Below are 138864 nucleotides of genomic sequence, written 5' to 3'. Positions count from 1 at the left end.
GGAAAATTATCAGACATGTTGATGGAAGTCTAAAAGAAAAAAGACGTGTGATGAATTCCTAATGTTTGTGTTATAAATTTGTTTTTATTGGAAAATTAATAAAAATTATATACAAAAAAACAACCCTGCCACTTCTCCAAACCTTTTAATTTCTTCTAATGCTGGTGGTGACAAAAGATGGCAGATTACCAAAGACGTTTTTTGAAATGGCTGACAATATGGACCTTGTTGACATTTGGAGAACTAAGAACCCCTTGGGAAGAGAAGGAACTTTCTTCTCTGAAGCCAAAATGACAAATTTGGGTAACTAGGGGACTGACCCCGAAGATAAAAAAAGCGGAAATTTGCCCTAAAACTTGCTCCGATCATAATGCCGTGAAGATGGAAATGATACTAACACCAATTGGTTCCTTTAGATGGAGGATGAATGACTCTCCATTTAGGAATGAGGAAATGACTAAAAAGGCCCAAAAAAACTTGAGAGACTATTTTGAGATAAATATGAACACCACTACTGAAAAAAGAGTAATTTGGGACGCAAGTAAAGCAGTTATGAGAGGGTTTTTGATACAACAAAATGCAATTAAGAAGAGAGCTCAAAAGGAAAAAAATGAAAAAAAATTGGAGAAAATAAAGGAAGGAGAAAAGAGACTGAGGGTAAAACCGAAATCACAGGAGATCCTGAAAGAGATAAAGTTATATCAAGTACAATATATGAAATTGATGAATCAAGAGATAGAATGGAAGATTAAACAGATGAGACAAAAGACATTTGAATCGGCTAATAAATGCGGGAAACTGCTGGCTTGGCAAATGAAAAAAAGACAAAAACTTAACACCATTACTAATTTGGTAGTGGAGGGAAAGAGCATACAGAATCCTGTGGAGATTAGGAAGTGTTTTCAGAAGTATTTTAAACAGCTATATACACAGGAGACCCAGAAAGAAATTGATATTGACCGATTTTTGAAAATAAATGGATTACCAAAAATCTCTCAAGAGAATAAATTAATGCTAAATTATAAAATAACAGACTAAGAGGTGGAAGGAGCCATTCAGAATATGAAGTTGGGCAAATCTCCAGGGCCGGATGGCTTGACTGCAAGATATTATAGATCTTTGAAAGAATGGTTAGTACAGCCTTTGAAGGAAGCTTGCAATGAAATACTGGGGGGGGGGGGGGGGAGGCACCCGAGTCGTGGAAAGAAGCTTACATTACACTTATACCGAAAACAGAATCGGAAAAGACACAGCTTAAGAACTACCGTCCCATATCTTTACTTAATGTGGATTACAAAATTTTTGCTGAAATTATGGCTAAAAGATTAAAAAAGGTATTGGTAGAAATCCATAAAGATCAAGCGGGCTTTCTCCCGGGGAGACACTTGTCTGACAATATGAGGAATATAATTAACATTTTAGAAAAACTACAAGTGAAGATTAACACCAAAGCAGTTTTGATATTTGTGGACGCGGAGAAAGCCTTTGACAATATTTCTTGGAGTTTCATGAAGAAAAATCTACAGGGAATGGGGGTAGGCCAAGGTTTTGAAAACGGTATAGGTGCAATTTATTCAGAACAAAAAGCTAAGTTAATTGTGAATAACGTAGTTACAGAAGAGTTTAAGATTGAGAAAGGAACACGACAAGGGTGCCCAATCTCCCCATTGCTTTTTATATTGGTTCTGGAGGTTTTGCTAAATATGATTAGAAAGGACCAATTGGTTAAAGGTATACAACTCGGAGCTAAACTATAAATTGAAAGCTTTTGCTGATGATTTAGTTTTGACATTACAGGAGCCAGAATCTAGCACTAAAAGAGTATTGCAATTAATTCAAGAATTTGGTGAGGTTGCGGGATTTAAGTTGAACAAGCTGAAAACTAAGGTGTTAGAGAAGAACTTAACAGTGATTGAGAAAGAGAGGTTTCAGAAGGAGACAGGATTAACATTGGTTAAGAAAGTGAAATACCTGGGGGTCAATATGACTGCTAAGAATGTGAATTTACTTAAAGATAATTATGAAAAATGTTGGATGGAAGTGAAAAAGGATCTAGAAATATGGTCAAATTTGAAGTTATCATTGCTGGGCCGAATTGCTGCGATAAAGATGAATGTATTACCTAGGATGCTGTTTTTGTTTCAAACATTGCAAATTCTGGACAAGATGGACTGTTTCAAGAAATGGCAGAGAGATATTTCTAGATTTGTCTGGCAGGGCAAAAAACCTCGAATAAAATTTAAGATTTTAACTGATGCTAAAGAAAGAGGTGGATTTGCCCTGCCAGATCTTAAACTTTATTATGAATCAGCTGCATTTTGCTGGCTGAAAGACTGGCTGCTTCTTGAAAACACGGACATTTTGGATCTAGAAGGTTTCAACAATGTTTTTGGATGGCATGCATACTTGTGGTATGACAAGGTCAAAGCACATAAAGCCTTTAAAAACCATATTGTCAGGAAAGCACTGTTTAATGTCTGGATGAGATATAAGGACTTGCTTGAAAGTAAAACGCCAAGGTGGCTGTCACCAATGGAGGCTAAGGCTCTGAAAAAACTCAATATGGAGGCAAATTGGCCGAAATATTGGGAAATTTTGGAACAAGAAGGAGATAGATTAAAACTGCAGAGCTTTGACAGACTAAAAAATAAAGTACAAGATTGGCTTCATTATCATATAAGGGAGGTTTATAACTTGGACAAGAAAATTGGTTTTCAGGTGGAAAAATCAAAATTGGAAACAGAATTGTTAGATCCTAAAACAAAGAATTTGTCAAGAATGTATAACTTGCTGTTGAAATGGAATACACAAGATGAAATGGTTAAATCTGTTATGATTAAATGGGCACAAGATTTTGGACATAACATTATGATGGCTGACTGGGAAAAGTTATGGATCACAGGTATTAAGTTTACGGCTTGTAATGCCTTAAGAGAGAATATAATGAAAATGATTTACAGGTGCTACTTGACACCAGTTAAGCTTGCAAAAATTTATCATTTGCCCGTTAATAAATGTTGGAAATGTAAAGAGATTGAGGGCACATTCTTTCACCTTTGGTGGACATGCCCAAAGATTAAGACCTTCTGGGAGATGATCTATAATGAAATGAAAAAGGTATTTAAATATACCTTCCAGAAGAAACCAGAGGCCTTTCTCTTGGGCATGGTCGGCCAATTGGTGCGAAAGGAGGATAGAACTTTTTTTATGTACGCCACAACAGCAGCAAGAATACTCATTGCAAAGTATTGGAAAACACAAGATCTACCCACCCGGGAAGAATGGCAGATGAAGGTGATGGAATATATGGAATTGGCTGAGATGACTGGCAGAATACGGGACCAAGGAGAAGAGTCGGTGGAAGAAGAGTGGAAAAAACTTAAAGTATATCTTCAAAAATATTGTAAAATTAAGGATTGTTAGAAAGATGTTGGAAAAAGAAAATTATGTGGTTTTGGCAGAAATGACATAAAGGATTAAGTAAAAATGAATTGATGAAAGAGAGAACGTAAAATTATAGTATATTAAGACAAATTATTAAGATAAAAACAAGGTTGGAAGGATTTGCTGAAATAACAATTTGAATTAGAATACAAAAATGGGAGGTGTGAGGAGGTCAAGGAAATAAGTAAAGGAAAGAAAGCTATGTAAAGGTTCGATTTGTTCTTTTTTTTTAATTGATTGTATTTTTTCTGTCTTTTTTATTTTTATTTTTTCTCTTTTTTCTTTTTGTAACCTTTAAAATTTGAATAAATATTATTTTTTAAAAAATATAATTTCTTCTAATGCTTTGGGAACACTCTCCAAAGGTTGTTCTAGTGTCAGCACCACATCATCAGCAAATGTTCTTAATTTATAAACTCCACGTCCCACCTCAAGACCTTTAATTTTCCTATTTCTCCTTATATTTCTAATGTCATAATAAAAAACAGTGGATACAGGGGACAGCCTGGTCTCGTTCCTTTTTCTATTTGGCATTCGTCTGAAAAAATATTATTTATTAATATATTTGCAGATTGATCTGCATAGATTGCTTTAATTACTGCTAGGAAAGAATTACCTATTTCCGTTTTCTCTAAAATCTTGTTCATAAATGTCAGAGCTGCCTCTAGGTCCCAGCTCACAGAGGACCAACGCCAGGCTGTCGTTATGTACAAAAGTCTTTATTGAGGTTTAGTTTCCATTTCAAAGCCGCAGCGCGCAGCTCTACGTCTTAAAGCCTAGACCGGCGAAGTCCCGTCTGAGTCTCCGCCCCTTCCACACCAGTTTAAGACTCTCGCTTTGCTCCACCTCTTCCTAAGTTCCTTTCTCCTCTGGGCCCTCCTGCCCGCTAGGGTTTCATCCTTTCTGGACTCCTCTGACGCTGACCCCCCTGATTCTTCCCCCTCCTTCCGGCGGGCTTTAGGACCTGGTTCCCTATCCGGGCTACCTTCTGTGCCGCTCGCCTGTACATTTGAACTTGGCGCGCGCGCCCAGCCGGCAACTTTCCTCTTGACCGTTCCCTCGCTCTCCGATGGAGGCGTGGCCAACCCTGACTCATCTTCTCTCGCTGGTGGTGCATATGTGGGCTCTGACACCTGGGACTCCTCCCCCCCACTACGCTCTGGTGGGGAAGCTGGTCCTGATTTCCAACTGCTGCTCTGGGAGTCCCCGCTGGCCCCTTGCTTCTGGGGTGTCCCCCTTGGGTCGCCCCTTGCCCTGCCCATCGGCGCCCCCTTCTGTGAATCTTCCGATTCGCTGGAGAGGCTCATGGAATCTCTCGGGCTGCTGTCATCTTCTCCTACGCTGCCCTCGGATTGCTCCCCCTCACTCTCCATCTCCTCCCCTCCCTGCGCTCCCGCTGAGTCCCTGACAATGACCACGAAATATTGTCAAAAGCTTTCTCCGCATCTAAAATGATCAATGCAGCCTATTTTTCATTTCTTACTTCCAAATACTCTATTAAATTAATTACATTTCTTGTATTGTCTTTCATTCTGCTAATTTTATTATTTGCACCCAGCCTGATTGGGTTGTACTCCGTACGCCTCCTTCTGGCAACTCCTGCACCCCAGACGATGCCCAGGGTCCTGCTCTGCTGTCCTTTGGGCCACGTCCGTGAGGCCGGTGGACCGGAGCTCGAACTCGGTACAAGGCAGCTTCCTCGTTTCCACAGGGAGGGGTCACCACTTACCAGTTCCAAAAGGGGAGCTCCTCTTCTTGGACGTCCAGCCCTGGGAATCAACACAACAGGCAGAAACTCCGAAGGGGCTTTTGGCATTTCCCTGACATTGTGGCGTAATTCTGGCATAATTCCTCTGAACCACAGACCAAAATCTTTAGGCCCAGCCAACTCCCTCCCTCCCTCCCTCCCTCCCTCTCTCCCGTGGCCCTTCTTATCCTATTGGGGGCATGGGGCCCTCCAAGCTGAATTTCCCCCTCTCTTCTGTTCAATTGTTCCTTTCATTTGCAAAAGCACTTTGGACAAAGTGCTTTCCATAGAAGCAAAACACCATCAGAGGAAGGGAGGAGAGGGAGGTGACCAAGAAGAGGAGGACACCAGGATTTCCCCCTGCCCCAAAACAGGACCTTCTAGTGCCAACTGCCCCAGGATGCAGACCCCTTGCTCTAGATACAGTTATTAAGATTTCATGGAGACCTCTTTGCTGTTTGAGGCCACCTGGGAAAGATCTGTAACCCAAAAAGTGCTAGATTTACGTATAAGCTAAACAAGCTACAGTGGTCCCTCTGGTTACAAACTTAATTCATTCTGGAGGTCCGTTCTTAAGCTAAAACAGTTCTTATCCTGAGGCATGCTTTCGCTAATGAGATCTCCGACTCGCGATTTCCATTCGCATCCTGGGGCAAAGTTCGCAACCAGAAGCAGCTACTTCCGGGTTAGCGGAGCTCGTAACCTGAAGCATTCATAACCAGAAGTGTTTGTAACCAGAGGTACCACTGTATAGCTTAGGGCCCCACTCTCTTGGGGGGCCCCCAAAAAATTAAAGGAAAAAACACCTGGATGTACATTTCTGAAATATAAGATAAAAAACAAATAAAATAAAACCTACATACAGCAAAAGTGTTTTGTGCTGTGTAGGCTCCTATTTATTATGTGCAAATAGCTTAGGGCCATCAATGACCATCTAGCATATATTCAACACCAAAAACAGTGACAATTTGTTGCTGGCAAAGGACAGCTGGACATAGAAAGGACCCCATTGCCTTCAGGAGCTGAGGGCCGCATCAAACCTCAAGCTGGCCCTGTTCCCGAAATGTGAAATGTAAATAATCGAAACATCTAAGCCAGGTGCCCTAATGGGAAGTCTGGAAGCAAGACTTTCCCATTACAGCCAGTCACTCCCCCGTCCCCCGCCCCGTGGATCATGGCAGCTGGCCTTCAGAAGAACTGCTGCCTCCAAGGACCCTGGAGCCAGAGGCAAGCCATCTTGGCTAGCAGTCATTGATAGCCTTCTCTTCCTCCCTGAATTTGTCCCTGAATTTGCCAGTGGGCTGCTGTCCCTGCATCCTGTGGCAGTGAGTTCTGCAGTTTAATTCCTTTTCCTCAGCCCTGTTGGCATCCAGCTCCAACGTCCGACCCCACTGCCTCCTGCGGTTTTGAGAGAGGGACAGCAACGGTCCTCTCCACTTTCTCCAAGCCACGTGGTGGCATTGTATGCTTGTGAAACACAGACCACTTATAAACGCCATCTCCAACTCCTCGAAAGATTTCATCAATGGTTTCTCCGAAAAATTTACACATCACTTGGGAAGACAGGAGAACTAATATCAGTGTACTGGATGAAGCAAAGATCACCAGTGTTGAAGCAATGATTCTTCAACATCAACTTTGTTGGACTGGTCATGTTGTGCGGGTGCCTGATGATCGTCTTCCAAAGCAACTACTCTATTCTGAACTTAAAAATGGAAAGCTTAATGCTGGTGGTCAACAAAAGAGGTTTAAAGACTGTCAAGGCAAATCTTAAAAAATGTAGTATAAACACCAACAATTGGCCTGTGAGTGCTCCAGTTGGAGAACAGCCTTGACCAAAGGTGTCCTGGGCTTTGAAGACACTCGAACTCAGGACGCAAGGGAGAATCGTGCGAAGAGGAAGGCAGGCTTGGCAAATCCACACTGGGACCAACTCCTGCCCAGAAACCAATGTCCCCAGTGTGGAAGGACGTGTGGATCCAGAACTGGCCTCCACAGTCACTTACGGACTCACTGTTAAGGCCGTGTTCATGGAAGACAATCTTATTTGGCTAAAGAAGATTGCCAAAGAAGGAGAAGAAAAATCAGACTCACCATAGCCAGACGGGAAACCCATCTCCACTGTGGAATATGACCCAGGTTGAAAAAATAAACGGACAACCAGCATATAAATGAGGACTGCCCATATTTCCGGAATTTCCCGGACCCTGGCTCCACGGAGACGCCATAGTCCAGTGGCGTCCAAACTTTTCCCAAAGAGGGCCAGATTGGATGAAGTGAAGGGCCGTGAGGGCTGACCAAAGGGCCAAGCAAAGTTGTCGAGCTTTTTGTAGGATTGAAGTTGTTGAGGATTTTACCCCAGGAACTAAACTGCCCCAGGGGCCGAATGAGCCCGACCAGCGGGCCGGATTAGGCCCCGGAGAGGAACTTTGGACATCTGCCTGCCATAGTCTCTTGCGGACTCGCTGTTAAGAGCCTGTTCGCGGAAGACAATCTGACTCCTTACAAGAAGAAGAAGAAGAAGAAGTTATCCGCTGCCCCCCCCCCCGCCGGACCCCGGAGGGCAGCGGGACCCGAGGGCGCCGGACACGGGCCGGCAGCAGGCGGAGGGGCGCGGCCCCGCCCAGCTGCAGGTGCGCCGAGGGGCGTGGCCGGCTCCCTCCCCTTGTGACGTCGGGGGCGGCGATTGGCGGCCCTGGCTTGGGGGCGGGGCTCACCTGCGGGGTCCGGGGGCGGCGGGCGCGACCTGCGCAGTTGGGGCTTCGCAGGCGGGCAGGATGGGGCGCAGCGCGGGGCTGATCCTGATGGCCGCGATGGTGCTGGGCGCCGCCGCCGAGGCGCTGCCAGGTGAGGGAACCACAAAAAGAAAGACGGGTTCTCTCTCTCTCTCTCTCTCTCTTTCTCTCTCTTTCTCTCTCTCCCTCCCTCCCTCCTGCCTTGTTTTTTTTTTGGGGGGGGGGCGCAGTCAACTGCCTGCCTCCCCTCCCCCCCGGAAGGGGGCGGGGCTTCTCTTGGGCCCCTCCCCTCCCCGAGGGACAATGGCTGCCCGATCCCTTGTCTTTTGGGGGGGTGGGGGGCTCCCATCCCTGGCCGGCCCCCCCCTCCGCCCTGGTCCTCTCTCTATGGGGCCGCGCGGGGCCTGGGAGGGGGTGGCCCCATTGGGGTGGGGGAAGCCCCTCCGGAGGAGGAGGAGGAGGAGGAAGTGCTCTCTCTGCCAAGCCCCCCCCCGCCTGTGCCCCATGTTCCTGGTTCAGTCCCTGTGTGCCAGGTGCGAATTCTGAGCGAGGGGTGGGCGGGCTGGGAGGAGGGCCGGCCCCATACAGGGGAGTCCTGTGCCAGGGGACTGGGCTGCCCCAGGAGGCTGGCCTGCTGCCCAGATCGGGCCTGCCCTTGAAGTCGGGGAAGTGGTCTGTTTACAATCATCCTCCTTTATTCTCTATACACCTGGCTGGGTTTGCCCCTCGTGGAGGGAGGAGCTGGGTCCCGAGTGTGGGAGCAGAAGCCGGCTTGGCAGAGGCAGTGATGGCACAATGGGCCTAGTCTTGGGCCCCCTGGCACTCTTGCCCCTTGGGGCATTGCCTGGGACAAGACTCCTGGCTGCCTTGGTTTTGCCCAGGATGGGATTTTGAGGCTGCGCTCCCTGGACCCAAGCAGGCAAGATCACAGAGCTGGAGAGTTGCAGGGCACTCCAGAGGTCATCCAGTCCAACCCCCTCGCAGCGAGCGCCAGGCTGAGCCTGGTCCAGAGACTTAGCGAGGAGAGAGTGCTCCTGGGAGCCCAGAAACCTCCCTTCCCTGCTTTGTGGGCCAAAGAAAACAGCCTTTCTGGGTCAGGCTCCCAGGCTGGCCGGGTGCAAAGGGAACCTGATCTGACTGGGCTCTGCAGGGCTGGGCAGCCAGTCTCAAACTGGTTCAGCCTGTTTGTGGTGAGGTCACCCGAGCTCCTCTCCCTGAATCACCAGGCGGGGGGGGGGGGGGGGGAGGCCAGCCCCTTCGCTCTCTGCCCCATGGAGGCCAGACTTCCTGGTGGGGAGGAGGCATCCTTCCTTTTTATTATTATTACATTGATTATGTTTGCATTTTATTGCATTTAAACAAATCCTTATTGTGCTCATTACATAGTTGCTCAATCAAGCTTTGACTCCCCCCCATATGGTTGCCGTAATTCATTATTACTTCGTAGCGTTTATACATTGTCCCATTTACATTTCACTTAATCACATTTTTTAAAAAAATAGTATTTATTAAAGTTTCAACAATTACAGAAAGAAAAAATAAACATACCACATTAAACAAAAACAAAACAACACACCGCAATATAAAAAAGAGGAAAAAAACAACAACAGAAAAATAAAACCCATTAAACAAAAACAAAAACGCAAAAATTTAAATAATTTTTTAAATAAATATAAAAAGGTACAAATCCTTAACATTGCAAGTTTGTCTTACAAGAACCCTGCTAGTGGGGTATTGGTTATTCCTTCCATGTCCCGCTCACCTTCCTTAACCTTCAAAAGAGCAGAACAGGACTACTCCCTTCTCTTAATTAAAAAAAAATAATTCATTTTTTTGTAAAAAAAAAAAATTACAAAAAGAAATCCACAATAATAAAAGGAAAAACTTTTACCATATCCATATATGAGATTCTCTGAATCTCGTGACTTAATCCCTGCATCTCATTACATTATCCACATTTTAAATTTCTCTAAATTGTCCATATTTTTCGTTTCTTCACAAGTTTTTTTTTTTTACTGTCCATCTAGCTGTTTTATTTTATTACAATGGTCTCCCAAGTAAACTATAATTTCCCCCTATTTTTTTTAAGTCCTTATCTTCTTGATTCCTGAGTCTCCCAGTCAGTTTTGCCATTTCAGCATAGTTTGGTTTTTAAAAAATCAAATTCTTTCAACATAGAACAGCATCACACTGGACGGATAAATACTGGAATATCCCAACCTAACCCAGAAGCTGATTCTAAGGCAATACATGCGAAGTAACAACCGAACGATGCAAATTCTTCTCCCCAAACTACTGTTTGTATAGAAGGCGATAAACAATTTTAAGTCAGCCGAAAAGGTTTTCTGCTGTGAATGGTGTCCTCTGATTTTCGTTTCTTGGCCTTGCCACTTGCATCATGAAGCTGTGAGATTCAGTCACAGAAGAGTCTTTGTGCTTCAGGCCTTGGGCCAATTTCATTTTATGATCTGATTTTTCCACAAGTGCTTTTTTATGGCCAGGCTTTGTTGGACAAATTTGTCAGAGAACCTGAGCTGTTCTTGTTTTCATCCGTGAGCCGCCTTGAGTTCCTGTCGGGGGAAATGGCGGAGGACAAATAAATATGTCAATAATAATCCTAAGGGATGCCCCCTAAATTCTCCCAGCATCTCCTAAGAAGAGGACTTATTAAAGTTTTAAGCTGTTAAATTAATATTGTCTCCTTGGACATCGAGAGACATTTTGCCCAGTAATTGCTTTTATTTAGATTCTTTCTCTCCTACATCCCCTTCCTTTATGACAGGCACGTCCAACTCCCAAGAGACTGCGATCTACTCCCAGTATGAAAAAAAAGGGCAGTGATCTACCCATTGTCCTTGCCAAGAGCTGTTGAGCTTTTGATAGGGGGGAATGCAAAAAATTGTTCACAACAGTCTGCCCCCCCCCCCCCAGTTCTGCGATGGGGGTGGGGGGTGGGGACATTTTTTCAAAAAAATTTTTTTTTTTAATTTTCAATGCAAAGTTACAACAAAAATTACAAACATTGAATCCGAAATAAAACAGTACAAACAAGAAACAAAAACAGAACACAAAAGAACAAAAACACACATCTAGGAATAAAACCATATCATCCTTCTAATCTAGTCATTACATACATATATGGTGGGGACCTTCATTGTCCACTTGATTTAATCCCGAGATCAGTCAGGATCTAGGAGGGAGAATTCTCCCAGATGTGGCCTCTGTGCAAAAGGACACCCCCCCCCGGGCAGACTGGGGTCCCACCGTAGTAGTGGAGGGCGGCTCTCCTCTCCTGTAGCCCTCCTTTCCCAGCAGGAGGGCAGCTGTGCCTCTGCCCATGTGAAGGGTTTTGCCAGTGGTTGGGGAAAGTGCTCTTGAGGTTCCTGCTGCTGCCGCTTTGCCACAAAGGGAGCAGGAGAGTTTTGCCTGGAGCGTCACCCTGGGGGCCGGGCTAAGGGAAGGCAGCCTGCGTATGCTCAGAGGCACACTTTCCCTCTCCTTGTGCCGCAGCATCCCGAGCAAAGCCTTGAACTCCGGCTCACCCTTCTGTTGTTATTGAGCTTTTATCTTTTAATAGCTAGGAATGTTATAAAAACAAACACACTGTGAGCCTGAGAACAGATTAACTCCAAAGGGCCGCCCAGGTCCATATTTACATCTGCATTTAACTCCTAAGTTAGAGAGCAAGCAGAAAACTCCGGTAGCATAAACAGCAAGCAGATACTCTGGGTAGCTGTGCAAACTTGGCTTATCTGTGGGAGAAGCAAATGGGAATCGTCCGCCCCAAAAGGTAGTTGAATCCTGTTTAAAAACAGCACCTTTTCCTGTGGAGGCCGTGACTTTGGTTCACGGAGGGCTCCAGAAATGGGTGCCAGTTGGCCAGTTGTGTTGGCTGTTGGGTGTCAGTTGGAGATTGGCAGCTGGAGCAGTCAGGGAAAGAGGGAGGAGAGAGCAATATCTATCTATCTATCTATCTATCTATCTATCTATCTATCTGATATGGAAAGTTTAGCCGTAACACTATCTATCTATCTATCTATCTATCTATCTATCCAGTGCCGGATTTACATATAAGCTAAACAAGCTCTAGTTTAGGACCCCACTCGGTTGGGGGCCGGAAAAATTTAAAGGGAAAAAACCCTGGATGTACATTTCCAAAATATAGGATAAAAAAAAAAGATTAAACCTACATACAGCAGCAGTGTTTTGTATGGTGTGGGCTCCTATTTGTTATGTGCAAATGGCTTTAGATACCTCTTAGGTCTATCAATGACCCTATAGCATATATTCAACACCAAAAAAGTGACAATTTACTGTTGACCAAGGACAGCTGGACATCTCAAGGGCCCCGTTGCCTTCAGGAGCTGAGGGCCTCATGAAACCTCAATCTGGCCCTGGGTTCGAGTGCTGGACCAGGACCTGGGAGACCAGGATTGGAATCCCCGCTTCAGCTGGGAAGCTCACTGGGTTTAGGTTTCTTTCCCCCCCAAATAGGGAAGGGCCTGAAAGTTTGGGGAGCGGCTGCTATCCTATTCCTTGTAGCGACTCACTGGTTAAATCTGGCTATATCTATCTATCTATCTATCTATCTATCTATCTATCTATCTATCTGGATTAGCAAACAGCCTTTTATTCATTAAGTAGATCCCATCAGGAAAAGAACAGAGTCTTGTGTCGGCTTTGAGACCGATGGATTTATCATGCTGTGACCCCCCCCCCCCTTGGGGCGCCAGGTCCCACACTCATTTTCCCTTTGCCCCTCTAGGTAGGGCAGGGAGCCCCCCGCCCCCCGCCTGAAACCCAGAGAGGCACTGCTGCCGGTCAGTGCAGGGACCAAGGCGCACCAATGGCCTGACTCTGTGGGAGGCAGCTTTTGCTCTGGGTGGGGGTCCCACTTCCCCACGAAAGAGACCCAGGAAAAGCGGCTTCTCTCGCACGGCTGTGCCATTATCCTGCAGCTCCCACTTTGTGATGTCGCCGTTCGGGGGGGGGGAGAGCGTTTTTGGCCCGTGGGGGCAAACACCACAAATTCTCTGGTGACCCTTTGAGTGCCAGAGGCAGAGCGGAGTTAGTTGAAACCCCCGACCGCCTGGGAATGTCAGGCTCTGGCGTCTCGCTCGATGCGATGGGAACGTCCTCTCCCCCGCTCAGGAGCAGCTGCCAGCAGAGTCTGCACCTCTGGGCCTGGAGCTGCCACCTTTGCTAGCAGAGAGGGCGCAGCTGCTTCGGAGCGCCCCCTGCCTGTGGGGTGCGCATCCTGCCTCCTCTCCCCGGTGCCTCGTTTTGCTGCTGCGGGGTTGGAGTCGAGACAACTTCCTGGGCTGGAGAAGGAGGAAGTTTTGTCTCCTTCACTTTGGTTGCTTCAAGGGGCAAGTCGGCCAAAGCTGGTTGCAGGCAACTTGCAGCAAAGAACACAAAAATTAAAAATTGTGCCAACAAACAAGACACTGCAGTGAATCACTACGAGAAGTACGATAGCAGCCGCTCCTGAAACTTTCAGGCCCTTCCTCATTTGGGGTGGAAATAAAGCTGAACCCAGTGAGCTTCCTGGCTGAAGCGGGGAATCGAATCCTGCTCTCCCAGGTCCTGCTCCAGAACCCTCAGCCTCCCCCTGAGCCTCCCTCCCCCTGAGCCTCTGGATATGCCCCCTCCCTGTCGCAATAGCCACTGAGCCTGCTGGCCCCTCTGCTTCCTTCCAGACGACTGCTACCTGCCCAAGGTGGTGGGGCGCTGCCGGGCTGCCTTCCCCCGCTGGTGGTTCAACGCCTCCAGCCAGGCCTGCCAGGAGTTCATCTACGGCGGCTGCCGGGGAAACGCCAACAATTTTGTCTCGGCCGACAAGTGTCGCCAGATCTGCGCTGCAGGTGAGTGGGGGGTGGGGGTGTTCTGGCACAGTGAATCATCTGATTTTACAGAATTGCATTAATTTTTTAAAAAATATTTTTTTAAAGTTTTGCATGACATTTAAATTCAAACCCACCAGTCACCTCCTGTCCCTTGACTTCCCTCTGCCCTTCCACGGTTACCATTATCAACCCAATTTTCCATCTGCTTCTAGGAATATTATCCATTTTTCCATTTATTTTATTTTTGTATATTACAAGCATTACTCTGATCCTGCCAAAGTTTTTAGTTGTTTACAACTAAAATTAATTGTATTAATTGTTATATGTGTATATATAATTAGATTTCTTACCCACTGGCCACCAAAAGGTCCCAGGGCAGGTTGCAACGATATATGCACAAATGAAAACAGCTGCAAATCATGAAACAAGGGTTTTAAAAATCAATTTGCAACAATCCATATGTAAAAATGTACAAACATTTAAAAACAATTCCACCAATAAAAACAGTTTAAACCAGGCTTCTTCAACCATGGCCCTCCAGATGTTTTTGGTCTACAACTCCCATGATCCCTAGCTAGCAGGACCAGTGGTCAGGGATGATGGGAATTGTAGTCCCAAAACAGCTGGAGGGCTGAGGTTGAGGAAGCCTGGTTTAAAAAATGGGTGCAATGGTTGTTTGCTTTATAAGCTGCTGTTTGTTATTACAGATTTTTTTTAACGCTAATATGAGCCGCTTAAACTCAACATTTGTTGTTGGGAAAGTGGAATACAAATATAAAATCAAATAAAATCTGAAATGGGGAGTCAGCGGAGGCTGTTTAGGTCAGCACCAACACTTTGAATTGAGCTTGGAAACGTCCTGGGAGCCAGTGTAGGTCTTTCAAGACCGGTGTTATGTGGTCTCGGCAGGCACTCCCAGTCACTAGTCTAGCTGCCACATTCTGGATTAATTGCAGTTTCCGGGTCACCTTCAAAGGTAGCCCCACATAGAGTGCATTGCAGTAGTCCAAGCGGGAGATAACCAGAGCATGTGCCACTCTGGTGAGACAGTCCGTGGGCAGGGAGGGTGCATGGAGCTAGGAGACAGCTGACATTGAATTGACCCATGCCAGATAGACAGACAGACAGACAGACAGATACACTTTTTATTCTGTTAATGTTTAATTGTTTCATCCTTATGGTTCCACTTTATCTGTAAGCCGTGTTGAGTCCCTGCTGGAGACAAAGGCAGGATAGGGATAAAGGCGGGATATACCGTATTTTCCCATGTATAAGACGCCCCTATTTTGGGGGACTCAAAATTAAGAAAATTTCCACTCTACACTATCCATGTATAAGATGGCCCCCAATTTTCAACATTATTTTATCAGAAAAAAACCTAGTCTTATACACGGAAAAGTACAGTAAATAAATACAACCACAACAACCACAATGATTTGCAAGCCCCCCGGTGGACTGGAGGTCCATTAGAGATCCCCGTTCAGGCAAGACCCAAATGAAATGGAAGATGTTTCTTCCAAAGTCTGCCAGGCACCTCTGGTGAGGTGGACTTTCTGGCCCTATTATTATTATTATTATTATTATTATTATTATTATTATTATTCTGGCTAATAAATAAATAAATATTTCTACCCCGCCCATCTGGCTAGGTTTCCCCAGCCATTATTGTATTAAAAATACAATAAAACATCACATATTAAAAACAGGGCTGCCTTCAGATGTCTTCTAAAAGTCAGATCGTTGCCTATTTCCTTGACATCTAATGGAAGGGCCTTCCGCAGGGCAGGCGCCACTACCGAAAAGGCCCTGCCTGGTTCCCTGCAACCTGACTTCTCGCAGGGAGGGGACCCTCAGGAGCGGGTCCCCAGTGTCCGGGGTGGAGATGCTCCTTCAGCCTCTCCTGCTTTTCACCCATTGGGAGGAGAGCAGACGCGACGTCTCCCTCTTGCCAACCCCAGGAGCTTGAAAAGATGACCTTCCCCTTTGCTGAAGAGCTGCTTTGTCCTGATAGTCTCCCCCCCGGGCTCAGGGCCCACCTTGGGGGGTCTTGGCCGCGACCGGCTGACACTCACTCTCTCTGGGCTTTCAGATGGCGGCCGGGGGGGCACAGAGGGAGAAGCAGCAGCACCCACCAGCAAGGGTAAGGAGATGGGTGAGAAGGTCTTGGGGGAGGGGGGGCGGAGACTGCCTTCCCCCAGGGCCTGGGAGGGAGCTCTGTGCCCGGCCCCTCCTTGTACAGGGGGACTCATGGCACCCTGCCCCCCGAGAATGGGTGGCCTTCCTCGCAGGGGCGTCCAGGAGTTTTCCAAAGGGTCCAGTGTGGGGTCTGAACTCTGGAGGAAGGGAAAGGAGATTGTCAGCCGCTTTGAGACTCCTTAATGAGAGCGATGCGGGTGGTGCTGTGGGTTAAACCACTGAGCCTCTTTGGCTTGCTGATGAGAAGGTCGGCGGTTCGAATCCCTGCTACAGGGTGAGCTCCCATTGCTCGGTCCCAGCTCCTGCCCACCTAGCAGTTCGAAAGCACGTCAAACTGCAAGTAGATCAATAGGTACCACTCCAGTGGGTAGGTAAACGGCGTTTCCGTGCGCTGCTCTGGCTTGCCAGAAGTGGCTTAGTCATGCTGGCCACATGACCCGGAAGCTGTATGCCTGCTCCCTTGGCCAGTAAAGCGAGATGAGCGCCGCAACCCCAGAGTCGTCAGTGACTGGACCTAATGGTCAGGGGTCCCTTTACCCCTTTACCTAAGGGGAGTGAAAGTTGGGATACCGTCCAAACTCCTCTTCTTCTTCTTCTGGAATGACTTGCTCTCCTTCCCTCCCTGACAGCCGCGTCCGGATCCGGCCACCGCCGTCTGCCAGGAGACGACCGAAAGGGCTTCCAAGGTAACCGGGTGGGGCGGGGTGGCAGATGAAGTGGGAGAGGTGACTCCAGCCCCCCACCAGTTCTGACCTCTCTCCAAGGGCACCTCTGAGTCTCATTTTCTTTTCCCCCCCTCCAGAGTTTTGCGCTGCCCCCCCAGAGGTTGGGCGCTGCCGCGGAGCCTTCCCTCGTTGGCACTTTGACCTGGAGACCCGTACCTGCAAGATGTTCATTTTTGGCGGCTGCGGGGGCAACAAGAACAACTATGACTACGAGGAGCACTGTCTCCAGTGCGCCAGAGATGGGGGTAAGAAGGGGCAGGCTGGGCGCCCAGGCCAGACCCCCCCCAAGGGCTCACATCCTTGTCCAGGGTGGAAGGGCAGATTCCCCCCTCCCCAAAATCCAAGGAGATTTGGAAAAGTTCCAGAGACTCCTCACTCGCTTCTCTTTAAAACTTTTATTGATTTGTTAGCCAAGGGGAAAAGGGCAAACTTAACAAAATGAGAGAAAAGGGAACCAAAAATTTTAACCACGGAAGCATCACGTCATGGAGGGACAAAAGGGCGCAGATCCAGCACTGCTGCAGAGTATGTTCCCTTAGCAAAGAGTAAAGATTTATAGAAACAAAAGCGTTCTCCGCCTGGGAGTCTCATCCTAAAGGAGATTAGAGGTTCTCCATCGTCTCAGGTGAGCCAGGTGTTTGTCCTGGTGGCTCTGAATGCGCCTCCCTGTTTGTCAAAGGTGTATCTTGTTGTGCCTTCTCACAGAGCAAGAAAACCGGTCCTTCAGGCTCTGCCCTCTCGATCCAATTAGTTCCAGAGGGCCGTTTGCCAAAGCCTTGAATGTTGGCCGGCCGGTTTATTAAAGCTCAAGGTTTCCTGGATTTGGCAACGGGGGCCCCCGGCTGCTGCTTCGAGGTCAGCTCTTTCCTTCGCTTCTCCCCTCCAGAGACCTGCCAGGAAGGCCCCGATCCTGCCCTCACCAGGCCTCCATTTGGGCCGGGCTCCGAGGACTCACAACTCCCCGTGGCTTCTCCTGCTGGAGCATGGAGTAATGGGTGGATTGATTGAATTCATATACCGCTCAATACCCGGAGGGCTCAGGGCAGTTCATGGGAAAGATCACAATATATAAAATCAAAATAAGAACAATAACCCAACAATACCCCTCCCCAAAGAGCCACATTTTAAAAGGGTATGGGATGTCAACCAAAGGACTGGTTAAAAAGGAACGTTTTTACCGGACACCTGAAGGTGTATAATGAAGGCGCCAGGCAAACTTCCCCAGGGAGAGCATTCCACAGATGGGGAGCCACTGCAGAGAAGGCCCCGTTCTGGTGTTGCCACCCTCTGGCCTCAGAAGATGATCTCAGGGTCCAGGGATGTCCATATGGAAAGAGGCGGTCCTGGAGGTATTGCGGTCCTGAGCCATTCAAGGCTTTAGAGGTCCAAACCAGCACATTTGGCCCTTGGCTCCCCAGCCCCGGACAGGGGAGGCAGTGGGTGCTGCCCAGCCCCTTCTCACCCGCTGCCCTTTGGCCTGGAGGAGAGGGCTCTGTGGGGCTCCTGGGCACAAGGGCCCTCTGGCCCCACAGCCAGAGAAGAGATGCTTTTGAATACCAGTCGCTGGAAACCCCAGGAGGGGAGAGCGTTGCTCTGGTGCCCGGATCCTGCTTTGGGGTTCCCGATTGGAGCACCCAGTGTTTTCCCCTTGGGCCTGATCCAGCCGCAAGGCTCCCCTTGCATTCTGACATGTCTCCCCACTTTTCAGAGTTAACGGAAGAGCCGTTGGAACCCAAGCAGCACAGCCACCTCTTCCCGGACCCCATGATCCACTCCACCAGAGGTAGGTGCCTGGAGGGGGGAGTTTTGGGGGGCGGGGGGGTCGCAGCGCCAGGCCTCTGACTCTCCTGGAAGAGGCCAGGGGCTGCAGTGTTTGTCTCTACTCAATAGTGCTCCAGAGCAGAACTTTGACATATAGTTGGCCTTGGTGAAGATTTGACATTTTCATCCCCCCAAAAGTTTTTGATTTGAGTTTCTACTGAAATGAGGCTTCATTTTAATGTTGTATTTTAATCTTGTTTTTATGTTGTATTTTAATCGATTGTTTTTATACCTGGTGTTAGCCGCCCTGAGCCCAGTCTTGGCTGGGGAGGGCAGGGCATAAATACTACTGATAATGATAATAATTATATAGTTAGCAGAGTAGAAACTTAAACACGTTGCAGGATTCCCCAAAAATAGACTAGAGGCAATTATATTTCATCCAGCAGAGCTTTACTGCTACTGAAGGCAAAGGAGCGTAATGGTCACAAATCCAATACATTCAGGGTTGGCCCTGTCCATAAGAAATCCACTTGCAGCAGACTTAACTTAAACTTACCATGACTTAGAATAAGACTTAACCTTCAGCATACTATGTACAGAACAGCAGAAGGAAAAGAGACAGAAAGAGAAAGTGAAGCCCAGGCTCCTCCTGGCCTAACCATTATAGTTTGCATGACCTTGACTGAAAGAGACTGAAAGAGAATACCAGCTGTATTCCTTTTCTGAAGGAATAACCCAAACACCAGGAGCCTTCTGCTTGCCTCTTTCAAACAGAGAAGCTTCCCGAACCCTCTTGAATTCTTGAGCATAGGAAAGACCTCGACACATCAGATCAATACTTTCTGCACTAAGAAATGCAAAGGGACAGTGTTTGGGGGAGCCTCTGAAATCCAGAGGAGATTTGCCAGGGGGGCTAGCGAAGCCTTTTCCCTCAGGGGTCTGTCGCTTGGGGGCATCTGCTCCTAGTTCCCCCCCAGCTGGCAGGTTTCCTGGCTCCGCCTCCAGCCTCACCCTGGAGCTTCCCATTTGGGGAACTGGCCTTAAGAGTGGCGCAGTCAGAAGGGCGTCCCCAAAGGCAGAAATCGCCATGGAAGAGGCAACATCTCTTGGTTTCTCCTCCTGGGGGCCAAGAAGTCTCGGCTGCAATCAGTCATAGATGTGTTCTCTGGTCTCTTCAAATTCCTCGAGCTTTAATTTTCCTTCCATTTCTGATAATAGATCTCTATATGTAGGCCATTTTCCTTCCCTATTTATTTGTTTTATTGAGGTTGCTTCTATTGGAGACAACAGCCATGGGACTTTTTGTTCTAATTAATCTTTATGTCCCCCCCCACACACTTTGAAGAGTGATATCCTGATAATATGGTTATGAAATCCTTTGTGTATTTTCCCTTTGTTATACCACAAATAAGCATGTTCTTCCAGATCTAACAGATCTGCATTTTCTAACTTAATCCAATCTCAGATCCAGGTAACGCAGGCAGCTTCATAATAACTTCCCCTGACCCTTTAACCCTTTCCCCTCCGCAGCGGTGGTGCTGGCGGTGCTTCTGGCCCTGATGGCGGCTGCCCTGCTGGGCTCCATGGTCCTCTTCCTGGTCAAGATCTGCCGGAAGAACCCGCAGCTGAGCCTGGGGCCGGTCTGGAGCACCCTGGACGACAAGGAGTACCTGATGAGCAACGCCTACACCCTCTGAGCCCAGGGGCAGGCGGGCTCCCTCTGGCCGGCTGGGGCTCCAGCTGCATGTAAATAATGGAGGCGAGGGGCTCTCCCCCCGCCCTACCCGCCCCCTCTCTGGGGCCAGCTTTGTAGAACACGCTTGGATCATAAATCTCCCCCAGGGAGGGGGCTCCTTTCTCATGACGCTGGTTGTCTCTCCAAGTTTGCTCGCCCCTTCTCTTCTAAGCACAGCCGCCAGGAGCAGGGACACGGTTGGGGGGCAGGGGGGGCTATATCTGGGGCCCCACCTCCCCGGAAAGGTTACTTGGAGCATGGGGGAGGCCTGCGCCCCAAACGTGGAAGGGAAGGGCGCCTGGGCAAATGCAAGAGCCAAGATACACGGCCTGCCCCTTTCCCCCCATTTATCACAGCCACCCTCCTCAATGCCAGTGCAAGTTGGGGGGCACCTCCCCAGCCTTGGGGTCCGCTGCCGTTCCCAGATTCCCGTGGGTCTGGTCTGTGGGAGATGCTCAACGCAGGCCGTGAAGCCCAGTTGTTACAGCAGGTGGTGGGGTTTTTTTGGGGGGGGCACAATGGCACAATGCTGGAGTCCTTGACTCAGTGAAGCTGTGACTCCTCACTGCAGGGTAGAGATGTGAAGGTAGAGAGGGAGAAATTGGCCAGGCCGGGGCCCTCTTATCCCCCCCCCCCAGTGGTACGAAATTTTGCTTTGTAGGCCAGGGAGCGAAGCGTCTCCCACTGAATGTTCATTCCCCTGCCCCAGTCTTCACAGCGCTGCTCCTGAGAGTTGGGGGGGGCAGGTCAAAGTCTCTGTGGGGTCAGGAATGCCCTGCCTCTGCCTGGGAGCGGCCTGTGTTTTTGTGGACTTTGCTGTCTGTTTTATGGCCTCTTGCTGCGAGGGGGTGGGAAGGGACAGCGGCTGCTGTTGCTGCTTCCAGGGAGACACCAGCCATTTCTCACACCCCAGACAGACCCCCCTGGGTGTCCCTGAGCCCCACAAGCCAAGTCTGGCCCCAGGTGCTCTGCTTGCCCGGAAGGGGGCTTGCCCTGGTCCTGCTCTCCACAGAAACACTCTCCAGGCAGGCAGCATGACCCCCCCCCCTTCAAGGCCTGCTTTGCTTTGGCCCCTTCTGCTCCTCCCTGAGCTGCTCCTGCCTTCTCCAAGGTTTCTGCTTTCCGTGTGTGTCCAACTCTGCTGGCTACTCCCTTTTGTTCTGGATCAGTTGAAGTGAGTTCTAGTTTCACGTTTGCTGGAGAGGCCTTTCCTCTCTGTCTGCTGCCGCAGCCACCTTTCCTTCCTTCCACCTGCAGCTTCCCCATCCCTCCCTCCATCCTGGCCCCTTTCCGGGCCTTCACAGGTGTGCTTTCCAGGTGTCCCTGCCAGAGTCATTGCAGCAGGAGGAGCTTCAAGAGAGAAAAAAAAGGGAGGCAGCTTTTCAGTTTGGTCCAAGTCCTTCTCCTGTGTGGCCTTGAAATCACCTTCTGCTTCTGGGACTGGCTGCCCTGAACATGTCTGCATCTTCCTGATCTTTTGGGGGCCATCAGGCTCCAGCTGCAGGGCTGGCAGGCGGGGGGAACAGGCAGGCCACTTACCTGAGAGTCGTGACGCCTACCTTCCTGCCTGCCTGCCTGCCTGGGTCCTCCCTGGGAGCTGAGGCTGCTGGACCTCCTCCTTTGGAGAAAACAAGGAACTGACTCCCGCTTATTCCCCCCTCCCCTTGATGGGCAACCAGGGTGACTCCCTCTGAGCAAAATCTGACGACTTGTGTGTAGCATTCAGTGGGTTTTTATACTTTTTTAAAAAATTGAAACTTGATTGCGTCAAATCTTTTGGAATTGTTCTTTTAATTGCCTTTTTAAATCTGGAAGGTCTTTGAATAAAACAGATCAAACTCTTGCGGTGGTTGGAGTCGTCTTGTGCTGGACAGCCGGGGGGGGGAGGTGTGTGTGCAGCTTTCGGGGGGGCCCCTGGCTCTTGAGAGGGAAGGGAAGGCAGAGAGGCAGCAACCCCTGCCGCCCCCCCCCCGGGGAAAGCCTAAAAGCCTCGTCTCTCTCAGCATCTCCCCTAAGGACAAAGCCATTGGGGGCAGTTGCCTGGGTACCATTCCTGCTCCAGGCCTGTTCTGTGTGTTCACCTGGGGTGACTCCTGTTGTGGAGAGGGGACTCTAGCCCAGTAGACCAGAAGGAACGTCTCCACCCCCATCATTCAGCCCGGACACGGAGGTTCAGCTCTGAGGGCCTTCTGGTGGTTTCCTCCCTGCGAGAAGTGAGACTACAGGGAACCAGGCAGAGGGCCTTCTCAGTAGTGGCACCCGCTCTGTGGAACACCCTCCCACCAGATGTCAAGGAAATAGACAACTATCTGACTTTTAGAAGACATCTGAAGGCAGCCCTCTTTAGGGAAGTTTTTAATGTTTTATGCATTTATCGTGTTTTTAATATTCTATTCAGAGCCGCCCAGAGTGGCTGGGGAAACCTGGTCAAATGGGCGGGGTATAAATTTATATTATTATTATTATTATTATTATTATTATTATTATTATTACTGCCAGGACAAGCCTCTCTGGCCTCTGTCACATTACTCTGCCCAAAGGAGGGACTTGTGAGAACTCTAGCCTTCCCCTGCCCCACACCCACCAAAAGCCCCACTTTCAGGGAAGGCCACAATTCTGCCACATCCAATTCAAAGCTTTGCACGGCAGCTGGTGCAAGGGAACATTTCCTGCTTGGAACAGAAAAGGCCTGGCAGGGCCAGCCGCCTCCTGGCAGGTGTCCAGACCCACAGCTTAGGGGCGGTGGCTGTGTGTGTGTGTGTGTGTGTGTGTGTGTGTGTGTTGTGTTTAGTAAGAAGAGGGATCACCTATCTCCCTCTCTCCTCTGTCTCAGAAACCACCCCCAACAAGCAGAGGGGAGAACAAAGAGGGTCCCCACGCTCTCCTCCTGTGTCATGAATTAACCCCCTCCTGCCTAAGGCTGGACCAAGCAGGAAGCAGCTGCTCTGCAAGTCAACCAGCTGGCCTGTTGCACCACTGGGTGTGTGTGTGTGTGTGTGTGTGTGTGTGTGTGTGTGTCAGCCCTTAAAGATACAGACACCCCAAACCCCCAATTAGCAGAGCAGGTAGCATGCAGGGCTGTAGCTGCCCCACTGCACTGAGTGCGACCGGTTTTTTTGGCTGCCCAGAGAGCAGGACTCTAAGCAAAGGATTCACCTCACAAGAAAAGATGCTGCCTCAAAACAGGAGGAAGAGCTGCTGGACAGGTGGGCTTGGAAGGCAGTGGCCTCTCCTTCGTGGAGGGTTTTTAAACGGGTTGAATGGCCCTCTGCCAGGGGTTCTTGGTTCCTGGGGTTAGACTAGATGACCCTGGGGGTCTTTTCCAGCTCTACAATGTTATGTCAGAGCATCCTATAGCTACAGGAATTCTAAGGTCTTATATATATATATAATAAATTTTCATAAATGTACAAGGCAAACCCTGTGTCTGAAATAGTACAGGGGAGCAACCCTGAAACCATTTTGACTCTCCCAAATGGACCTCAAATGTTTCTCTGCAAGGAGGAAGGAAATGGGAAAAGCCTCCCCACTGTCTCTTTGCTCACAAATCCTGTCTTAATGGCAGATCTGTGTGTGAATAGGGTGAGCCTGTGATCTGGAGTCAGGAACTGCCCAGGTAAAAGCCTGGATTCAGGCTGCCCAGGTAAAAGCAATCAGTGACCATTAAATAAAATTTATTATTATTTATTGTTAGCCGCCCTGAGCCCGGCTTCGGCTGGGGAGGGCGGGATATAAATAATTTTTTATTATTATTATCAGGTAGCCTGGCAGACAGGTTTTCTGCTGTAGACCGCCCTTTCAGTGATGTATGCATGATGTTGTGTGTTTTTTTTTGGGGGGGGGCTTGAGCTACAGGGGAGGCAAATTTCAAATCTCTATATAAGGCCTTGCACACCAATGTTATGGGTTCCTCTCCTCCCTCCTGCGTGTGGGGAGTGAGGACCCTGTTGCAACAGTTTAATAAAGATCAGGCTTGCTAGCTGCTTTGCTTCTCAATATTCTCTGGTTGGCCTCTTTTCTCCTACCTATAGAGAACCCACTTAAGGACTCTATAGGGGCTCTTGGGTACCCCATAAGGAGAAAAGGAGCAGTTTTTTCTTCTAACCCTGTCTAAGCTCAGGACCTCTGGCCAGGCGGGCAGGGGGTGTGCGCGCCCTATGCCCCCCAAGCTCCCCGTCTCTTGACCACTTCTGTGCTTCTGCGCCCGGAGGAGCCCCTGGCGCCCCCGACGGGGCGGACGCTTCCCCGCCCGCCCGGGATGACGCTCCGGGGCGGCTCCCTCCCGAGCCAGCGCGCTGGATCCCTCCTCTCCGGGCGGCGCCTCGCCTCGCCTCGCCTGGCCTCTCCGCGGGAGCAAGGGCGCACCTGGCGCGATGGACTTCGACCTGGCGGCAGGTGAGTCGGGGCGCGCCTGGCCAGACGGCTGGGGGCTCTCCCTTTTTTGTCGGGGGGCGGGGTGTCCCCAAGGCCAGGACGCCTGGGTCCCCTCCAGGTGAGCCCCCCCTGTCACCCTTTCCCTCTCTCATCCGCCTGCAGCGCTGGGGCCCGATCCCCCGAAGCCCGACCCCGTCGCGGAGATGAAGCCGGGCCCGCGCAGCGGCGACGCGCCTGCCCAGCCGTCGGGGGCGCCTCCTGCGGCCGAGGGCGCAGCAAAGAGCCTCGCGGTGAGTTGGGGGGTCCCTCCTCTCCCCTTCCCCGCTTCCAGGGGCCGCGGTCTGCTGGAGCAACTGGCGGAGACCCCCCTTCTCACTCCCGCTTCCCCCTTGCAGGAAGGCGGGCCCCGATCCGCATCCGACTCCAGCAGCAGCAGCAGCTCCTCCTCCAGCGACCAGGAGCGCAAGGCAAGAGGCGGGGGCGGGAGGTGGGTAGAGGGACCCCCCCCCCCCGTCCAGGAGAAAGAGGCCTGACCCCCTCCTCTCGCAGACCCTTGTCGCCTTTGCCCCCCTCCCCACATAAGTGCAGCTGGAGACCCGACCGGGAGAGGGGCTCCAGCCCTGGGTCTCCCACCATGGCCACCTGGCTGGCCCTCTAAGGAGGGGGGGCGGTGGGATGGACTAGGTGGCCATGGGCCTCTTCCTGACCTCCAACCCAGGTTAAGATGTGCCTCTTTGGCCAGGTTTTGAGAGTTTGTGTGGGTCAGGTTTCCTGCCACTTCTGTGTTCCTTTGGGCGTGGAGATGCTTGGTTGCAAGTCATTCTGTCTTAGGCCACAAGCAAGAGCTTCCTCCATGTCAGGACGGGAGGGGGGGGCAATGCTTGGCTCCACCCCCCACGCTGGGTGCTTTGACCCCTTCCCCAGGCTCACATGGGGCCAAAGATTCCTGCCGCCAGGGCCCCTTCCAACTCTACCAGTCTAGGTCTCGACTCTCTGGGCAATGTAAAAACCTCCTGCATGGGTGCCAACTGGCCTTTGACAGTCGGTGGTGGCCGAGTCTCCACAGGCTCTCTTCTCTTCCGTGTCCCCCTCCCCATTTCCTGGCCAGCCCTATCCATCCCCCCCCCCCCGGGCCTAGGAGGGGACGCAGCCTCCCTCAACACACCCGCCCCTGGGCTGAGGGCTGGCTCCTGGTCGAAAGGCAAACTTCCCTTGCCTGCTGCAGCTGGTGGGAAATGTGAGCTCTTCTGCCCCCCTCCACACTTGCAGGGACCTGGCACTGGCCGCCAGAAGAAGCTGAAGAAGCCCAAGAAAGAAAAGCAGCCCCATAAGGAGAAGAAGAAGAAGAGAAGCCACTGAGCCTGCACTCCCCGGGACCCCTCGCTGCAGACCTGCCCAAGTCCCAGCGGAGCCCAGCACATGCTGCTCCTCCCAGTCCTTTGGCTCAGGACTAACGAAAGGCGAGGCGCTGCTTTCAGATTGTCAAGCATCTTATGCTCCCTGGCGATGGTTCAGCAGGGGAAGGGCTTTGCATTTTGAAGGTTGGCGCATCAGGGGCCTTGCATTGTATGCGGACGGGCTTTGCTTTCTTCTGCTGGCAGCAAGAGCACCAACTTGGGATGGCTTTCAAAGGCTGGACCAATTCACAGAGGAGGAGGAGGAGGAGGAGGAGGAGGAGGAGGAGAGGGCCAGCGAGGGCTCCTGGCCACAGAGGCAGTCAGTGCTGGAAGGCTCTTGTGCTCACATCCTGCTCTCTGGATTCTCAAAAGAGGCACCTGAGAAGAGGATGCTGGACTTAGATGGACCCCCTTTGGTCTGATCCAGCAGGCTCTGCTTATGTTCTCGTGGAGGGTTTCCCCCCCTGCTTTTTGCACTATTGGGACAAATAAAGGGAGCTGCCTTTTCTGTTACACTGGAATTGTCTATGAAAGAAAATGGAAGGTGAAACTTCAGCGAAGTAAAAGAATTAAATCCTTTTGGTGGCAAGGAGCTGTGAGGGTGTGTTAGTTGGCAGACCTGGAACGCATCCATCTGGGCAAATGAGAGGTGTGAGACTCTGGAGGGGGGTGGCTGAGCTGGAGGGGGCCACAGGGGGGCAAATGCTGTGGGCAAAGCAGGATGTTGCTCTGAGCAGATTCAGCCTCGCCTTCTCTCCATGCCAGAGAGGAACCAAAACTCAGCCCCATGCCCCACTGGTGGACCAGGGAGTGGGGCAGGGGGTGAGGAGTTAGTTACGAGGAAGAGGGCGGGAAGGACTGCAGCTCTTCTGTGAGGGCCAAGCCCTAGTGCTGTGCCCCCCCCATGCCCCCCAACCACTCCTCCCCGCAAGCAGTGGCACAGTGCTGCAGGCTGAGCGAGCGACGCAAGCTGCATGCTCCGCCGTGAGGAGCCACTGCAGCCTGCAAGAGCCTTCTTGCTCCAGAAAGAAAGCCCCACTTTCTCCCCCCACACAGGAGAGAGCGACCCCCGGTGCAGGTTTCATTCTTTATTGGGCTGGTGTTGTGTGTACAGCACCAAAGGCTGTGAAGTTGAACAGAGAAGCAAGCAGCTTGTGGGCTGGTGGGGGGGGGGGACAGGCGGGTGTCGGGCGGCTGCTCCATGAATCCCCCCCCCGGCAGCCTCCCCCTGCCCTCTGTAGTAATACTGAGTTGCTCGCAAGCAGCAAAAGCTGGCGCACGGGCGGAGAACGCCATGCGCTCTCCAGTGGTGTGCAGTGATCACAAGGGCTCTGGCATGCAAAGGGGGGTGGGAAAAGGATGCTGCCCCCCAGGCAGAGGGAGCTCAGTGGAAGCCTGCCTAGGACCCCTGCCAGAGCACACCCCCCCCAATCTACAAACAGGCTTCTGCTGCCCACCCACCCTGAGGTCGCTGAAGCCAGAGCCACAGTGGCTCCAGGCCAGGTCTATGTCCAGCCTGCCACACAGACCCCCACCAGGAGTGAGGACCCCCGCCCTGCCCCCTTGGCAGACCCGTCCGTCAGTAGATGAGGTGAAAGGTGAGCCAGTACATGATGAGCGGCTGCAGGCCGGCCACAGCCATGGTCAGGTACATGCGCAGCTGGTTCTTGGCTCCGCGCACCGGCACCCCCTCGGCCGCTGCCTCCGACAGGATCTTCAGGCGCAGGGTCCTGATCTGGAAAAGCCACAGGAAAAGGCGAATCAGGGGCGGAGCGCAGGGAGGGACACGGAGGCCCTGCCTGCCTGGGGTTTCGCCAAGCAGGAGGGAGGGTTCTTGCAACGGGCGCTGTTTTATGTAAAGGCCATCTGCATTCTGCTTTTACACCCTGGAGGGGTTTGCAGACAGACAGCAATTAACTATTCTGGAAAGATGTATTCTTAGTTGCTGGCATACGACTGGCGGAACAGAAAAGGTTTCAGCTGGCACAGAAGGTGCCTCTTGAATCTCCAGTGGCAGAGTGTTCCACAGGACTAGGTGCTAAAGGCCCAGTTCCTTGTTATCAAGTGAGGAGCTCCAACTTGGGGAATGGCCAACGACACTCCTGCAGGTGATCTCAGTGACTGAGCTGGGACCGAAGGCTTCAGGGCTCTGCTCAGTGTGTGGCAGAACCAGCCTCCCTGCCCTAAACCCATTAACCAAGCTGGTAAAAGGCTGCTGTTACTGGAGGCCAATGCAGAGCCCAAGACGAGGCCTGCTCCTGCTGTGCAAAATGCTCAACAAGCGCAGAAGAATTTAGGAAATGACCCCCCACCACGCACTTCCTGGAAGTTCTTACCATGAAGACAAAGATTGTGATGCAGCACCAGCTCAGCAGCAGGTAATAACCCGTCTTCCCAAAGAGCAGCCCAGCCAGGAGGCCGACGATCATTCTGTCACAGGAGGGGAGCAGCGTCAGGCCCAGAGCCCAGCTCTTCCCCAGCCAATAATAATAATAATAATAATAATAATAATAATAATAATAATAATAATAATAATACCCCACCCATCTGGCCAGGCCTCTCCAGCCACTCTACGCGGCTTCCAACAGGATATTAAAAACAATAAAACATCAAACATTAAGAGGGGCTCAGTCCCGCCCCCCCCCCCCGGCTGGAGCAGGCTGCCCTCGCCTCCTGGTTACTCACCCAACGTACTTGTACCCTGAGAAGGCCACCAGGTCAATGGTGGAGAGGTCCGTGTTGACGGTGACCAGGTAGAGGCTGAGGAGAATGGCCAGCACCTCGACAATGAGCCAGGCCAGGGCTGAGCTCGCCTGCAAGCCCAGCAGGTCGGGGGAGAATCTGCAAGGGGCGGGTGAGGGAGAGTATTGAGGGAGGGGCTCCCTGGTCACCCAAACTGCCCAGGCCTCCAGGGCCACAGGAGGGCACTCACAGACCCACACCCTCTCACACCTCTTCCGTGATCCCAACTAAACTTTAGGAAAATATTCTTGACAGTAAGAGCCTGTCCACAGCGGAACAGACTCCCTCAGAAGGCTCTCCTGTGATTCCTGCCAGGCAGGAGGTTGGACTAGATAGAGGACTATTCTAAGGGAACTGTTAGGAGACCCCTTATCCCCTCCCAGAGCTACGGGGTCCCCAGAGTTCCTAACAACTATTAGCATCCTTCACAAGCTACACATCCTGGGATTTTTTGCAGGATGGCATGCCTGTTTGGGCTGAACCGGCAAGGAAACGAGGCTGGGGTCCAGGTCTTCTGGGAAGCTCAGCAGCGTTTGGGGGAGCTGCCTTGCCCCGCCTTCCCTAGGAATGCCAGCAGAAAGGTGATCCCTAAAACCTCTCACCTGTTCTGGGTCCCCAGCGCCAGCCCTGCCACCAGGACGTAGGTGATGAACGCCATGACTGCGGAGGGAAAGGGCTCCTTAGCCACGGGAGAGGCCGGCGCTCAGCCCTGTTCCCTGCCCGGGGCATCTCCCCCCCCCCAGCCACCTCAGGGCTGGTGCCACCCCAGGGACCCCCAGAGACCTGCTGTACCTGGAATGTAGAGGTCGGGAGCGTTGACGTCAAAGCGGGGGGCCACGGGGGTGTCCTGCTGGTACTGCACCTGCCAGTCCTGCCAAAGACAGCCAAGAACCCCCACAGGCTACCAACGGGCTCCCTGCCGCCAGGGGACCAGGGCGGGCAAAGGGGCTGGGGTGGCACAGGGAAAGGCGCCCTGGCCTGAGCCTCAAAGCCATAGCAGGGGGCAGCTTGGAGCAGGGCGACCCCCCACAGTTCCCGGCGGCCCCCCATCCCGCCTTAGCTGGACCCTTTGCAGCTCACCTGGTGCAGGAAGGGGAAGAGGAGCAGCCCCAGCTTCCTGCCCACATAGACGGTGTCCACAGCAAAGTAGTACTTCAGCTTGGTCACAGGGACAAAGCGGTCGATCTGGGAGGGCAGGAGAAGCGGCAGAAGCAGAGCGTGAGCAGAGAGGAAAGAGGAGCTGCTGAAGGAGTGTCTCCACCCCCATTGTTCTGCCTGGACACTGAGGTCCAGCTCCAAGGGCCTTCTGGCGGTTCCCTCACTTCAAGAAGCCAACTTACAGGGAACTAGGCAGAGGGCCTTCTCGGTAGTGGCACCCGCCCTCCCACCAGATGTCAAAGAGAAAAATAACTACCAAACTTCTAGAAGACATCTGAAGGCAGCCCTGTTTAGGGAAGCTTTTAATGTTTAATAGGTATTTTACTGTTTTGTTGGGGAGACCCAGCCAGATGGGCGGGGTATGAATAATAAATTATTATTATTACTTCAAGTGTCTCAAGGGGATTTCCTTTGTTGTGTATCACTGCCTCTCTCTGCCCCGCCTACCTCGCAGGATTGTGGGGAGGGTTTAAGCGATGAGGCCGGGAGAACCAAAGTTGCCACCCTGCGCCCCACGGAGTAAATGACATGCAATTGATAATATGGATGTGCTGAGTTGGGATTCCTGGCTGGCAGGGGGCTGGACTAGATGGCCCCCAGGGGTCCCTTCCAACTGTATGATTCTTGGGTTTTAAGAACAGGGGCCAAGCTTGTTTCCTGCCCCTGAAGAGGGGGAGGAGCTGAACCACTTATGGTCTGGGGTTATTAACGGAGCAGGGACAGATTGAGGTTTGATGATGCCCTCAGCTCCTGAAGGGAGCCCTTGATACATCCAGCTGCTGAATACGTCCTAGCTGGTAATTTATGGACCTCATAGGTATCTCAAGCCATTTGCACATCACACATAGGAGCCTACACAACACTGTTGCTGTAGTATGTAGGTTTATGTTATTTGTTTTTTCTCTTCTATTTTGGGGAGGGACACCCAAGAGAGTTGGGCCCTAAGCTTGAGCTTGTTGAGCTGATACTGTGCACAAATAATCCGGCTGTTCCGGGAGGGTTTTCAGGAGAGCTGGCGGGGCTGGACTAGAGGACCCCTGGGGGGCTTCTTGGGTTCCAGGCCAAGGGCCCCACTGGGCAGGGGGAGACCTGAGCCCCCCCGGGCTCCCCCCCCCGGGCTCCCCCCCCCCTCGCCGGGCACTCACGTTCCTGCCCACGATCTCCTTGCCCTGGCTGGCCAGGCTGCTCCCGTAGGCGGCGGCCAAGCTGGAGACGGGCTCGGCCAGGAAGGGGCCGCCGGCGCTGGTGTCCTCGAAGAGCCGCGGGGGGCCGGGCGGGGCGGGCGGCGGCGGGCCGGGCGGGCGGCGCTTGGGGGCTGCGGGGGGGAGAGAGAGAGAGAGAGGGGGGGGCGTCAGGGGGGGCGGGCGGGAGGGGGGCGGCCCACCTCGCGGGGCTGTTGTGGCGCCCCCTCCCCTCCCCTCCCCTCCCCTCCCCTCTCCCACGTGACACCCACGCAGGCGGCCGGGCGGGGCTCCTCCCGGCGCGGCGCCGCCGGCGCGCTCCATGTCGGCCAGGGAAGGAAGAGAAGGCGGGCGGGCCGCGCGGCGCAGGCGCACTCCGAGGCCGCCCAGCGGCCAATCAGCGTGCGCCGCCGCCGCCGCCGCCGCCGCCGGCAAGAGCCAATCGCGGGACTCGGCGCCGAGCGCGCGGCCGGCGCCGTGACGCGACGGCCGACGCGCTTCTCCGTCGGAACCGCGAGAGGGAGGGAGGGAGGGAGGGAGGAGAGCGCGCCGTTGCCAAGGGGACGAGAGGAAGAGCCAGCGGCTCCCGTGACCGGGGGGGAAAAGCGCATGCGCCGGGGGGCAAAGGCGCGGAAAGAGGGCTAGCGATCCCAGAAGCCTTTGCGTCTTCCGTCCCAGAAGCCTTTGCAGCAGCTTCGGAGTCCTGAGGGGGCGGGAAGGGCCTGGCGGGAGAAGGAAGGCCCCGGCCCCGGGGCTCCAGGGCAGGAGCGCCACGGCATCCCCCGGCCCAGGCGGCGGAAGCGCCTCGAGGGCCACGTCAGGCCGAAGAAGGTGGCGTTTCGGGGGGAAACCCCGGGCGGGGGGGGGAGAGCCTGCCCAACAGCCCAGCTGGTCAGTCAAGGGAGGAAGTTCCAGCCAGGTACTTTGGAGGAAAAGAGCGGTCAGTAGAGCATGATCTTCATTGCTGCGCCACAGATTCCCCCCAGGAGCAAGAACCCCGAGCAGGGGGCGACCTCCTCTTTGAAAAGGTTCCTCTTTCCCCCAGAAGACACTTCGAGGGGCATCACTGAGACATCATCACTACATCACTAGCGTGTCACAAATGGGGAGGGGTACACAAGGGCCAGGGACGTGGGTGCTGATGTGGGTTAAAGCACAGAGCCTCTTGGGCTTGCCAATCAGAAGGTTGGCGGTTCGAATCCCCGCAATGACAGGGTCAACTCCTGTTGCTCAGTCCCTGCTCCTGCCAGCCTAGCAGTTCGAAAGCACATCAAAGTGCAAGTAGATCAATAGGTACCGCTCCGGCGGGAAGGCAAATGGTGTTTCCGTGCGCTGCTCTGGTTCGCCATGTTGCAGGAACCCCCCCACCCCAATCATTCTGTTTGTATAAACTTCACACACACACACACACGCCACATTTCTGTTATAAATTCATAGAAAAATAGAAAATCAATCATACATCGGATTTGCACTGTTTCATTTTATTTTTACTCCATATGACAAGAACTAACAAAGGGGGGTGACTTAGTCCTGGTCAGCCATAATCCCTTCACTGTCTCAGCACATACACAGGAGCCCTGCCCATGCCAACCCTGATGATCCCAGACAGAAGACAATCAAGATCACAAAGAACTTGCATATGGGAGTGGATTCAACATGGACTGAAACAAAGGACACTGATCAGATCTTCCCTCAGGGGGCAGGAAACTGCAAACTCCCCTTTGTCTCCTGGAAGTGACCCAGGGGGAGGGGGGAAAGGAGGAACCAGCCAGGTGACAAGACACTCAAGTTACCACCAACTCCTCCCTCAACTCCTCCTTTCTGTAACGTATGCATGATGTTTCTGGGGGTGGGCTAGACCTAGAGGAGGGGAATTTCAAAAGTTTTTATAAGACCTTGCACACTATTCTTCTGGGTCTTTCCTCTCTCCTGCACGTGAGGGGAATACCCTGTTGCAACAGTTCAATAAAGGCCAAGCCTACAGGCTGCTGTTTTGCTCCAAGTTATCCTGGTTGGTGTCTTTGTTTTGTCCAAGGGAGCCCTCGGATTTTTCCGGTAACAGTTTGGCGACCATGCTCAGGGACACTTGGTTCTCCTGCAAAGGTGAGAGGGGAGATAGAGGGGATCGGGCGCCACTGGGCAACCTTAGCCCAGGGATCCTTCTTCCTCTCCCTGCCTCCTCTTTGCGGGCGGTAATCAATCGTCACCAAAAGCCCAACCAGGGGGAGCAAAGGCGAGGTCAAGCCGGCTAAGGGGAAAGGATCCCGGGATCCGCGGGGGACATCTTCAAACGTGAGTATGGTTTGAAGTAAATACATTGGGAGGGGGGTGGAGAAGCAGCGTCCCCACGACAGCCAGACTTTCCTTCTTTCATTTCCGACGTTCCCTCTCGGGGTCGGCCAGGAACGTTCAGCTTTATCCTTTTCTCCCCCGATCCTCCCCTTTCGGAAAGTGGCCAGGGAGGTCGCGGAACTTTACTGTCTGACGTTCCCCCTCGGGGTCGTCCAGGAACGCCAAAACCTTTCCCTTTCTCTCCCCCCAATTTCTTACGCGGAACGTGTCCGGGGAAATTGTGGTACTTTTACTGTTTTCCGACGTTCCCCCTCGGGGTCGTCCAGGAACGTCTTAATCTCTCTATCCCTTTTCTCCCCCGTTTTCCGTCTTGGAATTGAGTCCGGGAAAGCGTGGCTCTTTACTGTTTTCTCTGACGTCCCTCTCTCGGAGTCGTCCAGAGGCGTCCTTCAAAGCACTCTCTCTCTCCTCTCTCTCTCCTCTAATTATGCAAATCGGAAAGTGGCCAGGGAGGTCGCGGAACTTTACTGTCTGACGTTCCCCCTCGGGGTCGTCCAGGAACGCCAAAACCTTTCCCTTTCTCTCCCCCCAATTTCTTACGCGGAACGTGTCCGGGGAAATTGTGGTACTTTTACTGTTTTCCGACGTTCCCCCTCGGGGTCGTCCAGGAACGTCTTAATCTCTCTATCCCTTTTCTCCCCCGTTTTCCGTCTTGGAATTGAGTCCGGGAAAGCGTGGCTCTTTACTGTTTTCTCTGACGTCCCTCTCTCGGAGTCGTCCAGAGGCGTCCTTCAAAGCACACTCTCTCTCTCTCTCTCTCTCTCTCTCTCCTCTAATTATGCAAACAAAGCTGCCCCTCCTGCCTGGCGACCTTTGTTAGGGATGACCCGGGTACGTGAGAACGCAAGGTTGTTTGTTTCCTTTCCAAACCTTCATTTTCTCGGGCCTTAATCTGACATTGCACTGTGCAAGCGTCCAGTAGGGGTTCCGAACTTAGTCTCAAAGGCTAGGCAGGAGGCTGTCGTGGAGGGTAGAGGGGGAAATTGTCTTGTAAACAGCGCTGAGGTAAGGAATTCCGGGCAGAGAGACCCGTGGTTTAGTTTCCGGGCAGAGACCCGTGGTTTGAGTTTCCGGGCAGAGAGAGACCCGTGGTTTGAGTTTCAGGTTCAGGTTTGAGATTTCCAGAAATTAATTCGTGGTTTATAGATAAGTAGGAATTGTGTTAGTCAAGGGTACTTTGAGTACTGAAAGGATCTTTTATCTGTCCCCCCTTTCTTTCCCATTGCCCCTCTTCCCTTGTGTGTGTGCGTCCACTCTTTCTGTCTTTAGCGTACTTCATTAACGAAAAAAAAGAAGAAAAAAGCCTAATAACAACATATGAGAGAATGGGAGCTCACTAAACACCCTAACTGGACTCCTCCTGGCAACAAAGCTTCCTTGAAGCCTTTTTGCCCCAGAGAGGATTCTAATATGCCCCTCCAGCTTGTCATCTCCAATTGGGAAAAATAAAATAAAAAAATAAAGGGGCAAAATGGTCTTTCCAAGTACAAAGTACGAGACCATTGTAACTTTTAGTGGGTGGCTTAGGCCCACCAGCTGGAACCCAGGGCACAGTGGCCACCCCAGGGATCCTTTAACAAAATCAGGGTTTGAACCCTTAGGGAGAGCTGAACACATCAAATTTGGGTTGTTAAACTAGAACCTAAAGCTAGAACATGAAACCGTAAATTTAATGGTGCTCAGAAGGCAGTAGATATAATAGCCCAGCCTGGGAGCCCATGCATTTGAGATCTTAGTTTCTCAAAAAAAAAAAAAGAAAAAAAAAAAGAAAAAAGATAAGAGATGTACTCAAAGATTTGGAAATATTTAAAGGGTTTGTGTTTACATTGGCTCCGGCATCCACAGACTGTTCTTAAATGCACATAGTTTTTAAATTGCAAGCATGCTTCGAAATTTAAAATCTAAGGAAGCCATGTTGGGCCTCATCAGTCTTAAACAGGACCAATAAATAAATAAATAAATCATTAGAATGAAGTGTGCAAATGTTTGTTCTTTGAGAGAGGCTCCAAGGAGTCTTCCTACGAGTAGCTTGAGTGAGGAGTATGATTTTAAGTTGATGGTAGATAATGTTATGTTGCAACGTTTGAGTTTATGAGTTTATATCCGTGTTCCAGTATTTCTTTCCAGTATTTTGAAATGTGCTGTGAAAAAACTAATGTTTCTGCTGCAAAAGCCTAGTAGAGCCAACTGCTCTCTCAAGCTAAAATGCAGTGTATGTATTTCATTAAGCATCTGCCTATGAAAATGTGTTCTTTCTAAGAAAAAATTGGTATTAAAAATTGGTTTTAAATGTAGAGGCTTCCATAGCCAGCAAAATTGTCTATCTGAGTCCAGTCCTGATATCAGTCTCTATAAGACTTCCTGGCCTCTTTTCTTAGAAAATGCCCACCTTGTTTCATTCTGTCTCTTTCATGTTTTCCCCCCCACTTCTCCTTCTTACTTCTGTGCTAGGTAAATTTACTCCCAAGTAAGCTTCCTTTAAAGGAAACTGCAAGGGGGGGGCATAGATTAGGCTTACTATTCCTATGCAAGTTCAGGAAAAACTCACTTTTGTATTCCTTTTAAATCAAATCTATGGCTGTTTTAACTATGTTTTATAAGAGATCCTCTCCCTCTTAGGAAAAATGTTCACTTCAATCTTCCTTTAAAGATAATTTCTCTAGGAACTTGAAGGAAGCAAACTCACTCAAACTATCTCAAGATCTGCTAAAACGGCTCTGTGTAAAGTTGGCTACTTTTCTTTTTCTCTTCCTTAGTACATGATACGAGCATAGATGTTTCCTTTCCCAGTTAAAAATCTGTACTTAAATGTATATGTCCTTTTGGTACTGCAAATCTTGCTTTGAAATCTTGCTATGAACACTGTATTTAGGGTTGGACTAGATGACCCAAGGGTCCCTTTCAGCTCTCCCAATTTGTGGCTGTGTGGAGGGCCATGTGTCTGCAAGCATGTGATGAGTTGAAATTCAGCCCAACTTTGCTCTTTGTTTTTCTTTAAAAAAGGTGAGAGGTAAAAATCCGTGATGTTTTGAAGCAGAACTGGTAATTTCAAGCATTTGAGTGATTACAGTGTTTATCATTTTCTCTACTATTAAAAAATAAATAAATCAAACTTCTAAGTCAATTCAAAGTTTAAGCACATAAAATACATATGAGTCTTGACCATTTATCCTGTAAATAAAGGGCTGCAAAATTTGTCTGCAAATGGTAAGGCTGAAATGACTGAGAATGTTAAAAAAAAAAAAAAATCCTATAAATTCTGACTCTCTGACCATTTTTTCCCATATATAAGGGCGTGGCATTGTTCCGCGAATTGCCAGAGGGATATTAGCCCTTTCCTGTACATAAAGGAAGCAATCCCTTTTGCTTGGGCTGCAATTCCTAGCTCTTGTGAATACTTAAATTGCTGAGTTTCTCTTTTTTGTTTTAAAATCTAACCCTATTTTTAAAATCTACTCCTTACCCTTCATTCCCTTTATTCAAATGGTAATTTAGCCAAAGGTTTCAACATTTTCAATAGTATAAAAGAGACATGAACTCTGCACATGCACAGAGGCTAGATCAGCAAAGAAGGGGGAACTGTAGGGAGTGAGAGGAGCTTGGGCTGAAGGGGGAAATTTATCCAAATTTCCTTATGTAAAACTTGGAGCCACTGAGGGAAATCACCCTTAATGTGTCCTTTCCTCCAGGGGCTTCGTAAGACAAAAGGATTAAAAAAAAAAAAAAAAAAAACAAAAAAAAAACCTAGCCCATCAAAAGTCAAGAGTCTTCCAGGTTCCAAATCTTAACATGACAAATTCTTTTCACAGGTAAATATCAAAGCGCTCCCACTGTGAGTTCCACTCTTGAATAGTCCTCCCCCCAATGAGATTTAACTTTTATAACAGGCTTTGTGTGCATTTTAGGAACAGCATTTCCTGACAGGCCTCTCGCATGAAATAATTTTTCCCTTTTAACAGGATATGTGAACCCCGATAACAAAGTGTTTGTCCCTTTTTCCTCCCACAACAACTTTCTTTCTGTTCTGTGAAATCCCTGCTGTAGTAGTGACTTCCATCTCTTTGTGGCTTTGACACTTTTAAAGTTACAAATAATCTCCTTTCATTTATTTAATCAGTTTTTTCATGAAATTAATCGAAGCACAACCAAGCATTGTTTGTGGAATGGTATTTGTTTACCTTTTGCCTGAGCATTTCTTATTAATTCTGTCATTTTGGCTAGTTCAAGGTACTTGCACAACTTTAAATTGCCATTCATTTTTTCTTGGTATTAAGTCATTTCCCAGTATTTTGCTATTAACATTCTAGCCAATGTTGTCACATCAAGAAACACTCTTTTATTTTCATTGTTACTTCAGATTTCTTGAAATTGTGTGTCTTAGCATTTATTTATTTTTTGTTCCTCATAGGTCATTGTGTGTGCGTGTGTGTGTTTTATTATTATTTTAACCTTGTATTTTTTACAGTTCTCTTTCTCTCCAAAGTGAAGGAAAGCAAACCAACTTAGCAGATAATAACAGTAATTATATGGAAATGTGATAATAATATTGGAATGAATGAAATGCTTAATCCGCTAAGATTTTTATTATTTGCAGCTTCCCATGGAAACTGAAGGACATCCTTTTTCCCTTTTGCCCCTTCCCCTTACTAACTCCTATCTTTTAAGTCTCCAAAACCCTGCCCCTTACAGGATGTCACTTCTACAGATGTGTTACTACAGACCTATGATGAAAAAGCTTTGCCACCACCTGCAGCAACAGACACCAAAGTTTTCAAAGTGGCCACAGCTATCTCTTTCAAAGGATATAGACCGCCGGGGGAGTGGGGCTGACAAAGGGGGGAGGAGTTGAATTGCAAGGACATTTTCTCACTTTTGAACCTCAAGATACATGCGTAAAAATATCACAATTGTCTCAAGATATGCAACTGATACTATTAGTTTGTTTTGTATTATGTGTTATTATGTAGGAATGTTGAAATGTGTCTGACGGTGTGTTATTTCCACAAATGGGGGGAATTGGGGCTATTTTTGTGGCTATTTTTGTGTGTAATTGTTTTTATGTTTAATGTCTTATTCCTTACACCCCAGTGGAGGATTCTCATACATTTTATGCTTTTTACAGATCAGGCTATTATGTAGTCCAATGTTTAGAATTAGATAAATTTATAACCACATTTAGTTGTTTCACCTGGCACTCTGCCAACTTCCCTACCCATTTTAAAAATGTGCTAAAACTCACTTTACCAAGGAGAAGCTTCAGGAAGGTGTGTATGCTTTGGTTTAGCCGGAATAATCCCTTATAGAGTTAAATTGACTTATTTGGACAAGTGCCCTTTTTAGAATGAGTTTCTTTTAACAGATTGGTTTGAAAAGTTGAACCATGGGGCAAGATAAATTCAAATTGGACTCAGTTTGAATTGGGCAAGTGTATCCAGGCTGCAATTAGCTTTTTGGTCCTTAAAGTGCAAGTGAGCAACTTCCCATGACTGCAAGACCAGAGCCTATAATAATAAAACCCCATAGAAAGGCCACGGTAAAGACATTTCTCTCAGGACGTGTCCAAACCTGTGCCAGCTGTGGTGAGTGCCAGGCAACATGGTTAATATGAAAGCCCTAAGTGGATTCACCAGGGATTGCTACTACTGTGACACGATGCCGATGTGAGACCACAGAAGAGCTACTTTGACACCTGAGAACACAAAAATGGCGGGGGACAAAGCAAACTGCATTTTTCAGTCATTGGTGGACCTTCCTGCTAAATGTAAAGCATACGCCACTATTGAGAAAATATTTATTCCAAGGTGCTAAAATACCACAAGTAACTGAGCAACAAAATATTAATTTTACGTGATATCCTATGTCTAACTATGAGCACTGTTACAATGTTACATTTCTATGCAAATATCCTTGAGAAATGTGACATCCAAGTCCCTTTCAGGTTCACATGGACACACGCATCTGGGAGGGAGAATAGCAGGTTAATATTTACCACTTTAAATTGTGCGGAGAAAAGGATTGCAAAGTAGCCACCTTTGCAATCTTATCTCCGAAGGGGGGAACTGTTGCAGGAACCCCCCCACCCCAATCATTCTGTTTGTATAAACTTCACACACACACACACACGCCACATTTCTGTTATAAATTCATAGAAAAATAGAAAATCAATCATACATCGGATTTGCACTGTTTCATTTTATTTTTACTCCATATGACAAGAACTAACAAAGGGGGGTGACTTAGTCCTGGTCAGCCATAATCCCTTCACTGTCTCAGCACATACACAGGAGCCCTGCCCATGCCAACCCTGATGATCCCAGACAGAAGACAATCAAGATCACAAAGAACTTGCATATGGGAGTGGATTCAACATGGACTGAAACAAAGGACACTGATCAGATCTTCCCTCAGGGGGCAGGAAACTGCAAACTCCCCTTTGTCTCCTGGAAGTTCCTGGAAGTGACCCAGGGGGAGGGGGGAAAGGAGGAACCAGCCAGGTGACAAGACACTCAAGTTACCACCAACTCCTCCCTCAACTCCTCCTTTCTGTAATGTATGCATGATGTTTCTGGGGGTGGGCTAGACCTAGAGGAGGGGAATTTCAAAAGTTTTTATAAGACCTTGCACACTATTCTTCTGGGTCTTTCCTCTCTCCTGCATGTGAGGGGAATACCCTGTTGCAACAGTTCAATAAAGGCCAAGCCTACAGGCTGCTGTTTTGCTCCAAGTTATCCTGGTTGGTGTCTTTGTTTTGTCCAAGGGAGCCCTCGGATTTTTCCGGTAACAGCCAGAAGCGGTTTAGTCCTGCTGGCCACATGACCCGGAAGCTGTACACCGGCTCCCTCGGCCAGTAAAGCCAGATGAGTGCTGCAACCCCAGAGTCGGCCACAACTGGACCTAACAGTCAGTGGTCCTTTACCTTTTTACACAAGGGTTACACAAGTTCAACATTAGGTTACTTTATCAGACACCTTTCCCAACACCTCTTAAGTCTCCATCACAGAAGGAACAATGAAACTCCTGACATCTCCTTGCCCTCAGGACTTGTCTGGAGATGGGCTTTCAGAACACCTGACTTGCTCAACTGCCTCTGCAGATGTCTAGTGTTGCCCCCTTGGTCACTCCCTGTGTAGGGTGCCCTGTATGTGCTTTCACGCTTGGGAAATTATGGCAGGATACCATGAATTTGGTGGAGCCCAAATTCACCTTTCAGGGTTCAAATGGCATTGGAATGGAGGAAATTGGCAAAGGGGTTGATTTTATATGATTTATAAAGCTAGGTATCTTCCCTGAGCTGTCAAGTCAAAAGGATACATTCAGGCATAATATTTGTAGCATTGTAACAACTTGAGGGTCCCATGGACTGCAAGAAGATCAAGCCTATCCATTCTTAAGGAAATCAGCCATGAGTGCTCACTGGAAGGACAGATCCTGAAGCTAAGGCTCCAAGACTTTGGCCACTTCATGAGAAGAGAAGTCTCCGTGGATAAGACCCTGATTTTGGGAAAGATGGAGGGCACAAGGAGAAGGGGACGACAGAGGATGAGATGGACAGTGTTCTTGAAGCTACCAGCATGAGTTTGGCCAAACTGCGGGAGGCAGTGGAAGACAGGAGGGCCTGGCGTGCTCTGGTCCAGGGGGTCACGAGGAGTCGGACACGACTAAATGACTTAAACAACAACAAAAACAACTTTAAAGATGTGCCCCCCCCCATGTCATTTCCGTAACGGTGGGAATCCGCAGGCACAGAAGTGTCCCCTGGCTGGCTGAAGAGGCTATCGCATGCAGCAGTGGGCGTTGTGCAGGGCGAGGGGTGCCTTTCAGAGGAAGTCTGACACAGGCAAGACGCGCCTATTCCAGAAGAAGAGGCCTGACCGGACCTACGTGGCCAGAGCACAGGAAGCAGCCCCTGGTTTCAGAGCAGTGAAGGATCGGGTGACTGCTGCTCTGTGGCAAGGTGACTGGGCACTTGATCAAGCTGTGCTTGCAGCATAGGTCCGAAAACTGCCATGCCCTCAAAGGCAAGAAGTAGGAGGAGAGAGCTGAAAACAATGCCAATATATTTCACATCTGGCAAACCAATAGGCCCCTTTTGTTTCAGATAGTACGTGGGTAAAGGTACCCCGACCGTTAGGTCCAGTTGTGGACGACTCTGGGATTGTGGCGCTCATCTCACTTTACTGGCCGAGGGAGCCGGCGTTTGTCCGCAGACAGCTTCCGGGTCATGTGGCCAGCATGACTAAGCCGCTTCTGGTGGGTAGATGAGTCTAAAAGCCCAGGACACCATTTTTCATGGCCCTCTAGTGGCTATGGTGGCTAAGTTAGCAAAAGTAATGTATTTAGTGTCAACTCTGGAAGCGTATACTCAATTCTGATCCAACTAAGCCTCCTGATGTATATTGTGCTCTAGGAAGACAACAAGCTTCCCATGCTCTGCAGAAAGGAGGCTCTGGCTGGGGCCAGTTCGAAGTGGACTTGTTTGCAAGCAAAGCCACTTGTCAATTGCTACATTAATTTTTGAGATTTCAAGACCCTCAAGCAGAGGCATGAAATGCCCTAGTGTCCCTGTGGCCTCAAGGCCTCCTCTATGCATTCCCACCTCAATCCATCCTTCCACGGTCCTTTGCAAGATCAGACAGGAAAAGACAGAGGTGGTTCTGCTGCCTTCTTTTTGGCCCCCCGACTGTGGATGTCAGAGCTTCAGGCCCTCTCAGTAGCTTCTCCCTTCCGGCTGACCGCCTGAAAAAGGTTCAGCGGAAAGGTTTACTTTAGAGGCAGCATCAGTGTTCCAGGGCTTTGGCCACAGGGTGCGCCTAGCAGCTACCTGGGATGCCATTGCTCTAGCTGCAAACAGCATGGAGTCCATGGAGGCATCTGCCATAAAAGCTCGAGCTTTAAGGAGTTTGGTCAGAATCTGGTGCTGTCGAGCTGGATCTTGGGGAGGAGATTGCAATAAATCCTCAAGCTCGAGCACGTGAGGATGCTACGCAGGCAGCTCTCGCAGAGAGGGCCATTGCATCATGGGTCTTACATAAGGCAAATTTGATTCTCCTATCAGTAGGGTCCAGAAGTTGAGCATTTCCTTCCTTGGGGACCAGATGTCGCAATGATAGATTTAAAGCTGCTCTGTCTATAGTAGGAGTCTTAATATATGCCATGATTCAGGATCCAAGTCATATAATTTGTCAGCTAAGGCAGGTGTTTTTTTAGAGTGCATAGGCACATCAAGCTCAGCTTTAACTACTGCCTTAAGCACTGAGGGAACCAGCATGAAGTTGGCTGGGGTACGGCTATTAGTTAACAAATACAGATCCTTGCATAAGAGCTTGCACATCATTGTTCTAGGTTCTTCTCCCTCCCTGTGTGGGGTGAGTGGGGGACCCTGTTGCAACCGTTTCATAAAGATCAACCTTACTAGCTGCTTTGCTTCTCAGTACTCTCTGGTTGGCCTCTGCTATTTTCTCCTACTGATAGGGAACCCGATAAAGGACTCTATGCGGGCTCTTGGATGCCCCATAAGTTTTTTTCTTATAGCAGTTAATTTATGTAAAGTTTCTTTTTGAGGTTGCCCCTCCAGCAGACATCATACACACACAGCCTGACTACCAAACTCAACACAATCACTCCTGCAAATGTCCCCACAAAACACTTCATCACACAATTTTTTCCTATCTCTATTCAAAGGGCCTCTGCTGCACATTAACAAATGCAACAATTCACTGATAAATGTATCTATTTACTGGCTCAATGGGAAAACTTTAGAAAGTCATATAAAATTGCTCCAGTATCGTATTTGCACCGTTCCAACTTTGTTCTGTTCAGGAAAGGAATGGCCCAGGAACTTTTTTCTCTGAAGCTAAAATGACATGGACAAGAATTGACCAAATTTGGATAACTAGAGGTCTGGTTCCGAAGACTAGCAAGGTGGAGATATGCCCCAAAACTTGTTCTGACCATAATCCTGTGGAGATGGAGATGAAATTGACGCCAATTGGTTCCTTTAGATGGAGGATGAATGATACTTTGTTTAGGAATGAAGAAGTAACCAAGAAGGCCCAAAAAACTTTGAGAGACTATTTTGAGATAAATATGAATACTACAGTGGAAAAAAGAGTAATCTGGGACGCAAGCAAAGCGGTTATGAGAGGATTTTTGATACAACAGAATGCAATTAAGAAGAGAACACAAAATGAGAAAAAGGGTAAAATCCTGGAGAAAATGAAGGAGAGAAGAAACTGAGAACAAAACCAAAATCACAGAAGATCCTGAGAGAGATAAAGTTATATCAAGTACAATATATGAAATTGATGAATCAAGAGATAGAATGGAAGATTAAACAGATGAGACAAAAGACATTTGAATCGGCAAATAAGTGTGGGAAATTGTTAGCCTGGCAAATGAAAAAAAGACAAAAACTTAATACTATTACGAATTTGGAAGTGGAAGGAAAAAATATACAGAATCCAGTGGAGATCAGGAAGTGCTTCCAGAGGTATTTTAAACAACTCTATACACAGGAGAAGCAGAAAGAAATGGACATTGATCGATTTTTGAAATCAAATGGTCTACAGAAAATCTCTCAGAAAAATAAGTTAATGTTGAATTATAAAATAACGGATCAGGAAGTGGAAGGGGCCATACAGAACATGCAGTTGGGTAAATCTCCAGGACCAGATGGTTTGACTTCAAGATATTATAGATCTTTGAAAGAATGGCTAATACAACCATTGAAGCAAGTCTCTAATGAAATATTGGAAGGGAAAAGGGCACCAGAGTCGTGGAAGGAAGCTTATATTACACTTATACCGAAAACAGAGACTGAAAAGACGCAGCTTAAGAATTACCGCCCCATATCACTGCTTAACGTGGATTACAAAATTTTTGCAGATATTTTGGCTAAAAGATTAAAAAAGGTGTTAGTAGAAGAAATTCATAAAGACCAAGCAGGCTTTCTCCCGGGCAGACATCTGGCTGACAATATGAGGAATATAATTAACATTTTAGAAAAACTACAAGTGAATATTAATACTAAGGCAGTTTTGATATTTGTGGACGTGGAGAAAGCTTTCGATAATATTTCTTGGAGCTTTATGAAGAAGAATTTACAGGGGATGGGGGTAGGTCAAGGTTTTGAAAATGGCATAGGTGCAATTTATTCAGAACAAAAAGCAAAATTAATTGTGAACAATGTAGTTACAGAAGAGTTTAAGATTGAGAAAGGAACACGACAAGGTTGCCCAATCTCTCCACTGCTTTTTATACCAGTCTTGGAGGTTTTGCTAAATATGATTAGAAAGGACCAATTGGTTAAAGGTATACAAGTGGGAGCTAAACAGTATAAATTGAGGGCATTTGCTGATGATTTGGTATTGACATTACAGGAGCCAGAATCTAGTACTAAAAGGGTACTGGAACTGATTCAAAAATTTGGACAGGTAGCAGGTTTTAAGTTAAACAAAATGAAAACTAAGGTTTTAGAGAAAAATTTAACTCTGAATGAGAGAGAGAAGTTCCAGGAAGAGACAGGATTAACACTGGTCAAGAAAGTGAGATATTTAGGGGTTAATATGACTGCCAAGAATGTGAATCTGTTTAAGGGTGATTATGAAAAATGTTGGATTGAAGTGAAAAAGGACTTAGAAATATGGTCAAATTTGAAGCTATCATTGTTAGGCAGAATTGCTGTGATAAAAATGAATGTATTGCCAAGGATGTTGTTTTTGTTTCAAACATTGCAATCATAGACAAGACGGATTGTTTCAAGAAGTGGCAGAGAGAGATTTCCAGATTTGTCTGGCAGGGCAAGAAGCCTAGAATAAAATTTAAGATATTAACTGATGCTAAAGAAAGAGGTGGATTTGCCCTGCCAGACCTTAAACTTTACTATGAATCAGCTGCTTTTTGCTGGCTGAGAGAATGGCTGCTTCTTGAAAACACTGATGCGCTGGATTTAGAAGGTTTTAACAATGTATTTGGTTGGCATGCATATTTGTGGTATGATAAGGTAAAAGCACATAAAGCATTCAAAAACCATATTGTTAGGAAAGCATTGTTTAATGTTTGGATAAGATATAAGGACTTGTTAGAAAATAAAACCCCAAGATGGTTGTCACCAAGGGAAGCGAAGGCACAGAAAAAACTCAATATGGAGGCCAAATGGCCGAAATATTGGGAAATTTTGGAACAAGATGGAGACAGGGTAAAATTGCAGAGTTTTGGAAAAATTAAAAAACAAAGTGCGAGATTGGCTTCATTATTAACAAATAATGGAGGCATATAATTTGGATAAAAAAGTTGGCTTCCAGGTGGAAAAATCAAAATTGGAAACAGAATTGTTAGATCCCAAAATTAAGAATTTGTCAAGAATGTATAATTTGCTGTTGAAATGGAACACTCAGGATGAAACGGTGAAATCTGCTATGATTAAACGGGCACAAGATGTTGGACATAACATTATGATGGCTGACTGGGAACAGTTATGGACCACAGGTATGAAATTTACGGCATGTAATGCCCTAAGAGAGAATTTAATGAAAATGATTTACAGGTGGTACATGACACCAGTCAAGCTTGCAAAAATTTACCATTTGCCCGAAAATAAATGTTGGAAATGTAATGAGACTGAAGGTACATTCTTTCACCTTTGGTGGACATGCCCAAGGATTAAGACATTCTGGGAGATGATTTATAATGAAATGAAAAAGGTATTTAAATATACCTTCCTGAAGAAACCAGAGGCCTTTCTCCTGGGCATGGTCGGCCAATTGGTGCCAAAGAAGGACAGAACTTTCTTTATGTATGCAACAACAGCAGCAAGAATACTCATCGCGAAGTATTGGAAGACACAAGATTTACCCACCCGGGAAGAATAGCAGATGAAGTTGATGGACTATATGGAATTGGCGGAAATGACTGGCAGAATCCGAGACCAGGGAGAAGAGTCGGTGGAAGAAGATTGGAAAAAATTTAAAGATTATTTACAGAAATATTGCAAAATTAATGAGCTTTAGAAAAATGGTGGAATGAAGTTATATGGCTTTGGCAGAAATGTTATAAGGAACTAGGTACAGATAGACTGTTAATGTATTAAAGGGAAAAAACAAGGTTAGAATATGTTAAGATTAATTACAGGACAGAAAACAGAGGAAGATGGAAAGGAGTTGCTGAAACAGTTAATTGAAGTGGAATACAAAAAGGGAGGCGTGAGGAAGTCAATGAAACAAGTAAATGAAAGATAAGCTTGAAAATATTGGAAGTGTTTTTAATTGTTCTTGTTTTGTTTTGTTAATTCAATGTTTTATGTAGTGTTTTTGTTTCTGTTTTTGTATTGTATTATATTGATTTGTTTAATTCTTTTTCTTTCTTTTTGTAATCTTTAAACTCTTAATAAATATTATTTAAAAAAAAAAAAGGAATGGCTACCAGTGGGGGAGCCTGGGATGTGGGCAGCCATAATCCCCCAAGCCTGAGACCAGGTACTCAGCAGCCTCCTTGCCTGGGTGATAACCGCTGGCATCCTGGCCCCTGAGTGCCAGACAGGTAGCCATTCCAGAAACAATAATATACCCAACCTAAGTTTATTAGGATCTTGGTCAAGACAAAGGGGTATGATTGACTTGACCAGGAGACCAGGAACATGGACATACCTTTTCTTTTACTTAATGGGTATGAGGTGGAGGTCAAGAGAGGGATGGGGGAAAACCTGATACTCAGGTTTCTGCCAGGAGACCCCTCCCAGATTATGACATGGCTGTGATGTATATATGATGTCCGTATGATGCTTCACTCAGGGTGTTATGAGTAAAAGGGGAAAGTTATGGAAAAGGGAGCCATCCTTTCTTTGGGGCTTCTTTCTGCTTCTTCCATGCGGTAGTTGGAAGTCCTGTTGCAACAGTTCCTTGAATTACAGGCTGCTGTTTTGCTCCAATATTCTTGGCTGATATCTTTGTTTGGCAAATCCAAGTGAGCCAGGAATTTTCCTTTAACAATGCCAGTGGCCATGGTATCCTTCTGGAGCGGCTGTCTGAGTTAGGGGTGGCTGGCACTGCTTTGTGGTGGCTCCAGTCCTACTTGGATGGGCGTTTCCAAGGAAGATGTTTCAGTCCTGTGGAGCAACCCCCAATCAGGGTTTGATTTTATCCCCTGTCTACACAAACTCGCTGTGTGGGGTCATCCGGAGTTTGCTGTCAGCAATATGCTGACAACACACAACTCTCCTCCTCCCTCACACCTGCAGGTGAGGCAGGGGAAATGCTGGACCAGTGTCTTGCCTCAGTAACCGACTGGATGAGAGACAACAAACTGAAACTCAGTCCAGATAAGATGGAGGCAGTTGGTTATAGGTAGGACTGCTTCTGAAAGTGGTTCAGAAACTTCAGCTGGTGCAGAATTTGGTGGCCAGGTTGCTCACTGGGGCAAGATGGTTGGAAGATATTTCGCCATTCATGGCCCAACTTCACTGGCTGCCAATTAGTCTCCAGGCCCAATTCAAAGTGCTGTTTTGGCCTATAAAGCCTTAAATGGCTCACGACTTCAAGGGCTGCCTCTCCCCATATGAGTTGACCCAGATCCTCCAGTTATCATCTGTGCCTCCTCCACGGGGCCTTTTCTGCACTGACTCCCCATTTATAGGATGCTCTCCCCAGGAAGGTCCAACTGGCACCTTCAGGCAGAGGGCCTTCTTGGTGGTGGCGCCCACCCTGTGGAACGTCCTCCCATCAGATGTCAAGGAAATAAACAACTATCTGACTTTTAGAAGACACCTGAAGGCAACCCTGTTTAGGGAAGTTTTTAATGTTCGATCTTTTATCGCTATTGTTGTTGTTGTTAATAATAATAATAATAATAATAATAATAATAATAATAGACACCTTTAGGAGCCAGGTGAAAATGTTCTTCTTCAACAGGCCTTTGTCTGATTTACATCTTACACCCCTTTTAAATGTGTTTGGGGGAGATGGGGGTTATATGTGTGTGTTCTTGTTTATATTACGTATTTTGTTATGTATTTATGTTTTTGTATTTTGATGGGGTGACCCTGCCCCAAGATCTGCAGATGAAGTTTGCTATACAAATGAAATGTATGTATTTATGTATGTATGTACGTTTATAAGCAAACTGCAAAATATCAAAACTCATTTATTTCCAGACGAGAGTAGATGTGAGGACGGACCTCTCTCAGAAAGTGTTGGGCCTGGTGGTTATTCTTATTTATTGAATTTATATACCACCCTATACCCGGAGGTCTATATATTTATATACTGCCCTATACCCTGCCTGGCCAGGGCAAGTGTGATGCTTGTAAGCCAAAGTGCATGACTTGGCCAGAAATCCGGACTTAACTGCTCCCTGAGCCGCCAGCCAGCAGCCTTTGGCCGCCCTTGAGTTCCGCCTGGCTTTGCTGAGCCCTCCCCACCAAGCCTTTCCCCGAGAGCAAGGCTTCTGGAACAAGCCACTCACCTCTTCCCCACTTCCTCTTGTTTACCCAGAAGCTGTTTCCTACCAGGAAAGACAGGAGGGGAAGCCCACTTGCTCCAAGAGCCGTGAAGAGGTGGGGATTTGGGAGTAGCAGGCAGTTATCTGTGTCAAGCAAGAGACACTCGTGACATCCCATCATCTCAGGTGAAATCCAGTTCACGTGCCAGAAGGGAGAGAGGAGGAGACGGGATACCAGGTCCTTCCAGGTGGGGCATGGAGCGTGTCTCCTCTGTCGCTCTCCGGGCCTGAGCGACATGCCCAAGGCAGCCTCCTGCTCCTGCTGCTTTCACCTGTGGGTGCCTCCTCCTCGGTCCGCTGCCAGAATGGGGTGCAAGCCTTTTGCCAGCTCCAGTTGGTGCCCCTGCGGCACTCTTCCCCAGGGAGAGGTTGGCCCCAGCCACAACCGTTCAGGTTTTCATACCCTCCAGACTTGACTACTGTGATGCGCTCAATGTGGGGCTGCCCTTGAAAAGGGTTCAGGAGCTAAAACGTTCTCTGAAACGGCCCATTAGGTACTTTTAAGAGCTGCACTGGTTGCCGATCTGTGTCCAGGGTCTCTTTCAGGACCACCTGACCAATAATAATAATAATAATAATAATAATAATAATAATTTATTTATACGCCGCCCATCTGGCTGAGTTTCCCCAGCCGCTGCTCCCAATCGAGTGTTCAAACAATACAGCATTAGATATTAAAAACTTCCCTAAACAGGGCTGCCTTCAGGGCTAAACAGGGCTGCCATCTGAAGGGAGAGCGTTCCACAGGGCGGGCGGCACTACCGAGAAGGCCCTCTGTCTGGTTCCTGTAACCTCCCTTCTCGCAATGAGGGAACCGCCAGAAGGCCCTCCGAGCTGGACCTCCGTGTCTGGGCTGAATGATGGGGGTGGAGATGCTCCTTCAGGTATACAGGACCGGGGCTGTTTATGTATGTCTCCCCCCCACCAGCTCGCCTGTGCATTCTGTTCAATATCTGAAGTCTTGCTATGGTGCCCTGAAGATTGGATGGGTGCATTAGAGACATCTCCGTTGTTGAGCGACTCCCCTGCCACCCAGATGCCCACCCCAATGCCCAGCAGATGCCATGCTGCCCTACAGCTCCCTCCTCTGCCCCTGTCTAGTTACACTACTGGATGGGTGTCTCCTAAGGACGGGGGGGGGGAGGGGTCTTCTCTGTTGTGGCACCAGTCTTACACAGTGGAGCCTGGCAGGCAGCCCCCAAACATTTGGGCTTTCAGGTGCCAGGTCCTGCCCACCTTTTCAGAAAGGTTTGTTAGGGCTGACTCCTGAGGCTTCCATATGATGCTGATGGCGATGATTTGGGGGTTTGGCATTATTTGTTTTTCTTCCCTTGCTTGGTTTTATGAGTTCCTGCTGGGATAAAAGCGGATATAATTTTTGCTTTATTTTGATGTTTTCTATAATCCGCCTTGGATATGGCAGAGGTTGTCGGGGTGTGGAGATTGTGGATGGAGGGAAGTTTTCCTCCCTCATTCAGAATACATCATTAAGAAGTGCCGAGCACACATTTTAAAAAGAAAATAAAAATAGTATTTCACCCACATTCTCCTTGACTGCCCTTCCTCAGAAAGCCAAGCAACGCAAGCATCTCTGGAAAGTGACCAAAGAGCCGTGTATTTAAGCTGAATCTTGTTGCACCATCAAAGACAGGTAACTAATTGATTATGGTATGAGCTTTCATGGACTGGAACGTGCCATAAAAGGTTGGTTAGCATTGAAGGCGTCACAAGGCTCATTTTTGCCGCGACAGATGTTAAACAGCTCCCCTTTTGAAAGGTGAAGTTAAGCAGGTCTTTCACAAGAGTGTTCATTTATTAGATTATTATTCTACCATCTTCCACTGAACTGTACATGGTTCTCCCCTTCTTAACTTCTACCTCTCCACAACAGCCCTGTGAGGCGGGTTAGGCAGAAAGATGGTGACACTCTCAAGGTCACCTAACCCAGTGAGCTTCCTGGCTGAGTGGCAATTTGAACCCAGGCCTCTTAGGAGGAACATTTTACCCCTGCACCTCCCTGTCTCTCTGCCCCAATGCCAGAATTGGGGCCTCTTTTAATCTGGCCAGCCTGTTTCGAAACAAGCTGCCTCTTGCTTCTAAGATTATAAACACCATCCAGCAACAGATTCACAGACAGAGTGCAAATGCCCCCGCAGCCCAGTTTCCTGTATTCTGGACCCAGCCTCTGGCAAAAGGCAGAGGGTCCAGACTGGCCCCGATCTGCGTGACTTGCAGGACGGTGCCAGAGCCTGGCTGTGACCCAGTTCATGGCTCTGAGAAGAACAGGCTGTGCTTGTGTTCCTCCGTCAGCTGCCCTCTGTGCCCCCTTGTTGAGCAGTCTCCCCCTCAGCTAAGTCCTCTCTGTCAATAGACCATGGACTGTCGGACTCACTTCGACCAGAATGGGCTTTGCGCACTGGAAATGGTTCTTGCCCTGCTGTCCTAGCAAAAGAGGACCCTGGCCGTGTCTGGCGGCTGAATTATCTGTTCCTGGCCTCTCCTGCGTGGCCAAGGGGCCAGTCACCCCACTCTGCAGGGCCTGCTTATCTCCTGCCTCCGAGGTCCATTGCTGCTACCCCCCCCCACCTCCCTGCTCTGTGCTGCAGTTGAAATGGGACTTTTCCTTCTTGCAATGTGGGGCTCCTGAGCTCAGCAATGTTATAAGGAAAATACTGCTCCCTTTCCCTTATGGGGCATCTAAGAGTCCATATAGGTTTTCTATGGGCAGGTTCTCTATGGGCAGGAGAAAATAACAGAGGCCAACCAGAGAATATTGAGAAGCAAAGCAGCTACAGTGAAGGGGAAAAGTATTTGATCCCCTGCTAAATTTGCCCGTTTGCCCTCTGACGAAGAAATGACCTACAGTACCATCATTTTAATGGTAGGTTTATTGTAGCTGTGAGAGACAGAATAACAACAGGAAAAACCCCAGAAACCCAGAAGACGAAAGTCAGAGATTGATGTGCATTATAATGAGTGAAATAAGTATTTGATCCCCTATCAACCAGCCAGGTGTCAGGCTACCTGGTATATTCAACGGTGTGATGCAGCAGCAAAAAAAAAGGAAACTCTCTTCTAGGCTGCATCAACAGAAGTCTAGTGTCTTGATCCAGGGAAGCAATAGTACCACTCTATTCTGCCTTTGTCAGACCACACTTGGAATACCGTGTCCAATTCTGGGCACCACAATTTAAGAAGGATGTTGACAAGTTGGAAGGTGTGCAGAGGAGGGCAACCAAGATGATCAAGGGTCTGGAAACCGAAGGAGATCCCCTGATGTTTATTCAGAATCTCTATCCCAGCAGGAACTCTCAAAACAAAGCCAGGGAAGCAAGAGGAGGTTTGTGCTCATGATGGGATGGTGGTGTTCATATGCCACTCCACTCTAAAATGTTCAGGGTTTTCCTATCAGTGCTACTGCTGCAGCCCTGTAACCTGTACTGCAAATGTGGGTCTGGTATATATCTGCCACTAAGGCACCATTAGGGGGGCATCAGTGACATGCCTCAGAAGACGCCCCCTTCCCCAAGTCTGGAGGGGCCACCAGTGTTACCGGGAAATTGAAAGGAGGGTGAGAGGCCTCCCCCCCCCCAGCCTTGCCTCTCCATATGACCAGACAAAGACATTACCAAATGTAGCAATTCACTGCTAAATGTATCTCTGTACTGGCTCAGTGGGAAAACTTTAGAAATTCATAAGAAATCACATCATTGTACAAGTGGTACCTTGGTTTAAGAACAGCTTAGTTTATGAACAACTTGGATTAAGAACGCTGCAAACCTGGAAGTAGGTGTTTTGGTTTGTGATCTTTGCCTTGGAAGCAGAACAGGCTCCGCTTCCTGTTGAGTGTGTTCCATTTGTAAATTGAGTCTCCTGCTGGTATGGGAAAGTATGCCTTGGTTTAAGAATGCTTTGGTTTAAGAACGGGCTTCCGGAACGGATTAACCACTGTATCAATCTTCTCAGTTCCAATGGCACATTTAGGACCCAGGGAAGTCAAATACAGTGGTACCTTGGTTGTCAAACTTAATCTGTTCCAGAAGTCCGTTCGTTTCCTGGAACTGTTTGAAAACCAAGGCGTGGCTTCCGATTGGCTGCAGGAGCTTCCTGCACTCAATCAGAAGCCGCATTGGACATTCAGCTTTGAAAAACGTTCGCAAACCGCAAAACTCACTTCCGGGTTTGTGGCGTTCGGGAGCTGATTTGTTTGGGAGCCAAGCCATTCGACAACTAAGGTACCACTGTATAAGGGGAGGGATGAGTGAGCCCTCCATAATCCCTGAGATGTACCGTCACTTCTGTCTGCAGGGGCTTCCCAAGGAGTCATGATACCCTGCCCCCCCAAGAGCAGGGGTCAGCAACCTTTTTCAGCCGTGGGCTGGTCCACCATCACTCAGATCATGTGGTGAGGTGGACTATATTTTGGAAAAAAATATGAACAAATTCCTATGCCCCACAAATAACCCAGAGATGCATTTTAAATAAAAGGACACATTCTACTCATGTAAAAACATGCTGATTCCCGGACCGTCCGCGGGCCAGATTGAGAAGGTGATTGGGCCGGATCTGGCCCCCCGGGCCTTAGGTTGCCTACCTCTGCCCAAAATTGTCAGACAGATAACCATCTCAATCACAATGTCTACCCACCCCATAGTGGGATGAAGCCTGGGCCAGACAAAGGGGTGTATTTGACTTGACTCAGTTACCAGGGAACTGCAAATGCTGCTTTCCTTTGTACTGTGATGGAGTTTGCATGAAAGACTATATTTGAGTGACAGGGGCATGCCTGGATCTCAGGTTCTACCTGTGACCACACCTTTTCTGTGATGCTTCTGGGAATGTATTATGGGAAACTCTCAAAAAATGATGTAACTGGGCTTTTGGCTGCTTCTCTTTGTGGTAGTGGGAAATCTTGTTGCAACAATAAAGATCAGGCCTACAGGCCACTGTTTTGCTTCTGTCTCCTGGCTGCAGTCTCCAAGGTTAGTCAATTGTGGGGTGCTCCAGTGACTTCCTTATACACCAGGGAGAGGCAATTCTAGAAAAGACTGGCGGTAGCCCCAAGGGGAAAAGCCCTCCCCACACCAGTGAAAGACACCAGAAAAACCCTCCCTGCAGGAATATCAGCCCTGCTGGGAATACCGACCTGCTGCCCACGCCAAACCTCCTATTGAGCTCATTCTTGCCCGTCCTGAAAACGCGCTTCATTTGGGGTGGGATGTGAACAGGAAAGACTTCATAACTGCCCGCGAGAATCTCAAGGCGATCTCCCAACGCCACTCGCTGCCCTACTTGCGCGCAGGGGTCGCCGTCGCTTGGGGACGGAGCAGCTGTTTGGAAACAGCAGGCGGGCAGGGCTGAGAAAGGCGCTTTCCCCCTGGGTACTCCAGGGGCAAATAAGCAGCGTCCCTGAGCATGGGCAGAGCGCCTCCCGCCTCGGCTTGGGCTGGCAGGGGCGCGCCGAGGCGCTTCCGCGTGGCGATCCGGGCCCCTCGGGGCGCTCGCTCCCTCCCCTGGGCGGCGCCGGCTCCGCTGCTGCCAGGTGCGACGGGAGGCGGGCGCGGCTCCGCCCGACGGGAGGGGCTTGGCCGGGCTGCCTAAGAGGCTGGCTCGCCGCGTCGCCGGGACAGGGAGACGGAGTGGGGCGCGTGGCGGCCTCCACCCGCTCCCAGAGCCGCTTCCCGCAGTGCCCCGCCGCCGGCCGAGCGGGCAGGTGGCCCCGTCGTCGGGGCGGCCATGCGGCGCTGCGCCCTGCTGGCCGCCTTCGCGCTGGGCTACGTGGGCTACCTGCTGCTGGGCGCGCTCATCATCTCGGCGGTGGAGCGGCCCTACGAGAGCCGGCTGCGCGCCGAGCTGCGCGCTCTCAAGGCCGCCTTCCTGCGCGAGAGCCCCTGCCTGCCCGAGCCCGCCCTCGAAAGCTTCCTGGGCGCCGTCCTGAGGGCCAACCGCCACGGCGTGGCTCTGCTCCGCAACGGCTCGGCCGCCCCGTCCAACTGGGACTTCGCCTCCGCCTTCTTCTTCTCCAGCACCTTGATCACCACCGTCGGTGAGTCGCCTGTGGAGCCCGCCTCTCCGTCCCTTTGCGCCCGGGAGACTCCAGCCGGGGCCCCCAGGCTCCCTTCCCGCGGGGCCCCGACGCCAGTCCCCGCTAGGGCCGCCTGCGCTCTCCAAGGGCCGCCGGTGCGCAGAGCCGCTTTCCCTGCTCTGTCGCAAGGGGAAAGTTCTCCCTGCGCTTATCGCACCGCGCAGCCGTCGGCTTGTTTGCTCAGCTTCCGCAGAGTTCAGTGTGACTTACTCCCCAGTAAGCACGCACTGGAATAATGCACCCTGAAGTGAGTCCTCCTTCCAGCTAAAGGAACCTCACCTGGCAGTTTGGGGAGTGGGCGTCCATGCAAGTGCGAGGGCCAGCGGGGGGGGCGGGCAGGATAAGACAGGCTGTGGTCCCGGGCACAAGGTGTCCAAGACAGAGTTGTAAAGTTGGAAGGGACCCCAAGGGGCATCTAGTCCAACCCTCTGCACTCCAGGAATTGCAGCTAAAGGAGGGGGGGACGGGGGGAGGGCTGAGAGGTTGGGGGGGTCACCTGCAGTATGGTGATGTGGCTTCCTGGTTTCCAGGTGGAAGTTTGTATGTGGGGCTTCTGACATGAAATAGAGGAACTGCAGCCCTGCAGGGGTGGGGAATCCCCCCCCCAGCACCTTGACACCCAGACCCATATCCTGCTCCTGGGAGCTCTGTCCCAGGAGTAGCACCAGCTATTCCTCCAAGATGTGGCATCTTGGTACCCCTTACAAGAACCCTGTGGTGCTGGTCTTACCAAGCCAGCCAATGCCAGGATTATTGCCCTGCTGGGGCAGTTGTGGGGCTCAACACGTGGCTTAACATGTTAACATGTGACATAACCCCCCCCCCCCACCCTGCCAGGCTCTGCAGCTCAGCTTCCTTGTTCCTGCTTCCTCCAAGAGGCTGTGGTGGCCACCCTTTGCGCCTCAGTGGTTTCTTCTTTTCCAGTGTTTCCTGCAAGCAAGAAACGGAGGAGGTGGGGGTCGCAGCCAGCTGCGAGTGTTTCCCTGTGGGGCGGGAGAGCTGGGTCCTCTCTGGCTGTGCTCTGCCCAGGACTCGCCTGCCAGCGCAGCTTTCTGATCCAAGTTCCCTACATCCTGTTTTTATCCTGGTGGGTGTGGACACCACAAGGACTGAGTCACTCCCCAGCTGTACAGAAGTCCTGGACTGCAGAGCTAGGCCCAGTTCCTAGAGGGAGGGGCTGGGGTGACATTTGGGAGGAGAAGCGCCCATCTCTTCCAGCACTCTGGGGAAGAAGCCTGCAAGCTGGACCACGCAGAGTGCAGTTGAACTGGGGAACTCCCTCCTGCATGACTTTAAAAGAGGATTAGACAAAAGGGGCCTCTTGGTGGCTCCACAGCTGGAGGCACAGATGATGCATCAGAATCCTAGTTGCTGGAAGCCACAGGAGAGGCGAGAGAGGGCTGCTCTCGTGCTCAGATCCTGAGTGTGGCTTCTCCTAACGGTCATCTGCTCAGCCACTGTGAGAGCTGGAGGCTGGACTAGATGGGGACCCCTTTGGCCTGACCCAGCAGGCTCTCCTTGCCTCCTTCTGACCAGCAGTGACCCCACCTGGTTCCCCCAAGCAGCTGGCACTGGGGGCCCTTTCCTGCCTCCGACTGTGGAGGGCGAGACAGGGCCAGCGGCGCTAGGAGCCATCGGGGTTGCCTCTCAGTTGGGGCAGTGGAGTTGGGATCCCTGCCTTTCAGGGGTGGGACCAGAAGACCCTCGACAGCCTTCAGCGTCTCAGAGGCCAGGGGAAGCTGCGGCCTGCCCTTGGTTCCTGGAGGGGGAAACGCTGAGCATCATGGAAAGTGGCAGGCAGCATGATCTCCGCAGGAAGTCGGGCTCCCTCCCCGCTCTCAGCGCATGCGGTGGCCTCCCTTTGCTCTGCTCAGCCCCAACCCTCCGGAGACGTTGCCCCATCTCTGTGGGGATGCTGTAGAGCTGGGAAATGGGGAAGCTCTCCTGGGCCTTGAGCAACTCCCCTGGGGGGGGGGGAGCTGGCCTCATTTTGGCCCCCAAGTGGCTTTAAAAGATCAAGGGACCCCTGACCATGAGGTCCAGTCATGGCCGACTCTGGCGAACCAGCGCTCATCTTGCTTTACTGGCCGAGGGAGCTGGCGCACAGCTTCCGGGTCATGTGGCCACCAGGACTAAGCCGCTTCTGGCGAACCAGAGCAGCGCACGCCATTTACCTTCCCGCTGGAGCGCTACCTATTTATCTATTTGCACTTTGAGGTGCTTTCAAACTGCTAGGTTGGCAGGAACAGGGACCGAGCAACAGGAGCTCACCCCGTCGCGGGGATTCGAACCGCCGACCTTCCGACTGGCAAGTCCTAAGCTGTGTGGTTTAACCCACAGTGCCAGCCGCGTCCCATTGGCTTTAAAAGAGGATCAGACAAATTCATAGAGGAGGAGGACTGTCAACGGCCAAGATGGCAATTGTCTCTTGGTCTCACTTGCTGGAAACTGCCGGAGGGTAGAGGGCTGCTCTTGTGCCCAAATTCTGCTTTGCAGTTTCCCATGAGGGGCATCTGGTTGGCCTCTGGGAGAGCAGGATGGGCCATGGGTCTGATCCAGCAGCCAGGCTCTTCTTATAGTCTTATGGAACCTCCAGGTCCAGAGGCAGTCTATCTGGATTCCTGGGTTCTTCAGGGTATTTGGCCACTGCAATAAGATGGGCCATGGGTCTGATCCAGCAGCCAGGCTGCCTCTCCTTAGGTTCTTATTTTTGTATCACTTTAATTTAGGGGGAGAGGCAAAGAAGGGGAGCAGACATGGCAGAGATGATGCCTGGAGAATGTGGGTCATACTCCAACCCCACATAGGGGTCATTCACCACAGCTGAAAGTTTAGAGATTCAGGATGAGCAAAAGGAAAGACTTCTTTGCACTCTGCAGAATTAACGCTGGTCTTTGCTGCTCTGGGGTGTCAAGGGGCCCATCAGTTTGGATTAGGCAAATTGATTGGAGGGCAGAACAGGGCTCTCAGTGGCTGAGAAACTGGAGGGCGGCTCTGCTCATCTTCCCCTGGGAGGGGCAGGAGAGGCCTCTGCGCACCAGCAGCTGAGAAGCACCAGCGCTGTTGGGCCTTTGGTCTGATCTGGCAGCCCAGGCTGGGAACCTCAAGGATCATCTAGTCCAACCCTCTGCGATGCAGGAATTGCAGTTAGAGAATATCTGACAGGTGGCCACCCACCCTCTGCTTCGAAACCGCCAGGGAAGCAGAGCCACCGCTTTCCCCAGAAAACGGCCCTTTTTGTGCCTTGTCAGGGTGAGAAAATTCCTGGTCTTGAAATCCCTGCCATCGAGCTTCTTTTAAGGGCCTCTTGCGATTGCAGCTGGACAAGGAGGCAGGCCAGATGTGCTGCAGCAGCAGCTGCTGCCCCTGCTTAGCCCACGGAAGTAGACTGGCACCCTGCCAGCCCTGTCTGGGCTCATGGCTCTCCTCTCTCCCCATCTGAGGTGAGGCAGCGCCATTGCCCAGCCAGGGCATCTACCCAGTGCGGCTCATCAGGTGGAACTGGCTGCCCATTCACGGTTCAGGGGCTTCCTGGTTGGCACAATGTGGGAATTGCTAAGACTGTGCTGTTATAATAATTGGGTTTCCCCAACCACTCTGGGCAGCACCCAACAGATTAAAAACAGAATAAAACATCAAACATTAAAAACTTCCCTAAACAGGGCTGCCTTCAGATGTCTTCTAAACGTCAGATAGTTCTTTATCTCCTTGACATCAGCTGGGAGGGCGTTCCACAGGACGGGGGCCACTGCTGAGAAGGTCCTCTGCCTGCTTCCCTGTAACCTCACTTCTCGCAGTGAGGGAATCCCCAGAAGGCCCTCGGCGCTGGACCTCAGTGTCCGGGCAGAACGATGGGGGTGGAGACGCTCCTTCACGTATACTGGACTGAGGCCATTTAGGGCTTTAAAGGTCAGCACCAACACTTTGAATTGTGCTCGGAAACATACTGGGAGCCAATGTAGGTCTTTCAGGACCGGTGTTATATGGTCTCGGAGGCCGCTCCCAGTCACCAGTCTGGCTGCCACATTCTGGATTAATTGCAGTTTCCGGGTCACCTTCAAAGGTAGCCCCACGTAGAGTGCATTGCAGGAGTCCAAGCGGGAGATAACCAGTGCATGCACCACTCTGGCCAGACAGTCTTCGGGCAGGGAGGGTCTCATCCTGCGTACCAGATGGAGCTGGGAGACAGCTGCCCTGGACACAGACTTGACCTGCGCCTCCATGGACAGCTGTGAGTCCAAAATGATTCCCAGGCTGCGCACCTGGTCCTTCAGGGGCACAGTTGCCCCATTCAGGACCAGGGAGCCCCCCCCCCACCTGTTGTTGGAGGCTGCCTGTCTTCAGCATCACTGGTCAGAAGGATGGGTCACAGGTATTACTTAAAAAGTAATAAATTAAGGTGTAGCCCCATTACAGGTGTTTCTTGTGTGATATGTTTGTGTGCATTTCAATGAACTGAATAGAATGAAAGTTTATGAGTCATTTGGGGCAGGGAGGCAAGAGAGAGAGGGTGTATGAACTTCTTAAAGTTGCTGTTTTCACATTATGGTTTTATAGATTATAAATGCCTTATTGATTTAATCGTGTAATATGACTTGTGCTGTCATTGTGACCTTCAGCTTGCTTTCTTTAGTTGCTGGTTTGTTAAACAGTGTTTCATTTATTCGTTGATTCCATTTGTATACTGCCCTTCATCCGTGGTTCTCAGGGGTTCACAACAGAACAGTACAAGATAAAAAAGACATCATAAAAACAAAGGCCCCAAACCCTGCAGAAGCCCCCTCCCAAAAAGACAGAAGTGGAGTCTAGGCAAGTTCACATGAGAACAGGCTGTGCTTTACGTTTTCTGGTTTTGTAGACTGTAACTGTTTTACTGATGATTTGCTAATTACATTATATGAATCATGTAATTGTATAATTGGAAGGGAACCTCAGGGACATCTAGTCCAACCCCCCGTAATGCAGGAACCTGTTTTTCTCTGCTTGAGAAACCTCTGAGGAAGGAGCGTCGACCACCTTCCCAGGGAGTCCGTTCCCCAGTCCAACGGCTCTTTCTGTCAGTTGCCTAAAGCCTGGTGCTGAGAATGCCCTGGTTGCAGGTTCAATCCCCCTCTGGGACAGCTGCATATTCCTGCGCTGCTGCGGGTTGGGCTGGATGACCGCTGGGGGTCCCCCTTCCAACTCTACAAATTCTGTGATTCTACCAGATTTCTTTTTGAGGGCCTCTTGGATGCCAGCAAACCTTTGGCTCCTCTCCCCCTGGCAGCCCTGGCTCTATTTTCTTTGGCTAAAAATAGCCTCCTGCTTCAGCCGTTTGTTCCTCATATGATCGGCCTTTATCTCGCACATGTCAGCATCCTTTGTGCGCTGCTGGGAGGGGCAGCCTTTGCCAAAGCCCCCGAGCTTTTGCCCTGCTGTTGCTCTGAGAAGAAGCCGCCTCTGGATCATGTGGCCGACCCAAGTCTCGAGGGCAGCTCAGCCTCCCTTGCCCCAAAGTGCCTGTTTGCTGCATTTCTAGCTCACCTTTTCCCTCCAAGGAGCTCCAAGTGACATACATGTGTCTCCCCCCATCTCATTTAAACCGCACCACGACCCTGTGAGGTAGGTCAGGCTAAGAGGCAGGGCTGGCCCCCAGGGTTGCCCAGTGAGCATCATGGCCAAGGGGGGGGGGCAGGATTTGAACCCAGGTCTTTCCAAGGTCCTAGCTGGGCGGACACTCAATAATTACTGCCCCATGCTGGGAGGACCGATCCTTCTCTGGCTGCTTTCCTTCCTCCATTCATATTTAACAACAACAACAACAAGCTAGTTTTGCAAGTCAAAGGGGCAGCAGATGCCTTTGCTGAGGCAATTAATGCGTATCTGCCTTCCGTGGGGCAGCAAAGATCTGATCTGATCTGCCCAGGTTCTCCCCCAGGACCCCTAGAAGCTGCCCTGTTTAAGGTCAGATATCCAAAGAGCCCTGTTCCCTTTAAATCTGTTGTTCCCAAAGTGGGCAGTGGGATTTTGAAAAGCTGTGGGTATGTGATTTTTTGGGTGCAGGCTGTAGCCATGGACATGCTATGTGAGCTGATGGTGAATTTGGGGTGACCCAATGCAAAAATCCTGAAGATCCATGGGCTTTTACCTTCCCTCTCCCAGGCAGCTTCCTTTATCACTAGCCTCCCTTATCTCCCTCCCGATCACTTGCTGATCAGCTACTTCCTTTCAACCACCCTTCCCTCTTGTTTGCCTTACTGTCTTTTCCTTAACTGGAGCAGTGTTTTGCTCCTCCTTTTCTTCTAATTTCTCTCCTCATTGCTTCTTTTAGTATTCCTGTCTCCTCTCCTTGCAAGTTCACTGTCTTTACCTCCCTGCTCCCAGGCAGCCTCCTTTATCTCTAGAGTCCCTTAGATCACTTGCTGATCAGCGGCTTTGTTTCAACACCCACTTCCCTCTTTCAAAAAAACCCAACATGATCTGCTTTTTGCCCCTGAGCAATTCAGCTCCAGGGACCATGCATTTGTTCCATAAGACGCACAGACATTTCACCATACTTTTTAGGAAGAAAAAAGTGCATTTTATGGAGTGAAAAATACAGTAATTCAACCAAAGAAGAGTGTCAATTTTCCCTTGCCTCTGTTGGAGGTCTTTAAGCAGAGGCTGGAGGACTTCTTTTGAGCTGGGACTCCTGCCTTGCAGGGGGGCTGGACTAGAAGACCCTTGGGGGTCCCTGAAGACCCCTGGGCCCCTCCTTGCCCCCTCTGGGACTCCTCCTGCCAGCCTTGCCCTTCTCTTCCCTCCCTCCCTGCAGGCTACGGCTACACCACGCCTCTCTCGGACGCGGGCAAGGCCTTCTGCATCTTCTACGCGCTGCTGGGCGTCCCCTTCACCATGCTGGTGCTCACGGCCACCGCCCAGCGCCTGCTGGGCACCTTTACCTCCGGCCCACTGGAGTACCTGGCGCTGCGCTGGGGCCACAGCCAGCGGGCGCTCTCCTGCGGGCACCTCGTCTTCCTGACGCTGGCGGTGCTGGTGGCCTTCTTCCTGATCCCGGCCGCCATCTTCAGTGCCCTGGAGGAGTCATGGAGCTTCTTGGACGCCTTCTACTTCTGCTTCATCTCCCTCTGCACCATCGGCCTGGGCGACTACGTCCCCGGGGAGCAGCCCGGCCAGCGCCTCCGCTCCCTCTACAAGGTCTCCATCTCCGGTGAGCATCTGTATGCCAGCTGAGGGCAAGGCGGGCAGCGGGGGTGAGCAGGGCCGGCTTGAGGTTTGATGTGGCCCTCAGCTCCTGAAGGGAATGGGTTCCTTTCTATGTCCACCTGTCCTTTGCCAACAACAAATCATCGCTGGGTTTTTTGTGTTGAATACGCTCATACCTCGGCTTACAGACACTTCAGGTTGTGTGTTTTTGGGTTGCGCACCGCTCCAAACCTGGGAGGATCAGAACGGGTTACTTCCGGGTTTCGGCGCTCGCAAATTCACAAATACACTAAATAATGCTTTGTGCATGCGCAGAAGCACCTAATTGCGACCAGCCCGTGCGCAGACGTGGCGCTGCGGGTTGCGAACGTGCCTCCCGCACGGACCACGTTCGCAACCCAAGCATCCACTGTATATGCTATATGGTAATTGATGGACCTCATAGGTATCTCAAGCCCTTTGCCCATGTTGCCCTGCAAGCAGTCCATGCAGAATGTCGGCACCCTAGATATAGAAAGGAGCAAACCAGGGATATTTGAGGGAGCAGGCGAGCAGGCGGGGGGGGGGGGAGGGGCACGAGGCTACACAACACTAAACACTGTTGCTGTATGTAGGTGTTTTTTTATAGTGGTACCTCTGGTTGCGAACAGGATCCGTTCCGAAGCCCGTTTGCAACATGAAAAGAGTGCAACCTGCAGTGGCGCGTCTGCTCACGTGCATGACGTCATTTTGTGCTTCTGCGCATGCGCGGGGCATCAAAACCCGGAAGTAACCCTTTCCAGTACTTCCGGGTCACTGTGGGATGTAACCTGAAAGAACGTAACATGAAGGGGATGTAACCAGAGGTATGACTGTATTTGTTATTTATCTTATATTTTGGAAATGTACATCCAGTTGTTTTTTTCCTTTAATTTTTTTAAGGCCCCCAAGAGAGTGGAGCCCTAAGCTAGAGCTTGTTGAGCTTTTACGTAAATCCGGCACTGGGGGGTGAGGACAGTTACAACTGTGGGACTCCCTGCCACAGGAGCTGGAAACGGCCACCGATTTGGCTGGCTTTGAAGGAGAACTGGGCCGATCCATGGAGCAGAGCTAGCTCCCAGCCAGGATGGCTTTGCTCTGCCCTCCACCACTGGAGGCAGCCGTGTTTCCAAATATCAGTCGCTGGAAACGGCAGGAGGGGAGAGAGAGGGGCTCACGTTCTGCTTTTCCAACTGAGGCACCTGGATTCTGGGACAGGTGGGTCCTTGGGCCTGATATAGTAGGTTCTCCTTGCGGAGCCTCCATGCCCAGGGGCAGTCTACCTCTGAAACAGGGAAGTACAGGGGAGAGTCCTCTTGCGCTTCCCCCCGGGGCAAGGGGTTTGCCGCAGCATCCAGAAGCTGGCGCTGGTCTTTTTGGGGAAGGCGGGGTCCTCTGAGCTGCTCCAAGCACCACAGCCGTGGCTGGAGGAAGCCCCAAAGGGGTGGGTGGGCCGACGGGCGCTTCTGCCCTGCGCAGCCCTTGTGGGGAGGGGGGCGCTGGTCCCGCCTGCCCCGCCCTGCTACCCCCTCTTTCTTTCCCCCCCAGTTTACCTCCTGCTGGGGCTGATGGCCATGCTGCTGCTCCTGCAGACCTTCCACCGGCTGGCCGAGCTACACGGCCTCTCCGACCTGGTCTTGCTCCCCCGGGAGCAGCCCTGTGAGGAAGACCGCCAGCGCATCCTGGACGAGCCCCCGCCTCCCCCGGAGCCCCGCCAGGCGGAGAAGACCCCCGTGCAGCCCAGCCCGGGGGGGCAGGCCAACTACTCCTCCATCAACAGATGATCAAGCTCCAGAGAGGGGGGTGGGGATCCCCTCAGAGCCCCCTTTCCTGGGGGATGTGTGCCTGTTTTACTCCCCTGCCACCCTGTATGCTGAGCCTCTGCCCATGTACGAAGCTTCCTTCTCCTTGGCCCTGTGCTATTGGGTGCTGGCCAGTCTCGGGGGGGGGGGGGAGAGAAAGCCCCTCTCGGTGGACAGGGCCTGAACAAGACCCCGGCTGCTTCCTCTGTGCTTCCAGATTCACATTTCTTGGGTAGTGATTTTATTTGAAAAAGAACAAAGAATGACGTTGGAACTCACGGACACTTGATTCCACACAGGGATACGAGATTCTGCTGTTGGGGGTGGGCCTCTTTCATGTCCCCCACCCAAATGTCACAGGCTCTATTGCTGCCCCCCCTTGCCTGAGGCTGCTAGGATTTTCCCCTGAGCAGATTTAACAAGGCCCCTCGGTGGGCAATGGGTCGCCCCTCGGCCTGCCCCCCCATGGGTGGGACGGGCTTGCTTTTCACCCTTGCCTCCCCCCACCCCCCACAACTTGCAGAGAGCAGCTGCTGGGTTTTAATTTGAACTACCAAACAGGGGCTTCCACCTTGCAGAACCTCATTTTCAGCCAGGAGCAGCTTTGCAAGAGCTGAGCTGCTGCAGCCACAGCCCTGCTGCTGTCGGGGGTGGGGGGGAAACTGGCCACAAACAAGCCGGGGGAAGCAAGTTTTGGGGTGGGAGGGAGATGGAAGTCGACTCACCAATATAAAGTGCCTTTTTGTCCTTTTGCTTTTAATGTACACTTTAATACTTTGTGGAATGAATGGAGAATATTTAAACGGATGGGACTGGCTTCTGTGCCCTTCAGGGCAGTTAGCGGATGCGGGGGGGGGGGGGGGGGGAGGTTGGAGTCACACACACAAGCCCCAAAAGACACACAGACACAACCCCCCTGGCTGATTTGAGAGGAGACCTCGCAGGCGGTGAAGGAAGAAAGGTCACCCACAAGTTGCTCTGCAGGCCTTCGTCGCCCCCCAGCCCTGGAACTGGCTCTTTTCTGCCCCCCCCCAACCTAAAACCACCCCCTGCCCTCTCCCCTCCCTGCCCCACCTCTCTTTCCAAGAGACACCCACTCCGTCACCTTTTGTAGAAAACCTTTATTGTTCTAGTAACAGCAGTGAGAGGGTGGCAATGCCCCAGGAGCACCCATCTTGGGGCGGGCGAGGGGGGCGGCCTAAGCCAGGCAAGCGGGGGGCTGGCCCTTGTTGCCTCGGGGGGGGGGGGGGGTGTGTGTCTGGATCTCCTAGGAAGGATGTGGGGCTGGGGGGGGGTTGAAGCCCTTCTCTGCCGGTTCTGGAATACCAAGGGGGCACATGACCCAGTTGGGAATGTATTTTTCCAAAACCAACCCCCAGGGGGGTTCTTCTCCCCACCCTCATTACAGCTTTGGGATAGGGTGGGGGGCACTTACCCCACATCCCAGCGGGGGGTAGCGCCCCACCCAGCAAGGCATCCTGGCTTTCTTTGGCAAACAGACTGGGTTGCCCGGGGGGGCACCAGAGAATTTGGCCCAGGCGGACTCTGGGGCGAGATCTGCAAGGCTCCAGCATATAAAGGCCCAGGAGGCTGGGGTGTGTGTGGAAAAGAGGGCGCAGGGCCTCACGCAGAGTGCAGAAATAGCCTCTGTGCCCCCCCCCAGCTGGTGAGGAAAGTGGCTTGGCCTTTAGAAAAGCATCTTCCAAAGCCATAAGAGCAGTGGGGCAAATCCAGTGGGGCAGAGTGGAGGCTGTTTAAATTGGGGGGACGGGACAAAAAGCTCTGTTTGCTGAATGCCACCTCCCCCCCTTCCCAAAGCAGGTTCTTTTTTGACTACAAGTATTTCCGCAACAACGGGGGATTAAATCCTATTTTGCGACTCCTGCGCTGATGCAGCAGGCCAAGCTGGGAGTGGACAAGAGCTGCTTCCCGCCCCCCCCCCCCAATATAAGTGCATTTCCAGGCTGCCTCCTCTGGGTCTCCCTGGGTGAGGAGCCTCCATTTGCTGGGGGGGGTGTGTGTGGAGATTTTGTCCCGGGCTGCCCCTCCCCTCCCAGTCTATACAGGTAAATAAATACGTTTCCCCAGCCTCTTCCTCCCCTCTTGCTCAGGCTCGACTGCGGGGGGCAGGGACGCAGCGGGGGGGCTGCCCAGCGGGGACGGTGCCACGGGGGCACAGGCAGCGGTAGGAGCCCTCCATGTTGAGGCAGCGCCCCCCCGGGCAGAGGTGCTCCGACTCGCCACACTCGTCGACATCTGCGGAAGAGGGAGAGAGAGACCTTGGCGTGGGCAAAGGGGCAGAGGCAAGTGGGGAGGCGCAAAAGTGGGTTGGGCTGGATGGCACGCCTGGGGGTCCCACCCCCAGGCGTGCCAGGATGGTGGGGCGGGGGGCAGACTCACCCAAGCAGGCCATGCGGGCAGGGTCCAGGCGGTAGCCCTCGTGGCAGTCGCAGGTGAATCCGTCGCCAACGCGGATGCAGCGCCCGTTCTCGCAGCCGCTCAGGATCCCACACTCCTCGGCCAGGAGACCCCCAAATCCCTCAAAGGGGCCTGGGGAGGGGGGGCAAGAGAGATGGGCAAGTGGAAGAGGAAACGTGCCCAGGTCTGGTCTCCTCCCCACAAGAAGCATTTTGTCACAAAAAGGATCCAGGGGGAAGGAGTGACGCCCTGCGAGGAAGGGGTGCAGCCCATGGGGTTTTCCAGCTTAGGAGAAAGCAGTGCTTTTTTCTGGGGGTACGCAGGGTACACATATCCCGAAACATTTTGTGAATCTTTGTACTTTTGTCCATTTACTGTGCAGTGGTACCTCTGGAAATGAACGGGATCCATTCCAGAGCCCCGTTCGCACCCAGAAGCAAATGTGACTAACGTTGGTACGTCTGCACATGCACATGTCGCATTTCGCCGCTTCTGCGCATGCGCGCGACGTCATTTTGAGCATCAGCGCATGCGCGAGCAACGAAACCCAGAAGTAACGCGCTCTGTTACTTCCGGGTTGCCGCGGAGCACAACTTGAACGCGCTCAACATGAAACATATTCAACCCAAGGTATGACTGTACAGGTTACATTTACTTCAGCTTGAGCGTTTTCAGGTTGCATCCGCGGAGACCCGGAAGGGGTTACTTCTGGGTTTTGCCGCCTGTGCATACGCAGACGCACAAAATGACGTCACGTGCATGCGCAGAAGCAGTGAATCGCGGCACGCGGAGACACGGGTTGCGTTCTACTCATGTTGCGAACGGGCCTCCGGAACGGATCCTGTTCGCAATCAGAGTTACCACTGTATTTCTTTATTTTTCCTGATTTGGACTATAAAACGGTGGTTTTCTCGAGTCAAAATGAGAGTACCCCTAAGCATTTTTTAAGCAAAAAAAAAAAAAAAAAAAAAAAGCAGCACTGGGGGGAAAGGCAAGGGAGTCGTAGATGAACTTAACGCCCAGCCTGGAGAAAGATTTCATCTCTCCTAACACTAGAATTTGTGGACATCCAATGAACAGATCCAGGGCAGATTTAGAAAAAAGGGCCAATTCCTTTGGCACAAAGTTAACCTATGGAACTCCCTCCCACCAGGGGCAGCTGCGGCCACAGGTCTGGATGACTTTCAAATAGGGTGAGACCACACCCACGGTGACAGGTGGCTCTTAGCCGTGATGGCTCTGCTCTGCCTCCGTGGGTCAGAAGCAATCACTGCGTCTGACTCCCAGTTGCTGGAAAGTGCAGGAGGGAAGAGGGGTCTTGGGTGCGGATCCTACTTGCAGAGGCTTCCCACTGGGGCATCTGGTTGCCCACGGTGTGAAGAGGATCCTGGACTATACGAGCCACAGACCTGATCTAATGGCCAGGCCCTTCTGATGGAACCTCCAGGTGCAGAGGCAGTCTACCTGGGTTCTTAGGGGCACCTGGCCACTGTGAGAACAGTTTGGGGGAGACCACTCACCATAGTCCTCGCTGGCCCTTCCCGGCCGTTCCAGGTAGGAGCTGGAGCCGCTGCGGGGTGGGGGGAGGTGCCATTCTGGCTCAGGGGGGCTGCGGGGCCGGTACACCCCCCGGGGGCTCTCTCCGGGGCCCTCCCGCCTGGCCTCGCCGTAGGGCAGGTCCTCAAAGTCGGTGGCCTCGTAAGGCGAGGGGCCATACAGGGAGTCGCGGGGGAAGAGGTCGTAGTCCGGCAGGCGGGGGGGTCCAGGGCGTGGCGGGGGGGCGAAGATCTCTGGGCCGTAGGGCAGACCACCATACTCAAAGGGCGGCCCCACACCTCCTGGGCGTGGCCCTGCTCCGTAGCCGGTGGGGGGGCGGAGGACGTTGCAGAGGGTCTCAAAGTCATCTGGTGGGGGGGAGAAGGACATTGTTGGTCAGGGAGTGGGGTCACAAGGCCTCTTCCCAAGGGTGAGGGGGGGGCATCTGCAAGTGGCCGGGGGGGGGGGCGTTACATGGGATTGGGTCCCAGCCAGGGCCGGATTGAGGTTTGATGCGGCCCTCAGCTCCTGAAGGCAATGGGGCCCTTTCTATGTCCAGCTGTCCTTTGCCAACAACAAATGGTCGCTGGTTTTTGGGTTGAATATATGCTATATGGTCATTGATGGACCTCATGGGTATCTCAAGCCCTTTGCCCATGTTGCCCTGCAAGCAGTCCATGCGGAATGTGGGCACCCTATATATAGAAAGGAGCAAACCAGGGATATTTGAGGGAGCAGACGAGCAGGCGGGGCCCATGACTTACATCATAGGAGCTGACACAACACTAAACGCTGTTGCTGGATGTAGGTTTTATTTTTTATCTTATATTTTGGAAATGCACATCCAGTTTTTTCCCCCTTTAATTTTTTTTGGGGGCCCCAAGTGAGTGGGGCCCTAAGCTAGAGCTTGTTTAGCTTATACGTAAATCTGGCCCTGGTCCCAGGCCTTCCCCTTGTAGCGCAAAGAGACTCAAAGGGGGCAAGAGGAATCCCAACACTTGGCAATGTTGGAATTGCAACTAAAGCAGCATTTGAACTCATGAATTTGGACTAAACATTAGGGCTACAATGGTACCTTGGTTGTCGAACGGCTTGGCTCCTGAACAAATTGGCTCCCGAACGCCTCAAACCCGGAAGTGGGTGTTGCGGTTTGCGAACGCTATTTGAAAGCTGAACGTCCAGCGCGGATTCTGATTGAGCGCAGGAAGCTCCTGCAGCTGATCGGAACCCACGGTTTGGTTTTCAGATGGACTCCCAGAATGGATTACGTTTGGCAACCAAGATACCACTGCCTTTGGCCCCTGGGAGGCCAGGATGCTGGGCTTGATGGGCCTGATCCAGCAGGACTTTGGCTGCATCGCCTTCCCCCCAGCCCCCCGTGGCTCTTACCTGAGTCCGGGGCTGGGCACAGCGCGCAGTCCATGCTCCAGGCCTCGCCATAGAGGCAGCAGCACTCTGTATAGGTGACCTGGCGGTCCAGGAGGGGGCGGCTGCAGACCAAGTCGGGCCCCACCTCTTGCCAGCACACGGCCAGGTTGTCATCTGGAAGGCGGGGAGAGCAGGAGAAATGGAGAAACTGCCCCAAGGCATCTATTGGGGCCAGGCCTCTTCCTGCCCCCTTCCCCCCAGGCCCCAAACCCGCGCGGATCCTGCTCACACGGATCCTGCGGAGTGGAGGAGTAAACAAATGAGAGCCCAAATGACCAGATCTGGATCTGGGGCTGAGTTTACAGAATCAAGGAGGCAGCTCCTGGAAAAAGTTTGGGATCCGCTGAGCTGGAGCATCAGCCCTCCACAGGAATCTCACACGGAGTGATCCCTTTCAAAATCCTAAGGGATCAAACCGCAAAAGAACTGGTGAGGCTGAAGATGGCCAAAAAAAAATAGCCTCTGGAACCTACCGCCACAAGATTTTGGCCCATAACTTTGGGGAAAGAGGTGAGCCCAGAAGGGGTTGGGACTGCTTCCTCCAGGTCCACGGACTTAGCACCCAGAGTTAAGTACGAGAAATGGAGACCCAGCATACCTGCCCCCCCAGGTGCCCCCTACCTGCAAATGGGACGCAGAGGGGCCCCCCAGGCCCTTAACTGCCTTAGATGCAAAGTGGGGAGGGAAGGGGGGGTTGTGCATTGCATTAGGGGCACCCCTAAATTGTTCCCCTCACTTGAGTCCTGGGTTTCCCCCCAAACCAGGATGAGGAGTTGGGTTGAGCAAAATGCTCCTGATGAATGAATCTGGGATCTCTGGAGAAGGATCACGGAACGGCAGAGTTGGAATCAGGGCCGTCTTAAGCATATCTGGTGCTGTGGCGCAAAGATCCCTCCAGCACCCCCCTCTTTCCCAGAGTTGGCCTTTTTTTAGGGCTGGAGGAGGCGGGCAGCGGCTGGAGGGCGGCTCCTCCGGTGGGGAGGAGGTGGAGACTCCACATGGATCCTCCTGGCTCAGCTGGCCGCTTCGTGCAGGGTGGCCACCACAGGCAGCTTGAGTGAGTGAGTGCGCCTGTGCCACCCCTGCCAAGCGCCAGCTGGGTTTTTTCCCTTTTAGCCTTCTGGCGCCACGCAGGCTAAAAGGGAAAAAAGCGAGGTCTGATGGCCTGGGATTCGGACTCGGAGGCTGAACCTGAGGGATCCCAGCCTGCACAGGATTCTCCACCTCCAGAACCAGCTGAGCCGGGGCTGGGGCTTGAGCCTGAAGGGTCCTCACCTGTGCTGGGTCCTCAGGCGCAGGCACCAGCTGAGTCTGCTCTGGCTCCTGAGGGGATGGAGGACCCATTGCCTGCAGGTGCTCCACTCTCAGCCCCGTCAGGGGAAGCAGAGGTTGCCTCTGGGTCCGCTCACCCTCCAGCCTCTCCTGAGCTGCAGAGGCTCAGGGCAGAGAGGCAGAGGGAACTAAGTTCCCGCAGGAGGAGGGCTCACCTCCAGGCCAGGAGAGGCGAGTCACCTGAGGATCGGGGCCACCCTATGCCTCCGGGCAGATAAAAGCCTGCCAGTCCCAGTCCCAGTTCCAGTCCCAAGTTGGGGGAGCAGCATTGTTGGTTGCTAGTTCCTGCCTGAGCTCCTGACCCGCCCTGGCTCCCGGCTTGCAAGCCTCTTCCTGACTTCACCCGACTCCCTGCCCTCACCCAGCTCCAGCTACTACGGACTGCCTCCACGTTGCACCTTTGACCACGGACCGGACTTGGACCTTGCCTCTCGGGTAACCCGTGGGATCAGCACACGAGGCAATGCTTGGCAGGAGTGGCGCATCCACCCTCGCTCACTCAGCGCACTCATTCGGTGTTCCCCGGACTCTTGCCTGGCACCCTCCAGAACTTGGCGCCCTGGCGCCCTGTGCCACTGGCCTCTGTGGGTAAGATGGGCCTGGTTGGGAGGGAGCCCACGCAGGAATCGAAGGGAGGAAGGGAGTGAGAGGGAGGCCAGGATGGATCAAGGAGAGAGAAACAGCCGAGGGGGGAAATTGGGAAGTGGGTGGGTGTGGGGGGGGGTCTGCCCCATACCTGCGCCTTGGCTGTCGTTGGTCACACAGCGGCGATGTGAAGCGTCCAGCACCAGAGGGGCAGCGCAGGAGCAGTAGTAGGAGCCAATGGTGTTGATGCAGCGCCCCCCCACGCAAGGCTCCGCCTCCTCGTCAAGGCACTCATCGTTATCTGGGGAGGGACAAGGGGGGGTCAGAGGAGCGGGGGGGGGCCTTCGTTTGCAGAATCATAGAATTGCAGAGTCGGGAAAAGGCGCCAAGGGTCATGCAACCCTCTGCAATTTAGCTAGTTCCTAAAGTTTATACGCTGCTCGACTGCAAAAACAACAGCTAATATACTGGTAGTTATCAATAATAGTTTAAAATGTTCAGAAATTTAATAGGCTTAAAACAGATTGAAACTTGCACAGAATTTCTGAACATCTGGGTTAGGCTCAGTGCTTTTTTTCTGGGGGGATGCATAGCCCTAAACATTTTGCGAATCTTTGTACTTTTGTCCATTTACTGTATTTATCCCCCGCTGAACTGAATTATAAAATGGTGATTTCCATGAGTCAAAATGAGAGTACCCCATAACATTTATTTTTTAGGGGAAAAGCACTGGTCCGCCTTCTCTAAATGGGGATGTTTCAAGCACAGCGAAGGTGGCACGGCCTGATTTCAAGAGGCAGGGAGTTCCAAAGGGTCAGGGTTAATTGATTTCTTGCCAATGTGGGCAGCCTGCGGCACCTGCAAGAGTGCCAAGTCTGCTGATGCAGCTGGTCAGGTGGGCACGTGTGGGTGCGAGGAGGGACCTGTTTACCCGTGGGGTCCCTCTGGGGCATAACTGGGGCAGAAGGGGCATGGAGGTGGACAGAGGCTCTCACCAATGCACTCCAAGTGCTGCGTCTCGTAGTAGTAGCCGTTGGGGCAGTAGCAGGCGTAGCCGGGGACCTTGTTGACGCAGACGCCCCCCTTGCACACCTGGGCGTTGAAGAGGGAGCACTCGTCCACATCTGCCCAGGACAAGGAGAGGGTCAGCGAGAGAGAGCCCCCCAGGACCAAGGGCGCCGCGCCCAGAAACCCCACTGCCTCCCAGGTGCCAAGGACAGACCCAGGAGGGTGGGCAGGGCACAGCTTCCCCCCGACAAAAGCCCCCCAAGAGCAGCAAATCTCACCTGCAAGGGAGGAGAGGCTTCCGGTGATGGGGGCAGCGAAGCCGTTGCCGTGAGGACACAGGGCCTGGTACTCAGCTGGGGGGCGGAAGGAGGAGAGGACCCGTCAGCAGAGCCCAAGGACCCTCTGCTCCTGCCCTGCTTGCAGAACCCTGCAGAAGTTCACCCCCCGCACCCTAACAGGCAGTGTTGCCTAGTGGTTGGGGTGTCAGACTAGGACATGGGTCGGCAAACTAAGGCCCGTGGGCTGGATCAGGCCCATTTGCCTTCTAAATCCATCCTGTGTGCCGAAATCTCCATTTGACTGAGCTACTCCTCCAGTTGAGCCTTTGGAAACTCCGAAGATGATTAACAACCTAAGCCTTTGATGAAGCTTCAGGCACGTTCACTCATTACACAGAGTATCCAAGCAGCAGAAGGATGAGAAATATGAGCTACATTGCTAAGAGTTTTATTTCAAACAACACAGACAGAAAAGAATACACAGCCTCTCTCTGTGAAAGGCAGAGAACAACTGGTACAAAGAAACAGGCAACCAGTAACATCATCATCCGTCTCCCGTGAGACTTCCAACAGTCTGGAATGTAAACAGAGTCTTGTGACTCCAAGCGCTGCACAGTGCGGACGGTCCAGGAATCACCGCGTGGATTGCCAGCACGTGTGTTCTTTCCCTCTCCCTCACAGGGTGGCGCCACCAGCGCCTCCTCCCTCCCTCCCTCCTCCTGACTTCTCCCCGCCCTGCCTAGAGGAGGAAGGGGGCTGGGCTTTGTTGCTGCCAGCCCCTCTCCGGAGCCCTTTTGCGTGCCGCTCATTGTCCCTCCGCCGCCGCTGCCACCAGCCCTGGCTACTTGCAAGACACAGGAGCCGAGGTTGGCTGAGCGCCCCCTCAAGCGGCCGCCATTTAAAGCAGCCCCCATGTGGAGCCCTTTCGCGCGCTGCTCATTGTCCCTCTGCCGCCGTTCATCCCCCCCAAATAGTCCATCCCCCCACAAGGTCTGAGGGACAGTGGACCAGCCCCTTGCTGAAATGTGTTGAGGACCCCTGGACTAGGACATGGGTGAGACCATGAAGCTCTCCCTGCGTGACCAGGGTCAGTGACTGCCTCAGCCTAGCCTACCTCACAAGGTTGTTGTTGTGGGGATGAAATGAGACGAGGGCTTCAATCCCCCCTCAGGCTTAGGGCTCAGTGGACCCTTCCTCACCTCTGCGAGCTCCTTACTCAGGGCAGCTGTTTACCAGCTCCATCTGGTACGCAGGATGAGACCCTCCCTGCCCGCGGACTGTCTGGCCAGAGTGGTGCATGCTCTAGTTATCTCTTGCTTGGATTACTGCAATGCGCTCTTTGTGAGGCTACCTTGGAAGGTGACCCGGAAACTGCAATTAATCCAGAACGCAACAGCTAGACTGGGGGCTGGGAGCAGCTGCCAAGACCACATAACACCGGTCTTGAAAGACCTACATTGGCTCCCAGTACGTTTCTGAGCACAATTCAAAGTGTTGGTGCTGACCTTTAAAGCCCTAAATGGCCTTGGTCCAGTAGACCTGAAGGAGCGTCTCCACCCCATCATCCAGTCCAGACCCTGAGGTCCAGCTCCGAGGGCCTTCTGGCGGTTCCCTCACTGTGAGAAACCCTGTTTAGTGAAGCTTTTAATGTTTGATGTATTACAGTATTTTAATATTTTTTTGGGAAGCTGCCCAGAGTGGCTGGGGAAGCCCACCCAGATGGGCAGGGTATAAATAAATTATTATTATTATTATTATTATTATTATTATTATTACCTGTCCCTGGGGCAGGGCAAGCCTGGATGTGACAGTCGACCCCCCAGCCGTGGCCCAGGCTGCAGCAGCACTCTTGGCGCGTGGCGTTCCAGGCCAAGACGTTCTCGCAAGCCTGCGCTGCGTTAGGGTCATAGTAGCATTCTCGCCGGACGCCCTCGCCGGTCCCGGAGGGCCAGGTCTCGGGCCGCGGAGCCTCGGGGCGGAGAGGGAAGGCCTGGGGCCGTGCTGGAAAAGGCAGAAGGGGGGAGAGTTGGAGGAGGTCCAGGAAAGAGCAGCCAGTGTGATTGAGGGGGGAAGCGACTCCCCTATGGAGAAAGGACCCCCCCCCCAGCCCAACTCAAAGCCTCTCACCGGCTCCTGGCACAGTGACACAGCGCCCGGTCATGGGGTCAAATTCTTCGCCCGCCCGGGGGCAGATGCAGAGGAAGGAGCCCTCCACATTCTCACAGGGAGCAGTGCCACACACCCCTTGCAGCATCTCACACTCGTTCATGTCTGTGGGGGGCAGCAAAGGGGGGGGGGTGATGGCGGAGGGGCTCACCGGAGACCTGTCCCCACCTGCCCGGTCCCCTCTGCCCCTTGTCCCCCACCCGGCAGCATGCCAGGTCCCCTAGGGAGGCTGCCTCTTTCCCAGGAGACCTTGGTGGAGAACGTGGGCATTGCCAACCTCCCTCCCTCGCCCCCACCACGTACCCAGGCAATGGCGCCCGTCCCTGGCGCTCTCGTAGCCCTGGTCACAGATGCACTGGAAGGAGCCGGGCAGGTTGTGGCACACAGCGTGGGCACCACAGAGGGAGCTGTTCTGGCACTCGTCCACGTCTGGAAAAAAACGGGGCAACCCACTCAGCGCTCGCTCTCTCCCTCCACCCACCGCAGGCTTGTGGGGGATGTGATATGTAAGTAGCAGTCAAGTACAACATTCCTTGTTTTCCTAGAGTGGACGTGCAGGAATGTTTGAACCAGCCAGTCAAAAACATCCTGTTTCCTCCTGGCCCGGAGTATCCTTCCTCTTGCATGTGACCTTACCTGTCCAGGTAACAAAAGGACAAGTCACGCAGCACACTCTCTCTCTTTGACTTCCTCCATCGCTGGAGCAGCTTTTTTAGCTAGAAATGCTCTGTTGGTTTTCAGTCAACACTGGGATTATCTCCATATGGGCTAGATCCACATGAATATAATTATTTGTAACCAAGTCTGCCTTCAGGGATCCAAGTGTGAACTGAATGTGTGAGTAAACTTCTTTTATATACTTGACACAAGACTGCCATGTGTTTATTCTTTTAAGAGGGATAAAAGGGAACTTACAAGGAATTTACAATTCAGTAATGAATTGTATATAATAGTGAGAGGCTCATACGAGCCTGCAACCAGTTATTTGCTGTGTATTTAAAAGGGGAATGTGAAACACTGCTAAGTTAAGGAACTTGCTAGCTCAAGTTAGGAAGGATATGAATAAAAAATATATCCTCTCCTGCCTCCCTGAACATTCCCATAGCTTGCACCCCTTTGCCAGCCTGGCCCGGGGGCAGGAGGCGCCCCCTCCCATCTGATGGGTTTGCCCCTTTGTGCACCCCCCCGTGACTCACCCACACAGTCCCCGGTGGCTGTGGCCTGGTAGCCCGTCTGGCAGCTGGCGACGCAGTGGTAGGACCCCGGGGTGTTTTCGCAGCGCTTCTCCCCACAGAGGCTCATGCCGTACTCCTGGCATTCGTTGATGTCTGAAGGAAGGCCCCATAAGTACATGTTGTGGGGCAGGGGAGGAAAGAGAGGAAGGGTGTCAAACATAAGAGTGTCAACAGAGCTTGCTGCATCAGGACAGCAGAGCAGAGTCCAGCGTCCTGATCGCAAGGGGTCAATAAATACGACCTGAGAGCAATGGGGACTCTCCCCTCTTGCAGTTTGCAGCAACTGGGACTCAGAAAAAATGGGAGGCAGAGCCATTGGTTAAAATACAATTTAAAATGCAACCTCATTTTAATAGTAGCCCATAGATCAAAACCATAAGGGGAGAGAAACATAAGGGTCAGACCGAATCCAAACCAAAGGCCAGGCGGAACAGCTCTGTCTTGCAGGCCCTGCAGAAAGATGTCAAGTCCCGCAGGGCCCTAGTCTCTTGTGACAGAGCGTTCCACCAAGTCCCGCGGGGCCAGTACTGAAAGGGCCATGGCCCTAAGTTGAGACCAGTCTAACCACCTTGTGACCTGGGCCCTCCAAAATGTTGTCATTTGTGGACCTTAAGGTCCTTCGCGGGGCAGACCAGGAGAGGCGGTCCCGTAGGTATGAGGGTCCTAGATCACAATTTATGAAATCAAAATAAAAACAATAACCCAACAATACCACCCCCCCTTGGCAGCCTCAGAAATCACAGTATCATAGTTGGAGGGGACCCCAAAGGTCCTGTAGTCCACCCCCAGCCGGCAAGGCAAGAATCTCAGCTCAAGCCTCCCAGACAGATGTCCACCCAGTGAAGCCCCAGAGCAAAAGAGAGGCTTCCAGACCCCCCCCCCAGACCCCCCACTTGGGCCCTGCAGCAACACTCACCAATGCAGTCTCCCGTGGTGCCAGCCTGGTAGCCGGCCTGGCAATCTGCCACGCAGCGGTAAGAGCCGGGCGTGTTCTCACAGCGCTGCGTCCCACAGAGGGCCGCCCCGTACTCCTGGCACTCGTCGATATCTAGGGGAGTGGGAGGTCAGGCCCAGGCCAGGGTTTCCTTGGCCCTCCCCCGTCTCCCTCTTGCTGCCCCCCGGTGCCCCTCACCTTCGCAGGAGTCCTTGTTGGTGCTGCTACGAGTGCCCGGCGGGCAGTAGCAGTCGAAAGAGCCCTCGGTGTTGGCGCAGTGGCCCCCGGCACATGCCGTGCCCGGTTGGCATTCGTCAATATCTGTGGGGAGGGAGGGAAGGGGGGTCAGCATGGCAGGGAGATGCCCACCCCCCAAGGAAGAGATCCAAGACGTGAAATTAGCTAAAATGTATAAAATAAGTAATAAAGGTTGGAAATGTAAAGGAAAAGCAAGGAACATGTTATCACATGTGGTGGGAATGTAAAAAAGTGAAAAACTTCTGGGAACGAGATGAAAAAGATGTCGAAAGATACATTTATTAAGAAACCAGAAGCATTTTTACTTGGCGCTGTAGGAGATGATAAAAATAGACAGGACTGTAAGTTGTTTTTATACGCAGTGACGGCAGCAAGAATATTATTGGCACAAAAATGGAAACAGGAAGAATTACCAACAAAAGAAGAATGGAGGATGGTGTTATGTACTGAAGTTCTCACCCTGGGCCAGCAGGGGGTACTGTAGATAGTTATGCAAATAAAGGATCGAAAAGTGAAGTTCAGTGATTGGGTAGTTTTGTATGCAAATGAAGGATCAAAAAGTGACGTTCAGTGATTGGATAGTTTTGGAACGTTGCAACAGTTACAATTGTTCTGTAGCGCTATATAAGCAGGCTGACTGAGCTCCTCAGTTTAATTCTGTTCCAGCTTACAAAATAAAGAGCTGCTTTGGAGAAATCGCTGTGTCGTCTGATATGTTCACCCACAACTTAACACTGGCGACGAGGATGGGAGCGATGGACATCAGAGCACAGCCAGATGCGGCCAGCCTCTGAACTGAGCTGAATCACTGAGCTGAATCACAGAGCGAAATCACTGAGCGAAATCACTGGACAGAACCAATTCAGAGCTGACTGTTCTGGCTAGAGCACTGTGTTCCATCCATCGCCCTTCGCTCCGGCATCGGAATCATGGCTTCACTTGTGCCTCTACCGCCGTTTGCGCCAGCCTCTGAATCATGGGACTCCGACCTCACTCGGTTTGACTGCTACCTCCAAGCCAACGAGCTGACAGAAGTATCAAAGGAACGGAAGCGGGGCCTATTCCTCAGCCTCTGTGGGCCTGAGGTGTTTGAGACGGCCCGAGCATTGGTTGCGCCTGAAGCAGTCCAGGCAACACCATGGGACACGATCCAATAAAAGCTCCGCAACCACTACGCGCCAAAGCCGTCCAAGATTGCTGCCCGCCATGCGTTCTACCACCGGAACCAGGCAGAGGGGGAATCAATCAACAACTACACCACCGCCCTGCGACAGGCTGCAATGCACTGCAAGTTCCGAGACTTAGACGATGCGCTGATGGATCGAATCATCTGCGGGGTCCGGGACATCCATCTGCAACGGCGTCTCCTCGCCAAGCCAGACCTCACGCTACAGAAAGCCATTGAGGAGGCTGTGGCCTCAGAAGCTGCTGAAGCCCAGGAGATCCACAAGTCCAGCAACCCGCGTCTTGCTAGGAAGCCAGTTCCAGTGCATCACGAAGAGGCCAGCAGTGATGAGGCATCGTCCAGTGAAGACGATGACGTGCACCAGACAAAGCGGGAGCGCAGGAAGTTCCAACAGAAGTCCTAGGGCTTGACTGGTTTGATGCCCTCGGCCTGGAAGTCACCGGCATCAACTGCATCTCTAACGCAGAGACTGAGAGTCTGGTCAAAGACTTTGCCGAGGTTTTTGATGGCACTTTGGGGCAATATACAGGTACGCCCATCTCCTTTAGCCTTGATCCACAAGTCGCCCCAATTAAGCTAAAGCCACGCCAGGTTCCCTTTGCTCTCAAGGCTAAGGTGGACGAACAACTGGACAAGCTGATCGCCCAAGGAGTTTTGGAGCTGGTTGACCACGCCAAGTGGGAAACCCCCATCGTCACGCCTGTCAAGCCAGACGGGTCAGTGAGAATCTGCGCTGACTGCAAGTGCACGATCAACAAGGCACTTCAGCAGCACGCTTATCCGGTTCCTGTTGTCCAACACCTGCTGCATTCCCTGGGTGAGGGTAAGGTCTTCGCTAAGCTGGACCTTGCCCAAGCCTATCAACAACTGCCCATCGATAATGCCACTGCTGAAGCCCAGACGATCGTCACCCACCGAGGGGCATTCCATTGCCGCCGGTTGCAGTTCGGGGTGAGTGTGGCTCCTGGCATCTTCCAAAGCCTTATGGAGCGTCTCCTGCAAGGGCTTCCGGGCGTGGTACCATATTTTGATGACGTCTTGGTGTCCGCAGACTCACACCAGCAGCTGTTCGAGCGCCTCCGTGCCATGCTGACCAGGTTCCAAGAGGCCGGGCTCAAGGTAAAGAGGGAGAAGTGCCAGATCGCCGTTCCACAGGTAGAGTTCCTGGGCTATCTTATCGATGCCTCTGGCCTTCACCTGACCACATCCAAGATCCACGCTATCCAGCAGGCCCCCACCCCAAAGAACAAGACGGAGTTGCAGGCGTTCCTGGGGCTGCTGAACTTTTATAACATGTTCCTGCCCCACAAAGCCACAGTGGCTGAGCCTCTTCACCGACTCCTTAGCACAAAGACGCCTTGGGCCTGGGGTCATCGGGAGACGGCGGCCTTCAACGCGGTCAAGGCTCTCCTTTCATCGGACCGTGTGCTGGTACAGTACAGTGAATCCAGGCCGCTGGTCCTTGCCTGCGACGCCTCACCTTTTGGCATCGGTGCTGTCCTTAGTCACCGTTTTCCAGACGGAAGAGAAGCACCGCTCGCCTACTTTTCCAGGACACTATCTCCGAGGGAACGGAATTACAGCCAGCTCAACAAGGAGGCACTGGCACTTGTGGCTGGAGTGAAGAGGTTCCATGAATACCTCTATGGCAGGACTTTCAACCTCATCACCGACCACAAGCCGCTCCTGGGCCTCCTCGCCGGTGATCGTCCAACTCCACCGGTCCTCTTGCCGCGCATGCTGCGATGGACTGTTTTCCTGGCTGCCTACCACTACGGGCTCGTCCATCGCTCGGGGAAATCGATGGGCCATGCCGACGCCCTCAGCCGTTGCCCTCTTCCAGCATTTGTGGAAGACCCGGCCCCAGCTTCATCGCTCCTCCTGATTGAGGATCTTCCGGCAGCACCTGTATCGGCTGCCACTGTGGCCTCCGCATCTGCACAGGATCGCACCATCAGCCGTGTGCTCAACTGGGTGTGGAGGGGGTGGCCACAAGGGCCTTTTGCATCGGAGTTCCAGCCCTTCGCAACCAGACAACATGAACTCTCAGCTCATCGCGGCTGTCTGCTGTGGGGAGACGGCGTCGTGATTCCCCAGGGACTCCGTCAGCGCGTCCTGGAGGCTCTGCACGTTGGCCACCCGGGAATTGTCAAAATGAAGGCGTTGGCTTGGTGTTACGTCTGGTGGCCTAACATGGACGATGCCATCACTGCCTGGGTGTCCGCCTGTCAAGCGTGCCAAGAATCGAGGCCTGCACCACCGGCAGCTAAGGGACACACCTGGGAGACGCCAAAGACACCCTGGTCGAGGGTGCACATCGATCTGGCCGGCCCCTTTCATGGCCGGACCTTTATGGTAGTGGTGGACGCCTATTCCAAATGGCTGGAGGTGGTCCTGATGCCCTCCACCACTACCAAGGCCGTCATCTGGGTGCTGTGAGGCCTGTTTGTGACGCAAGGGTGTCCTGATGTCCTGGTCTCCGACAACGGACCGCAGTTCACGTCAGGCACTTTTGAGCGGTATCTTTTGGGACTGGGCATCCGCCATGCCCTAACGGCACCATTTCATCCATCCAGCAACGGGTAAGCGGAGAGAATGGTGCGCTCAGCAAAAGAGGCACTGGCGCGCCTGGACCGGGGAGACTGGCACGAGCGGGTCACCCAATACTTGTTTGTGCAACACATCACCCCTCATGCGGCCACAGGGCGGAGTCCTGCTGAACTGCTTATGGGCCGCCGCCTCAGGTCACCGCTCGACCGGCTGCACCCGGACTTTGCCGTGGCTGAACCCCCAGGTTGTGCCAACATGCCACGGTCATTTGTTCCAGGAAACCAGGTCTTTGCCCGGAACTATGTGGGGGACATTCCTTGGGTGCCAGCTACTGTAGTGGGAGTCACTGGACCTCGCTCGTACCAGGTGGCACTCAAAGACGGACGCTTGTGGCGACGGCACATAGACCAGCTTAGGCGCAGGGTTGGGGACTTGGACACTACCGTGGTGCCCCCAACTGCGCTTGTGGCTCCAGAAGAGACACTTACAGATGGCGAGGCTCCACCTACACCTCCCTCGCAAACTGCCAGCGTGGAGCCGAACCAAGCCGCTGCAGAGGGTCTGCCAGACTTACCACAGGGTCAGACCACTCCACTTGCGGAGGCTCCATCCACAGCAGCGGATCCAGGGGATTTGGTTTCAACGCCACCTAGGTTCGCACCACAGCCTCAGCAAGAACTGTGTGGCCCTTTGGACTTGGCTACCAGTCCCCGGCGGTCTGGCAGAGTTTCCAAGCGCCCAACTTATTTAAAGGACTATGTTGTTGGATATGTATCACTGTTGGTCTAAGTATGGGAAATGTAACCGATATGCTTTTGTGCCTAACTGAACCATTACGTGTAGTGCTGTATATAAGGAAACCATTACGATTGTAACTAACGCCTTATCTCGGTGGGGAGGGGTGTTATGTAGTGAAGTTTCACCCTTGGCCAGCAGGGGGATACTGTAGATAGTTATGCAAATGAAGGATCGAAAGTGACGTTCAGTGATTGGATAGTTTTAGAAAATGGCAACAGTTACATTGTTTTGGAGCTCTATATAAGCAGGCTGACTGAGCTCCTCAGCTTAGTTCTGTTCCAGCTTACCAATAAAGAGCTGCTTTGGAAGAATTGCTGTGTCGTCTGCTATGTCAACCCACAACCCAACAGATGAAATCGATGGACTATGCAGAATGAGATAAATTTACAGGAAGGATTCGAAACCTGCGGGACCAGAGATTCTCAGAAGAACTATTTGAAAAGTAATTGTAATGAACAGATTACACTAGTAGGATTGCAAGAAGTTTTGTTAAGGAGGATTAGTTGAAATATTGCAAAAAAAGACTATGAGGAAAATTACTAGTTAATGATAATTAAGAGTAACAGAAAAATTAGGAAATACAGAAAAAGTGATAAAGACGGGAAATCACCAGAGGAGCTAACGGAAGTAAAAAATATTGTATAAGATAAGAAATTATGTTATATGAATGTTGGAAATGATATGTTAAAAAAACTAATAAATGCAGGTGAAACTCGGAAAATTAGAGTATCGTGGAAAAGTTCATTTATTTCAGTAATTCAACTTAAAAGGTGAAACTAATATATGAGATAGAAATGAAATCAGGAAAACAAGGACTGCAAATAGACCAGTACTGAGAAGTAGACGCATGCACATGTACTCAGTACTTGGATTGGGCCCCTTTTGCATCAATTACTGCCTCAGTGCGGCGTGGCATGGATGCTGTCAGCCTGTGGCACTGCTGAGGTGTTATGGAAGACCAGGAAGCCTCAATAGCAGCCTGTTTTGCTGATTTCATTTAATATTCTAATTTTCTGAGATTGTTAATTTGGGGTTTTCATCAGCTGTACGCCATGATCATCGCAATGATCACAAATCAAGGCTTGACATATCTCGCTTTGCATATTATGAGTCTATCTCATATATTAGTTTCACCTTTTAAGTTGAATCACTGAAATAAACGAACTTTTCCGCGATATTCTAATTTTCCGAGTTTCATATATATATGAAGAGATCCAAGATGGCCGCCTCCCTCCATCTCCCAGGCCGCATCTGTGCCAGCCTGCATCCCGCGCCAGGCGGCCCTCAGGTGGCCCTCGGGGTCCGGGCCCCTTACCGATGCAGGAGGCCCCGCTGGGGGCGATGGTGAAGCCCTGGGCACACAGGCAAGTGTAGGAGCCCTCGGTGTTGAGGCACTCGCCCCGCGGGAAGCAGAAGTCGCCCTCCAGGCACTCGTTGACGTCTGGGGGGCAGAGAAAGAAGCGTTGGGCGTTGGGGGTGCTCAGCCGGGGGAGGGGGAGGAGGCTCAGAGGGGGCCAGGAGCCACCTTCAAACTCCAGAAGGGCTGCCCCACAGAAGTTTCTTTTTGCAAGATGACCCATCCAGCCCAGCCCTGTGCCCTGGCAGAGCACACCGGAACACGCTGCCAAGGGAACAAGCAGAGGTGGGCAGGGTATGCCTCCAGGGGTGCCCAGTGCCAAATCCCCCGCCCCACCCCAGTCACCCGACCCCTGCCCCCCTCACCCACGCAGGACGTCCCCGTGCCCTCTGCGCGGTACCCTCGTCCACACTGGCAGCGGAAGGAGCCCTCTGTGTTGATGCAGCGCCCTTGAGGCCCGCAGGGCGTTCCCGCGGCGCACTCGTCCATGTCTGGAAAGGGGCAGACGGGGAGAGTCAGGGGCCCCGTGGGGCTGAGCCCAACCCCAAAGCCCCCCCCCAAGCAAGGCGCCTCCCCTCTCCGCCTCTCACCCAGGCACTGGTTTTCCGTCAGGCTGGCACGGAATCCTGCAGGGCAGAGGCAGCGGTACCCGCCGGGCACGTTCTCGCAGCGCCCAGACCCACAGGGCGGGGGGTTCTGCTGGCATTCATCCACATCTGGTTGGGGGGGGGGAGAGACAAGAGAGACAGACCAGAAATTCACCATGACCAATTTTTTCTTCTTATCCTCCCAGTCCCTTCCTTATTCTCTCAACCCCCCTGCGAGGTAGGCCAAGTTGAGCAGCAGCGACTGGCCAGAGACCCCCCACAGCCGGCTTTGTGGCCAAGCGGGAGAATTTGAACCCCGGTCTCCCAGGTCCCGAGCCAACGCTCAAACCGCTGCCTGCGCTGCACCAAACATCTCCAGATTTGCGTTTCGAAATCAAGAGCTCTGCGCATGGTCAGGCGTGCTCTCATCTTGCCATCCCCCTGCCCAGCCCTAGAAGTGGGGGGGGGGACGTGGACCCCAAGGCAGCAGCAGTGTCTCCACTCTCTCCTTGGCCCTCTTACCTACGCACTGGGTGCCCAGTGGGTGGGGCTGGTAGCCGATGGGGCAGCTGCAGCGGTAGCCCCCAGGGACGTTTTCACAGCGGCCGGGTTGGCAGATGGTGGGGGTCTCCCGGCACTCGTCCACGTCTGCAAAAGAACAGCAATGGAGGTCTGGGGGGCTTCTCTGCCCCCGACGCTCCCTCCCTCCCCAGGGACTGGGGGCCAGGGTGGTCTGGAAGTCCCCCCCCCAATGGACAGATGGAGAGGGGGATGGCTGGCTGGGATCAGGGTGGATAAAAATCAATGATTTATTTTTATTTAAAAAATCAGATTTTTTAATTTAAATTGGATCTTTTTTTATTTAAATCAGATTTTTAAAAATTTAAATCAGATATTTTGGAGGAATAATCTTTCTAAAGATTTTCTATTTAAATGACATTATAATCCAAAGACTATTCATCCGGAAATAAGGATTTGTTTTAAGTTTTTCATGTGTGCTAAAATTCAGTCTTAATTTGTTGGTTTTTTAAAAAAAATCTGTTTAACCACATCGGTTAACAAACATGGATACATATGCTATAATGTTATTGTTTTATGTTTTATTTAATGTTATTTAAATAAATGGTTGAAATGGTTATTAAGGAAATGATTATTTATCTCCTTCCAATCAAGTACAGCAGAAAAGTTGTCCAAATATAAACAGTTAACTTATGAAACCTCACCAGAATTTCATAATTACCTGTCTAGGTATTTCTAATAGTTTAACCAAATCAGGAATTGCTGATATAACTGTAAAAACTACTCTGAAAATTTATGATTCCAAAAAGGAAACCTTCCACTGGTTGTAAATATTAAGATGATACCAGCAAGAACGAGTCTTTCTGTATAAAAAAATATGATTTCAATCAAGCCTTACTGACTAGTGATTCAAATTGTGATTTAAATCAAATCCACCCTGGCTGGGACCCCCGACTTGCTCTGCCGCTGGGTCCCAGGAGGAGGCAGGTTGGAGGAACGTTCTGCAAAAGGGCTCTGTGTCTAGAGTAGTTGCTTGGCATGTAGAAGGCGCCCAGGCCCCTCCCTGGTGGCAGCACCTACAGGGAGGGCTGCCTCTGCTGCTGCCAGCCTGTGTAAGAAACACAGAGGCAGGTGGGCCCAGTGGTCTGAGCCAGGGCAAGGCAGTTTCCCCCGGGAGGTGGTCTTTGGGGGCCGAGAGTGTGGACCCCAACCTGGCTGCCGCGGGAAGGGGGCAAGGGGGCGCCCTCTCTCACCCAAGCATTCGGTGCCCGTGGGGCCGGGCTGGAAGCCGGAGGGGCAGCTGCACTGGTAGGAGCCGGGCGTGTTCTGGCAGCGTCCGCGGGCGCAGGGCGGGGGGCTCTGGGAGCATTCGTCAACGTCTGGGGGGAGAGAAAGGGGTCACATTCAACTTTTGGCTTGGGAAAGGCTGCAGGAAACTAATTTGAAATTTTCTTTCTTGTTTCTTTTTAACTTCATTGCAAAACAATTGACATAGAACAACACAGACAGACAAAGACCTTGAGGACAACTAAACATTAACTAACAACACATCGCCTAACATCGCACACTTTTGACTTCCAATTCACCTCATTGTGCTTTCTACATATTCTTAACCTTAATAAATAAATAAATAAATAAATAAATAAATAAATAAATAAATAAAATTATCCCCAGCCAAATCCGGATTCAGAGTGGCTAACAACAGTAAAACGATACAACATTCTAAAATCAATTCATTATAAAATCAGTTCAAATCAGATTAATGGCAACCATTGGGCTAGAGTTCTGTGAGGATTGCCTTGGCCTGTGCCTTGGCCAAAGGCCAGGTGGAACAGCTCTGTCTTGCAGGCCCTGCGGAAAGATGTCAAGTCCCGCAGGGCCCTAGTCCCTTGTGACAGAGCGTTCCACCAGATCGGGGCCACAGCCGAAAAAGCCCTGGCTCTAGTTGAGGCCAGCCTAACCTCTCTGTGGCCTGGGACCTTCAAGATGTTTTTATTTGAAGACCGTAAGTTCCTCTGTGGGGCATACCAGGAGAGGCGGTCCTGTAGGTACGAGGGCCCTAGGCCGTATAGGGCTTTAAAGGTTAAAGCCAGCACCTTAAACCTGATCCTGTACTCCACCGGGAGCCAGTGCAGCTGGTATAGCACCGGATGAATGTGATCTCGCAGCGAAGACCCCGTAAGGAGTCTCACCGCGGCATTCTGCACCCGCTGGAGTTTCTGGGTCAGTCTCAAGGGCAGCCCCACGTAGAGCGAGTTACAATAATCCAGTCTGGAGGTGACCGTCGCGTGGATCACAGTGGCTAGGTCAGGGCGAGAGAGGTAAGGAGCCAACTGCTTAGCTTGGCGGAGATGAAAAAATGCCGCCTTTGTTATAGCTGCAATCTGCGCCTCCATGGAGAGGGAGGTATCGAAGATTACACCCAAACTCTTAACGGACGGTGCTGGCACTAATTGCACCCCCGCAAGAGATGGGAGTTGCCCCCTCAATCCCATATCGCCCCGTCCCAGCCAGAGGACCTCTGTCTTCGAAGGATTTAACTTCAACCGGCTCCCAAATAACCATCCAGCCACAGCTTCCAAACATCTGGTCAGTGTGTCTGGGGCCGAGTCAGGATGGCCATTCATCAACAGATAGAGTTGGGTGTCATTGGCATACTGATGGCAGCCCAGCCCAAAACTCCGGACAAGCTGGGTGAGGGGGCACATAAAGATGTTGAAAAGCATCGGGGAGAGTATCGGGACCCCCAAAAGCTGCCCCCTCCACCTGTCCCCCCCCTCCCTTGCTCGGAGGAGCCTCCGTCTCCCCTCCAGACTCTCCCTTCCTCCCAGTTACCTCTGCATTCGAAGCCAGTGGGGCTGGGAACGTAGCCGGGGGGGCAGGAGCAGCGGAAGGAGCCGGGGGTGTTTTGGCAGCGCCCGTTGGCACACGGCGGGGGGGTCTTGGCACATTCGTCAATGTCTGGGGGAGGAGGAGGAGGAAGAGAGTGTTGCTTTGAGGCTGAGGAGGGGAGCAGTCCATCCCAGCCCCCTCCCTCTTTGCCCCACACCCACCCTGGCACTCGGAGCCGGAGGGGTCCACCTGGTAGCCAGCCCGGCACCTGCAGCTGAAGCTGCCCACCGAGTTCTCGCAGCGCCCGTTGGCACAGGGGCGGGGGCTTCTCCGGCACTCGTCCACGTCTGGAGAGGGGAGGGAGAGAAGAGAGGGGGGTGAGGGGGAAGGAAAGAAGTTGTGCCACTGAGACACCCAGCCCAAACCCCACCCCACATTTCCGCTGCCCCCAATGCCAGATTTACATATAAGCTAAACAAGCTCTAGCTTAGGGCCCCACTCTCTTGGGGGCCCCCCAAAAAATTTAAAGGGAAAAAACCTGGATGTACATTTCCAAAATATAAGATAAAAAAAACAAATCAAATAAAACCTACATCCAGCAAGAGTGTTTTGTGTTGTGTCGGCTCCTAGGTTTTATGTCTTTGGCCCCCAATCATTTTAAGTCAGAACTTAATAATTATTTCACTATTACTATAGTTCTTCTTAATTGTATTTCACCATTAATGTACTTCTTCTTAATTGTATTTCAGTTCAACAATTACTTTGATAAAATACACATTTTGTGATGTGCAAATGGCTTGAGATACCCATGAGGTCCATCAATGACCATCTAGCATATATTCAACACAAAAAACAGCGACCATTTGTTGTGGACAAAGGACAGCTGGACATAGAAAGGGCCCCATTCCCTTCAGGAGCTGAGGGCCTCATCAAACCTCAATCCGGCCCTGGCTGCCCCCCTTGGCCAAAGCCACCTGCAAAAGCTGAGCTCTGCAAAACACTCCAGGAGAGGCTACCTCTGAGCACGTACGGCCTGCATTCCTAAGCTGAGCTTACGGGCCACAGATTTCCCCAAATGCCGCAGTGGTGAGATCCACCTCTGCTGGGGGAGGCAGAAAACGCCTCTGAGTGGGAGTCGCGATGGCTGCTGTGGGGCTCAGGTGGGGCTTGTGGGCCCCTCTGGCACCCAGTTCCTTGGGGCACCTGGCTGGGGAGGCGGGCACCTCTGGCTCGTCTGAGGCCGCCTTCTGATGCCATGCACACCCTCAAAGCTTCCTAAGAACACAAGAGGATCCTGCAGGATCAGGCCCATGGCCTGCCAGCCTCCTGTTCTGGGAAACCTGCAGGATTTGGACTCCAGAGCCCCTCTCCCCTGCTCTGACTTCCGGCAACTGGGATTCAGAAGCATTTCTGCCTGCGACTGTGGAGGAGCCAGCGGAAGCCCTCTCCTCCTCCATGAATTTCAAAGCCATCCAGGTTGGTGGTCCTGTGGATGGGAGTTCCACAGATGAACAATACACTGCGTGAAGAAGTCCTTCCTTTTATGCAACCGAATCTCCCTATGCTCAGCTTCGGAAGCCGAACTCTGGGCAAGCACCTCTGTGTCCCCAAAGGGTTGCCTTCTCCCTGCGCCCCTCAAAGCCTCCTGCTTCTCTTGCCACCCCCACCCCTGCGCCCCTCACCAATGCAGTGGGTGCCCTGGGGACTCAGCCAGAAGCCGCGGTCGCACACACAGGTGTAGCCACCCTGGCGGGGGATGCAGCGCCCGGGACCACACACTTGGGGGCGCCGTTCGCACACGCCCTGCCCAGCGTCTGGTGGGGAGAAATAATAATAATAATAATAATAATAATAATAATAATAATAATAATAATTGTCCCCTGCCCATCTGACTGGGTTGCCCCAGCCACTCAATTATTAAATTTTCTTATTAAATAATATTTAATAAATTATATGTTGTTGTTTAGTCGTTTAGTCGTGTCCGACTCTTCGTGACCCCCTGGACCAGAGCACGCCAGGCCCTCCTGTCTTCCACTGCCTCCCGCAGTTTGATCAAACTCATGCTGGTAGCTTCGAGAACACTGTCCCACCATCTCATCCTCCGTCGTCCCCTTCTCCTTGTGCCCTTCATCTTTCCCAACATCAGGGTCTTTTCCAGGGAGTCTTCTCTTCTCATGAGGTGGCCAAAGTCTTGGAGCCTCAGCTTCAGGATCTGTCCTTCCAGTGAGCACTCAGGGCTGATTTCCTTCAGAATGGAGAGGTTTGATCTTCTTGCAGTCCATGGGGCTCTCAAGAGTCTCCTCCAGCACCAGAATTCAAAAGCATCAATTCTTCGGCGATCAGCCTTCTTTATGGTCCAGCTTTCACTTCCATACATCACTACTGGGAAAACCATAGCTTTTACTATATGGACCTTTGTTGGCAAGGTGATGTCTCTACTTTTTAAGATGCTGTCTAGGTTTGTCATTGCTTTTCTCCCAAGAAGCAGGCGTCTTTTAATTTCGTGGCTGCTGTCACCATCTGCAGTGATCATGGAGCCCAAGAAAGTAAAATCTCTCATGCCTCCATTTCTTCCCCTTCTATTTGCCAGGAGGTGATGGGACCAGTGGCCATGATCTTCGTTTTTTTGATGTTGAGCTTCAGACCATATTTTGCACTCTCCTCTTTCACCCTCAATAAAAGGTTCTTTAATTCCTCCTCACTTTCTGCCATCAAGGTTGTGTCATCTGCATATCTGAGGTTGCTGATATTTCTTCCGGCGATCTTAATTCTGGCTAGGGATTCATCCAGCCCAGCCTTTCGCATGATGAATTCTGCATATAAGTTAAATAAGGAGGGAGACAATATACAGCCTTGTCATACTCCTTTCCCAATTTTGAACCAATCAGTTGTTCCATATCCAGTTCTAACTGTAGCTTCTTGTCCCACATAGAGATTTCTCAGCAGACAGATGAGGTGATCAGGCACTCCCATTTCTTTAAGAACTTGCCATAGTTTGCTGTGGTCGACACAGTCAAAGGCTTTTGCATAGTCAGTGAAGCAGAAGTAGATGTCTTTCTGGAACTCTCTAGCTTTCTCCATAATCCAGCGCATGTTTGCAATTTGGTCTCTGGTTCCTCTGCCCCTTCGAAATCCAGCTTGCACTTCTGGGAGTTCTCGGTCCACATACTGCTTAAGCCTGCCTTGTAGAATTTTAAGCATAACCTTGCTAGCGTGTGAAATTAGTGCAATTGTGCAATAGTTGGAGCATTCTTTGGCACTGCCCTTCTTTGGGATTGGGATGTAGACTGATCTTCTCCAATCTTCTGGCCACTGCTGAGTTTTCCAAACTTGCTGGCATATTGAGTGTAGCACCTTAACAGCATCATCTTTTAAAATTTTAAATAGTTCAGCTGGAATACCATCACTTCCACTGGCCTTGTTATTTGCAGTGCTTTCTAAGGCCCATTTGACTTCACTCTCCAGGATGTCTGGCTCAAGGTCAGCAACCACGCTACCTGGGGTGTACGAGACATCCATATCTTTCTGGTATAGTTCCTCTGTGTATTCTTGCCACCTCTTCTTGATGTCTTCTGCTTCTGTTAGGTCCTTTCCACTTTTGTCCTTTATTATGGTAATCTTTGTACGAAATGTTCCTTTCATATTTCCAATTTTCTTGAACAGATCTCTGTTTTTTCCCATTCTATTGTTTTCCTCTATTTCTTTGCATTGCTCGTTTAAGAAGGCCTTCTTGTCTCTCCTTGCTATTCTTTGGAAATCTGCATTCAATTTCCTGTATCTTTCACTATCTCCCTCGCATTTTGCTTGCCTTCTCTCCCCCGCTATTTGTAAGGCCTCGTTGGACAGCCACTTTGCTTTCTTGCATTTCTTTAATTATATACACACACCTATATATACACACATATATAATTTATTAAATAATAAATATTAAATAATAATATTAAATATTTTTTCCATTTTAACCATCCGATAAAAATCGCATTAAAACATTCCAAATTATAATACAATCAAAAAAGCCAAATATTCAATGCCATATTACATATCTTTTGGGCGACTTCCCATGCTCTGAAGTTCAGGGAGGGGTGATCTAATATCATACTGCATTTCTTCATTAGCCCAGCTTACAGATAATATACAAAAACAATCTTGGAAAGGTAAAATAACCGTGAGACCGGAATAAGGACTAATCTATACTGCCAACCTAGCAGTTTGAAAGCACCCTCGGGTGCAAGTAGATAAATAGGGACCGCTTTCTAGCGGGAAGGTAAACGGCGTTTCCGTGTGCAGCTCTGGCTCGCCAGAGCAGCGATGTCACACTGGCCACGTGACCCGGAAGTGTCTTCGGACAGCGCTGGCCCCTGGCCTCTTGAGTGAGATGGGCGCACAACCCCAGACTCTGGCAAGACTGGCCCGTACGGGCAGGGGTACCTTTACCTTTTTATACTGGTGAGTAATAATGTTTAAATGTGCTGTAAAAATGTGTCACCAGGGGGCGCTGCACAGCAGTCAATGGGAAATTGCATTGAGAGCTAAATCACGTCCTTAAAAACCACTGTAAACATTTGAAATTGTTAGTAGGAGCCTCACACTCGACCGACTGAGCTATCCCAGAGTCTGTTAAACGACGGAGTTCTGGCTCCCACATTGAGGCGCAATGCCCCCCTCCCCCCTGACTTGCCCGCTTTCCTACCTGGCACAGGTGGGTCAGGAGACTGGGTTGGCACACGCCGGGGAGGCTGGCGCTCCGGCAAGGAGGTGGGCGGGGGGCTCCAGCGCACTGCAAGGCGGGGAGAGAGCTGGCGTGAGGAGGGGAGGGGGCAAGGACCCCCCTAATGCCCAGCCCTGCAAGATGAGAGACGGCACCAGCCCACCTCATCCACACTGGCACAGACTCTGCCAGCCTTAGAAAGAAAGAACTGTACAATTGGAAGGGACGCCAAGGGTCCTTGCGGGAGTCGCAGCCGGGGGCTGATGCTGTGCCAGGCAGCAGCGGTAGGACTGCCCCCCCTCTGCCCCCCCCAGTTCCACAAACTGGCCTGCCAAGGCTCCCCTTTCCCCCAAACATCCAGATCAGAGAAGCCACCTCACTCTGCCCCGAGAGGGAGAGGGGCAGAGCAGGAAGGGGGGCTCTGGTCTCCCCCCAGGGAACATACGGACGGCTGGCGCTGTGGTTGTTGCCAGGGCGGGTCTGGCGGCCGGATCCCGACCCCCTTGCTGGCGGCCGACGGGCACCCGGGGCAGGTCCTGGCCGAGGAAGCGGGTGTCGTAACGCAGGTCAGAGGCCGAGTAGTGGTAGCCGGGCCCCGCCGGGCAGATCTCCTTGAACCCATCTGCCAAAGAGAAGGAGATCAGTGTGAAGAGAGGGGTTTAGTTTTGCGGGGGGAACCCTCAGCACCCCCCCCCACTCCACTCTGGAGCCTGACAGCCTGGCCCCACTTAATCCCGGGCTGGGGCTGGTTGCCCTGGGCAAAAGGTCCTCTGCTCTCATGAGCTGAGAGAAAGCTTATAGAATGATGGAATTGGAATGGGAGCCTCAGCGGTCCTCTAGCCCAACCCGCCATCACACAGCATTCTGTTCCAGCCCAGGCAAAGCTGGCTCCCCTTCCAGCCTTTGCTTCTCCCCATCGCCCCCCTCCCTGGGCGCCCTCACCTGAGCCAAAGGGCGGGCATCGCTCGCAGGCGTGGCCCCAGGCCTTGCCCACGCGGCTGCAGCAGCAGATCTGCTTGGTGATGTTGCGCAGGATGGGCAGGGAGCAGCCGCCCTCCCTCAGGACGCGGAAGCAGGGGCCCTTGGCCTCCGAGATCACGTGGTGGGCTGCAGGGGGAGAAGGGGCGTCAAAATCTGCACATATGTGGGGGACGTGCAGTATAGTTAAAGCCTGCTGGGATATGATATACAACAGGGGTCTGCAAACTTTTTCAGCAGGGGGCCGGTCCACTGTCCCTCAGACCTTGTGGGGGGCCGGACTATATTTTTTTGGGGGGGAATATGAACAAATTCCTATGCCCCACAAATAACCCAGAGATGCATTTTACCATATTTTTTGCTCCGTAAGACGCACCTAGTTTTTAGAGGAGGAAAACAAGAAAAAAATATATTCTGAACAAAACAGTGGATGTATTTGTGGTTCATGCTGTGGCCACAGACATGTGAATTGACAGTGAGTTTGGGGAAGCTCAATGCAAAAATCCTGAGGATCCATGTGGATCCGTGCTTTGCAACCACGTTTTTGCGCCATCCCCACAAAACAGTGGATGCAGGTTTTTTTGGTGCAGGCTGTAGCCATGGACATGCTATGTGATCTGAAGGTGAATTTGGCGTGACCCAATGCAAAAATCCTAAGGATCCATGGGCTTTTACCTCCCCATCCCAGGCAGCCTCCTTTATCTCTAGAGTCCCTGATCTCCTTCCCGATCCATTATCGATCAGCAGCTTTGTTTCAACACCTACTTCCCTCTTTCAAAAAAAAAAGAGCATGATCTGCTTTTCTCCCCTGGGCAATTTGGCTCCAGGGACCACGCATTCGCTCCATAAGACGCACAGACACCTCCCCTTACTTTTTAGGAGGAAAAAAGTGTGTCTTATGGAGCGAAAAATACGGTGTGTGTGTGTATCTGCACATCTGTGGTGTGGGTGTGGCACTGTGCCCAGTTCTGATCTCCTCCTCTCAAAAAGGAGATGGAGATGGCAGCGTCAGAGGAGGTTTTCAGAAAAGGGCAGCCAGAATGAGAAGGGGGCGCCTGGACTCCTCTGCAACAAAAGGCTGCAGCGTTTGGGGCTTCTTAGTTTAGAGGAAAAGCGAATGAGAGGTGAGAGCGTAGAACTGTAAAATTATGTCTGGCCTGGAGAAGGTGCAGAGCTTTCCCCGCTCTCTCTCTCAAAACCCTAGAACTGCTGGACATTCAATGAAGCTGGACGTTGGGAGATGCTGTGGGAATTTGCAGGCAAACATAAGAGCTAGTTAGTGCATGAAGGGGTTAAAACCACAGAGTTAGATTCCTAGATTCAGCTAGGCCACGCCCCCTCTTATCCGATGAGGGAGGAAGTGAAGCCTTCTCTTCCTGTTCTCTCTCTCTCTGAGCCATGCAACTGACCAAGGAAGTTCTGTCCAAGCAAGCTCCAACAGCATGTGTCTGAAGCTACCTTTCTGTATTTCCTACCCAAGAGTATTCCGTCTGTGTTTTCCTTGCTGCTGCCTGGATAAATGCATGAATCTGACCTTTGGAACATTTTGTAAGTAAAGCATTTTAAACTTGGCCGGACTTGGTGGGCCATTGGCCGGATCCAGCAGGCTCTGCTCATGCAACCAGGAACAGAAGGCGGGCTTGGAGGCCTGCCACCCCCCCACCTCCACCCCCAAGCGCCCCACGCCGGTGCCAGGGGTGCCCGACTTACAAATGCAGCTGCTTCGAGACGAGTCGAGAATGTACCCCTCATGGCAGACGCAGGCAAAGCTGCCGCGGGTGTTGGTGCAGTCGCCGTTGTGGCAGAAGCTGCCCTCTGCGCATTCGTCCACATCTGGCCATGGGGGGGGGAGAGAAAGAGGGTGTCAGAAAAGGCCGGGGAGAGAGATCCAGGCCCGTCGTGGCAGGATGGGTGGGCAGCAAAGGCCCCTCCTGGGAAGATGCCAGGGGGTAGACTTTGTGGGGGCTCTGCCTTGGCCCCTAGAAGGATCCAGGGGTGGAAAAGCCCCCCCCACAAACCAAGGGGTCCTCAACCAGCCCAGCCCCACTCACCAATGCAGGATCCGTTCTGCCGGCGGAAGCCTTTGGGGCAGGCCACTTCGTTCCTCCCCACGGGGCTGGCGTCCCCTTTGAAGAGAGAGAAGGCGGTTGGAGGAGCCCTTTGCTATATCCATGCCCCCCCCCACAAGACCCCCCCACCATTGACACTTCCAGGGTTGCACCAAAAGCCACATTAAAGTCCCCCCCCCAGCCACTACCCCTTCTTCGGGGAGGGTGGGGGCCCAGTCGGCAACCTTACCCACATCGCCGTTGGCGCAAGGCAGGCACTCGTGGACCCCCCAGGCCAGGCCGGCCCCCCGGCAGCAGATCTCTCGAGTGCGCAAGCCGGGCAGGGGGGCACTGCACTGAAAGAGGAGGGAGAGAGTCAATTGGGGGGGTCCTAACCCAGGAACAGCCCCCCCCAGCATCGCCCAGACCTTGGCTGTTCCAGAGAAGCCCTAAAAGCCCAGCTTTAGGATAAGGCATGCTTTGGTCCATGATAATCCCTCCATAGGCAGCCCCCCCCCCAGAGCAGAGGGGCTCCCTCCCCCACAAAGCCACAGCGACCCCCAGGGTGTACACAGTCCCTCTGCTCACAAGCGTGCAAAACCTTCGCGCATAGGAGCCCGTGTGGCGTCGTGGTGAGAATGTCAGACTAGGAGAGACCTGGGTTCGAATCTCCCCACGGCTTGGGTGAGCTTGGGGTCATTTTCCCTCTCAGCCTAACCTCTCTCACAGGGTTTTTGTGGGGAATACATGGGGAGGGAGGACCATGAATTTGAGCTCCTTGGTGAGGAAAAAGGCAGGCTGTGAAAATGCAATAAGATAGTCCCCATCCTTTTCCCTTGCTTGTTCAAGCCCTAAAGGGGGGGGGGGGTCACCAAGTGCACCCCTTCCTTGACAGAAGACAAGAGGGGTCCCATCTTCCTCTCCAGGACAGAACCAAAGAAAATCCTTATTAACGGCACCACAGAGTTAAACTGTGTTTCTGGAATCGGCATAGAGAAGACGACTACGATCTCCCTCTCTCTTTCTGCCTCTCGGTCTCGTCTTTCTTTCTTCTTTCGTTCTTCTTTCTGTGCCCCTCAGACCCCCCCCCCCTCCAGCCAGTCCAGCTGCTGCCATTTCACAATCGCCTCTTTTGGCACAGATGGCGGCCCCCTCCCTCCCGACACAATCATCTGCGAGCCGCTCTTGGCCTCCGGTCAACCCAAAGTGCTGAAATCCAGCCATTTCACTAAAGAGAAACCCCTACCAGGGCTTGCCGGGCCCCCCAACTTCGCCCTGCTGGGGCCGAGGCCTCCAGGCCCCCCTTGCTTTGCTCCCAGCGGGGAGGGGGGGAGAGAGACCCCCATCAAAAGGGCCCCATAAACTCCTGTTTCTCCTGGCTTTGGAACGGCACCTGCTGCCTCCAGCCAAAGCCGATGAGTCAGCCGGACCCCCTTGCCAAAGAGGCAGCGGGGGGCTCAGCCACTCTCTGCCCCCTCTCCCCCCCCCGGTCTCCACTTCACATGAATTCACAGCTGTGCTTCCCTTCTGGCAGCTCAGAGCTGGACTACAGAACTCCCTCCCACAGGAGACAGCCATGGCCACTAACTTGGATGGCTTTGAAAGCGGATTCTAGACCGGGGGTCAGCAACCTTTTTCAGCCGGGGGCCGACCACCGTCCCTCAGACCATGTGGGGGGCCGGACTAGATTTTGAAGGGAAAAAATGAACAAATTCCTATGCCCCACAAATAACCCAGAGGTGCATTTTAAATAAAAGGACACATTCTACTTATGTAAAAACATGCCGACTCCCGGACCGTCCGGGGGCTGGATTGAGAAGGCGTTGGGGCCGCATCCAGCCCACGGACCTTAGGTTGCTTACACCTGTTCTAGACAAACCCACAGAGGTGGGGGGTGCGACCCACGGCCAGGACAGCTGTGTTCTTCCCCGCTGCCAGGCTCTTCCTACAGAGGCCGATGTTGACCACAGAACCTCCATGCCCAGGGACAGTCTACCTCTGAATGCCAGATAACGGGAGAAAGCCCTCGCACTCAGGTCCCTATGGGGGCTCCCTATGGGGGCATCTGGCTGGCCACTGTCAGAAGAGGAAGGTGGACCAGATGGGCCAATGGCTAGGCTCTCCTTCTGCCAACTTGGGCCCTGGGTTATGGGTGCCCAGTGCGTGCGACACGATGCCACGAACTCACGCACCCAGCGCCCTCAGAACCTGAATTCCGGTGGCACCAGAAGTCCGGTTCCGAGTTGTCACAGTTCTCGCAAGGCCTCCGACCGCATCTCCGAGGTCTTGGTTGGCCTCAGACGTGACTTCCAGGGCTTCACGAGGCGCCGGAGGTCATGTGGGGTCCCTGCGGATTGGGTGCTGAGCAGCCACAACCAAACATTTTTGGGGTGCTCAGACCCCCTATAGTTGATGCCCCTGCTTCTTCCGTTCTTATGGAACCTCCAGGTCCAGAGGCAGTCTATCTGGATCCCTAAGTTCTTTTTTATGCTTTATTGGTTTAGAAAACTGTACAACAGAAATGATCAAGAAAAGTTGTTATCAAAATGAAACTCCTTGGTTGATACTTGTTTTGTATATCATTCTGAAATTCAATTTGACATGACCTGGATTTCTAAGTTCTTGGGGGTATTTGGCCACTGCGAGAACAGAAAGCTGGACTGGGGGGCCACTGGCCTGATTCTGAAGTCTCCTCTTATCTTTTTAACAACGGAGAGCTGCTGGCTTTTTTAAGGAACAGTGGGAGACCCCTAGATTCCCCCCATTTACGGAGGGTTTTCTAAACAGACCCCCTTTTTTTGCCCTAGAGCGCTGAGTTGGAAGTGAGCTGACGGGGGGGGTGTTGGTCCTCTGCATGAGCCACAGCTGCCCCCCCTCCCCTCTCCCCCCATGCCCCCCCCAGTAGTACCTCTCCTCCGCGAAGCTGCCGGAAGCAGTATCCGAACCCAGCCCCCTCTCCATAGCCCCCGCTGGGGGTGTCTCGGGGGCTGCTCTGCGCCAGGACGCTGTAGAGGGCCGGGCGGGAGAGGGGGAGGGCATTGGCGTCCCCCGCTGGCTCCTCGCTCACGCGCTCCACCTGGTGGATGGTGACGGAGGCCTCGGGAGGGTGCTCCACGTGGACGCTGGCCAGGGAGGCCACACCTGGGGGGGGAGAGACGGGTCAGGGGGGGCAGAGAGGGAGGCTGAAGGGGCTTTGAGCCCCGAGAAGAGGGGCCAGAGAGGGATCCCCAAAGACCGGGAAGGCAGGCAAGACCCAAACCAAGGGATTTGGGGAATCGTAGAATTGTGGAGCTGGAAGGGAGCCCTGGGGGTCATCCAGCCCACCCCCCACCAAGTGTTGTGCCCTGTGGCTTGCTGTTGTTTTAGTGACGGGAGTTTAGAAATTACTGTATTTTTCACTCTATAGGGCGCACCGGACTATAGGGCACACCTAGTTTTTAGGGGGGGAAATAAAGGAATTTTTTTTATCCCCCCCCAGCCCCAAAGAGCTCCCGGAGCTTGTGGGGCTGGGGACGGGGGAAGCCCGAGCTTCCCCCGACCCCAGCCCCCAGAACAGCTCCAGGAGAGGCGGTGAGATTGTGCGCAACCTTGCCGCTGTTCCCAGAGCTTGCGGCGGTTGGCGCTGCGCTCCCCGGGCTTCAGGCTGCTATCCGCAAGCCTTCGGAGCGCTCCAACCCCTCTCCCTCTCCAGGCTTCAGCGAAAGCCTGCATTCGCTCCATAGGACGCACACACATTGCCCCTTCATTTTTGGAGGGGAAAAAGTGTGTCCTATAGAGCGAAAAATACGGTACTTATTGTAACTGCTAAGAGTGGATTTCTGTTTCATCTTGAAGTGCTGATATTTAATAGTATTGAGCCTCTTCGACTTGCCGATCAGAAGGTCGGCGGTTCGAATCCCCATGACGGGGTGAGCCTCCATTGCTCGGTCCCTGCTCCTGCCTACCTAGCAGTTCAAAAGCACACCCAAAAGTGCAAGTAGATAAATAGGTACCACTCCGGCGGGAAGGTAAATGGCGTTTCCGTGTGCTGCTCTGGTTCGCCAGAAGCGGCTTAGTCATGCTGGCCACATGACCCAGAAGCTGTGCGCTGGCTCCCTCGGCAAATAAAGTGAGATGAGCGCCGCAACCCCAGAGTTGGCCATGACTGGACCTAAAGGTCAGGGGTCCCTTTACCTTTACTTATATTATTTTAATGAATGCAGAATGTTATTTTATTTGCATATTGTTTATTGCATTATGCATATTATTGATGTCAGCCGCTCTGAAGCCAGCTTGGGCCGGGGAGGGCGGGATATAAATAACATTGATTATGTTATAGCCAGGGAAGCAGGGCCGAGCCCCACCTGCTGCTTCTCCCCCTCCCCTCCCTCCAGCGCCTCTAAGGTAGACTGCTCCTGCCCATGGAGGCTCCCCTGCCAAATTCCTCCTCCTGCTTCATCTGCGCCTCTGAGGCTCCAGCTGCGTCTGGGCGGCTTTGGCTGGGCGGGGAGGAGGAGAGACAACGCGTCCCATTCCTGCCGATATCTCCTCAAATATTTCCAGGCAGGCAGCGTGTCCCTCTGCCTTCCCCCAAAAAGAAGAATTCCAGGCGTCCCTCCAGCAAACATTTATCTCCTCTGTTGCTGGATGTCTGCTCCGTCCCTTCCTGGCTGGCAGAGATCCCTTTTCCAGGAGCCAGCCCCAAAAAGGAGCCCCCCGGCCCCACCCGAAAGGGATCTCCTGCCAGCGCCAAGCGAGGGAGCCTCTTGCCCCCAGTCGTGGGAACCACAAGTCGGTCTCGTGTTTGAATCCTGATTGCCGGTTTCCCTTGGGGGCACCTGGATGGCCACTTTGAGAACGGGAGGCTGGACTGGAGGGCCTGATCCAGCAGCCAGGCACCTTCTGGGGCTCTGATGGAGCCTCCAGGTCCAGGGGCAGTCTACCTCGAATGCTAGGCTCTTTGGGGGTATTTGGCCCCTGTGAGAAGAGGAGGCTGGACTAGATGGGCTCGTCTGGGGTGGGGGTGTCTCTCCTGCCAACTCAAACCAGAATGGTCTTGGCTGTGCTTGACGCAGCATGGCCCTGTGGGCACCCAAGGGTCCTCACAGCACGGGAAGCCACGCAGCGCAGGATCCGGCCTCGCACTCGCACCGGCTTCCCAGCTGCGCGTGTTCCCCCTCCCCAACAACCACACCATTTAACTCCGAGATTCCCAAAGGGGGTGGTGCAACCATGAAGGGATGCAGTGGCGTAGCATGGTCAGGTGGTACCCGGTGCAGAAAATTTATTGTCACCACATTGAAATTATTAAAAGAAGGAAAAATAAGATACTTATGACCTGGGGGAGGGTGCCAAGAGGCAAGGGGACAGCGGTGGGGGGGGGGTTCCTCTCAGACACCTAAAACTCCCTGCTTTTAATTAGATCTTGCCGAAACAGGCAACGAATTGTTACTGCTTAGGATTTCACGGTGTTCTCTCCTCGACGAATCGTGCAACGTGCTCTTCTGAATAACGGCTGGAGAAGCCCAGCCAGATTGGAGGGGGTAGAAATAATAAAAATTATTATTCATTCTTACTATATCGATGCTTTTTGGGGGGTGGGATTAAGAATCGGAGGCGGGCAGGGTGCCCAAAATGACTTAACTGCATCCTGGAACCTCCTGCCCCCTCGGCTCCATCCTGTCTCCCCCCTTCCCTTACTCCTCTTAGAATCCCAGGAGGGGAGAGCTGGAAGGGACCCCCCAAGGCCATCTAGCCCGCCACGCCGCCCCTCTCCCGGCCCCCGTCTTACCGTCCCGCTCCTCGTGGTGGTTGGCGATGGGGAGGGTGTAGGTGGACTTGGCCATGGGCTGGGCCCCCCCCTCGGCCTGGGCGCTGGTCTCGCGGCGGGAGGGCGCCTGCTGTCCGTGGGGCCGAGGGTGGGCTGGGATGTGGCAGAACTTCCCCGTCCAGCTGGGGGGGCAGAGGCACTTGTCCTTCTTGAGGCAGACCCCCCCATTTTGGCAGATGAGGGGGCAGAGGACTGGGGACAGAGAGAGAGAGAGAGATCAGGTCAGCAGCCACACCTGCGGACAGGAATCAGAATCCAGTGGGGTGTTTTCCTTTTTCGCCTAGTTGGAAGAGAGTGTGGCCTAGTGGTTAGCACAGGACCAGGACCTGGTTTGAAATTCTGCCCTCAGTCCTGGGGTGTCCTTGGGGGCCCAGCCGCTGCCTCCCAGCCTGGCCTCCCTCGCAGGGTTGTTGTGGGGGTCAAAGGAGGATGGGGAAAACAGGGCTATAAATGCAATAAAATAAATGCAGCAATAAAATAAATCCCTCCACCTTCCCCATCTCTCTCATCCCTCCTCCTTGAGAGGTCCGGAGGAGGTCAACACGAGAACGGGGCCTTCTCTGCACTGGCTCCCCGTCTGTGGAATGCTCTCCCCAGGGAAGTTACCCTGGCCCCTTCATTGTACACCTTTAGGCACCAGGCAAAAACATTCCTTTTAAGCAGGCCTTTGGCTGAACTTATTGACATCCAACACCCTTTTAGAAGGTGGTTCTTTTTTGGGGGGGGGGGTTATTGTTTTTGGTTTGATTTTATACATTGTGGTCTTGTTTGTGAACTGCCCTGAGACCTCCGGGTATAGGGCGGTGTATAAGTTGAATTAATAAAATAATAATAATAATAATAATAATAATAATCCCGTCTCCCCTTTAGGTGCAGCTGCTTCCCAGGACAGAGGCCCCCCTGGCTCTTTGGACCCCCCCCCCACGTGCACAAAGGCCGACTCTCCGTCCAGGGTGCAGACTCTCCCCTGGGGGAAGAAAAGCCTCTGGGGACACACGACTGTGGGGAGGGGGAAGGAGGAGAGAGGGCAGCTGACGACATTGCACCCGCCCCCCCGGGTCCAGAGGTTGCAGATGCAAAAGAGGAGCTGCTCCGTCCCCCACCCAGGGTCTCCCCCCTCTGGGGGGCGGAGGGTGCCAAGGAAATCATGTTGGGAGTTTAACAAAGGTGCCTTTGCAGTGGTTCCCACCCAACCACAAAATGCTTTCGGGGTAAGAAAATTTTCCGAGGCTTTCTGCAAATAACTGTCTCCTTTTCCTAGCCCCCTCACCCTCCCCAACAGGGAGGTGGCAAAATACCTGGAGGGGGGCTTCCAGGAAGGTTCCATATCCCAGCGGTAGGCACCTCGACATTGACCAACCCCCCCCCAAATAAAAGTCTGTACGTGAGATGCCCCATATTGCCCTGCAGAGACGTAGGAAGGGCAGGTGGTACCCGGTGCAAAAAATTTATTGTCACCCCCCCATTGTTTTTTGTTGTTGTTGTTTTTTTTGGCCTGCAAAAATGGTTTTATGTTATTTCATATTTTCTTACAAAGGAATAATAAACTTTTATCTATATCCAGCCCTCCCCGGCTGAAGTCGGGCTCAGGGCAGCTAACATCAGATACATAACCTTGGTATAAAATCAAACAATAATTAAATCACCTCCTAAAAACATGTCAAAATCAAATCAAAGTCAAATTAGATGGCTTTCCGCAGGTTTAGGGTTGGGAACAGGAAGTGCTCCACTGAATTGAAATTTCAGCCTTCGCGACACAGGAAAACGGCCAAGTAAAGAGCTATTTTCATGGAGGAGGGTCAAGATATTAACTGATATGCATGAAATTTCAGATATAGTTATATAATCCCTAGTGTAGTAAGATAAGACAGTAAGATGGAGCAGGCATTTTTTAAAAGACTTATGAACCGCCCTAGTAGGACACTAATTGTTCCTTGATAATTTGTCACCCCCCTCCATGATGGAACCTGGGGCGCCCCCCCCCCCTTCCTACACACCTGTTGCCTTGAAAAATATTTCCAAAGAGCGCCTTTTAGGGAGGGTTGCAGGTCCATTCCGGAAGCCCCCTTTCCCTAAATTTATAGAATCACCTCTGGGTATCGTGCCTAACAAGGTACCGGGTGAGTTGCACACAATTCATAACTTATCATACCCCAAAAGCAGATCAGTAAATGACGCATTTCTCAGAAGCAATGCTCAGTAAAATATGTGTTGCTGGATTATGCAATCAAGCTCCTTAAGGAAGGCGGCAGCCCTGGTGCTCTTACGGCAACGTGTGCTGTTGAATCGGCCTTGCGCCCGCTTCCAGTCCACCCGCATGACTTCTGGCTGCTAGGTTTAAAGTTTCAGGACCAATGGTACTTTTACCATGCTATGCCCATGGCTGTTCCAATGCATGAGCCCCTTTTCAGACTTTAAGCACATTTCTGGAGTGGGCCATGAAAATAAGGTCAGGATCCCATTACGTCATGCACTATTTGGATGATTATTTGATAGCTGGGCGGCAGGAGAACCTGGGTTTTTAACACTTCCCACCAGCGCCGCTGCCTCTGCCACCAGAAATCCCTTTTATTTATGGCGTGCTAATTTTATGGCCACCTTGCAGGAGGCCACAAATGCTTCCGAGTGGCAGCTGTTGCAAACTGCAGAGGGGAGAGGTTTTTTTGCTCTCAGCTCCGGCTTGTGGACACTGCTCGGCCGCTGTGAGGACAGACTGCCGGACTAGACAGGCCCCCGTTGGCCTCATCCAGCAGCCAGGCTCTTCTGATGGAACCTCCCGCTCCAGAGGCAGTCTATCTAGATTCCTGGGTTCTTAGGGAAATTTGGCCACTTGGAGACGAGGGTGCTTGACTAGGGGGGCCATTGGCCTCATCCAGGACTCTTCTTAGGCTCTTAAAGTGGGATGTAATTAAAAATAAAATAAACAATGACTTTGATCCTAGACACATGCAGCTGGGAAATGGCCCCAGCAGGATGAGATCTCCTTACCCAAAAGGCCCCCACCTGACTGCTTTGATTTGTGCTTTTAAGAACTCGATCATTTAGTGGCAGCACCGAGCCTTTGGAACTCCCTGCCACTTGAGGACTGGACTCTTTTCGGCACCCTAACCCAGATGCTTAGAAAATTGAAGCAACTTTAATCGGCTTTTGTATTTTAAGTTTTGCACATTTTAAAGCAAACCACACTTGATTTTTCTCGTTTGATCTTCTTGCAAACTACTTTGAGGCTTTTAATGTTCTTGTCTTACAGTCAAATGGCGCATAAATTTTACGAAGTAAATAACAAGGACGTTCGCTCCCCGCTGCAGCGCAAGAGAGATTCCTGCATCTCCTTGGGGACCGAGATGCCCCTTTGCCCCCATTCTTGTGCGAGTCTCAGAGGGCAGATTCGCTACACGTGGTACCAGCACAGCGACTCCAGTGTCCCCATCCGGTTGCCAAAACTCAGCCTCATCCCGCAAGTCTTCTGCTCAGCTGCCTTTGGGGGTTTGGGAGCTGTGTGTTTGTGTTAGGAAAAGTCTCTGGCTCCCCCCCCCCCTTGGTGGGGTCTGGGCTGCCAAGTCAGCAAGCAGGAAGTCTCTGCTCTCAGGACACCCCACCTTCCCCTGGAGGGACGGGGTAGGGGGCGTGTGGCCTCCGTCCAGAGCGTGCGGCTTGGCTCGCTTGCCAGAGTCATGGCGAGGTATGTGCTTTTCTAAACACTCGGGGGTGGGACGCATCTGCACAGCAAGATCTGAACTGGGCTGATTTGGGGGGTGGAGAATATTCAGGAAAAGAAGGTTGTCCTTTAACACACAACGCTGCCTGGCACTGTGGGGTCCTGATCCAGCTTCCTGCTGGGAGCAACAGGACCCCATGCCCACTCGGACTGCAACGCAGAGCCCCCCCCAATTCCTGGGGCTGGGCGGGAGCCAGATCTCTTGGAGGGGGGCCCACTTGCCCCACATTCCCAGGCGCAATCGAGGCCGGCCAGACAGTCTCGGTTGTTCTTGGCTGCCCTGTGCCCGTCTGGGCGGTGCTGAGAAGGGACAGACCCTGCCAGGCCTTTGAGAGGGCAAGTCTGCAGGCCGGCCAGCTGGGCCGCGGTCAGAGGGAGGCCAGATTAGGCAGAGGGTGAAGCTGGTGTGGGGAGAGGGCCAGGCAGGCACCAGCGATGGAGCAGATTGAGAAAGCAGCGTGGGGGCTTCTCTTGCCAACCGATCCAGAGCAGGCACAGCACAGTCCAGCCCCAAGTTCTCCCTCTTTTTAAAGTCAGAAATGTGCAAGCTTCTGAGCCCCACAGAGTCCTTCAGCGGCAAAGCGCCATTCTGAACTCCATGTCCTCTCTGGAAAAGCTGTCATGGCAGCCTGCAGGAGGGATCTTTGGAGAGGGCCACACGGACACCTTGTCCGACCCCCTCCTGCAAGGCAGGACACTCATCCCCCCCCCCACCACCAGGGTCAACCTGAGCTGAGGGTAAAGAAAGGGGCAGGTGTGGTCCCCTCCCCATCCTGCCCCAACCACCTGCTGTCCCTCAAGGACTGGGGCTGCCCCCTTTCCAAAGCTCTCTGGAACCCAAACAATCCAAGTAAACTGGTTCAGCAAAGTCCAGGGGGCAAGATCCGAATCGATGGATTCAAACAGCAAGAAAGGAGATTTTAACTAAGGAATAGGAAGAGATTTCTGACAGCAAGAGCCGTGAGATGGAGGAATGGGCTCCCTCGAGAGGGACTCTCTTTCATCGGACGCTTTTAAGCAGAGGTTGGGTGGCCCTTGGTCAGGAATCTTCTTCTCTGGCGATCCCTCGCAGCCAAGTAAGATGGTCTTCCACAAACAGGGTCTTAACAGTGAGTCCGTAAGTGACTGCGGAGGCCGATTCTGGATCCACACATCCTTCCACAGTGGGGTTTCCATGCAGGAGGTGATCCTGGTGTGGATTCACCAAGCGTGCCTTCCTCTTGGCACGTTTCTCTCTTGAGTCCTGAGTTCGAGTGTCTTCAAAGCCCAGGACACATTTGGTCAAGGCTGTTCTCCAACTGGAGCGCTCGCAGGCCAGTGTTTCCTAGTTGTTGGTGTTTATACTACATTTTTAAAGATTTGCCTTGAGACAGTCTTTAAACCTCTTTTGTTGAACTTACGCTTTCCATTCTTAAATTCGGATGCCAGGGATTCTTCAGCTGCGATTCCTGCACTGCAGGGGGCTGGACCAGATGATCTCTGGGGGTCCCCTTCCAACTCTACAATTCTAAGATCCTGTGATTCTATGAAAACTTCCCCTCCTGCTCCACCAGAGGGGGGGTGCACTTGGACTCTACGCAGCCTGATCCCCCGCAATGCAGGAGCCACAGATGGACCCCCTGTGGCAGACGCCCCCCCCCCCAACTTCAGCTTAGCAACCTTCCCAGGGGGTCCGTCCCCCCGTCCAACGGCTCTTGATCTGCCTCTCTCCCTCTTTCTCCAGCCTCGCTGGACATATGGAAGCTGTAATTGCAGCCTCGAGCCCAGTTTATATTATCTCCCTGTTTATTTCTCCTTACGTAAAGAAGAAACTGTGTCTATTTATGCTACGTTCTGCAAGATTATTTTGGCATATTTCCCTTGTCATTTTCGTTTTCACCTCCGCCCAGGTCCTGCCTCCGTTATCGGCTTGTCGGTTTTCTCGCTCTCGGTTTGTTTCATTAGCTGCTCCAGCTTTGCACCGGGACACTCGAAACCTTAATCAATGCTATCTTTGGGGGGGGGGGGCAGGCAGCCTTGACAAAACAGGGGCCTTGTGGATAGAGGCTCCCACCAGCACAGCTCTAAGTTGCAAGAGCTGGTGGGAATTGTACTTCAAAACATTGGGGGAGGGGTTTCCAGGTTGGTGGGGGCACACTTTGGGGCGGGAGCAGAGCACAAGGTCAGAGGAGCCTCCTGGAATCGGGCCCCAAGGGGGACCCATCTAGTCCTGTTCTCACAGCGGCCAAATACCCCTAAGAAGACAAGTGTCAGGGGCTCAGGAGCAGAGGCACAGGGAAGAGAGGAGATGGAGAGCGAAGGGGAAGAATCCGAGGGGAGCGTAGGAGAAGAGGACAGTGGACCGAGGGATTCCATGAGCCTCTCCAGCGAATCGGAAGATTCACAGAAGGGGGCGCCAGTGGCCAGGGGTAGGGAGTTCCCAAGGGGAACGCCCCAGGAGCAAGGGGGCAGCAGGGACTCCCAGAGCAGTAGCTGGAAATCAGGACCAGCTTCCCCACCAGAGCAGAGTGGGGGGGAAGAGTCCCAAGGATCGGGGCCAGTGCATTCCCCACCAGGGAGAGAAGATAAGGCAGGGCTGACCACGCCTCCATCAGAAAGTCGGACAACGGAGGAGAGGTCAGATCCGGCCAGTGTCCCGGAAGAGGGAAGCAGTGACCGAAGTACTGTAACGGTTAGGAGAAAGGTCACTGGGCTGGCGCAAGAGGCAAGTTCAAATGTACAGGAGCGCGGGACAGCAGAGAATGAGGATTGGGAACCGGGTCCTAAAGCCCGCCGGAGGGAGGGGGAGGAGCTAAGCGACTCAGCGTCGGAAGAGTCCAGAAAGGGCAATGCCCCAGCGGGCAGGAGGACCCAGAGGAGGAGAGAGCAGCGTAAAAGGTGGAGCAGGGCTAGGATCTTAAACTGGTGTCATAGGGGAGGAGACTCAGACGGGACTTCGCCGATCTAGGGTTTAAGACGTAGGGCTGCACGCTGTGGCTTTGAAATGGAAACTGAACTTCAATAAAGACTTTTGTACATTACTACAGCCTAGCGTTGGTCCTCTGTGAGCTGGGACCTAGAGGCAGCTCTGACAACAAGAATCCAGGTAGACTGCTTCTGGAGCTGGAGGTTCCATAAGAAGAGCCAGAGTGCTGGATCAGCCCGGGGGGGGGGGGCAGCGCTTCCCACAGTGGCCAAGCAGATTCCATTGTGGGAAAGTCGCAATCAGGATTTGAACCCAAGACCGCTCTCCTCTCCTGTGGTTTCCAGCGACTGGCATTCGGAAGCAGTGTTTCCTCCAACCATGGAGGGCAGAGCAGAGCCATTGTGGGCATCAATAGCCTGGTTGGTGGCCACCTCTGTGGCAGGGAGTTCCGTAAGTTAACTGTGCCCTGAGTGAAGAAGGATTCCTGCCCCAGACGCGACTCCAGGCTGCCAAAGGAGGCTGTCCTCTGTCTACTTCTGACAGTCAAAATTTAGACCTGGAGTGACATAAAACTCCCAGGACGCCCACGGCTTACTCCTTCTCAGGCCTGACCCCATGGAGACGCGAGGAAGGGGAGAGGCAGGGGGCAGCCGGCTCAGTCCCTGAGACCCCCAGAAAGCAGCTTTGCTGCCAGCCCCTCCCCACTCCTTTGGGAAGCTCAGGGCCACAGGAAGAGGAGGATCGGGGCCAGGACTGGGCCTTCTTGCTCACCAGGAAAGGGCCAAGAAAAGGTGTGGTTTGGGGGGGTGAGGAGGAGGAGGAGCAGACAACCTTGGCCAGGCATCATTCAGGGATTCTTCAGCTGTGATTCCGGCAGTGCGGGGGTCAGACTAGAGGACCCTTGGCTTCCCCCACAACCCTGCAATTCCATGATGCCATAAGGGGGTTCTGTGCAGGGACCCCTCAGTCTCCCTGCTGGGCTCTGGCAGAATGGCAGCCCCCACATGTCCTGCACCCGGGATCAGCGCTGCAATTGGCGCCCGGGGGGGTCAGTGATCCGACCAGGGGGGATTTTGTCACCCCTCTCAGGGATGACACCCGGGGCAATCCGCCCCCCCGCCCCCCTTCCTATGCCCCTGGCTGGGGCTGCAGAGAAAGGCTGGCATACTTGCCCTGCGTACCTGAGGGAGCGTCTCCACCCCCATCGTTCTGCCCAGACACAGAGGCCCCCCTCCGAGGGTCTTCTGCTGGTTCCCTCCCTGCGAGAAGCGAAGTTACAGGGACCCGGGCAGAGGGCCTTCTTGGTAGTGGCACCCTCCCTTCAGATGCCAAGGAGATAAATTACTCTCCGACTTTTAGAAGACATCTGAAGGCAGCCCTGTATTGGGAATTTTTTTAATCTTTGATGCTTTATTATGCTTTGATATTCATTGGAAGCCATCCAGAGCGGAAAAGGCAACCCAGTCAAATGGGTGGGCGATTATTATTATTATTATTATTACTACTATTATTATTAATATCAGCATCATCATTTGGAGCCCCCACTGTAGAAACAACATGGAGGCAGCAAAACTGCTGCAAGTCTGTGGAGTGCAAGTGCCTTCAGTAGCAGGAGAAATTTGGAGGTGGGGTGAGCAGGCAGGGCAGGCCTGATCCTCCGCATGCCATAGGGAGGAGCCATAGCTATGGGGCAGAAGGTCCTGGGTCCCATCTCTGGGGCGGGGGGGGGGGTGCTGAGAGAAACTCCTGGCTGCAACCCTGGCGAGCCCTTTCTGCCAGCCAGTGTCTTCGGAGCTAATGGACGCGCTGGCCGGATTCCTATGTTCCTGGGAGTGGCGGGGGCAGGAGTGCAAGAGCCCCCCCCCGTGGGCTGTGGACTACGTCAATGAGCATGTGGTGCTGCGTCCCATCCTGGGGGGCCACTGCCTCCCCCCGCGCATGGACCAGGCGCTGCTCTGAGGCACGACACGCGGGGAAAGGCCCGCCAGGACACGCCTCGCTTTGCAGACCCACCCACGCGCAGCCTGGGGAGCATCACCAAGCACAACAGGGAGGGGGGACGGGGAGACGCCCCCCAACAGCCCCCGCCCCTCTCCAAGCCCTCAGCGTGCAGGACGCCCCTCTCCAAGCCTGCCCAGGGAAACTGAGGCACAGGGTGGCCCTGAGGACACCAAGACGCCCTGCCTGCCTGCCTGCCTGCCTCCTCTGGGGCTGGAGCTCAGCCCCCCTGGCCCCCCGCCAGAGGCAGCTGGGCCCATCTGGCGGAGGGAGGGCTCTGCGCCAGCTGGCCGCCTCCTCACCCTTCAGCCCCTGAAGGAGCCTCTGTCGGCATCCGGGGGCCGAGAGAAGACCCTCGTGGGGCGCCAGGAAGAGACGGCGCTCACAGGGTTAACGTGGGTGGGGAAGCAGGCAGGCCCCCCACCAACCCTCAGCGTCTTCTGGGAGGTGGGGGGGGGACACAACAACGAACCCCTGGCCCCCGAGTCCCTGCCCCCCGTCCTGCAAGGTGTCACTCAGCAATCACTCATATAACTCCCAGAAACACCAGGTTTTCTGGGAGGTGGGATATGCACCCCCAGGCCCCCTCCGACATGCAGACCCCCCCTGCAAAGTTTGACCGCAGGAGTGGCAGCTGGAGAATCCCACCTGCCCGCCTGACCGCAGAGGCCATGACCCCCAGACCCATTTGCTGCCTTCCACACTCCAACACCCAGCAGCAGGCAGGGAAGGGGGCGAGGGCAGCAGCTGGCAGGTGGGCGGGTGGGAGACGATCCATGCACGGGGGGGGGGGGACCAGCTAGGGGGGACATCTGGTTAAGTGGCAGGAGGGGGGAGAAGTGCTGCCCGTCTCTGTTCTTGGGAAACAGAAACCACATTCCTGGAAGGGGAGGAAAAAACTGCCTGTCGAAAGGACCAGATGATGTGAGGGCACCAGGAAGCCCCCCCCCATTTCTCCTAGCCCAAATGGGGGGTGGGGTAGCCACAAACCTCAGCAACCAGACACAGAACCAGGCGAGGGGCGAAGGTGTGCGTGGCACAGCGGAGAGAACCACGCAGGATGCTGTGACCTGGGCAGGAGCGGGCGCCAAGCACCCAGGGTGGCACAGGGGATCCAGGAAGGGCGCTTGATGCAAGAGGCTGCCCACTTTTCCATGCTGCCAGCTGCCCAGGGCAGAGTGCTGCAACCCCTGCTCTGTGCCAGCCCCCCACAAGCCCCCCTGCTGCCATACTCACAGACACGGAAGCCGGGTCCCCCTTCGGCCGGGCTGGCGTCTGCCCCGCTGTATAGGGTGGTGGCATTGCCCCTCTCGCAGTGGTTGGTGCAGCGGCCCTCGCTGCTGCAGTGCACCCGGCAGATCATGGGGGTGAAGAGGACCTTGACCCTCTGGGCACCGGCGGGCAGGTGGTCCCGGCAGAGCAGGAGCAGCAGCAGCAGCAGCAGCAGGGAGACGGCCGGGGGGAAGGAGTGGCGGCCGTGGATCATGGCCCCGCGCGGAAGAGGGCGCCACGGGCGGAGGAGCAGGCAGGGGAGCCGGCGACCCACCGCAGAAGCTGACGGACCCACCAGCTAATTGGAAGCAGTCGGGTGGGCGGTGGGTGGGGGGGTCTCGGGCGCCGGGCCAAGCACAATGTTTACGAGGGGTGGCTGGGAGCGTTAACTCTTCGCCTGCTCTGTGCAGCCCAGATGGAGCGGCGCTGCCTGGGCTTGGCACCCACCCGGGGGCCGCCCTCCTTGCCTCCGCCCCCCCAAGCCGGGTGCCAGCAGGAAAGCAGCCTCCGCCGAAGTTCCCAGAGCAGCCACATCCCAGGCCCCCCCCCCACCCACAAAAAGGCGTCCGGCAGCCCTGCCCTTTCGCAACCCGAACAGCAGCGCGCCCCCCTCCTGCGAGGGAGAACAGGCCAGCTCTTGCTCAGCGCTGCACTTGTCAGTTCAGAAGGAGCCCCCCCCAAAGAGTCCTGCTCCAACCCACCTCCTGGGGTGAGAGACCTCTGCCCCCTCCCCAAGAGAGGAGGCTCTCTCCCTCTCCGCTCCCCCCCCCCTTGCCAAGGATATGAAAGCAGCCCCCCCCGACTTCAAATGCACCAAGAGGGGCCCATGCAGCAGTGCCCCCCCCATCTTCCTCCAGCTGCTAAATCCACTCAAGCTTTGCCTTGGAGTCTCCCCCCCCACTGGCTCCAGCTGTTCAACACCCCCCCCCATAAAAGACTCCCGGCAAACGCAGGTGGGTGGGGGCGAAGGAGGCAAACATCTGTGCCAAAGGAGCCATGGTGCCCCTAGCTCCCCCCACCCCAAATTCTCTAGCTTCCCAAGTCTTGAGTTGTTGTTGTCCCTCCCCGCCACAATGATGGGGCTTCTGGCTTCACAGTTGAAGGAAAAGGAGCTCATCTCCCCCTCCAGGAAGAAAAAAAGAGGTTGTCCAGAGGGTGACAAGTGGGTGTTCTCCTTCTGGAGGGAGGGGGGGCGTAAAAGGCCTTGCAACCCCCCCCCCCTCCTGGAGTGGCTGAGCAGAGCACTCCTAGGCAGCAACAGGGGGTGGGGCTTCCAAACAGGCTCCCCAGGGAGGAAGCTGGCGGGGGGGGGGGGGGAGAGAAGAAAGCAGAGCTGTCCCGCTCCCCCCCCAGCCAGCCGGGCCTCACCCTCCCATCACAGGCAAGGCTGACGTCATCTGGAAAAACTCAGGCAGAAGGGGGGGGGCAGAACAATTGCCGGATCCGGAGGGGTGGGGACTGCGCTGCACATGGGAACCCGTCTGAAGCGGCCTGGGGCAAGGGGGGGGGAGGTACCCAGAATAACGTCAGGGCTCCGGCCCTCCCCCTCCGCAATTGCAAGAGGCTCGTTGAGGAAGCGAAGGGGAGTCTCTGGGTCAGGATTCGAACGCAAGAGCAACGCTTCCGGAAAGCGGGATTCAGAAGCCTTGCTGCTCCCTAGTGGGGGGGCGCAGAGCAGAGCCGTCCTGACTAGGAGCCCCCAAAAGCCCTCTCTTCCTCCTCCTTCTCGCTCTTTCAAAGCCATCCAAGCAGCTCCCTGTGGCAGGGAGTTCCACAGATTCACTCGGCACAGCGCTGAGGATTTCGCACCCTGAGCTCCAGGCGAAAGCAGCTCTCTCCTGACCATGGAAACGGCAGGCAGAGCCCACCAGCCTCCACGCTCCCCTCTTCCCCAGCAGAGGAGGCCCCATGCTCTTCCAGGCCCCGATCCTTGCACAGAACAGATCGCCTCCCCCCCACCCCCGTGCCCAGTACCTGGGGGCCTTGGTGTTGCTGGGGGGCTGTGTCCAGGAGCGCCATTGTTGTCCCCGCTCGGCCGGGAGGCCAGATGCTGCGCCAGGATCGTGGCCATCTTCTCAGAGGGGTCCAATGTCTTCCGGCGCCGGAGAACCACCTGGAGCTCGGCCAGCCTGAGGGGAACGATCCTGGGGTCAGGGACACAGCAGCAAATCCCCACAGAAGTCAGGACCGCCCCAACCTCTCTCTGGCGCCATGACCCCTCCCTCCAAGCCCAGCCCCACAGAAGAAGCAGCCGCTGGATCAGGCCGGGGGCCCGTCAGGTCCAGCCTCCCGTTCTCACTGGGGCTGAACGGATGCCCCAAAGGGAAAGCAGAAAGCAGGATTCGAACACAAAGCCTTCGGTCGCTGCCTCTGACTGGGGAGGGCAGAGCAGAGTCCTTGTGGGCAGGAAACCTTAGAGAAGTTTGCAAAAAGATGCCTTGCATGGGAAAAAATAATGGAGAGAGTAGACATTTCCTCCCTCTCTCATAAAGCCAGAACCTGTGGATTCTGAGATTCAGGGAGACAGAACAAAGTTAAACTGCGGAACTCCCTGCCACAGCGACGGCCACACTCCTCAAGGGCTTCCAAAAGGCTCTGACAAATCCATGGCTGCTGGAAGGATGGCTCTGCCCGGCCTCAACCATCAGAAGCGATGGAGGAGAGAGCGCTCCTGTGTTCGAATCCTGCCTCCAAGTTTCCCACAATTGGCCTCTGGCTGACCAGGGTGAGACGAGGAGTCTGGACTAGACTCTCTCTCTCTTTTATGTTAAATAATTTTTATTAGTTTTCAATTATTAAAAATCCAATATATGCCACATTGTATCAGTACCATATTATGCCACACATTTCTCATGAACATTAAAAAATAACCAAAAAGAAAACATATTTTCCCACCCGCAAATCCCCAGACTCCCCTCCACTCCTTCTTTTGGTTCTTTAAATACACCAAATCATCTTATATTCCAGATCCCTTTACCCAATTTCCCAACTGCTAAACAATTAAACTTGTGATATACTGCACAGATATTTTAAACATTCAAACCACTCTATACTTTGCACATCTCTGCTTACAGACTATTTCCCCTTTCAAAATGATCCTTATTCTTGCTTTTTGCAAGCGTTTAATCCATGTCTGCCGACGTCCCAATTTATTTACAACAGTTGCCCCTTAGACTAGACTCTCTTGACCTTTGCAGCTCTTGCTCCCCACTTCCGTAAAGAGCCCCCAATCTCCCTTCCCGGCCCTTTTCCGACTCTGCAGTATCCCTTTTGAGACGAGGCAACCAGAACCGTGCGCAGGATTTGACTGTGTGATGGGAGGGGGCAGAAAGGGAAGCCCCCCTGCCCGCTCCAACTCACGTCAGAGGCTGCCAGCGGATGGCCATGGAGCGCAGGGGCGCCCGGGGGGGCTGCGGCGTCATCGTGGGGCCGGGGGGCGCGGCGTGCTCACAGCGGGGGCCAGAGAAGCCTGAGCGGCAGGCACAGCGCTGGGGGGCCCTGCACTGGCCCCCGTTCCGACATCGAGGAAGGCAGACGGCTGGGGAAGATGAGAGAGAGGTCAGAGCAAGTCCATCAGGAGCCCCCTTTTGCCCCCCTTAGCCACCCTATGGCTCCCCACAGTTCCCGGGGGACGGGGGGCTGCTGGGCATGCAGAGCGCCCCACTTTCCACCCCCCCAAGCCTCTCCTGGAGAAGCCAACATGGGGATGTCTAGATGTTTCTTGTGAAACCCAAAACCTTCAGGGACGCTGGGAGTTGTAGTCCAACAAGAGGAGTGGTGGAGTGGTCAGGGTCAGGCCAGGACCCGGGAGCCCAGAGTTCGAATCCCCACTCCCTGGGTGGCTTTGGGCTTGCCTCTCTCAACCTAACCTGGGGGGGGGGGTGTCATTGCATGGTTTTTATTCTGATTACTGAATTTTTCCGTGTATAAGACGATGCTTTTGGCCAAAGAAAATTAGGCAGAAATTGGGTGTCGTCTATACACGGATAGTGAATGCAGAGGCGGGGCATGCGATGAATGGCAGCAGCGACCAGGAGATTGGCAGCGGCAATCGGGCGGGTGATTGGTGGCTGCGTCAAATGGGTGGGCGGGCTGTTGGTGGTGGCGAGCGGGCAGACAATTGGTGGCTGTGGCAAGGTGTGCAATCGGCAGTGGCTGTGGCAAGCGATTGGCAGTGGTGGGCAGGCGGGTGAGCGATTAGTAGAAGTCACATCCCCCCCACCCAAAAAAGCTAAACAGCTTAATTTCCTAATTTTGGGTTGTTGTTTTTTTTAAAAAATAGGGGTCGTCTTATACACGGGGGCGTCTTATACATGGAAAAATACAGTATATGTGTTGTGATCTTTTCTGTGAACCACCCTGGGACCTCCGGGCAGTATATAAACTCAATCAATCAATCGCAAGCTACCTCATAGGGTTATTGTGGGGTTTAAATGAGGAGGGAGGGAACCTTGCACGCTCGTTTGAGCTCTTGTGGGGGGGGGGAGTGGGCCAGAAAGGCAATGCAATAAAATAAAACTAAATAACCGGGAGGGCATCCTTGGGGCAGACAGCACTGCATGGCATTGTAGGGGGTTGGATGAGCCTCAGTTGTGTCCCCCCCCCCCCCCCCGTCTACAATTCTATGATTCCACGATCTGGATGGACCCTCAGGGCCTGGCTATTCCTGCAAAGTGGGGAGGAGAACCCCCACTGGGAGGGCAGCTCCACACCCCTCTCTTGCCCCACAGGGAGGCAGCCCAGAAGGCAAGGCAGGTCTGAGAGCTCCCCCCCCCCAAGCTTGGAGCCATTTCCGGCTGGCTGCTCTGTGTGCGAATCCCTGCGGCTCCGAGACAAGGGGGCTCCCCCAGGGGGATCGGGTGCTGCAGCAGAACCCCCAGGACCCGTCCCCCAGGGATCAAAGCCTCGCCTGGCAAAGGGCCATTGCAGCTGGCAGAGCAGCTGTCCTGCATGCAGAAGGGCCCCACTTCAATGCATGGCAGCGTCTCCTGGGAAAAGCCTGAAGGCCCATTGCTGCCAGCCAGTGTTGGAGATTACAGTGGTACCTTGGTTCCCAAACCCCCAAAGTGAGTGTTCCAGTTTTCGAACGTTACGGAAGCCAAACGTCCGATGTGGCTGCTGGCTATTGTTTCTGGGGCACCTGGACTAATCAGTTTTCGAACATTTTGGAAGCCAAATGGACTTCAGGAATGGATTAAGTTTGGCACTTTTGTTTTTGCTATTTATTTTGCATTTTTGTTTTTGAGGCTTTTTCGGTTCATTTGATTTTATAACATGTGGAACCCAGAAATGGATAAAAGCCCCCCATCCAAACAAGGACTATCATTAGTGCAGGTAAGGGGAAAAAATAATTTATATGTTTATAATCTACAGTACTGTCTTATTAATTTTACAGTACAGTACATGGATAATTGCTTTCATTTTATGGCTCAGTGGTCTCGTTAGATGGTAAAATGCATGTTAAATTGCTGTTCTAGGGGTTGTTTTGAAACTCTGGAACGGATTAATCTGTTTTGCATGACTTTCTGTGGGAAAGCGCTCCTTGGTTTTGGAACGGATGAAGTTTGAGAACTAAGGTACCACTGTACTGACCTAGCAGGCTTCCCAGGGAACTCTTGCGCAAAGGCAGCTGCTGCCACCTGCTGGCCAAGCCTGGAACTGCAAGATGCTTTGAAGCCTGGGGAGCAGCGAAGGGGAGATAAATGGAGGCTTCTGAAGACCCTTGCTGGGAATGGCAAGGGGAACCCTCTCGTCCTCCCTCAACTGGTCCCAGGCTTCCCACGGGGGCACCTGGGAGGCCACTGTGAGAAGAGGGTGCTGGGCTGCACCCAGCGGGTGCTTTAATAATAATAATAATAATAATAAATTTTATTTACGGTATACCCCGCCCTCCCTGCCCAGAGCCAGGCTCAGGGTGGCTACACCAATAAAATCACAGTAAAAACAAAATAGGGGGAAAAGAGAGGGGGGGGAAACCCAATTTAAAATACCGGTTAAAATTCAATTTAAAATGCAGCCTCATTTTAAAGTAGCCAATAAATCAAGACCATAAGGGGAAGGTAACATAGGGGTCAGACCAAGTCCAAACCAAAGGCCAGGCAGAACAGCTCTGTCTTGCAGGCCCTGCGGAAAGATGACAAGTCCCACAGGGCCCTAGTCTCTTATGACAGAGCGTTCCACCAAGCTGGGGCCACAGCCGAAAAGGCCCTGGCTCTGGTTGAGGCCAGCTTAACCTCTCTGCGGCCCAGGACTTCCAAGATGTTTTTGTTTGAAGACCGTAAGGTCCTCCGTGGGGCAGACCAGGAGAGGTGGTCCCGTAAGTACGAGGGTCCTAGGTCATATAGGGCTTTAAAGGTCAAAACCAGCACCTTAAACCTGATCCTATACTCCACCGGGAGCCAGTGCAGTTGGTAAAGCACTGGATGAATGTGATCCCGGGGCGAGGACCCTGTAAGGAGTCTCGCCACGACATTCTGCACCCGCTGGAGTTTCTGGGTCAGCTTCAAGGGCAGCCCCATGTAGAGCGAGTTACAATAATCCAGTCTGGAGGTGACCGTCACATGGATCACTGTGACCAGATCAGGGCAAGAAAGGTAAGGGACCAACTGCTTGATACGGCGGAGATGGAAAAATGCCACCTTTGCTGTGGCTGCAACCTGCGCCTCCGTGGAAAGGGAGGCCTCGAAGGTTACACCCAAGCTCTTGACTGAGGGCAGGGGCACTAATTGTGCCCCCGCAAGAGATGGGAGATGGGACGGATGTTCTTAACGAAGTACAGGTCCTCTGTTCCCAGGAGGCGATTTGCATTTGGCTCTTCCAGCCCTGCCTCTGGGAGATGTCCTCTGCAGAGCCCAGTCTCCTCTCTGCTGCCCAGGTTGCCCGGGGGCTGGACTAGATGAGCCCTGGGGTCCCTTCCGACTCCACTGTTCTGTGGTTCTGTGACCAGGAGAGCCCTCCTGCCCAGCCAGCTCCCCCTGTGGCCAGCCAGAGACTGCAATTGCATAGAAACAGAAATGTGGACTTGGAAGGGACCCCAGGGCCATCTGGTCCAACTCCCTGCAAGGCAGGAATCTATTTATTTATTCCATTTCTAGATTGCCCTTCTTCTGAGCATCACAGGGCAGTTTGCAATATGCGCAAACTCCATCAGGACAGCTTCTCAATAATAATAATAATAATAATAATAATAATAATAATAATAGTATATTTCATTTATACCCTGCCCTTCCTGGCCAGAGCTGGGCTCAGGGCAGCTAACATCAATAAAATTTCAGTAAAAACATAATAAGAAAAAAGGAAAACAAACAATTTAAAATACAGGTTAAAATGCAATTTAAAATGCAGCTTCATTTTAAAAGTCAAAACCATAAGGGGAAGGAAACATAAGGGTCAGACTGAGTCCAAACCAAAGACCAGGCGGAACAGCTCTGTCTTGCAGGCCCTGAGGAACTATGTCAAGTCCCGCAGGGCCCTGGTCTCTTGTGACAGAGCCTTCCACCAAGTCGGGGCCAGTACTGAAAAGGCCCTGGCCCTAGTTGAGACTAACCTAACCACCTTGCGACCTGGGACCTCCAAAATATTGTCATTTGTGGACCTTAAGGTCCTCCGCAGGGCATACCAGGAGAGGCAGTCCCGTAGGTACGAAGGTCCTAGGCCGTATGTGGCTCCAATCCCCTTGTGTCTGAAATTTGCCTAAGGCAAATGATGCGCCATGTAAGGAAACAGCAAGCTCCAAAGAAACTGCCCCCCCAGAGATGCCCCCCCCACCCTGTGGGACCCCTTCCAGTCCTATGATTCCATGAATATGGCTGAGATGCAAGTCCCAAGTCCAGCAGTGGATGCAGGATGAGGCCTGCCTTTCAGGAGGGGGGAGGATCCTTGTCCCTGAAAATCTGCCTCCCCCCACTCCCACCCCCTTCCCTCCCCCATACCTTTGGTGCACTTCCCAGTTTTGGGTGCCAGGGACCATCCAGGGCAGCAGACCTCCCCACAGAGGTTGGGCCTGGAGAAAGAGAGAGAGAGAGGCTGTGAAGGAGGAGCCAGGATTGGGTCATGAGAGGAAGGGGGCATGGGGGGGGGGAATGACTGCTAGACAGTCCAAAAAGCAGAGGAATTAACTGGGGGTGCAGGAAGAAGGGGGAGGGGGGCAGGGTCTCCAAACACTTTCACATGTGATTCATGCCAGAATGACTTTAGCAGACAGTACATGGACCCAGGTGGGTTTGTGGGTTAAACCACAGAGCCTAGGGCTTGCTGATGAGAAGGTCGGTGGTTCGAATCCCCGCGACGGGGTGAGCTCCCGTTGCTCGGTCCCTGCTCCTGCCAACCTAGCAGTTCAAAAGCATGTCAAAGTGCAAGTAGATGAATAGATCCCGCTCTGGCAGGAAGGTAAACGGCGTTTCCGTGCGCTGCTCTGGTTCGCCAAGAAGCGGCTTAGTCATGCTGGCCACATGATCCGGAAGCTTGGCCAATAAAGTGAGATGAAAAGGTAAATGTACCCCTGACCCTTAGGTCCAGTCGTGGCCAACTCTGGGGTTGCGGCGCTCATCTCGCTTTACTGGCCGAAGGAGCCAGCGTACAGCTTCTGGGTCATGTGGCCAGCATGACTAAGCCGCTTCTGGCGAACCAGAGCAGTGCATGGAAACGCCGTTTACCTTCCCTCCAGAGCGGTACCTATTTATCTACTTGCACGCTTTCGAACTGCTAGGTCAGCAGGAGCTGGAACTGAGCAACGGGAGCTCACCCCGTCATGGGGATTCGAACCGCCGACCTTCTGATCGGCAAGTCCTAGGTTCTGTGGTTTAACCCACAGCGCCACCCGCATCCCTCCCTTTACCTTTACTACCTCTCAATTAAAAATAAATACATTTAGGCCCAGCACCCACTGACCACCACAAGCTGGAATGTCCTGGGAGGATGCCCTGGCAGTGCCCCCTTACCACCTGCCCCCACCTGCGTGTGACTTCCTGGGATCCCCAGAAGGAGTTACTCCCCACCACCACCACCCCACGGGGCCAAACCTTCCCTCCCCTCCCCGCTTGGGGAAGAGATGTAGCTCCTCAGGAGAGCCTCTCTCCAGAGACAACCCTGCACGGCCTCTCCAAATGGGGCGAGCCCTGCCTGCAACCTGGAGAAGCGGCTGCCAGCCAGTGCAGACAGGGCTGAGCTCAATGGACCCAGCAGCCTGACTCAGTCGAAAGCAGCTTCCCACGCCCTCTTCCCGCAAGGGAAGGCTAATCCCGGCCGGCAGCTGGATCCACCTCCACAAAGCTTCTGAAGAAGCACAGGGGCGTCTCTGGGGCCGCCCGGGGGTTGCTGAACCACAGCTCCCACCCTCCTGCTGCTGCCTGGCCGTGCTCGCTGGGGCTGAGGGGACCTGTAGTTCGGCCGGCTCTGGAGAGCCAAAGGCCCAGGTCTGCCTTGGACTCCTGCTCGCCCACCTGGAGGCCCTGCTGCCTGGAAGCTGGGATGATGGTGAGGGGAAAACTCTCTGCATAAGGGATCAGAAGAGGGGGTTGGATCAGGCCAGTGGCCCTTCTGGCCCAGCATCCTCTCCCTCCTGTGGCCTGTCAGCCTCCAGCCCTGGAAGCAGAGCATCCCGGCTGGGAGCCCTCCAGAGCCCTCTCCTCCTCCTCCTCCTGGCAGTCCTCCTTGCCTCCAGTGGGAGGGAGTTCCACAGTTTAACTCTGTGCTGTGTGAAGAAGGACTTTCTTTATCTGTCCCGAATCTCCCAGGCTTCCGCTTCCCTGGATGAGGCTCATATTGCCCCCCACAACATTTCCCTCTTCTGCCTGCTGGGGGCCCCATAGGGAAGGCAGGGGGGGTCCTGAGAAGGACCCCATTTCCACAGTTCCTGGAGGGAAGCAGCAGCCATCCTGCCTTGACCAGACGACCCTTTGGGGCCCTTTGGATTCTACGTGGAGCAGCCATTAGTGGTCTGATCCTCTTCTTGCCCTCCAAGCCGCTGGGCGTCTCAACGGTTTAAGGATGCTCTGTGAAGAAGACAGTTTCTGTCTGTTCTGAAACATCCCACGTCCCGTTTCCGTGGGAGACCCTGCGTGAGGGGGAGGGAGGGAACACGCTCTCTCTCCCCGCACTCTGCACATGTTCAGAAGCGCTCTCTCTTCCCCAGGCTGGTCCTCCAGCAAGGCTGCAAAGGCTGCTGCCCCCTCCCCAATTCTCATCCGGACACCCACCTCTGTGTCATCCAGACTCCTCTTTCCTCTTCTTCTTCTTCTTCTCTCTCTCCCCCCCTCTAATTCCTGACATTCTTGTCCTGACCGGGACTCAAGTTACTAAGTGGATTTGCAGGAGAAGGAGATTGTTTCTCTGGAGCTCCATGGAACAGAGGAAGAGGGAGAGAAGGGGGGGCGGGGGGGACCACAAGGCCCCTTCTTCACTGACTGCTTGGCCTAGGCTTGGCCTGGGGGAGCAGGGTTCCCCCACCTCACTCCGAGGGGCTATGGGGGGGCAGGCACATCCAGGCACACCCCCCCCTCCACAAAGTGGCTTCGGGGGTCTCCTGCCTGGCCTGGGCCACACGGTCTCCAAAGAGCCCAAAAGGAAGGAGGGTGCCTCTGAGCACGTGCAGAGAGCCTCTCCCTCTCGGCTTGGCCTTCTGGGTTCCCACCTGCCAGCAGCTTGAGAGGCCGGCCTGCCTGCGAAGAGGGTGCCAGCCCTGGGCAGAGCTCATGGAAAGAGCTGGTGCCAGCCTCGGAGGAGGAGGAGGGGTCTTTGCTGGAAGGGGGGAGAAGGGGGTCAGCCCAGCAGCCCCAGAGGGGAGGGGGCGCTGGCAAGAGGGGCTGCCCAGGTCGCTCCTGCCAAGCGGAGCTCCGCCCTGGTTCCAGGGAGTGGGAGGAGCAGCGACCCACCTGGCAGGGGCGTTGTTGCGCCAGCCCGTGAGCCTGGCTGGGCGGCTGGCGCTCCCGGCCAGCGCTGACATTTCCAGATGGGGCCTCAGCCGCCCAAGCCGCCCCCTCCGCCCTGATGAGAAGACCAGGCGCCGGGGGCTGCTGCCCGAAGGGGCGGGGGTCAGAGCGCGCTGCTCCGGCGCGACGGCGCTGCCAGCGCCACGGGGCAGCCCGCCTCAGCCTCTCCGGGCGGCCGCTGCGCCGTGCACGGCCGGGACGCCCCTCGGGGCTCCCGGGAGAGCCCCTCCAAGCCCCCGGGGGTCCTGGGCGGCGCGCGCCCTGCCCGGGCAGCCCCGTCGGGGAAGGGCAGGGCAGGCGGCGGGGCGGGAGGTCCGGGGCGCGGGGTCCCCGACTCACCTGGCCGCCTTCGGGGCGCGGCCCGCGGGGCTTTTCCTGCGCTTCTCCAGGGGGGGCGGCCCGACGGCGGGGGTGGGAGCGGCTCGACGGCGCGGCCCGCGGACTGCGCCCAGCGCCGTCGGGAGGAGCGCGGCGGCGGCGGCGAGGAGGCAGAGCGCGGCCAGCGCCGGCGGCCGCATCCTGCCGTCGGCGGCGCGGCGAAGAGGCAGCGGCGGCGGCGGCGCTGGGCTCGGCTCGGCGGCCGCCAATGGGCGCCCAGCCCGGCCCGCCTGCCCCTCCGGCTCCGCAGCCAATAGCCAGCCAACCGGCCGCCGGACGGGGAGGGGCTCCGGCCGCAGCGCAGGTGCCGTCGGGGTGGGCTCGCCGCGGGGAGGGGCGGGACTGGGCGCCCCCAGAGCGCGGCCGCCCCGTCCCTCGCGTCCCGGGCCGGCTGGACCGGACCCTCGCTGGGCGCAGAGAGCCAGAGATGGGCTCTGCCCGGAGGGGGGTCCCTCTCTCCCTCCCTCGGCCGCCGTCTGCAATGGGGGCTGCTGGATGAGGCCAAAGAGAGGCCCCCCGGCCCAGCACCCTCTTCCCGCAGTGGCCGAGCAGGATCCGAGCATCCCAGAGCCGTCTTCCCTCCTGGGGATTCAAAAGCACTGCCTGCCTCCGACTGTGGAAGCAGAGGCCAGCCACCCTGGCCAGGAGCCCCCCAAAGCCCTCTCCGCCTCTGTGAATGTGCCCAGTTCCCTTGGGAAGCCCCCCAGGTGGGGGGCCTTCCTTGCCTCCAGTGGCAGGGAGTTCCGTAGCTTCGCTCATTTGGACAATGAAACGCGGCCGCTTTGCTGCAGGCATCGCTGGAGCAGGAGGCGGCGCGTAAAAGCCAAGCAGGACCCGGGAAGCAAAGGAGGATCCTGCAGGGGCTGGATCGGGCCCAAGGGGGCCCATCTCGTCCAGGATCCTGTGCTCACAGGGGGAAGAAGCCGCCGAGCAGGCGCCGAGCAGCGCAGCCGCAGTCTCCCCACACTCACCGCGGCGAGGAGCCCGGCATCCCCCGCCGCCCCTCCTTCCCTGACTTGGCCTGATCCTCTTCCAAAGTCTCCTGCTGCGGGGAGTTCCCGGGTTTAGGAGCACCGTCCATTTACAGAGAGACCTCCAAACCCTGAAAGCGCAGGGCTTCTCCCGAAGAACTCTGGGACCTGTAGTTCCCTCTCCCTGTGCTGCAGAACCCAGCATCCTTCAAGAAGACTTCCCAGGATTCTCATGGGCTTCCAGGGGGGGCTGTGGCTCCGCCCCCAACTCTGCCTTGGGTAAAGAAGTCCCTCCCTTTGTCTGCCCTGACGCTGCTAACCTTCTGCTTCTCTCCATGCAGAGCATGGGGGGGGCGGCGCATGGTGAGAACCAGATGCCAGGCTAGATGGGACCCCTGTGGCCTGATCCAGAAGGCTCTTCTTGTAGTCTACCTCTCTTTCAATTCGGAACCAGTTAAGGTGGTGAAGGTCCTGTGTGAGTGTCTGGAGGAGGTTGGAGGATGGATGGTGGCTAACAGTTTGAGGTTGAATCCTGACAAGACAGAAGTACTGTTTTGGGGGGACAGGAGGCGGGCAGGTGTGGAGGACTCCTTGATCCTGAATGGGGTAACTGTGCCCCTGAAGGACCAGGTGCACAGCCTGGGAGTCATTTTGGACTCACAGCTGTCCATGCAGGCACAGGTCAATTCTGTGTCCAGGGCAGCTGTTTACCAGCTCCATCTGGTACACAGGATGAGACCCTATCTGCCTGTGGACTGTCTTGCCAGAGTGGTGCATGCTCGGGTTATCTCCTGCTTGGTCTACTGCAATGCGCTCTCTGTGGGGCTACCTTTGAAGGTGACCTGGAAACTACAACTAATCCAGAATGTGGCAGCTGGACTGGTGACTGGGAGCAGCCACCGAGACCATATAACACCGGTCCTGAAAGACCTACATTGGCTCCCAGCACGTTTCCAAGCACAATACAAAGTGTTGGTGCTGACCTTTAAAGCCTAAACAGCCTCAGTCCAGTATACCTGAAGGAGCGTCTCCACCCCCATTGTTCAGCCTGGACACCAGGGTCCATCTCTAGGGGCCTTCTGGCGGTTCCCTCATTGTGAGAAGCCAAGTTACAGGGAACCAGGCAGAGGGCCTTCTCGGTAGTGGCACCTGCCCTCCCATCAGATGTCAAAGAAATAAGCAACTATCTGATGTTTAGACGACATCTGAAGGCAGCCCTGTTTAGGGAAGTTTTTCATGACTGGTGTTTTAATGTATTTTTAATCTTTTGTTGGAAGCCACCCAGAGTGGCTCGGGAAACCCAGCCAGATGGGCGGGGTATAAGTAATAAATTATTATTGTTATGGTCTTCTGTTCTGAAGCTTGCAAGGACGCCCCTGGACACCAGCTGGGCAACTCTGTGCATTGCAGATGGTTCCTGGGTGTGTTGGGTGGTCCTTTTCACCCTGAAGCTCCTGGGAGGGATCCAGGGCTGGGCTGCCTTGAACTTGGCATGTGGCTGCCTTCCTTTCGACTCGTCTTCCTTTCAATATGCTTTGACCTCGAATGCTGGGTTGCAGGCTCAGAATCCCTCACTTTGTGATGCCACTGCAGTTCCGTGACCCCGAGCCCACTGCCTGCCCCCTTGCTGAGGAGTATCTGAAAGGCCCGTGGCGCAGGATCAGGTCTTTCCATAAGGGCCAACATTGATTTTGAAATCCAGCATCTCCTGAGCTCTTTCTTCTGACTGAAGTGCAGAGTGTTTGAGGACCGGGACATTTGCAGGAAAACCAAAATGTTTGCTATTGTATACCAACCTTACTGTCTGCGTGTGAAACAAGGACCACTTATCAACGACATCTCCAACTCCTCGAAAGATTTCATCAATGGTTTCTCCGGAAAAAATTTTACACATCACTTGGGCAGACAGGCAAACTAATGCCAGTGTACTGGAAGAAGCAAAGATCACCAGTGTTGAAGCAATGATTCTTCAACATCAACTTCGTTGGACTGGTCATGTTGTGCGGGTGCCTGATGATCGTCTTCCAAAGCAACTCCTCTATTCCAAACTTAAAAATGGAAAGCGTAATGCTGGTGGTCAACAAAATAGGTTTAAAGATTCTCTCAAGGCAAAGCTTTAAAAATGTAGTATAAACACCAACAACTGGGAAACACTGGCCTGTGAGTGCTCTAATCGGAGAACAGCCTTGACCAAAGGTGTCCTGGGCTTTGAAGACACTCAAACTCAGGACACAAGGGAGAAACGTGCTAAGAGGAAGCCACGCTTGGCGAATCCACACTGTGATCAACTCCCACCCAGAAACCAATGTCCCCACTGTGGAAGGACGTGTGGATCCATAACTGGCCTCCACAGTCACTTACGGACTCACTGTTAAGGCCGTGTTCATGGAAGACAATCTTACTCGGCTACGAGTGATTGCTAAAGAAGAAGTGAAGAAGCTGCCATGGCTTGTGGCAAGGAAGGCCCCCAAAGGAAGCATGGTCCTGCCCGGGAAATTTCCAAGAGGAGAGGAGGAAGACGGCTCAGCCACTCCTTGGAGCAGGAAGCTCATTCTGCGAAGGTCAAGGCTGCAGAACCTGACCTCTTTGGAAGGCAATTGTGGGGAAGGTGGTGGCAACAGCCCCAGACCCGCCTGGCTTCCTCTCCTGCTTTTGGCAAGCCAGAGGGCAAGTGCCCAGGAGTTGAAGGTGCTGGTCACCCAGGAAGACACGCACAGGCCTAACCCAAGGACACAAACACACACAAACACACACTCCTTGCGATGGCATCACAGCCATGCTGGCTCCCCAAGAGCTGCAGGCAAACACATGGGCAGACCCCGACTTTTACGTCCATAAATATTTCCTTGTGATTATTTCAAACTCAGTTGCATATAAAATTTCACAATTACAACATGGTTGTTAGAAAAGCACAACCCCTCCCTCCCTGCTTGGCACGGTGCTGGAGTCAAGAGCGGCCACCTCTCCCCCCCCCCCCGTAGTGTTGCTCTGGCACAAAGGTGAAGACCCCAGAAGTTGGTCCCAGCAGGAGACTCGCTTGGGAAGAGGAAGAAGATGATTAAGGGGTTTCGAGGGGGGGTTGCTGTTTTGTTTTTCTAAAGAAAAGATTCCTGGGTTTGGGCACCTTCCAAAAAGTCTAGGCTACACTGCAGCCCCCCCCCCCGCCAGCCCCAGGGCCCCCCTGCAGGGAGTGTGGAAGCGCCAAGGGGGCTGCCCCTCCCAGGGTGAAGCAAAGGTCCCTGCAGGGTCTTGTACGGATGGGGGCAATTCCTGTACCAGCCCCCTCCCCGGAGAATCCAGGTGGCAAGGGGTGCTATGGCCGAGTTCCCTGCTACACCCACCTCCTACAAATCTCTCAATCTTGCCAGAAATGGGGGAGAAACTTGGCAAGGAAACCAACCCCAGAACAGGGCCCTCTGCCCCCCTGCCAGCTGCTGGGCATTTCCCCTCATCCCTGGGGCACCTGCTCTGCCCTTGGAGCAAGTGCCAGGCATCCTCTGGGCTCCATCCTGCACAGGTCTCCATCTGCCACATAGGGGGCGCTGTTCCAGGGGCGAAATTTCACCAGGAAGTTTATAAAGCACTTTGGAGTTAGGGGGTCTGGCTGAGCCCTCCCTGCCCCCAAAGCCTCCCCATATCCTGCTCCAGAATGTACTTTGAACGGAGCCTCCGGGTGGAGGGAGCTGTGTGTTAAGGCTGGGGGTGCACAAGGAAGACCATTCCAAAAAAAGCCCCCCCCCGCACCCCCGTGCACTGAGGGTCTTTCAGGCAGGAGGGGAAGGGTCCCTAGGAAGCTCTGAGGGGGTCTGGTGGGGGTGGGCAGCTGGTTTGGCAAGGGGGCACGCTCAGCGCCAGGCTACAGGACCCCAACCTCAGAAGGGGCGCCGGTGGCTGCAGGAGCCGCCCTCCATGGCTGCAGGTGGGGGAGGCTCAGGGAGGCTGGTGTCAGATTTGCAGGGGGCAGGGAGGAAGAACCCTGGGCAGGAGGGGCTTCTCCTGGGTCCCTCCCCCAAGGCTCCCCTCCCCCAACCTTCCTCGCCCTCTGTGGCAGTGGGCAGCTTGCAAGGGCAGGTGTTGTAGGGAGAGAGATAATTCCTTGTGCTTCTTGGTGTTCGAGGTGACAGGCATGGGGCACAAAGGCCAGGCAGCCAAGGCCCCCCATCCCAACTCAGCGTCCGCTGCAAGGGGGGGGCGACAGGGTAGAAGAGGCCTCTGGCAGGCGCTGGCATCGGTGGGCCAAGTGCCCTGGAAAGGGTCACCCTGCATCGTCCCCAGATGTGCCACAGCTGGCAGCCTGGCACGCGTCCAAGGGGGCGTCGCGCAGAGCTGGCATCACCCAGCCCCACTGGGCGGTCACAATCCCAGCAGCTTCGCACAGCTGCAAAGCCAAGCCTCGTCGGCAACTTCCTGAAGGCGGCAAAGGCAGGCAGGCAAAGTCCCTCCAGGGCCCGGCTGGCCCAGGTCGGCACCAGCCCAGGCGCTTCTGCCCTCTGGCTGCGCACAAGTTCCCATCTCGCTGTGCCCGGGTGGCAGAAGAGGAGGCACTGGGGCTCAGATGGTGGTGTAAATGTAGACAAAGATGATCACAAGGAGGTTCAGGATGGTGCCCACGATGCCCAGCATGGCCAGGACCTTCTCCTCCCGGTCTTCCTTGGACTCTCGCGGGAGCCGGGGGCTGGGGCCGTCACCCGGCCCAGCGGCGCCAGGCACCATCCTCACGTTCAGCTTCTCCACCCGCAGCTTCAGGTCAACCTGCTGGTGAGAGAGAAGGTTAGTCCAGCATCCTGTTTCCCCAGTGCCCCATAGATTAGAACCTAGGAATCTGGATAGACTGCCTCTGGACTGGGAGGCTCCCTAAGATCAGGCCGATGGGCCATCTAGTCCAGCATCCTCACAGGACCCAACCAGATGGCCCAAAGGGAATTAAGGTCATTTCCTTCATGCTTTGGAGGGCATTTTGCTTTGGTGTATTTGCTGCCTGCATTGAAATGTAAGTAAATCTTGAAGTTTATCTTACTAAAACGTGTGGTTCATTCTTAGCAACGGAGACAAAGAGGGCAAGGTGAGGAAACCACAAATAAACAGGGATGGACAGGTGTAATTTACTAATTCTTTGCTTCTAGTAAGCTGCAAAAACACACGTGTTTTCACTCTCCTAAAAGGTCTTCACAGCCTGTTTACTCTCATATTTCTCTCTCACAAACAGAAGAGGTGGTTTACATTTTAATTTACAAATTTAATTTTATTCCATCTCCATCACATCTCATCTCCTCTTGCTTGGCTTCTCTTTAGAAGGATCTCCGGGTCTTAGTGGACCACAAGCTTCACATGAGTCAACAGTGTGATGCAGCAGCAAAAAAGGCTAATGTTATTCTAGGCTGCATCCACAGAAATTGAGGGTCCAGATCAAGGGAAGTAAGAGTCCCACTCTATTCTGCCTTGGTCAGACCACACCTGGAATACTGTGTCCAGTTCTGGGCATCACAGTTCAAGAAGGATGTTGACAATTTATCCTTATGAAGAACAGTTGAAGGAGTTGGGTGTGTTTAGCTTGGAGAAGAAGACACTGAGTGGAGATATGAGAGCCATCTTCAAATATCTGAAGGGCTGTCACATAGAAGAGGGAACATGCTTGTTTTCTCCTGCTGTGGAGGTCAGGACTCGAACCCATGGCTTCAAGTTAGAAGAAAGAAGATTCCAGCTAAACATCAGGAAGAACTTCCTACAGTAAGAGCTGTTTGGCAACGAAATGGTCTCTTTACTCTCCTTCCTTGGAGATTCTTAAACAGAGGTAGGATGGCCATGCCCTGACCTCCACCTCACCCTACCAGATCCAGAAAGGTTATTATTTTACTACAGAAAGCTAAAACACACACACAAGGGGGCCCCTCTTCAGAATCACGTTCCACCTTCTGGGCCAGTGGAAGGGGGCCGGGGGCCAGGGGCCAGGGGCCAGGGGCCAGGGGCCGGGAGAGACTTACCACGCACTGCATCAGGACCGGCAGGAGGGGAGTCCCATGGGTGCCTCATGCGGCTCAGCAGGGCCTCTGTTCTCCTCTGGCTCAGTCCAGGCTGGACACAGCTTCTGCTGGAGGCTGGCAAGGCAAGACAGTCCTCCGTTAGGGTCCACCCTGGACACCAGGACCTCCTCTGAACATACAGCCTTTGGTCTGCCGCCCATTTGGGAAGGAGGCTGGAGGCAAGAAGGTCAAACGAGGATGGGTGGGGCATAGGCCAATGGCCTACCAGGTCCAGCATCCTGATCTCACAGTGGCCGACTATCTGGTACACAGGATGAGACCCTCCCTGTCTGCAGACTGTCTTGACAGAGTGGTGCATGTAGACCCGAAGGAGCGTCTCCACTCCCATCATTCAGCCCAGACACTGAGGTCCAGCTCTGAGGCCTTCTGGCAGTTCCCTCCCTGCGAGAAGTGAGGTTACAGGGAATCAAACAGAGGGCCTTCTTGGTGGTGGCGCCCGCCCTGTGGAACGCCCTCCCATCAGATGTCAAGGAGATAAAAAAACTATCTGACATTTAGAAGACATCTGAAGGCAGCCCTGTTTAGGGAAGTTTTTAATGTCTGATGTTTTAATGTATTTTTAACCTGTTGGAAGCCACCCAGAGTGGCTAGGGAAAATATAATATAATAATAATAATAATAATAATACAGTATTAGCCTATTTTGGGAAACCCACAAGCTGCAGGATCCAAGCCCAAGAGCCGCACTCTCCCTTCCTGTGGTTCCCTGCAGCTGGGGTTCAGAAGCCCCTCTGCCTCCATCTGCAGAGTCACAGCAGAGCCTTCATCCTGGCTAGTGGCCAAGCCCTCTCCTCCTCCGTGAACAACAACAACAACAACAACAACAACAACAACAATAATAGCAGTGAGGGAACCAGCAGAAGATCCTCAGAGCTGGACCTCAGTGTCCGGGCTGAATGATGGGAGTGGAGATGCTCCTTCAGGTCTACAGGGCCTTTGAGGCTGTTTAGAATGTGCCTCATCCTCTTCAAAAGCCATCCAGGTTGGTGGCCATTCTTGTCTCCAGTGGCAAGGAGTTCCAGAGTTTGGCTCTGCGCTGAGTAAAGAAGGACGTTCTTTTCTCTGTCCCGAAACTTCCAACATTCAGCTTCATTGGATGCTGGCAAATCCCAGAGTCAGGAGAGAGGAAGGAAAACCTTTTCCTCTGCACTTTCTCCATGCCACGCAAAACTTTTAAAACTCCCACCGTGTGGCCTCTTTCTCATCCTTCCTGTAAACTGTAAAGTCCCAAATGCTGCAGCCTTCCTAACTCAGTGTTTCCCCAAGTGGGAATTCCCAAAGGGGCACTCAGAGGGGGGGGGGCGGGGGGGCGGCTTGGAGGTGCCAATGACTACCAGAAAAGTTGGCATCCCTGGATCAAGTCCATCAGTTTTGTTGAAGGAATTAAACAAAATAGCCTGAGTTGGATTTTGAATAAATGTCCAATTAGTTTGTTACTATTTGGGATTTTATGGTGTTATCATCTTCCTTAGGGGGTTATGCAAACCACTATTTTGCTTTTTTTTTTTTTTTTAAGAGGGTAGGAGACAATCAGGATGACCTTTTGGAACCGAAGGGGCAGCAGGCCCCCCCTCCGAGTTTGGGAACTGCTTGTGTGGCTGTCCAAAACAACACCCACCCACCCTGTGCCCTCCTTTCCCCATCCATCCACCCCCCCCTTTCTGTTTCTGCCTGCATTGATGGGACATCCTAAACACACCCCCCCCTCCAAAACCTCATTCCAGGGGTAAATATACTGTAGGCAACTCACAATTAAAATGAAATTGAAAACACCACTGACAAGTTCAGTCAGACACAGTGGCCCTAAAGCTCCCTTCACAGGCAGCTACATGCAAGGCTACATTCAAGACCTTGAGGAGCCACCACAGAAAAGGCCCCGTTTCTCAGGCCCTGTGTGCCCTACTTCAAACACCAGCACAAGGTGTTTGAGCAGGCTCCCCGGGGGTCTTCTCTAGGGCTGGGCGGTCTCCCTTGAAGCTTTCAGCAGGGGGTTACTGGGGGAAGGGATTGTGGGGGCTGTTAAATCAGTGCATCAGCGAGACAATAATAGCAGAGGTGTGTTTGTGCACAGGGGTGGGAGTGCATAAACGCCAACAAACACACCTGGCATTTCACAAGCACAGTCAAGCAGCCTTTAAATTCCATGAAATAAAATTAATCAATAGAATAAATTTGTGTCTGCTATTCGCTGTGATTCCTGCATTGCGGGGGCTGGAATGGGTGACTGTTGGGGGGGGGTGCCTTCTAACTCTACAATTCTAGGATCGCATTCTCTGCATTTGGTGGTGCTGCTGCTGCTGCTGCTGCTGCGTGATGCTCAGCCTCATTCCGTGTGGTGCTGGGGGCACCTACACAACTAGGGTTCAGCCCCGCAGCCTCTTTGGGTGCCCAAGCTGCAATCGCGGCCTCTCCCTCCAACCCACCCTGAGCCTGCCCGTTGTCCTGCCCCTGTGACCGCTGCGAATCCGGCCGGCCTGCGGGTGCGGGGTCCGCTGCCCTCCACGCACCCGTTGCTGCGGCTGTGCCAAGGCTGCCCTCCCGCTGGGCGCGGATGTGCCCCCCCCTGGCAAGAAGAAGGACGTGCAACGGGGAGGCCTCCTGCTGCCCACTCGAGGGCTCCTCCGTCTCCAGTGACACCCACCTGTTTTGTGCGCACACGCGCCTTCCTTCCCTCTGCGGGGCAGAGAAAGCGCCCCACACGCACCCCTTGGTGGTGCTCCAAGGCAGGGGCCCTGGTGCCCTGCGGGTGGCGCGTGGGTGCCCTTGAGGCGCACGCACCCCTCCTGCCCGTGGCGCCCGGAGGCCCGCGCGCCCGGAGCTGCCCGTGGCCCTTTCCCCCGCATGGCGTGGGCTGGGTGCCGCGGCAAGGCCACGTGAAAACGCGCTGTGGCGTCTGCTGGCTCCGCCGGCCATGCTCGGCTCTCCCCACAGCGCCCGTCCCCACGGCGGGCGGGCGGGCGGGCGGGCGGTCAGGCAGGCTATCGCGTGCTGCCGCTGCCGCTGCCGCCGCCGCCTCCCTACCTGCGTGGCGGTGATGGTGGTGGCAATGGTGGCCTCTCCCGACACGTCGCTCCCGGCTTGCCCACAGCCGCCCATGGCACCGGGGACCGGGCTGGTGCCCTCGCCTCCTCCGCGCTGAATCTTCGCCTGGAGGGGGAGGACAGGCGGGGGCTGGCACGGTGCATGGGGCGGGGAGCGGGGCAGGCAGCCTCTCCCCATGCCCGCTGGCCAGCCCCCAGGCGCTCGCCCTAGCCAGACCCTGGCACCCCCCAGCTGGAAGCTGCTCTCATAGCCCCCCACCGCACCCCAGATGGCAGCCCTCCCCCTGCCACAAAGCACACTGTAGAAGCACCTAGAATGGCAGCCGCGACGCCTTCGCTTCTTCTCCTCCTCCATCCTTGAATGCCAGCCCCTGCCCTATCCACGCCTGGCAGCGGGAGGGGGGGAGCACAGCTGTGCCCCCTCCAGGCTGCTCACTTACCCCAGCCCCAGCAGGTGGCTCCCGCCAGCCCCTCACCGACTCCTCCGCCTCCTGGTGAAGCTGCTTCGGTGCGAACCGGGGGCTCCCCTGCTCGCCCCCCCCCAACCCGCCACGATCGCTCCTCGCCAGCTGAGCGCCTCTGCATCGGCCGGAGACAGTTGCTAGGCAACCGCCTCCAGGAGTTACATATTGCATCTCGAGCAGGGCCCTCGAGATGCCTCCTGGTGGGGCTGGGGAGTGGGGAGACCCCTCTCTTAGACCTGGGGGGGGGATCTGAGTGGGGGAAACACCCTCGCATCTGGTATGGGGGGAAACCCTTGTCCCCCAGTTGGGCAGGCGCATCCCTGTCTCACAGACGCACGGCGCATCTCCTGGAAGCGGGCGTTGGGGTTGCAACAGGAGAGGGGCTCCCTCCGTCTTTGCCCCTGCCGAAAAGGCACCCAGGCGCCAGGTGGGGCTGCCATAAGGGCAGGGCTTGCAGTGCCAACCTTGCCCACTTGCAAGAGAAAGCATCTCCGGCTCAGGCGCTGCGCATTTCCCCTCCCGCCCCCCGCGGCCCTGGGTCTCCCCACTGCTTTGGGATTATAGGGGCACGGAAAGGGGTCTCTCTCCCCGCAGCGGCCTGGCCTGATCCTGGCTGGCCAGCACCACCCAGCGAGCCCATTTGCATCTCTAGCCACCAGGTGGTTTCCAGCCTCTGGACCTGGAGAGATTCCCCATCCTATGCTGTCGCTTAGGCGCAGATCCGAGGAGGCGCTTTCCAGTGCCCCCGTTTGCGCCAGGAAGCAGGTTCGCCCTCCCTGGAAGAGATCAGGGGCTGCTGAGCAACAGGTAACGTGGCCCTTTCGGCTCTGGCGGCAAAAAAAAAAATATGAGGGCGAAGGAGCGGGATAAAAGGGCCATAAATTGTCAGCGGGAGGAGGAGGCGTGAGCTGGAACGCGGTGAGCGCAGCTGCGTGTTATTCCTGCTGTCGGTTATCTTGCAATCTATGGCCACTGTTTTTATTTGCAGCCGCTCGAGTTATATTTTAAACTGATTGCATGGCTTTGTCATGGCCTTCGGCCAAAGCAATAAAATTTATTGGAGGAGCGGGAGCCCTGGCTGCGGGCGAGGATGTCTCTCCGTGGCAGCCGCGCTCCGGAATGGCACCTGCTGTGAGGACGGAGGTTTTATTTCATAAAATACATACACCGCTTGATTGCAAAAAAAAGGAAAGGAAAAAAGCTCAAAGCGGTTTACAAAAAGATTAAAAAACAACATCAAGAAAATCTTACAGCAATACCTTAAAGCATAAGAAGAGGTTTAAACCCCACCTCTCTCTCTAAGCCTCTGGGTTCGGCTGCTCTGAACAAGGATGCTCTGAGCAGGTGAGGAGCAGAGTCCAGGAAAGGCGCCTGCCTGGTGTCCAGAGGCGGAGAGTTCCGAAGGTTTGGTGCTGCCACACTAAACGACGGAGTTCTTACATGGACCCCCGAGGGTCTCCTAGTCCAACCCCTCGCAGTGCAGGAATCTAAATCTCCGCTCAATGCGGACGTGGCAATGCGTGGCATCTGGTGTCCCGATTCCGCTGACTGACTGGGCGCGCGGGAGGGAACTGGACCAGGTGGGCCACTGGCCTCATCCGTCCGCCCCTTGCTCTGTCCTGTGGCTGGCTCACACCCCGGGAAGGAGGGCGCTGGCCCCCTCTTGTTCAGCAGATGGGAAGGGCGAGGGGGCCGCTGTTCCCCTCCCTACACGTCACCGGCCGCCAGGCTCTGGCAGGCAGAGGTAGACTTCCTCTGGTGCTGGAAGCTCTATTCTGTCCGCGTTCCTCCTCCGTCTCCACAGGCATCCAAGGGAGGTACTGGGGCTTCTGGCGTGCCTTGAAGACAACAACCCCCCCAGTGCGAAACAGTTAACTCCAATCTCGGAGTGTCCCCCCCCCCAAATTATGAGTCCTGCATAGCTGGGGGCTGGACTGCATGGCGCCTTGTTTCCCAATCAGTGCCGGATTTACGTATAAGCTAGACAAGCTATAGCATAGGGTCCCACTCTCTTGGGGGGCCCCCAAAAAATGTAAAGGAGGAAAAAACATTTCCAAAATTTTAAGTTAGAGCTTCATAAATTATTTCACTATTAATATACTTCTTAATTGTATTTCACTATTAATATACTTCTTCGTAATTGCATTTCAGTTCAACAATTACTTTGATAAAAACATATTTTGTGATGTGCAAATGACTTGAGATATCTATGAGGTCCATCAATGACCATCTAGCATATATTCAACACCAAAAACAGCGACCATTTGTTGTTGTCAAAGGACAGCTGGACAGAGAAAGGGCCCCATTGCCTTCAGGAGCTGAGGGCCGCATCAAACCTAAATCCGGCCCTGCTCAGGCACTCTGCACATGGTCTGGGACTCTGCTGTTTACTACTGTGCTGCTGAGCTGAGCCAGTATTGGATAGGTCCGAGAGAGAGAGAGAGGAGGGAGGAGGATTTAAGGCAGCCCAGTTAACCCTGCAGATGCCATTCATGCCCTTCCCTCTCTTACACATGGGGGGGGGGGAGGAATCGCAGAAATTCTGCGAGGAGGGAGCCCGGCATGTCGGGTTCCGGGGGGGGGGGAAGCGCTGCTCTGGAGGCCAGCGGGGCGGAGGCAGAGCCGGAGGCGGCGAGCTCTCTCCCTGCAGCTGCAACCACTGGACCTCGCTGCCCCCGGGCCAGCCGCGGCCAGTCTGCCGGAATTACATAAGCCTCCGAGGTGGGGAGGGAGCGGCGCCTAGGGGGTGCAGCAGGGTGGGGACAGGAGCAGCGGCGGCGGCGAGGCTGACTCACAGACAGGCACTTACATAAGCCAGTCGGTCTTCTTGGTCGTGTCGGGGTGTGTGCGCTGGGAGAAGGGGTCCCCTGCCCGCCCTGGGCTGTGCAGCCCCCCCCGCCCGCCCGCCCCGGCTCCAAGGCAGGCGCCCCTCTCGCACGGAAGACTGCAACCGGGGGCCGGAATATACCGGTCCCTTCGCATGCCCCCCCCCCATCCTCCAGGGTTCAGCATCAGCCAAAAGCAGAAGCAGGCAGGATGCGCAAGGAAGGGCTGGCCTTCCCCAGTTGCACTGAAATGTGATGTAAGAGAGCAGGGAAGGTGTCTGGTAAGGAAACCCCCCTCCGAAGACCGCGAGGGGCTCATCTACCCCGAGCCATTTCCCCCCTGGCCCACCAGGCAGCCTCCATGGGAAACCCCCAGGCCCAAACGCCCCCTCCTCCTCTTGCAGACTCCAGCAACTGGCCTGATTGGGAAGCCTCGCTGTGGAGGCTGCCAGGGACCAGCTCCTCCTCCAGGATTTGATCTAATCCTCTTTCAAAGCCGTCCAGGCCGGCAGACCTCACTGCCTCCCGTGGGAGAGAGTTCCACAGTTTAACCATGCAAGAGCGCCTGGACTAAAATCGTCTATCAAAAACTTCACCCTTGTGGTTTATCACAACAGCAACTCACTTTGGGTTTTAGTAAAGCAAACACTTTTGTCAGTGCCTACACGATTCCGAAAGTGCTAGTAGATAAATAGGTACCGCTCTGGCGGGAACGTAGATGCTGTTTCCGTGCGCTGCTCTGGTTCGCCAGAAGCGGCTTAGCGAGATGAGCGCCGCAACCCCAGAGTCGTCTGTGACTTGACCTAACGGTCAGGGGCAATTTTAGCTTTAAATGATACCAAGCGTTAGAACAGCTTGGCCACAATCAGGAAATTTTGCCCATGGTATGGCCATTTTCCACATTCCCATTTCGACTCTCTGGCACCCTGTCTGCATAACTGAGCAATCCTAAAATATAGACGCACTTTTACTTTTGCAAGATTGAATGTCTTGCCCTCGTCTGGACTTCAGGGACGATTCCAACAGATTCCACACGAAAAACGCTTATGTCCCTGTCCAAATGGGTGGCGCATGCCCTTCTGGCCTGCCCTCTTGATAAAGACTTGAGGAATGAGGTCATCACCCCTCTTTCATTGTCCACTCTGGGTTGCCCAGCCACTGCCCCAGGGTCCTTTCTCTTGGCAGATCAAGATGAGCAGCTGACAGCAAAGGCTGCCAGGTTTTTAGCTGGGGCAATCAGAATAAGAGCCACTATTTGACTGTTGCTTCAAAACCCCAAAATGTATTTGATATTAAAGGTAAAGGGACCCCTGACCGTTACGTCCAGCCGTGGACGACTCTGGGGTTGCAGCACTCATCTTGCTTTACTGGCCGAGGGAGCCGGCGTACAGCTTCCGGGTCATGTGGCCAGCAGGATTAAGCCGCTTCTGGCGAACCAGAGCAGTGCACGGAAACGCCGTTTACCTTTCCGCCAGAGCGGTACCTATTGATCTACTTGCACTTTGACGTGCTTTCGAACTGCTAGGTGGGCAGGATATTACTTGATATTATTACAGGATATTATTTGATATTACTGACTTCCTATTTCTATTCTTTGTATATCGTATTGTTTTATTGCTATGGCTGATGGCTAACACAAATAAAGATTCATTCATTCATTCATTCATTCATTCATTCATTCATTCATTCATTCATCTTCCATCCACCCATCCCTGCACTGTGTGAAGGAGGCCTCCAGCCTTTTCTCCCTGGATTTCCCCGCTAACCCCGAAGGGGCTTGTGCTCTCTTCCCACTCCAGACACCCCATTCAGCTCTGAGTGTCCTTCTGCCCCTCTCATCCTGCCCCACATGGGTGACCTTGGGGGACAGCTGCTTGGGGTATAATAAAATAAGGATAATAATTTATTGCTTATACCCCACCCATCTGGCTGAGCCTCCCCAGCCACTCTGGGCGGCTCCCAACAGAATATTAAAAACATGATAAAACATCCAACATAAGAACTTCCCTAAACAGGGCTGCCTTCAGAGGTCTTCTAAAAGTCAGACAGTTGTTTATTTCCTTGACATCTGGTGGGAGGGCGACACCACCGAGAAGGCCCTCTGCCTGCTACGAATGTAACAATAAACAAGGAGGTATTCTGAAGCTGGCATTCCTTCTTTTTCTTTTATTTCTTCTTCCTTTCTCCTGCCCCCCCCAAGATACCCACAGAGGCAGCCTTCCACATTTTATTGCATGGCCAGTCTCAGACTGATACAAAAGAGAGGCATTATTGAGCTTTGGCTTGTCAATGGGGGGGGGGGCGGGGAGGGAGGGAGACAACAGCCACCCCCCACCCCCTGGGCCTTCCCCACGGAGGAGGAGAAGGGTCCCCCCATGGATGCTGCTGCAGACCTGTGCAAAATCCCTCGCTGGGGAGAAAAGCACCCAGCGCCGGGGGAGAAGGGGGCAAGGAGACCCTGAGAGGACTGGAAGTCACTTGGGGAGGGAGGCGCAAGCGTTTGGGGTTCGGCAGGAGGAAGAGGAGGGCTCAGAGGCCAGCCCTGCGCTCCTCCCCACGGTGGCGCAGGAGGCCGGAAGCAAAGGCTGCCCCCCCCCCCGGCTGCACGAGGGTCTTTGGTCGGAGTGACGCCTCCTTTTGGGGAGGGTCAGAAGGAGGTCTCGCTGAGCCGCACTTTGGACGGGGCCAGTGGGAGGGGGGGCTCGCCGGGCGAGGGGCTTGGGCTGGGGGGTCTCGGGGCCGCCGTGGCCCCCCCGCCAGCAGGGCCCCCGCCGCCACGCCTGGCCTTGGCCCCCTGCTGCTCCCTGGGGACCCACCGGGGGTCCGGCTGGGCCAGCCCAGAGGAGCGGGCAAGTTCCTGGCAGCGCTCCACAAAGTTCCCACTCAGGCGCCGGCGGTCTGGGTCTCCGCGCTGCAGGTGGGGGGAGTCCAGGGGGGGCGGGTTCTCGCGGCCGAAGCGGCAGGCGGGGGCCGGGGAGCCCCTGGCCGCCTTGTCCCAGGGGCCGTCCGAGTCTTGGCACTGGAGGCTCCTGGGGAAGAAGAAGCAGCAAAGGCAGATTATGAGGAATGCTCTGGAATGAAAGGAAGAAGACGTTAAAATGGGCCGTTCCCCAAAGACCGGAAGCTCCAAAGAAGAGGACAAAACTATTTATGTTACCGTATTTTTCGCTCCATGAGACGCACCTGACCATAAGACACACCTAGTTTTTAGTGGAGGAAAACAAGAAAAAAAATATTCTGAACAAAACAGTGGGTGTATGATTTTTGTGGTTCATGCTGCAGCCACAGAAATGATTTGACGGCGAGTTTGGAATAGCCCAATGCAAAAATCCTGAGAATCCCTGTGGATCCGTGCTTTGCACCGACGTTTTTGCACCATTGCGGCCCCACAAAACAGTGGATGCATGATTTTTTGGTGCAGGCTGTAGCCATGGACATGCTATGTGATCTGATTCAGAATTTGGGGTGACCCAATGCAAAAATCCTGAGGATCCATGTGCTTTTACCTCCCCCCTCCCAGGCAGCCTCCTTTATCTCTAGCGTCCCTTATCTCCCTCCCGATCGCTTGCCGATCGCTGCTCAGCTGCTTCCTTTCAACACTCTCTTCCCTCTTGTTTGTCTTAGAGTCTTTTCCTTAGCTGGGGCAGTTTTTTGCTCCTCCTTTTCTTCTAATTTCTCTCCTCATTGCTTTAGTCTTCCTGTCTCCTCTCCTTACAAGTTTGCTCTTTACCTCCCCCCTCCCAGGCAGCCTCCTTTATCTCCAGCGTCCCTTATCTCCCTCCCGATAGCTTACTGA

General features: G+C 53.1%; 6 protein-coding genes across 8 annotated transcripts in view; 3 read left to right on the top strand and 3 right to left on the bottom strand.

The window, feature by feature from the left end:
- Positions 1-7916: 7916 nt before the first annotated feature.
- SPINT2 (serine peptidase inhibitor, Kunitz type 2) lies at positions 7917-22035 on the top strand. Its single transcript, XM_079985746.1, has 7 exons — positions 7917-8038; positions 13626-13790; positions 15862-15912; positions 16598-16654; positions 16771-16938; positions 18402-18476; positions 19988-22035. The coding sequence occupies exons 1-7, from the start codon at positions 7969-7971 to the stop codon at positions 20152-20154; spliced, it is 753 nt and encodes a 250-aa protein (XP_079841872.1). The 5' UTR covers positions 7917-7968; the 3' UTR covers positions 20155-22035.
- A 2457-nt stretch (positions 22036-24492) lies between these two features.
- Positions 24493-26552, top strand: LOC307221373 (uncharacterized protein). Its single transcript, XM_079985842.1, has 4 exons — positions 24493-24587; positions 24729-24856; positions 24962-25033; positions 25836-26552. The coding sequence occupies exons 1-4, from the start codon at positions 24566-24568 to the stop codon at positions 25923-25925; spliced, it is 312 nt and encodes a 103-aa protein (XP_079841968.1). The 5' UTR covers positions 24493-24565; the 3' UTR covers positions 25926-26552.
- YIF1B (Yip1 interacting factor homolog B, membrane trafficking protein) lies at positions 26427-31368 on the bottom strand (the record flags this gene model as incomplete). Its single annotated transcript, XM_079985723.1, has 8 exons — positions 26427-27698; positions 28300-28393; positions 28649-28804; positions 29308-29365; positions 29498-29576; positions 29786-29890; positions 31009-31178; positions 31317-31368. The coding sequence occupies 8 exons, from the start codon at positions 31366-31368 to the stop codon at positions 27543-27545; spliced, it is 870 nt and encodes a 289-aa protein (XP_079841849.1). The 3' UTR covers positions 26427-27542.
- A 23178-nt stretch (positions 31369-54546) lies between these two features.
- On the top strand, positions 54547-64781 carry KCNK6 (potassium two pore domain channel subfamily K member 6). Its single transcript, XM_079985709.1, has 3 exons — positions 54547-54934; positions 61767-62162; positions 63725-64781. Exons 1-3 carry the CDS (start codon positions 54625-54627, stop codon positions 63958-63960), a joined length of 942 nt encoding a protein of 313 aa, XP_079841835.1. The 5' UTR covers positions 54547-54624; the 3' UTR covers positions 63961-64781.
- Positions 64782-65084: 303 nt separating this feature from the next.
- Positions 65085-121867, bottom strand: LTBP4 (latent transforming growth factor beta binding protein 4; the record flags this gene model as incomplete). 2 transcript variants are annotated; one of them, XM_079985278.1, is made up of 33 exons in its annotated part: positions 65085-66234; positions 66379-66528; positions 67917-68300; positions 69322-69474; positions 71429-71578; positions 72273-72401; positions 72564-72638; positions 74340-74564; positions 74691-74834; positions 75033-75158; positions 75926-76057; positions 76881-77012; positions 77097-77219; positions 83006-83131; positions 83413-83538; positions 83638-83763; positions 84157-84282; positions 85407-85532; positions 86989-87114; positions 87207-87332; positions 88668-88799; positions 91676-91762; positions 92139-92315; positions 92636-92800; positions 94382-94504; positions 94723-94797; positions 94970-95075; positions 97628-97860; positions 100490-100720; positions 112396-112550; positions 113782-113959; positions 118353-118423; positions 121689-121867. In XM_079985278.1, 33 exons carry the CDS (start codon positions 121865-121867, stop codon positions 66086-66088), a joined length of 4866 nt encoding a protein of 1621 aa, XP_079841404.1. In that variant the 3' UTR covers positions 65085-66085. The 2 variants fall into 2 exon arrangements, with proteins under 2 accessions (XP_079841404.1, XP_079841405.1); XM_079985279.1 differs by lacking the exons at positions 112396-112550; positions 113782-113959; positions 118353-118423; positions 121689-121867 and adding an exon at positions 110386-110907.
- Positions 121868-136950: 15083 nt separating this feature from the next.
- SHKBP1 (SH3KBP1 binding protein 1) overlaps positions 136951-138864 on the bottom strand; it is a 19525-nt gene continuing 17611 nt past the window's right edge. The window contains exon 18 of one of the 2 annotated variants that reach the window (XM_079985419.1): positions 136951-138097. In XM_079985419.1, the coding sequence (XP_079841545.1) occupies positions 137716-138097 (382 nt within the window). In that variant the 3' untranslated portion in view covers positions 136951-137715. The remainder of the gene's footprint in view (positions 138098-138864) is intronic. The other variant, XM_079985420.1, reaches the window with a different exon arrangement.

Source organism: Podarcis cretensis, assembly GCF_951804945.1.
Source record: "Podarcis cretensis genome assembly, chromosome: 8".
NCBI lineage: Eukaryota > Metazoa > Chordata > Lepidosauria > Squamata > Lacertidae > Podarcis > Podarcis cretensis.
This window is presented reverse-complemented; position numbering and strand designations above follow the sequence as displayed.

Coding starts and splice junctions, on each gene's coding strand:
- KCNK6 (XM_079985709.1), top strand. CDS start 54,625: ATGCGGCGCTGCGCCCTGCTGGCCGCCTTCGCGCTGGGCTACGTGGGC. Junction 54,935..61,766: donor CACCTTGATCACCACCGTCG/GTGAGTCGCCTG, acceptor CCCTCCCTGCAG/GCTACGGCTACACCACGCCT. Junction 62,163..63,724: donor CTACAAGGTCTCCATCTCCG/GTGAGCATCTGT, acceptor TTTCCCCCCCAG/TTTACCTCCTGCTGGGGCTG.
- SPINT2 (XM_079985746.1), top strand. CDS start 7,969: ATGGGGCGCAGCGCGGGGCTGATCCTGATGGCCGCGATGGTGCTGGGC. Junction 8,039..13,625: donor CGCCGCCGAGGCGCTGCCAG/GTGAGGGAACCA, acceptor GCTTCCTTCCAG/ACGACTGCTACCTGCCCAAG. Junction 13,791..15,861: donor TCGCCAGATCTGCGCTGCAG/GTGAGTGGGGGG, acceptor CTGGGCTTTCAG/ATGGCGGCCGGGGGGGCACA.
- LOC307221373 (XM_079985842.1), top strand. CDS start 24,566: ATGGACTTCGACCTGGCGGCAG. Junction 24,857..24,961: donor GCGCAGCAAAGAGCCTCGCG/GTGAGTTGGGGG, acceptor TCCCCCTTGCAG/GAAGGCGGGCCCCGATCCGC. Junction 25,034..25,835: donor CCAGCGACCAGGAGCGCAAG/GCAAGAGGCGGG, acceptor CCACACTTGCAG/GGACCTGGCACTGGCCGCCA.